The following is a 144,179-nucleotide window of genomic DNA, read 5'->3' on the forward strand; positions in this document are numbered from 1 at the left end:
TAGGTTATATCTTTTCTTTAAGGCAATCTACAGTAAAGTCATCAATCCAAAAGATTTGGATTCCTTAGAAACTGAAATTGCTGTTATTTTGTGTCAATTAGAGATGTACTTTCCCCCGGCTTTTTTTGATGTAATGATACATTTTCCAGTTCATTTGGTAAGGGAGATTAGATTTTTTGGTCCCGTGCACAATAGAGCTCAATGGGCCTTCGAAAGACAAATAAAAACTTATAAGGGGTATGTTAAGAATGCTTATTGACCTAAGGCTTGTATCGCTGAGAGAATGCTTTATGAGTTAGCTATGGAATATTGCCTTGAAAGTTTAAGAGATATGAGGACAGTAGGGATTTCTACTTCTCGACACAGTGACACACTTGAGGGTAAGGGAACCATAGGTCGTAAAGAACTTGACTTGTCTCCTGAAAAGTGGCACATGGCCCACACATATGTTTTTTTCAATGAAGATGAAATTGCACCGTATATTAATAGACATATGACTTTTTTGAAGATGCATAATCGAAAGGCTAGCTCCAAAGCTTTGGCTACTGAACAAAGAAAAACATTTCATCTTTGGCTCAAGGATCAAGTATTGAAAGAGATCAAAAATTCCCCCACAAAATGTTTCTGACCGACTTAGGAGTTTAGCTAATGGTCCTGATTTCTCTACCTCATTTTTCTCTAGTTATGCCATTAATGGCTACACTTTTTATACCGGGGACCAAGATCATAAAATCACTATGCAAAACAACGGGGTATGTGTTGAAGCAGAAGCGATGCATTTGTCTAGTGCTAAAGATAATCGACCTGTTTATAGCAAAATGCAGTACTATGGGGTAATTGAAGAGAGATGTGAGTTGCATTATATGGGTTTTTCGATACCTATTTTTGGTTGCAAATGGGCTGACAATAATAACAATGTTGTATGCGATGGTTAAGGGCATACTACTATGAATCTCAACAAGATAGGTCATACGGAAGATCCATACATTTTGGCTAGTCAAGCTAAACAAGTGTTTTATGTTACTGACCCGTGTGATAAAAGAAAATCAGTTGTTGTCACATCGAAACCTCGATATGTCATTGATGACAATGATGACAATATTTCTTATGAGGAGAGGTCTACCCATAGTGAGGTACAAAATGTGGATGATAGTCTTAATGATACAACAACATACATTCGTAGTGATGATGAGGAATGGACTTGGCATGACAAAAAAATAGTGATGCTAATAATCGACCTAAAAAGCGGCGTCGTACAGGTTATTATGCTACTAAAAAATCTGATTCTTGTGGTTCTTGTATTGAAATTTATAATATGTTCTTGATATAAAGTTTTTAGACAGATGCTTTATTTTATTTGGTTTTAATGACACTTCTTAAAGATGATTTCTAATATATTTGTATGTTTGCAGGTTGATGTCGAAAAAGAGAAAGCAAGCAAGTGCTAATGAGGCCTCTGAAACTGGCGAGGCTGAAGAATCTGCTGCGTGTGAGAATCAAAGGGGTCGTACAGTTGCTGCAGTAGTTGGAAAAGCAATTCTGAGTGGCGTCAAAATCCCCTTGGATTGGAATGACAAAAAAGTGTCAATTGGGGAAAATAGATATATCTTTTCATCATACATTGGTGTAGTTGTTCGTGAAAGAGTGAATATAAATTATCACGACAGGGAGAAAGTTCTTAAAGAAGTTATTGATGACCTCTTTAAATTCATTACGGTAAGATTAAAGGCTTTTTTTTATTACTTCCATGATCATGAGTTAGTTGCAGAATTGGAGAATACTTTGTTCTGTTGTTTGTAGACTGTGAATTGGAGAATCTGGTAGGGTTGGATTTCTTTTTTTTTTTTTGCTTTTCCCCATGAAATTCTCATATCTTCTTAATGCAAACACATTGATTTAAACTTTGTGCCTTTTAGTGAAATTTAAAAAAAATCTAGTTCATTTATATGCCATTGTCACCATTGAGACTGACCGCATGTAATGATTGGTAGCTAATAGCCATTGTGATGTTCTTTCTTATCTCTTGACTAGAAATACAATCACATGTGCCATGTTTGAATATAGCTACAAGTACATGTGGTTTCTGTTCCTGCTCTAATAGCTTGCCAACAATAAGAGCTCCCTCCACACCAACTTTTTTAGCAATGGTGTAAACAGGGGTCTGCAATATAATGATAAATAGAATCATTTAGGATGATAGTATTGATAAAATCTAATCTGTCAGAGATAATAACATATTCCTGTTTTATGGCCGAATAACTTAAGGTTTATAATCATGCTGCTAACTGTGTTTTTGTTTGTGGCTAATGGAAAGGTTAATGGTTATCTGGGTAGGATAGGACCATTTCTTGAATAAATTATGTGTTGTATTCACTTGAATTATCAAGTGTTTTGCATGAGTTATTCTGCTACATTCACCTCATCATTTACAAATTTTAACCTACCTGAGAGAAGTAATTCTCGAATGTTCCAACTCACAAGTGAGCTAAAGCAATGTCTTATTTGGAGTCAAATGTGGATGATAAGTTTGAAGTTGAAAAATGAGGATCATGGGGTTAATTTAGAAAGTGATGTTTTGCTAATGCTTAGATATTTGAAATCAAGAGGGTTATATTGCTGGCCTTTTAGACTTAAATCATATGGCAAGAACCTTAACTATGAAGCATTGAGGTTGTCTCTGGTTTTAAACTTTTAATAATATTTTATCTGGGACATTAGTTGAAAGAGAAACTAAACAATCAAAATGAAATCATCACCCTTTCAATTCACTTAAACGATCAAAATGAAAATATCACCTTTTCAAATCACTTAATAATTTGGAGAGGATACTATTAGCTTCATTGCAGGCTCTGTGTTCTATTGTTTATATTGTGAGTAGCATCTGGCTACCATCTAGGGCCCCATGAAGCATTAAATTGTTCCAATGACTAACACCATTCGAAATCTTTTCGTCTGATATGGTTGTTCACTTGTTCTGTACTGGTCCTTACCTTTACTAGGTATTACTTTTTTACAATGTGCGCATCACCATCAGAGAGTACACAACAGAAACTGGGAAGAGTTGCCAAGAACGAGTGTCAATAGTAAATACTCTTGCTATCTACATTGGTTTCTTGTGAACTCTTTTCTACTTAGTGTTTTCGTAGGTGGTTTTCTGTCACTCTGTTTGTTTGAGTAGATTGTCGTGTTTGCATGCGCTGCACTGTGTGTGATTCTAGTTCCTTCCATTTCATCATTGATGATATTATTGATGTAGCTGAATCTGATTTATCTACATAACTTCTCCCTTGATGGGGTTCCTAAAAAAAAGATGAAAAAAAAAAAAGAAAATCAAGACTGCAGTGTGGCTTCCAGAGAATGATCAAGCCTCATAAAAGCTTGTTTTTTTGAATTCAGGTATTGTTTTGATATATGAATTTAGGTATTGTCATATCTAATATCTTTTATTTGAATTGTGCAGAGAGGATTTATAGTGCCGGAAGAACGTAGAAATTACGTATTAGAGAGAGCTTCAATCCGGTGGAGAGCTTTCAAGGCCAGATTAAGAAAGGATTGGATGTACGACGCCAAGGGAGTAAATCCAAATGTGATTATAAAGAAGCCACCTTCGATATATCCATTTATAACACAAGCTGATTGGACCAAGTTCATTGAAACATATATTGATGATACGTTTAAGGTAATCTTTGAATTATAGCCCATAACTAATCATAGTTATGAAAAAACCTTTGAAAACTGGGAATTAATTGTTTGTACATTATTGTATTGAAAGGAACTAAGTGACAAGAATCGAGAGAGGGAGAAAATGAACACTTCAAGATATCGAGGAGGTCGAAAAGGGTACTTGTATTATGAACATGATATTGTAAGTTTAGAAATGATTATGTCAGATTTTTTGTTGATTTTTTTTAAGGAGTAACAGTAAATAATCAATTAAGGGAAGACTTTTAGTTGTTAAATGGCATTGTGTTATTTATATTGTCAGGCTGCTGAACTGAAATGATTATGTCAGATTTTTTGTTGATTTTTTTTAAGGAATAACAGTAAATAATCAATTAAGGGAAGACTTTTAGTCATTAAATGGCATTGTGTTATCTGTATTGTCAGGCTGCTGAACTTCAGAAACAAGGAGTGCAAGTTAGAGACATGCCTCGACATTTGGTTTGGATAAGAGCTCATTCCAGACAAAAAGATGGTGCAATGACCTTTGACAATCCTACTGATTTTGAAATAGCTCAAACAATTGTGAGTTTGTTTCTACTTTTGAATCAAATAAATTATTTGGCTATAATAGATTACACTACATTAATTAGGTTGTTTATTATTGATGTCAGAGCATTGGAGGCTCAACAAATCCTAGGAGAAATTGAGGCCACTGGCCGGAATGATATCCTAACGAGAGCATTAAAGAATCTTGAACATGGTGGTTGTGTTAGGGGCGTTGGGTCGGGTGTTACAAATAAGATGTACTTTGGCTACAACAAACCATTACCACAAAGTCAATTGCAATTAGATCTTAAGTGTTTCAAATGAAAATTAGAAAATGTGTTTAACACACAAAATTTGTTATTGTCTTACTTAATGTCAAGTGGTTAGGTTAACGCGGAGCAATTGAAAGAACTTGGTGATTTAAATGGAAACTAAGTTACCCACAAGTTAGCGGATATCCAAGCTGGTGGATCTGGTGGCCAAGGTTTAGATGGCCTTGTCTTGGGTCGTGACAGTTGGCTTCAAGGTCTTAGCTTCCAACTTGCCTCAGAGCAAAATAAAGTTACCCATCAGTTAGCAAGTGTCCAAAAGGGTGGTTCTGGTAGTGAAGAGTTAGATGATCATTTAGATGTGTTTGGCTCTAAAGGTGACCAAGGGGTTCGAGGTTTCAACTTCCAAGAGCAGAATGTTCAAGCGTTTGAGGTTCAACCCGAGCCATACCATGTTGCGTGACCTGAGGAGGAATATGTGCTAGAAAATGAGAATTTGGAAACGCATGTACTCAATAATGAACAAGACATTACTGGCCAACCATTTCCAAAGGTAACATTATTTCATAATACTTATGTTTGATGTAAGTACATGTATCCTAGATTCTTCTAATGGTGTTAAATTATAGACTACTACATCTTATCAATCCACAAAAGGTTTATTAATACCATAATCCATATTTAGGGAGTTGATAGTCTTTGTTCCTTGGCAATTAAGAGTGAAAAGGGGGTCGATATAGTTGCTATTGGAGAAGTGTATGTTGGGATGGAAGGAGAAGTTGTCAAGCATCATTTCAAGCCCGTCCCAAGTGGTCATTATCGAGTTTGTGTTAAAGAAGAAATAAACCCAAATGCACCTCTGCCATGTCCTTCAAGGGAGATAAGATTCATTTGTCAAACTTTAAATTATTATTTAATATGGCCTTCTCACTTGGTTTTTCCTATAAAGAAGGAAAATTTCAGTTTTAAATTATAATTATCTGTCACATTATATAAATACGATCATCTTGTTTTTATTTTTTATTTTTTTATTTTTTTTGCTGATTTTTTTTCTTGTGATTATATGACAAGGCTGATAAGTAAGTCCCTACAGAAATCGCTGCACCATCTCCACAATCGCCATCATCACAATCATCACGCACTCGAAAGTACACAATAACTCATGCTGATAAGTTGAAGTTGACTTCTAATTTGGTTAGAGTATTTAAGTATGTGGCTATTGTAATGAAAACGAGCGTTAAAACCAAATCTTTTACAGTTTTGGCTAGAGTGTTTCAAAATGAGCAATGTGTTACCCTTGATTATGAAGACATGCTTGACAGGTGCTTCCAAAGAGAGATAAAATCGTCGCGCATGTCAATTTTAATGATGTAAGTGTTGTATCCTTTGCCATTTCTAGGTTAAATTTATAACGCTTTTTGATTAATGAGCTAATAAATTTAAATGAATGTTTGCTATGCAAGGTATATGAGTGAGATTGTTCATACAGAAGGTATCTCAGGGTTGTATGGATTTTGTGATTGCAACTATCTATCCCCGTATGCTCCAACTGTGAAAAAAGACGATGATCGATGTGACTATCTAGCTAGGCTATTTTCATGTAATGATGCCAAAAACAAAAATCAGCTCTTCTTTGCCCCGTATTATGAGGAGTAAGTGCATATGAGCCTATCACATATTTTTTATTTTTTATTAGTTTTATTTCTAATTCCTTTTAAACATTCATTATTGTATTTGAATTTATTGTTTTAATCAATATAGTGGACATTGGATGTTGGCTGTTATTTGTCCATGGGTTGGTTTGGTGCATTGGCTAGATCCCGCAGGAGTAAAAGATGAACATCCCAAATTTGCTCAAACAATAATCAACAAGTATGTGCTAGATTACTTATTTTGTTACATGTTAACTTCTTTTTATGAAAGTATTTCAAAACTATTACTCTAATATTTGGAGAATTAATTAGGGAAATGATCAATTTTAGCGCGGAACATCGAAAGGATATAACAAAAATAAAGAAGAAACCTTACATTAAATGGATAAGCATAGAGGTATTTGTATCTTTAATATAATTTTGCAATGCTTAGTACATAATATATGTTGATACATTATATATAACTAGGTGTTTGATTTAACCCTCCCCTTTTTTTTTTTTTGTATTAGTGTCCTCGTCAAGCTAATGGCTCTAGTGATAGTGGATATTACGTTTGTCGCTACATGATTGAGACAATTGAATCTAGGCAAATGATCATCCCCGACAAGGTACGACATTTAGTTTTAATGTATTTTGAGTAGCTGATGCACACATCTGACTATACTCTCTAAAATTTATAGTTTTTGCACAATTATGCTCTCTAAAATTACTGTTGGGCCCTACAATGGTGGGTCTAGGGTTGTTTTGAGATTTAATTTGTTGGGTTTTGATGGTAAATTTGTGAATGTACCTCAGTTTGTTTGTAGTCAAAATGGGGTTAGTTTTGATAGGAAATTGGGTGTGATTGTGGATGTAAGTCATGGGATGAAGGTTATGATTTCTGAAAAGATTAATTATTTGGCTTTGTACTCAGCTTCAGGGGGGAAAGTATGGGTTTTTGGGGTGAAATTGATTGGGGATGGGAGGAGTTTGAGGTTAGTGAAGTGTGTTGTGATTGACCTGAATTCATGGCTTAGCTAGTAAATTAAAGTATGTGTTGTAGCTTCTACTAATTATTTATAAATCATAATATTATAAATTCATGGCTTAGCTAGTAAATTAGAGTTTATTAGTAAGTATTAGCATGAATGTATTCTAGTTTATTCGAATGTATGTATCTCTGGTGTACAAAGGTTCCACCTGGCATTTCATGAGAATTTATCCTTGTGATTATAAAGCCTGAATATTGGATCACCTTTTTTTTGTTTATAAAGGTGGTCATTATTTATTAGGCCTCGCTCTTTTGACCTGAATTCTCCATGTTTAAACGTATGTTTGAATGTATCTATTAGATGTTCTGCTTATGCTTTAGGGCTTTTGTTAGTTGTCTTCATATATAGTGGTGCCATCTTACTCAGGATTTTGGAGATAACTGAATTGTTTGTTTGAAGAGATATTTTCATTTAGTTATTAATGTTATCAATCTTATCATGTTTTTGAAGGCAATGAACATGCGTTATTTGGTAATGCTTTATCTATAGAACTCTCCCATTTAAGTATGGATACATTATCAATATAAAAATTTTGTTGGTTACTCTAAAGTGGCTTGTGTTGTATGATATCTAAAGTAAGCACTTGTTCAGTTGTTTGTGTTCTTCTGAGGAGCTGAGACATCAAATGAGTTGGATTTTCATTTACTTCTTGTAAGACTAAGATGATTATATGATGCTGTAGGAGCGGCTTCTGTTTTGGATGGGGTAACTTCATTGTTACATAAATTTTGTTTTAATTTTACTGTTCAACTTGTGCTACACTTGAGCGATTATGAAGTTTAAAAACCTTGAAGAACTTTGTTTAGGATTTTGACAGTACAGCGGAGATAAGAATCAACAAATGATACATGATATAATTGTTAATATTTTGATCTAAAGATTGAACTGAATTGTCTTGAAATCGGTAGTAGTAGTTTGACAGTAAAGAACTGTAATGTTTTATTAACAAGCACAGATTCTAGAACCCTAAAGATTGATGATTTAGCAACAGTTCAAGTCCAAACATTTGTAGAGGAATTGTACTGAAGAGAGTTTGCTATTGCGCATATTATGGGATGAAGTCTATGCTGCTCCCTAAAGGTAGTGAAGGAGATGGAGATGGTTTGGGCTGTGCTGGCAACACTCCTGATGGATGGAAAGGGGGCCGCTGTGTAGGTGGCTGAGATGGTGCTTGGGTCTCTTGGCTGGGACGTGGAGCAGCAGGTGCTTGCTGAGATGGTAATAGGCTAATATGGTGCTTGGGCTACTTGGCTGGAACTGTGTACTAATATGTGCTACTCTGCTTGCTGCGTTTTGTCAAAAAAGAAAAAAGATATACATATTTATATTTAATTAGATGAACTTATTTTATATAATTAACTAATATGTATGTATTTTACATTGTTTTGTAGTATTTTAAGCAAGTTCCTCCAACATATTCTCAACAAATGATCGACGAGCTTAGGGAAAGGTGGATTTCATATGATACTGGATACCATCAACCAAATGTCAACGACGATGATTTATGTGAATTGTAGATCAATATGGTATTGGTATATCTAAGCATAATTTTTTATTTTAATCAACATTAACTAGAAAGGTTTTTGATATTTAACTCACGTATTTGTTTGTATAGAACAAATTTTGTTTTAAATTATATATATGAAGTATATTTTGATGGCTTTCGTCGTATCTGAAAATATTTTTGTTAATTTTATTATACAGAAAGTTATATTACACGTACAGGATCTTGGATTTATTTTACATATGAAATGTGAAGGTTTTCTTACAGGATATATAAATTTACAAGATATAAAACAGGAATACAGGTCTAAAATGAAATACAAAAATAATTCAGATTATTAAAATACAGAAATAATACGGTATAACATACGTAGAGGGGTAATTCGAATAATTAAATACATATGGCCGGATTTTAAAAAAAAAACATTAGAGAACTGTTATCTAACTTAACCGTTCTCTATTGTAATGCAATATAGAACGGTTAAGTGGCCTAAACCGTTCTGTATTCCTTCCTTGGTGTACGAATTTAAGAAGGGAAAAGAGAACGGTTGTGACTAACAACCGTTCTCTATTTGTTATTATATAAAATGCCTACACGACCTGTTCTCTATACTTTATACATCGCTTAGCAGAAGAACGCTCCTAAGGCGATCTATAAAGCCTATTATAACAGTTCTCTAAGGCCTTTTTTTTGTAGTAGTGTCATCTAATAAGCTACCTCCATGAGATTCTGAAATTCGCAAGCAAAACATCAATCATCCTTAGCTCTTAGATTCCAACTAGATTAATTCAACAAAAACGCCAGTCAATAACAACACCACATTAACAATTTACAAGTCTCTTTATGCACAATTGCCAATGTGATTTGAACATTTTGGTTCAGCTTTTTACATAATTTTGTCCACATAAATCTTGAAGTTCAAGTAATAAATCTTCGTATCCATTGGATGCACATGGATAATGAAATATATACATTTTAAAAGACAATGTTAGACTGCATGTTTCAAGAATCTGATTCTAGTGAGAAGCTAATAAATATCTCGGATGCTCTTTTATTTATTCTACCAGCAATATAATTTTTTGATACAGTTAATGATGTTTATTCCACTTATAGCATCCTCTGTCTTTATTTTCTTAAAGGGTGTCTCGACAGCTAAAGAGGTATATGAGAAACAGAAAAAGGGTTGTTTATTTGCTTTCTTGTGTTTCTTGTTTATTTTTTGCTCAATCTAATATGCTTTAGCATATATGAATCATTTTTAATAAAATCATTCTAGCATATCATAGAGCATATCACTTTCTACCAACTGAAATTCATATTCTAAAAAGGGACAACAACAAGAGCAGCTTGAAGAATCTAAGTAACAACAACAACAACATCTACAATATGATACCTCTATAGATTCAACCCACCAGAAGCGACCACAACCAGAAACTCCTATTCTCACTAACAATCACCAGTTATTCTCTCATATGCTTAATCCTTCTTCCCTTCTCACCTAATCAACTACAAAGAATAAAAAAAAAAGGGTAAAAACATAAAAAATAAAAAAAAAAATCAAATCCCAACAAAAATCCAAAAAAGAGGGAAATTACCAAGAAAACTTCGTTGAGGAAAACACCAGATCCTCCACTGCATCATCTTCTTCACCAGAATTGTACACCGGAGAGTGGCAATTCGGCTACAAAAACTTAGAGCGGCGATTTAGCCCGCCATTGCCGCTGTTTCTAAGACTGATCGATGCGCCATGAACATGAATAGAGGAAGAAGAGAAAGAAGATCAGGAAGGAGGAGAGAGAGAGAGAGAGAGATTGAGAAAGAAGATAAGAGAAAGGATGAAAGAGTGAGGAGAGCGTTGAGGTACAAAATTGGCTGAGAAGACTTAGGAGAATAAAACCCTAACGCGTCACTTAGGTGTAACCGCATAACTGATGAGTGTCATTTATGGCACTCATTTGGCTTCTTTAAGGATGAATTTCATGCCATTTTATATCTCTTTTATTTCGTTTTCCTTAGTTTTGTTCTTTATTTCTTTAGTTTGTGTTTTCCTTTGTTAGTTTTCTTTCTTTGTGCATTTCTTTATTTATTTGGTCTTTTTCCCTTTTATTTGCTTGTTTTCGTGTATTTTCAGGTTATGATCGTGTTCCGAGGATTCCCGAGCCTTCCTCTCATATTTCTCATCATTTTGGATGCCTCTTGCTTGTCATTTGGAGCTCAAGTTTGAATGAATGCAAGGAGAAAGTTCATGAGATCGGTGCATGCATGCGGTGGGGGCATCATCTTTGACATGAACCCACCAAAATGGCCATTTAAAGACTGCCTACCTTAGTGTTCATCATCATCACCAAGATGAGCACACGAGGATGAGCTAGGACGAAGAAGAGGATTGCTCCCCTGCTGCCAAGTGCGGGCGCGCATGAGGGTGGTACGGCCGTGCACCTAGTTGGCGTGGGCGTGCCAAGTGGTGGCGCGGGCGCGCCTGCCTAGGTCCCTGTTCCGTACCCTTTTTCTCGCGGTCGCGCCTCTCCCTTGTTGCGACCGCACCTTCCGGGGTTTCTTTTTGAACGATCTAAGTAACTCTTCTTTTGTATCTTTCCTTTATATAGTCTTTCCTTTTATTTTAGAGGGAGAGGATGATTAGAGAATATAATGAGAATTAGTTTTTGATCAAATTAGAGAGATTTATAGAGAGAGAAACTCTAGGTTCTAGTGAGAGAATTCATGGTGGATTGTTGATGATTGAAGATTTCTCCATTTCCTTTGATTTTAGATCAAGTTTGTAAGGATTCATTTTCTTTAATGCAATATTTAGTTTGATCTTTAGTTTGATTTCATTTGTTTTGTTGAATGTTCAAGTTTGATTGAAGTTTGATTGATTTGTGTTTGATTTTAGCTTGTTTGATTTGATCATGATGAATTTGTTGTTTAGTGTTGTTTTAATCTTAATTTCAATGGCTAGTGAGTAGATTGCTTGCTAGGGTAATGGTAAATCATGTATGAGTAATGGATTAATGCTAATTGGGGAAAATTGATGGAGTTGATGATGTGATTAAATTGGTTGATGATCATGTTCATGTGTGTGATTAATTAAAGAGTAGGTAACTTTGATTGTTGCACTAGATTGCATTGTAAGTTCACATTGATACGGACCATTGATTTGTGGCTTGCATTTAACGATTGAGGTGTCTTGTAACGTTCCTAGCTAGAGTTTATCGTAGTTGACGCTAGTTAGACCTCTAGGAAAATAGCTTGATATGCTCTTTTGGTTGCATGATTGGTCTTCCCTCTCATTGCTTGACTAAGTCACTTTGACCTCCCAATTAGTTGAATCCGTTACGATTACATGTGGATCCTAGCCCTAGTGTTTTACATACTTGATTCCAATTCGTTGTTTAGTCATCCTTGTCCTAGTTTACATACCTACACCCTACCATTTCGGAGTAGCTTGTCTAAGGCAATAGATAATCGCCCATCGTTCCTTAGTGGTAAGCTTACCATTATACTTGTGTAAGGGTGTGTTGAGAGATTACAAATTTTGTTTGGCCTAGGGCAGGGGTTAGTTTCAACGACCTAGTTCTGACCCTTCGTCAAAATGGCGCCGTTGCCGGGGAATGGTGTTGTGATTGTGTATTGTTGGTTAGTCTATTCCATCTTATTCAAAAACACAAAAAGATTTTTCTTCTTTCTTTTAGGCTACACTTGTAGCCGCGTTACTAACAATTTCTTTTGAGTTTTTGCATGCATAGTAGAACTCGTGATAGGTCCTTAGTTCCTTTGGATCCGGAAATTGAAAGAACCCTTTCACAATGAAGGATAGCCAACCGATCTTTGAGCCTAAGTTCCTCAAGTGAAGAAGAGTTTGAGGAAGAAGAAGAGAAAAGCATGGGAGAGAATCCAAGAGTAGCTTTGAAGGAGTTAGGGATTCCCGATGCTTATAGGTTTGAGAGCGGCATTGCTCCACCTACAACACCGGCGAACGATTTTAAAATAAGATCGGCCATGATTACTTTGATAGAACGAAGGCAATTTAGTGGAGCCAAGAGTGAGAGACCGTTGAATCTCCTAAAGGAATTTGAGAAGTATTGTAATACTATCAAGGTGAACGGCATTTCTCAAGAGTTCATTCGGCTAAAGTTGTTTCCCTTTTCTCTGATTGGTCGTGCCTTAGAGTGGTTGGATAAGGAGGTTAAGCCCAATTCCCTTAGGACGTGGGATGAAGTCACAAAGGCTTTCTTGTCTCGCTTTTACCCACAAAAGAAGACGGCGGAGGCTAGAGCCTTGATCCAAGGATTCAAACAAAGACCTAATGAGAATCTCTATGAAGCATGGGAGAGGTACAAGGAGTACCAAAGAGAGTGCCCACATCAAGGAATTCCTACCTATCAAGTGATACAAATTTTCTATGGAGGCTTTAGTGCCCAAGGCAAGTCATGCCTAGATGGAGGAGCCGGAGGTCCTATAATGAATAGGACGGAAGAAGAGGTATTTGACATAATTGAGGATGTGGTGAGCTACTATAGAGATTGGCAAGAAGGAGAGAGGGAGTCTACGAGCAAGAGTGGCTCGACAGTTTATTCGGTGGATCATCTCAATGCGATTAACAACTTGTCCTCCCAAATTTCAAATCTAGGGAAGGAAATGACATCGATCAAAGCAAAGCTTGAGAGTGTTTCTATGAATTCGTTGAGTCTTCCCTACCAATCCAAAGGGAGAGGTACACTTTCTAACTCTTCTCCTTCTACTTCCAATAACATGCCAAGTAGTTGTCTATTTTGTGATTCTTGTGGATCTTATGATCATGATTCTTCCATGTGTTCTCAAACTTTTGTTGATGGATGTGATGATGTTGAAAATAATGAATGTGAACATGTGAACTTTGTGTCTAATGCCAATGGTGGTCAAAGGTTTGATGGACCTAAGAATTTTGGCAATAGGAATTCTCACCTCCAAGGTGGTTTCGATAACTACAACAATGGAGGCTATAGGAACCAAGGAAACCAAATTTTCCGAGGTAACTATAACAACCAAGGTTATAGTAATCAAAACCCAAGCCAAGGCTATGGAAACCAAAGTCAATCTCAAGGCTTTGGTAGCCATTACCATAATGGTGGCAATAATCAAGGCCAAGGCAATTGGAACAACAACCAAAATCGGGGAAGTTTTCAAAATAACAACCAAAGGGGACCCCCACCCGGTTTTGCTCCAAAGTCTCAAGCCAATGGTGAAAATTCTTATTCCCAACCATCATCATTTAAGACAAATTTGGAAGAAATGATTGATAACCAAACCAAGATCATAAACACCTATATGGCGGTGAGTGACAAGAAATTTAATGAGATGATGACTCATAACAAAATTCTTGAGACACAAATAACCCAAATAGCCAACACTCTAAAGGATTATGCTAGTCCATCCTCTTTGCCTTCTCAAGGAGTGGAACCTAAGAAACCCATATATTCTATCACTACTAGGAGTGGGAGAGTTCTTAATGAGGGAGTTTCAAGGTCCATTGAGGAGGATGAGGAGAGGAGTGACCCAAGAGAGGAAGTTGAGAAGGTTGTGTCTAAGAGTGAATAGATGAACAATTTGGAAAGTTTCTTGCTATGCTCAGGGAAGTTCACCCTTCTATCCCCTTCACCGATGCAATTACCCAAATGCCTAGGTACTTTAAGTTCCTTAAGGAGATTTTGAGCGGGAAGAGAAAGTGTAATGAGGTTGATTCGGTTGAAGTTGGGAATTTTTGTAGTGCTTTCATTCATAATGAGTTGCCCAAGAAGATGGAGGATCCGGGTAATTTCTCTATTCCATGTGAGATCAAAGGAAAAATGTTTGATAATGCTTTTTGTGATCTTGGAGCTAGTGTGAGCATCATGCCTTATTCCACTTTCAAGAAACTCAAGCTAGGTGAGCTCCTCCTATCTAACATAACCCTTCAATTGGCCGATCGGACTATTATGGTTCCAAAGGGGAGAGTTGAGGATGTTCCTCTTAAGATAGGAGGGTTCACTATTCCCGTTGATTTCATTGTGTTAGAGATTGCGGAAGATGACCATATCCCTATCATTTTAGAAAGACCTTTCTTAGCCACTTTGGGAGCCTTAATAGATGTGAAAGGAGGACGTATTACCTTGAGAGTTGGTAAGAAAGAGAAAAGTTTTGAGTTGAAACCAATGCATGAGTCTTTGTCTCTTGTGCAAGGAATTATGTGTGCTAATTGCCCTCGCTCTATTGATAATGTGTGCATGATTAATTCTTCAACTAACAATGTTCTTGAGATTTGTGATGATGCTCTTTCAAGTTTTGATGGCAAGAAGGTTAGTGAAGAGAAAATGATGATTCCCAAGCTTATGGACGAGGAGGAAGTTGAAATTCCTCATTGATTTGAGCTCTATCCTCAAGATGAAGGCGATGTTTCCATGGGTATGGATGGTGAGGAAACATCTACAATGAACAACAAGCCAAAGAAAAAAGCTCGTGATTCTAAGAAGAAGATAGAGAGAAAGAAGTTACGGAAAGAATAATTTGCAATTGAAAAGTCTTTGAAGGAAGTTTCATCAAGCAACAACAAGAGGTTGCTAGAAGTTAAAGAGTATTTGGCTCTTTAACCCTCCATGATTTGGAGGAAGGGTCGAGCTTAGGACCATAAGCAAGCGCTTCCCGGGAGGCAACCCGGAGATTTCTAACTTTTATTTTTGATTTCTGAATTTTTCTTATTTTTCCTTCTTTTAGTTTCTTTTCTTTCACTTTTCTACTTGTTTGGATTTGTAGGTTGCATTTTTGGGAATTGGATTTCATTAAGTGAGCATGAGGAATGAGAAGGTGTTTGCGGTTTTTGATGTGATTATATTCGATATCATCGGAATTTGAGGTAAAAGGGTAAGAGTTTTAGTGAGGTAAGATAGGGAATTTTGTGCTTTAAGTTTAAGGAATTTTGCACTTGGTGGGTTCATGTGGTGCTACCATTATTTTGGGATTTTGAACCCACTAAAATCTTGATTTGATCTGCCATTTTTAGTGGGTTCAAGAGCCCAAATGTTGATCATGATCGATAAACCCACCGATGAACGCACCAAAAATAATAATAAAAATAAAGAATCAGGCTAGGCTCATGTGCGGGCGCGCACGTAGTTGGTGCTGCCGCGCACCTGGCTGCCGCGGCGGCGCACCTGGCTGGTGCGGGCGCGCACCTGCCCGTGCCCCCCTTATCTTCCTTCCTTCCTTCTTTCATTTCCCCTTATTTCCTCCTTCTACATTCGACCCCCATCAACCTCAAACCCTTGAAATTGCACCCCTTCCTTCTCATTCTCATCAAATTTCAACACAAATCACTCAATTTTTCACTTTAAATTCACTAATAACTCCTACATTTTCATCTAAATCATCAAATTCATACTACTTTCACCAAATTAAACCTCCAATATCTCTCCTCCATACTTGGGTATAATTTGGGGCTTTTCAATTTGGTGGGAATTGGTGGCTGACAAGGTAATAAACGCGTCGTCAATTGTCTATCCCTAGATCAAATACAATTTATACAACCTAAACAAACCTAATACGAGTATAAGGCAAGCATAGGGGTCGAACCACAGAGAACGGTAAACACCACCAAATGTTATCGACAATTAAGTTAGTCCGGAATAGGAGATGAATAAACTAAAGTCTAAACAAAAAAAACTAAAACAAGAAATAAAACATTAAGGGAAATGGTTTAGGTATAGCATTCACTTGAACATAAACAAAGGCATAGAAATTGAATTAATTATGAACTAAACATGCTCGAATATCGAAATTAAAATCCAATCTAGCCGCCTTCCGGGGTCAATTGGCTTCCCCTAACATAGCCTCTATGTTTCCACATTAGAACCATATACTAGGAGGTACTATTAAATAACAATCGATAGTAATGAACCTTAACTAAGTCAACTTCCGTTTCTTGTTAGCAAAGATTCACCTTTAATCAACCAACAATGTGCACTTGCAAGAAGATTAAAGAATATCAAGCATATAAAGGCTTTAATCACAAATAAATCAATTCTAAACCCTAGAACATGCTCAAGGTCCAACTACACTACAACCATCCCCTTAATGGGGAAATTACTCACTAATCATGATGATAACAAGATTAATCAACAAATAATCAAGAATCAACATGATCAACAAGCAATACCAACAACTAAAATAATAATCAAAATAAACAAATAAAAATAGAGGAGAGAGAGTAAGAAATTGCTCATTAATTGAAGATGAAGGTCTACAAAGGATTGAACAAGCTCCTTCTTCAAAATCCAAGTTCATTAATGAAGAAAACCTCACTTTCTCTCTCTACCAAAGAAGACTAATCCTAACCTAACCTAAAACTAAAACTAACTAGAGAGAGGAATAGATAGTTATTCCCTATTTTTCTAATTACCCCAAAATTGGGTATTTATACTAAGCTAATAAAACTAGGAAAAGAAAATAAAAAATAAAAAGGAAATAAAATAAAGAAAGAAAAGGAAATAAAAAGAAAATAAAAGAGAAAAGAAAACAAAAGAGAAAAGAAATAAGAAAAGGAAAAGGAAAAGAAATAAAAAAATAAAAGAAAAAGAAAAACCAAAACCCCCTAAAACATCAGCTATCCGATTTTCCCTCTTCCCAATTCATGGCTGCTCTATCTCCATTGAAACGCACCACCATCACCACCGTTCATCAACTATCATCATCAAATCGTGGCCGTTCGACCCTCTTTAAAAACCATGCGCGAGTCTCGTGAAGCGGTTCGGTCGAACCGTGGGTTGGTGCGGCCGAACTACGGGGTTGGTTCGGTCGAACCATGGGTATGTTCGACCACTCCTCTTCGAATAACGAAACCCACAAAGTCTCTGACTCGAACTTCGACCGAACCACCAACGGTTTGCCCGAACCCGATTGAAATCGAATTTGCTCTGATTTGGGGCTGTTGCTGTGCGAATTGGTGATGAAATGGCGCAATTGCTGCTGTAATTGATGCTGGTGGCTTGCGGTTGGTGGTTTGTGATGGCTGGTTTGTTGCGTGAGGGAGGTACAGGGGCTGCTCTATGGTTTCGGTGGTGAGGTGGAGTTAATTGGTGGCTGCTGTTGCTGGTTTGTGGTTGGTGTGAGGGATGTGGGGTGATTGCGGTGGTCAGGTGCGGCTGGTGGTAATTGGTGGTTGAAGGTTGGACTGGTGGCGTTGCGGGGTGATGCGGGCTGCTGTGAGGCTGGGTTGCGGTTTGTTTGTGTTGGTGCTGCTGCGGCTCGTGTGTGTTGGTTGTGATGTGGTCAGGTGGTTTGGTGGTGGCTGGTGCTGCGGGGTGAAGTACGTGGTGGCTGTTGGTGATGGTAAATGGGTTGGTGGTAATTGTTGTTGGCTGATTGGATGGGAAAGAGGAGCAGGGGAATTGTTGTTGTTGCTGATGGTGTGGTGTAGGATAATGAAGGGTGGTGTAGTTTAAGCTAGCAGCAACAGGGCAGCAGCTTTAGAACAAGTTTGCACCTCGAATCCCAGACTTTGAACTCGAACACGACTTTAAAACCCAAAACACCAAACTCGACCTACAACAAAAACACGAGGGCATTATCAAAAGACAAAATAAAAATAAAATAAATAAAATAGAAAATAAGGGACGTAAAACTAAACTAATAAAAAAAAAACAAAAACTATACAAGCAAACAAAGTAAAATAAAATACGAAAATAGACTAAAACTAATAAAATAAAGAAAATAAACTAAAGCGCTCCAAAATTACCGAATAAACAAGAAACTTTATAAAAAAGAAAACAAGAGAAAGAAAGGGAAAATAAGATAAAATAAACACGAAAATGACTCTAAAACTACTCCCTAAGAGTGACATAAATGTCACTCATCAAATTCCCCCAAGCTAAACCTTTGCTCGTCCTCGAGCAAAGCTAAGGAAAAAGAGAACAAGATGGAATTATTTAAAGCAAAATAAACAAAATAGAAATAAAGAGAAAGAATGTACACTAACTCACTGTCGTAGGAATCACGGATGCATTTAGCGTATGCATCAAGCCCTTTAAACCCCTATGTCGCCAAAGAGGACGAGTAAGCTCTCGTGAGGGTTTCCTAAGAGGTTTAACCCACAACTCTTGGCAACACATAACATTCAAGGCAAAGGTGAAATCAAGAAAACTCGAGTTTTGATATTTCAAACCAAACACAAACAATGGGCTAAATGCACAAGAATACAAACCTTTCTAGACATTAAAGGTAGCCAAGCAAAAGAATAGCTAAGGTTGATGCACACATAAAGCATGCAAAGGGTAGAGAACTTAGAGGGACTTACACTCCTCCTTATCTCCAACCAAACTCCCGCATCCTCACTAGTTTTGCATCCACTTTTAAGGTGATATCTCGAGATTCCTCGAAGGAATCGGAAGAAATAATCAATGAAAAACATTTAGGCTACCCGACATCTTGGCATTGATAGCTCGCTCAATAGGCTTGGCTTGATTACCCTCCATCGGTAGTAACTAAACCTCACTAAGGTCAAAAGGTCTTAAAAGGGTTGAAACGTTTAGGCTAGGGTAAAGGGTGTGGAAATAAATTTGGAAATTGGTGGTAAACTTAGAAGTGAAGCAAGGTTGATCATTCCTCAATTCAAATTCAATAAACTACCAACTTTCAAATCAAAAATTCTAGCAACACCTCCCCCAAGCTTATTCTTTTTCAACCAAACAACAAATATTTTTGTATTTTCTCAATATTTTCTTCTTTTTTTTTCATTTCTTTTTATTCTTTGCTCTCGCCTCTTTTAACTTTGAGCGGCTTTTTCTTTCATTTCCTTTATTTTCTTCTCATTTACTCAACCCATTCAACATAACAAAAATAAACACAAGTACCAAAATTTGAGTTTTTTTCACTTCTTTTTCATTCTTTTTCTCACTTTCATTAACCAAAAATACAAATCAAGTCCCAAGAATGCTTCACAAAAACTAATAAAGGTTCTTTGCTACGGTTGAGATAGTTCCCGTAAAAGGTCAATATAGGGTTCGATTCCAGATTTTCAACAACTTCTTCGACCATTCCTTAGAGTAATTCAATGTTGCTCTAGATTTTGATCATCATGGTGACATTTTGGATCTAGAGCCTTATATTTTTGAGGAGTATGATCAGGATTCTTGGTGGGATGATATCTCCGGAGGTGGTGAGTTTGTCACCAAGCAGGCCAAGATTAGCAACGTGTACCAACCTTGTCTTCGGGTTGTTCACCGTCTTTTAGGGTACTCGGTTTTCCCCAAGCAAGAGTTGGGCAAGATGAGCAAATTGGAGCTCAAAAATTTATGGTTCGCCACTAGAGGAGAATATCGTGGCCGGTTGAACTTGGGGTACATCTTTGCCACTTACTGTGTAGCTTTGCAAGATCGGGACACCGGGGAGATTCCTTGTGGGGGAATGGTCACTAGGCTCTTGACCAACCTTCACCTCGATCATCATTTGCCATATTGCAAGCCGGTTGGAGATGACGCCTCCATATACCTTGATATGAAACAATTAGGGCAAATTCAATTTATCTCAAAGCATTATGAGGAAGGGCATTATGAGTGGCTTCGGGATAACAAGCATTGGTGCTACCTTCCCAACCCATCTTTGACATCTCTCCACCGGACGGACACCCCTAATGTGTGGCATGTCCCCTAGAACTTCCGTTGCCCCTTCTTTGACTCCGATAAGGAAGAAGAAGAAGAAGAAGAAGAAGAAGAGGAAGAAGAGCCACAAAATCAACAACAACTTCAACAAAGGCAAGTGCAACAACCTCAATTTGCTAGCTCCGACTTGGAGGCCCTAAGCAACCAAATGAGTAGGTTGCAAATTCGCTTGGAGGGCATGTGTAGACACCTAAAAATGTCTCCCCAAAACCAAGCCCGATGATAAATAACCTTTCACCGCCGCTATTGGTCGGGTTTAGTATTTAATCCCGAGAGTGCTTAAAATATCGTATTTTATTAAATTCATATTGTTGAAAGGTCTATGGATCAGTCTTGGTGTTTGGTAAAAGCATAGTTTTAATTTGTTAATTAATTTTAAGCTTTTATTATTATTATTTTTGGCCCAAATATTTTATTTATTATTTTCTTATTTTAGCCCGAATATTAAAAGTCAGAAAAAAGCCCGTAATCATCAATCGGCGCTCAAAAAGCCGAATGAAATTAGGGTTTAAAATGAATTTAGACGGAAAAGTGAACTGGAATTGACCGTGTCACGGTCAAGCTTGACCGTGTCACGGGAACACTTCCCGTCTGACGGTGGGACTTCCCGTGACACGGGAGGTCTGCCGTGACACGGGGAGTTCCGTGTCCTTTCCGCGTAAACCCTTAACGCGTTTTCCGTTCCGTTTTCTGAAAATTTCCCGCGACACTCCAAAGACTGACCGTGTCACGGGAACTTGTACCGTTTGACGGTACAGTCTAACCGTGTCACGGTACAGTCTGACCGTGTCACGGGATATTTTTTAGGGTTTTTTATCATTTTAGGGTTCCGTGTGCTCCCTCAACACATTTCCCTATAAATACCCCCTCATTTCTGATGAACGAAAAAGAGGAGAATTCTATTATTCTTATTTTTCCTCTCTTCTATGCTCTTAACCTAAACACTAGCCTACCCTTTTCACTTCAAAATTCCCTCTTCAAGCACTCAAAGGAGTCCATATTTTACTCGAGGTTCTGTCCTTAAACCAAGGCGTGAAAGGTAGAATCGTTTAGGGTTTGGCCCCCAAAATTAACTTTGTTTTTATTTAATTTAATTTAATTGTTGTTTTATTATTTCCTTGAAGTTACTAACTTGTTTTATTATTTTGTAGTTGCAAGCAAACAGATTCAAAGTAAGAGTTATGCTCCTTTTATTATTTTTCTAACAATTTTTCTGTTGTTAGAATTATGATTAAATTGATTCTTTTTATGTTTATATTGATTCTATTATATTTATTGATCACAATATTGCATGTTAAAGGGAATATGTAATTGAAAATCACGCCTAATAAGATAATTTGGACAACCGGTTTAGGTTCCTTTTAATCTTGTTGTTTAATCAAGTGATCACAATGTTTTAGAATTATATGTTGCATTAATATTCAACCAATTTAGCTTAATAATAGTTTGGAGCAAATTGAATATTATTGTTTGTATGCCTTTGAGATCACAGGAATGTTTTTCACTATAAGAATCGAGTAGAGGCCAATACGGGCGAATGTGACTCCATGACTCACTTCGTACCATCATCCCCGATCCTCCTTTCGTGGTTCCGAACCATATGGAGTTAGTAATCTCATGGATTATGAATGGGGTGTAACCTTCACGGGTCAATCGTTGTTGCCTATCGTTGTCCCTTATCGCGGTTGCCTTTTTATGATCCGTGGACGGTTTACAAGTTCCTTAAAAACTTGTTGGCGGCTCCCTACTTTATTTGTCCCTAATCTTTGTCCCTAATCGTAATGTCAATTCCCACTTCCTATGAGTGCCAAGAATATTCACAACATGCTTTTAACGTAGGCGCACTTCGAGCGACTTCTACAATTTGGCGACTCCACTGGGGAGGATTCTTAATTATTTATCGATTTGAGTGATCGGTATTTAATTAAGATGAGTGGATGAGACTTGAAAGATTCTTGAAAAAATATTCCTGTGATTAATTTGGCATTTTTGCATCTGCATAGACGTTTTAATGTCACATTCAGGTCTGTCCCGTAGGAAAAATTGGATAACTCGGTTGCGCGCAAAAGCAAACAGGGCACCAGTCAGATTTTCTGACTGCCGTGTCACGGCAGAGTCTGCCGTGTCACGGCAGAGTCTGCCGTGTCACGGCAGAGTCTGCCGTGTCACGGTACAGAGTACCGTCTGACGGTAGACTGTACCGTGACACGGGAATTTCTGCCGTGTCACGGCAGTCCTAAAATCTGTCCGGTGACCTATTTTCTTTTTCCACAGTCGACTTCCTTCGATTTTTCTGAAAAAACGTATGTGTTCTACATGCGTCTTAGCCCCGGGGAATTTAAGCTCTATCAACCCAAAAACGCTCATGGCAATAAGGGTTCATCCGAGTTATTAAATCCACCCAAACCATGGAGTCGAGTTCGATTTCATCACGAACTCGCGGAGCCGCCCGTTGGCATACACCCTCAAGGGAGGCTGCCTTGCTAACGCGTCCAAACTCTTAACCATGGTACCCTTTTGACACCCAAAGCTTGACCAATAGTTGAACATAGACCTTGACTTTAGGTTGCGAACTTTTTTTACATCATCGTGCCTACATGCTATGTGTTTGTTCGGTGCTAACCCTAATGTGTTTGCTTTTTTGACCCATGACCGAGGGTTTTTTTCTCACATAGTAATTAGTACGGACTTAAAATCGATTAAAATAAAAACAAGTCACAAAACTGACCTGGAACTGTGCACCGTGTCACGACATTTTCTGCCGTGTCACGGTGAACAGTGCCGCGACACGGTAAAAACTACCGTCTGACGGTTAGTCTTAACCGTGTCACGCCAGTCTGCACCGTGACACGGTGCCCAGGAAAGTGTCCCGTCAGTCTTTTTTCTCGATTTTTGTGTCCAGTATTGAGTCGTGTCTAGCTATACGGTCAAAACATACGTCTATAACCTCACCTAATCATTCACATATTTTTTCCACACACATTTTTTTAGTCATGCACCACTTTTGACCGTATTTTAGGGACGTTTTGTTTTTTTTTTTTTTCGTGTCGTTTTTTTTCGGAGTAAGTCGGATGGTATCCTCCTATGTTTTCTTTTTTTTTAGTAGAGCTTCAATAATAAAAAAAAAAATTTCTTTAATCCGGATAGGTTAAGGTCAAGTTTGGTCATTAAAGGTGTATTTGTTTCGGTGTCACAGCACTTGGGCAAGAAGCAAGGGTAGATTGTTACGATTCGAGTCCATATCTCAACAACCTCTCATACCAAAGAGGCGTACAAGGAAACCACCTCAGTCATCTCCACAAGATCCGTCTCCAGTCTACTTTCAACCAATGGCCACTAAGGAAGACATCGAGAACCTCAACAGGACAATCGAAAGGTTGTCTGACATGATGCAGACACTCACTACTAGAGTCAGCACTGTAGAGCAAGACAAGCAAAACAGTGTTACTGCTGCCGCGATGGACAAGATCAAGGAACAGATGAGTAAGATTTCAGAAGAGTTCACTTATGTGGAACAGCCTGTCACTTCCACGTCCATAAGAGAGAAACTCCCTGAAAAATTTTCAACTGCTGATATTCCCAAGTTCAAGCCTACTGATAACCCGTTGTTCCATTTGAAGGCCTTTTCTGCAACCATGGCTCTTAAGGGAGTAGATGTGACACTCTTCCCTACGGTGTTTCCTCTTTCCTTAGAGCATGCCTGTCAACAGTGGTTCTATTCCCTAGAATCCAAGCATGTCGCGACCTGGGAAGATGTTGCTGAAAGCTTTATGAACCGATACAAGTGCAACATTCAGGCCAAGACTTCTGAACGTGAACTCTCCATTCTCAAACAGAAAGAGAATGAAGGCTTCACTACTTACCTAAGTAGGTGGAGAGAAACAGCTGCACTCCTGGTAGACCCTCCCAAGGAGAAGGAAATGGTTCGCTTGTTCATTTCCAATCTGACGCATAAATACAAGCAACACTTGAAGTTTCTGCCTTTAAGTACCTTTGAAGCTGTATACGATATTGGAATCAATATCGAAGATGAACTGATGAAGTCTGTTGGTAACAACAATAACAGCAGCACTTGGAAAAACAAGAAGAACGACACTCCTTCTTCTTCGTCTTCTAAGCCCAATAATGCTACCAACAACATCGACATTAGTGATGTGCTGGCCCTTAATGCTCCTCCTCAAAAATTCCAAAGGCAAAGGAGGATTTATACGCCTTTGGGAATGACTTATGATGCTGCTTATGACCGTCTTCATAGTAAGGGATTGATTATGCCAATTGGACCATTCCCAGAACCTCGACCTGAGAATAGGACCGCTAGTTATGACCCCAATGCTTATTGCAAGTATCATCAAGGCAAGGGTCATAACACTGAGAAGTGTTGGAGGCTGAAAGACGCAATCCAAGATCTGATAGATGCTAACCAACTTCCTGTCCCTCCGGGGGGCAAGAAGCCTAACATTCAAACAGGTCCTCTTTCTGATGCTCTGGCTATCATGGGAGATGAAGTCTCCTTTGATCCGTCAATACTCATTCAACCTGTGAATGAACCTCTGCCAGAAGTTGTATTTATCTCAAGCACTGAAGAAGTGAATGGGATTTGGGATAGCGATGATGAAGATATCTATCTCAAAGATATAGCCTGTTCGTCTCTCGGCACCAGTGAAGATGTTTGGGGGGACCTTGAGGTCAAGGTTCTCACTAGAAGTGGACGGTTGCAACAACCTAACCCACCTCCACCTCCACCACAATCAAATCCGATAGTTGATCCCATCGACCCTGTGAATAGTGATGTGGTCAAACAGCTACAAAAGACCAAGGTGGAGATGAATGTATGGAAGCTTTTGGCCACTTCCCACGAGCATCGAAAGGCTGTAATGAATGCTCTGGTGAAGATAGGAGTCGATGACGACATGACTCCCCAAGGACTGGTCAACTTCCTCACTACTGAGCTGCCGAGTACCAGCAATCTGATTTCCTTTTCTGATAAGGATCTACCCCCGGAAGGGGATCAACATAATAAGGCCTTACACCTCACTGTGGTGTGTAGGCAGATGAATGTTCCTATGAGCCTGGTTGATAATGGCTCTGCAATCAATGTGTGCCCACTCCGTACTGCAAAGAAGTTGGGTATAAAGAATGAAGAGTTGACTCCCTCCACTCAGGGGATTCGCGCTTACGATAATACTCGCCGTCAAGCCGTGGGTACTATCATACTGAATATAACCACTGGGACCGTTGAGCGTCGCACCAAGTTTCAGGTGGTGGATATCAAGGCTTCTTTCAATTTGCTGTTAGGACGCCCTTGGCTTCATGAGCTAAAGGCGATTCCGTCGTCGCTCCACCAGAAAGTGAAAGCCATAGTGGGAGGGATTCCGATTACTATCGATGCTTCTCCTATGCGCATTCAAGTCATTGATACCCCTATCGTCCATGTTGAACACGACGAGGAAGATGAAGATCTGTGGGGTTTTTCTTTAGATGATGTTCTTGCGATCGAAGAAGAGGAAAAGTGTCATCTCGACTTCGATCCCTATTCAAACACTAGTATCAACGCCATTCTGAAGAAGCAAGGTCACTTTCCTGGAATGACCCTTGGGCTCAAGAAGAAAATGGCTAAATCTTGGGGCCATCCTGGTGCAATCAAGAAAGACACTTTCGGCTTAGGATTCGAACCAACAAAGGAAGACTTGAAACGGGCCGCCTTGAAATTGAAGGCTCGCAACAATGCTCGAATCACGAAGACAGAAATGGCCATGGATCCATATCCGTTCACTCTCAACGGCCAGTACATCAAAGAAGGGGAAGACTTCCCATGCTATGAATTCCCCGAGCCATTTGTCCATGATGGGATCCGTGAACCAGGATTCGAAGTATTCCTCGATTGTGACTTCCTCGATGAAGAACTCTCCACAGTCGAGAAGTCAGCCAACCTGAACTCTGATGATCTGGGAATTAATCTTCTTTTTGGAATGGAGAGAAATGAATCCAAGCCGGTCTGCAATGATAGCTCTGAGCTCGTTCAAGCGGTCATAGCAAACAAGGAGTTTGATCCCTCCGAGTTAATCGTCCAAGCTGACAACATTTCAAGGGGATGGCGCAAGACATTGAGGATCACTACGCCAAGTGGAGAGAAGTTGGAAATAACCGCTGGCGAGGGTCCTATGTTTGATGAGTCTGAATCATCCGAGTCCGAGTCTGAGTCTAAGTCTGTAGATGAGTCCTTAGAGTTTGAGGCCGACCCTCTTTCTGCTATAGAGTCCAACCCTGAGTCTTTTGTTGAGCCTTATCTTTCTAGTCCTAATAATTCTGGTGAGGTCGCAGCTGACCTTGCCTCTCTTGATGTTTTAACCAGTGAATTCAATAAAATGAATACCTTTGCTTACGATGTGTGCCATTTCCCTAGCCCTGATCAATATTGCTTTGCTAATGATAAAAATGACAAAGAAATAATAAAAGCAATGGAAGAACACGAAAATAAAACAGCAGTTATTGAAGATACAGAAACAGTTAATATTTCCAATAATACGATTATTAAAGAAGTAAAAATCGGATTAACACTAAATCAAGATGAACGCAAAGAGCTAATTAACTTGCTTAGTGAATTTGTTGATGTATTTGCTTGGTCATACCAAGATATGCCAGGAATTGACAGGGATATAGCTCAGCATACGATACCACTCATTCCAGGTATGAAGCCGGTCAAACAAAAGCTGCGCCGAATGAAACCAGATGTGGCTCTCAAAATCAAAGAAGAAATCAGGAAGCAATTGGCCGCAGGTTTCATCAGAGTATCCAAGTATCCGGAATGGATAGCAAATGTGGTCCCAGTTCCAAAGAAGGACGGAAGAGTCAGAATGTGTGTTGATTACAGGGATCTCAATAAAGCAAGCCCAAAAGATGGGTTCCCTCTACCTCATATTGACATTCTGGTCGATAATACAGCAAATCATGCACTCCTGTCATTCATGGATGGTTACGCCGGATATAATCAAGTACTGATGGCCGAAGAAGACATGGAGAAGACCACATTCATCACGTAGTGGGGTACATATTGCTATACGGTAATGCCATTCGGGTTGAAAAACGCGGGTGCCACCTACCAAAGAGCAGCTACAGCACTCTTACATGATATGATGCATAAAGAGGTGGAGGTCTATGTCGACGATATGATTGTCAAGTCTAAAGATCGCCCAGGTCATATTGTCGCACTTCGCAAATTTTTTGCAAGACTCCGTAAGTACAACATGAGATTAAATCCAGCAAAATGTGCATTCGGAGTCACATCAGGCAAATTACTTGGATATGTGATCAGTTCTCGAGGGATTGAAATAGATCCTTCAAAAGTAAAAGCAATCATGGCCATGCCACCGCCCAAAAATGAGAAGGAGATTCGAGGTTTTATTGGAAGGTTGCAGTACATAAGTAGGTTCATATCAAAGCTCACAGCGATATGCGAACCTATATTCAAGAAGCTTAAGAAGAATGTCCCAGTCACATGGGATAATGACTGCCAAAAGGCTTTCGACAAAATCAAAGAGTATTCGGCAAACCCACCCGTGCTAGCGCCGGCAATACCTGACTTTCCTCTTCGACTCTACCTTACGGTCACAAGAGAAACGATGGGGGCGATGCTAGCACAAGAGATCGAAAGCAAGGAGAATGCAATCTATTACCTGAGCAAGAAACTCCAAGGATATGAGACGCGATACACGCCACTCGAGAAATTGTGTCTCGCACTTGTATGGGCCGCACAAAAACTGAGACATTACATGCTCACTCATACAGTGCATGTCGTATCTAAGATGGATCCTCTCAAATATCTGTTCGAGAAAGCAACACTCAACGGCAGATTATCAAGGTGGATAGTCAATCTAGCTCAATTTGACTTGAGATTCATGCCACAAAAGGCCATCAAAGGTTCTGCAGTTTCTGACTTCTTAGCAGATTTTCCGCTAGAAGAAGCTGAAAAAGAAGAAGATGAGTACGATTTCCCTGACGAAGATTTACTCATGACCGAAGACGATAGTTGGACGCTCTATTTCGATGGAGCTTCAAACCAAAAGGGATGTGGTGTGGGAGTCTTGCTTGTATCGCCCAATGAAGAACACATCCCAATTTCCATGAAGCTCGACTTTGATGTCACCAATAATGCCGCAGAATATGAAGCATGCATTTTGGGATTAGAAACAGCTGTCGCCTTGGGAATCAAGAAACTCAGAATCTATGGTGACTCCTCACTAATCATTAACCAAATCTCTAAGAGATGGAAGTCTCGCTACGTATCAAGCTCATCTGGAAACTCTCACGGAGCAACTAGATGAAGTGGAATATACGTATTTGCCAAGAGAAGAAAACCAGTTCGCCGACGCACTAGCTAAGTTAGCATCAATGGTGCGAATTCCAGCTGACACGATCAGAATGCCACTTACCATAGAGAGAAGATATGAACCAGCTTATGTTCATGCACTTGATGATGAACAAGAAGAAGATGAAGAACCATGGTATATAGACATCCTCAATTATGTGACAAGAGCAGAGTATCCTCCTAATACTGATAAAAGGGCACGCCGTGCTTTGAGGCTCCTGGCCTCACAGTATGTGCTCATCAGGGGAGAACTCCATAAGAGAACCGCAACAGGAAGGAATCTCTTATGTGTAACTAAAAAAGAAGCACATAAAACCATGGAAAACCTTCATGCTGGTATATGTGGAACTCACATGAATGCAAAGATGTTAGTCCAAAAGATTCAACGACAAGGCTACTATTGGACTACTATGGAGCGAGATTGTCACGAGTACGTCAAGAAATGTATGAAGTGCCAAATCTATGCAAACTTACAGCATGTTCCACCTTCACTTCTCTACACGTATACTTCTCCATGGCTTTTCTCCACTTGGGGCATCGACATCATTGGAAAAATCACACCACCAGGACAAGGGGGGCATGAATTCATTCTCGTAGCAATCGATTATTTCACCAAATGGGTTGAGGCAGCCTCATATGCCAAGCTAACGGCAAAACATGTAGCTCAATTCATTGAGAAAAATATTATATGCCGCTATGGGGTACCACATGAGATGATCAGTGACAATGGAACACATTTCCAAGCCGAATGCGCGGAATTGTTGCAGAAATATCACATCAAACATCATCGATCATCACCTTATAGACCACAAACAAACGGAGCAGTCGAATCGGCCAACAAAAACGTGAAAACCATCATCAAAAAGATGACGGAAAATTATAAAGATTGGCCAAGTAAGCTACATTTCGCCCTTTGGGGTTATCGAACCTCTGTCCGTACATCGACAGGGGCTACCCCTTTTTCCTTGGTCTATGGCGTCGAAGCGGTACAACCAATCGAGCTCGAGATACCTTCTCTCCGAATCGCATTGGAAAGCCAACTAGATGAAGTCGACTGGATTAGAGCAAGATACGACGAACTAGTCTTGCTTGATGAAAAATGCTTGGCAGCTTTGCATCATGTCCAAACCTACCAACAGCGTATGGCACGACATTTTAATAAAAAAGTCAAGACAAGGAACATCAAAGAGGGTGACCTAGTGCTTAAGGCCCTCCGCAAAAATGTGTTAGATCCAAGAGGAAAATTCAGACCAAACTGGTCAGGACCGTACATTGTTAAAGCCATTCTGTCCGGCGGAGCGGCACAATTGGTAGACATGGACGGTAACGGCTTCCATAATTTAACCAACTTGGATCAACTCAAAAAGTTCTACGCCTAGTCGCATGGGTTCATGACCCAATAGAGCTACGTCTGGCCTGATTCCTTTTTAGGATACGTAGGCAACCCCTCAAGGGGGCCCGGCCACACTAAAATTAAAAAATACTCCCTCCGTTGATTTAATATGTGCCCGGTTCAACATTGCGTCACGGCAAAATCATCAAAAAAAAAAAAAAAAAAAAAAAAAGGGTACATATGCCGCGACACGGGAAGAATTCCCGTCTGACGGGAGAAAATTCCGTGTCACGGCAACATCTGAACAGCAAAAAGAATAGGGAGGTCTCCCGTGACACGGGATTTGTTCCCGTCTAACGGAGAACTATTCCGTACCACGTCGCGCAAAAAAAAAAAAAAAAAAAAAAAAAAAAAGGGTTTGCCGTGACGCGGGAATTTTAACCGTGTCACGGGAGCTTTTGACCGTGACACGGCAGATTTTCGGTTTCCCGTTTTATTTATTGGCGCATTCATTGCGAATTTCCTGTTCGAGCTTTGTTCTTCCATTGCGTCCGACTCCTTGACTCGGATAATATATAAAAGTCATTGTAATTTTTATTTAAGAAATAAATGCGCTATTATTATTAAAATAAATGCGACTACAATATTGGCATCATACGCCTTATTTTAAATAAAAATTAAATAATAAAATGCAAAGCACTATTGATCTAATCTCGATTCTCTTTAGGAACATCCTTCTCTTGCTCAATTAGGTCGGCCCTCACCATTAGTGTGTCTTTTGTAGCCCGAACCGTCACACCCCTAGTCGAGCTTTCGCCCCTTTCACCTTTCTTGAACTTTTTTGGTTGTTTTTCCCTATACACCATCTTTTCTTTACCCTTTCCTTTCACATAGGTCTTCTTCCTTGGCATCTTAGGAGTCTTAAACTCAATTCCTTGTGTTCTCGGACCTAGACGATCTTTAAGAGGAGCTTTTTTATCTCCAAGACGACTCTTCACATCAGACTTGCGTGATCCGAATCGTTTCCTCTTGCTTCTAGGGTTCAACCATGCCTTGTATGCACTAGATAAGGGAGGAGGAGCTTGGTCACTTGCAGAAACGGTCCACAAAGGTCTTCCAATCCAATAAGTCTCGTACTTGTGAACGTTACTTTCATGCAACGATACTTCACGAGGACTATCGTTATAGCGTGGAATTACTTGTTCAAGTCCATACTGCCGCATCAGTCGAGAGGGACAGTAAAAGGTCAATTTGGAGATACTAGGAACACGTCAATATGGTGTTTCATTCGTGCCAACCATCCTAGTAAGCCTCCACCAAGGCACCACCCAACGAATGGAAAATTCTCTCTTTGCAAAGAAATTTTTCCAATCTTCATACGACATGTTCGCAGAATAATTCTTCTTCCTACGGACTAAGTCGTTAGGGCCATATTTTTCAATGTCATCGGGGGCTTCAAATAATTTCAAACGCTCCATCAACCAAATCTGCAAAACAAGAAAACAAAAAAGACCATTAATCGTCAAACAAAAAAAAAAAAAAAAAAAAATGCAGATTCCCGTGACACGGCAGTTTTGACCGTGTCACGGCAGAACCTGACCGTGACACGGTGACTGTTTTGTGTCACGGGGGCTATTCAGAGCGTATTTTTACCTGTAATAGTACCAGAGAGCCCTTCCTGATGGCTTTCCGGTCAGATTTTGCCTCGTCTAAACCACGAAATGTTTCTCCAAGACACGTCGGCATAGGAGATCTTCCGGATTCTACATGCTCAAGCACAGATGCTAGACAAGCATGTCCTACCCTACCGTTTGCAAAAAGTAGCTTGCTAAACATGCAAAAAATATATGCCCTTCTACGATACACATGATAAGACTCAGAGACAGGGCGATTAAAATATAAGTTCGCAAGTTTTTCTATGTCTACTTCATTACCACAAACAATTCTATTTAAATCTGGATCTGTTAGATTCAGATGGTGTTCAAAGTCTTGGTAATAGTATTCACGTAAGGTAGGCATGGCTATAAGATTCCTAGCAGGAAATCCAAAAATTGCGCCAAATTCCTCCGGCAGAGGACAAATTTCATCATAATCAAATTTGAAACAGTGCGTTTCTGGACTCCAATAATCTAATGCTGCCCTAAGAAAATCATGTTCAATAGCTACATGTCGCAGGGCTAGCAAACCCCTGACATGAAACAATTCTAACTCTCTTTTTTCAGCATTGGTCAAAGAATAAGACCAGTCGCGTAATGTATTATCAAAATTCTGAGACATGATTATTGAAATATGAAATTCTAAATTATTTTGTGTTTCGTAATTATGCATATCATGAATAACCTGGTCTTATTTTATAGTAAAAGCGCTCGAAACTGCCCAGAATTTATCTTTTCGCACGCGTGAAACAATCTGCTGAATAATAAGCTTCCCGTGACACGGGAAATTCCACCGTGTCACGGGAACCTTTGCCGTGACACGGCAGGTCTTGCCGTGACACGGTGAACAGTGCCGTGTCACGGCACCTTACGCGCCTGCTTTTGTTTCATCTTTTCCGTATCTATCCGGATTTTTTGTATTTTCTTATCTTTAACGTTTGTTTTTTCAGTCTTTTCTGAGAGTTCTATTCCTAATAAAATTCTCACCTTTTTTTATTTTATTTTTATCTTTATTTTACGATGCTTTTTATTTTTTTATTTTTATCTTTATTTTACGATGGTTTTTATTTTTTTATTTTTTATTTTTCTTTTTGGGGAAGATTTTTTTTAGTCATTTATTCATCATTTTATCTTTATTTCTTTTCTTTTCTTTTCTTTTGGGGAAGTAATTTTATTTCTTTTCTTTTGGGGAAGGTCGGTACCCTCCATTACTCCACTTATGTCTTCTTTCATCGTGTCATCACTAAGTAAACAATCACACACAAAGAGTCTCAAACACACACTAACACACACAATAGTAGATATATAAACTGTAAATAATGTACAAAGAGTCGTAATACATAAATGTATCAGGTGTTATCACAGTATGCACATAAACCCTCGGTCAAAAATCTCTAGAATCAGAATCAGTCTCATCTTGTCCCTGTGCATGTGGACCTCCCTGTGTGTATGGAAACGGCGAACCAAAGAGTCCCTCGACCATCCGAGTACGGGGAGTAGCGTCCCTACTAGTCCCCGCAGGCCCAGTAGTAGTCAAGCTCAAAGCAGGACCCGTCCAGCCGGAAAGCGGAGTAGACTGGCCCAAAGATACTGGAATCGTCGGCGAAGGCATCGTCCCATATAGCGGAACTGAGAATAGGCCCGACAGTGGTGGAGGAACCCCGGATAATGGGGCCGAGAATGAACCAGGATCCAAAGGAGACCCAAACTCAGGAACTGGAGGCTGTGAAAATGACGGACGCTGAGAAGACTGCCCCTACTGAGCCTCCTGGAACGGCTGAGTAGTCCGCGGCTCTCGTTGAGAACGTCGGTGAGCCTCAGGAGATCGTCTAATACGACCAAGCTCCTCCTCGTCCGAGCCTCTGGGCCTCGAGCGCGAGCGGGACCTCCGTCGCTCCTGAAAAAAACACAAAATCAAAAGGCGTCAATGATGCAAAACAAAACAAATGGTGGAAATGAAAAAGTAATAAGTGATACCTCAAGGACGTCGCTAGAGCTCCGACAACTCGCACCACGCCGAAGCTTGATGATGCAATACTTCAGCGCGTCCACCAGCTTCATAATTCCCATCACCTCCGGGCGGTTAGGCTGAGGACAAAACAAAGAAAAATCAGTAATAAGCAGCATTAAAAGAGTGGATAATACGTCGAAGAAAACTCACCGGCTCAAAAGCCTCAGGCACTGGCTCCTGCGCCTGTCTATAACCCTCCGGCGCGTCAGCAATATGATCCTCCGTGATACCGATCGGCCCAGGGTAGCGGACAGACTGAGGAGGAATCTGAATCCTCCCCACAGGGTGAATGGTCGTCTGAAAATATGATCGAATAATCAAGTTATTCGACTATTTAAAACAGAGACTAGTAAAGAAGATTCTCGAAATCATACCTCCGGAAGACGGGGTGGAGGAGCCAGAGAGGGAAGCAAATCCCGCGCGTAGTCACCCTCCATGTGAACAAGCTCCTGCCACGGAAAAGTGTAGCGCTCTCCCCTGTTGATCAACCCTCTCTGATCAAGCGGGAGTCCAGCATCGACTCTGGCGGGGAAGAAGGCACCACAAAGCGATCGCCGCTATGCTGACGGACGACTCGCTCCCCCAAATACCAGACGAAACGCCCAGTACCAACCAAAATGGTACGGTACACTGAAAGACGTAGGGCCTCGGGCAGATCAGTCATCCCGGCCCAAGGACGATACTGAACATCAATGGGAACCTGAAAACCATAAAATGTTAGGCGTGAAACGACAGAAACAACATCAGAAGGAAAAAACGCAACAAAGCTAATCCTTACGCCAACGGAAGAGGTGCCTCGGCGTAGTACCCCACGAAGCGCCGGAACAGACTCCACCCGTGACTCTCCTCGGTCACGCCAGCTGGCCCCGACGGGGAAGTCATGGACCACTCCCTGACGCCGGCGAGGAGCCAAGCCTGGGAAGTACTCATAGAACCATAACTGCAACAAAAATAACATTCAGCATACGAATCGAAAAGCCGAAATGGAACAAGAAAGGGAAAAGATCATCACCTCTACGACTCTCCACAGGCCGTAAACAGTGACAGGGGACTCGTCATTCAGCTGACGACAGCCATGACGTAGAGATAGAAGAAGATCCGCGTATCCAAGACTGGCCCAGCTGTAGGATCCTATCTCGGGAATCCTGGCCAAAGAAGGGAGGTAACAGAGGAGCACGCGTGAACTCCTGTCAGGAGAGAGGGTCATAGAGATCAGGATCAAGATGAAGATCCGCACCCGCTGCTCGGCCGTCGTGTCCTCCATATCGAAGCCGCGAGCAAGAACTGAAGCCGACTCCGATCGTCCACTCCTAGGACCACCTCGTGACACCGGACGAGTCCTGATGTGCTGAACGATCGGACCTAACAAATCAGCTACCTCAGCCGATGTCCAGGATAGATCAGACATCTGGCCTACTGCCCGGTCGGTAAAGCGCAGCCCGCTGATCATGCTGAAGTCTAAAGGGGTCACCGTCATCTCCCCCCAGGCGAAGTGAAACGTGTTGGTAGTATCCCAAAAATACTCCAACAACGCACGAACAACCGTCGCGCCGCAACCCCGGGGGCTGCGAAACCCTACAATCGCCGCATAGAAATCGACCAAGCCAGACGACTCCCATAGGGCGCTCGTAGCAGGATCCTCCGTAATGACCTGGTGAAGTCGAGGGATCAAATCACCGGCCCCGGAACCATGTTGGCGAAGTGTGCCATCGACTATGCCGGAGAGTGCACGATGAGAAACGTGGTTTTCACGGCAGAAAACCAACTGGTCTGGAGTCCAGGGAGGTGGAACCCACCTACCCCTACTCGTAGAAGTCCGAGGCTCGGACTCCAAGACGTCGTCGTCCACGCCCTCAGGGACAGTGGGAGTGTCCTCCCGAAAAGCCCGACGCCGACCGCGGGTAGAAATGTCGCAATCTCGTCGTCTAGGCATGCTATTGTCAAAATCTAAATGTTTAGCATCATTTCCTAAACATTTAATTCAAATTGCATATTTATAATAAAATCTAAATACTTAGCATCATTTCCTAAGCTATTTAGTTGTTTATTGAATTATATGCTAAATTTTATCAAAATCTAAATGTTTAGCATCATTTCCTAAACATTTTAAATTGCAAAATAATAATCTAAATACTTAGCATCATTTCCTAAGCTATTTAGTTGTTTATTGAATTATATGCTAAATTTTATCAAAATCTAAATGTTTAGCATCATTTCCTAAACATTTTAAATTGCAAAATAATACTCGACATCATTTCCTGAGTTATTTAATTGTTTATTGAATTATACGCTAAATTTTTACCTCAAGGCTAAAAATTGGCAAAAATTATAGTATTTAGTTTCTCCATGACAAACTAATACTACAGTGCTCCTAGCCGCATGATACTATGTTCTCCATGATAATATAGTACATATACATCAACACATCATTTCACAAGATTCATCACTATTTTTTCACCATTTCAAAGCATGAACATTATTTCACAAAGTAGCACCCAAAAATGGTGATTTGCTCAATTCTCCATCAAGTCATGCAATTTTTATCTCAAATTTCTCACAAACACACATGTACACATATACAAATAAAATCATGGCAAGAATTTCAACATAAAGCTTCAAAATCAAAAACCCCCAAATTGATTTTTTTAGGGTTTGTCATGAAATTGTTAATGTGAAGCAAATTCAAAGCAAAAATCAAAGGGAGCTTACATGGATGTGTGTAAAAAGTCGAAAATGAGGAGAAGATCGAGGAATTACAACAAAATTGGTGAAATTCGAACTCCAAAACTCGAAAATATGTTCCGGTCACCAGCGCAACTGCCGCGACACGGGCAAGACTAACCGTGTCACGGCAAACCTTCAAGGCTGACGGGGCTCCGGTGAACTGGACGGCAGCACAGGAACAGAGACAGAAGTAGCAACGAAACAGCAGTAGCGCAGTAGCCAAACAGCCGCAGCAAAGCAAAAAAGGTGAAGAAAAAAAAAAAGAAAAAAAAAAAAAAAAAGAGAGAGACTAACCGTGTCACGGTCGCCGTTACCGTGTCACGGTCGCCGTTACCGTGTCACGGTCGCCGTTACCGTGTCACGGTCGCCGTTACCGTGTCACGGCGAGCTTCGAACGGCCGGCGGTTAACGCCAGGCGTGACGCGGCAGCTTTTGGAAAGAGAGAAGCTAAATTGGTGAATGGTGAAAGCAAATGTGAAAGCAAGAAGAAATGTGAAATGAAAAAATGGTGCACGCGGATTTAAAGGCAGAAAAGGACAAAAAAAAAGAGCCGTTGTTGACTGATTCAAACAGCGAAAATAAAAATAAAAAAAAAAAAGAAAAAAGGAAAATATGTGTCCCGTGACACGGGATACTAGTCCCGTCAGACGGGAATCCCTGACCGTGTCACGGGAACCTTCTGACGTGGCGCGGCAAATCCGAGTCTGGTCAGGGAATATTCTTAGCTTTTTGACCAGTTTGGCTGACTTTCCGGGTATATTGGGTGATTGTTTTTTCGCTACAGTTACGCGGAAAATCCCAACTGATGTTTAAGGGGGACTAAAATTACCATTTTACCCCTGGCAAGCGTCAAAGCCTATTTTGCGGCATTTTAAACATTTAATATGGTCGGATAATCGGGTTAAAATTGTGAATCATTTACAGCCCATGTTCGGGGATAATCAAACCACCATACACTTATCAATTTTCAGCAACCGTCGGCTTTCCTCAGGCTTGGAAAGCGTTATCGGTGGATTTTTCTTCAAGTATAGAAAACCGCCAAGTCGGCTTTCCTCAGGCTTGGAAAGCGTTATCGGTGGATTTTTCTTCAAGTATAGAAAACCGCCAAGTCGGCTTTCCTCAGGCTTGGAAAGCGTTATGGGTGGATTTTTCTTCAAGTATAGAAAACCGCCAAGTCGGCTTTCCTCAGGCTTGGAAAGCATCATCAGTGGATTTTTCTTCAAGTATAGAAAACCACAAAATTCCTTTGTCGGCTTTCCTCAAGTATGGAAGGCATTATCGGTGGAATTCTTCAAGCATAGAATGACACCAAATTCATTCGTCGACTTTCCTCAGGCATGGAAAGTATTATCCGGTAGCTTTCTTCAGGCTTAGAAAGGTACCAAACTCTTCAGTCGGCTTTCCTCAAGCATGGAAAGCGTTTCAACCAATGTCGCTCGGTAGATTCCTTCAAGTATAGGAAAATACCAAACTCGTTTGTCACCGACACACTGGTGCCAGATATGTATTCTATCCCTTTACTCTTTTATCTGTAGAACTAACATTTTTCTGCAGGTATCGGCGTATACAGAGTGATTTAGGATCGCAGAACGTCTTAAATCATTCTCCGTCCCTATCGACTACTTTGACTATCATTTTCGAAACTGACGTTTCTACAAACTCAGTCAAAGTGGGGGCTTCTGTAGACACCTAAAAATGTCTCCCCAAAACCAAGCCCGATGATAAATAACCTTTCACCGCCGCTATTGGTCGGGTTTAGTATTTAATCCCGAGAGTGCTTAAAATATCGTATTTTATTAAATTCATATTGTTGAAAGGTCTATGGATCAGTCTTGGTGTTTGGTAAAAGCATAGTTTTAATTTGTTAATTAATTTTAAGCTTTTATTATTATTATTTTTGGCCCAAATATTTTATTTATTATTTTCTTATTTTAGCCCGAATATTAAAAGTCAGAAAAAAGCCCGTAATCATCAATCGGCACTCAAAAAGCCGAATGAAATTAGGGTTTAAAATGAATTTAGACGGAAAAGTGAACTGGAATTGACCGTGTCACGGTCAAGCTTGACCGTGTCACGGGAACACTTCCCGTCTGACGGTGGGACTTCCCGTGACACGGGAGGTCTGCCGTGACACGGGGAGTTCCGTGTCCTTTCCGCGTAAACCCTTAACGCGTTTTCCGTTCCGTTTTCTGAAAATTTCCCGCGACACTCCAAAGACTGACCGTGTCACGGGAACTTGTACCGTTTGACGGTACAGTCTAACCGTGTCACGGTACAGTCTGACCGTGTCACGGGATATTTTTTAGGGTTTTTTATCATTTTAGGGTTCCGTGTGCTCCCTCAGCACATTTCCCTATAAATACCCCCTCATTTCTGATGAACGAAAAAGAGGAGAATTCTATTATTCTTATTTTTCCTCTCTTCTATGCTCTTAACCTAAACACTAGCCTACCCTTTTCACTTCAAAATTCCCTCTTCAAGCACTCAAAGGAGTCCATATTTTACTCGAGGTTCTGTCCTTAAACCAAGGCGTGAAAGGTAGAATCGTTTAGGGTTTGGCCCCCAAAATTAACTTTGTTTTTATTTAATTTAATTTAATTGTTGTTTTATTATTTCCTTGAAGTTACTAACTTGTTTTATTATTTTGTAGTTGCAAGCAAACAGATTCAAAGTAAGAGTTATGCTCCTTTTATTATTTTTCTAACAATTTTTCTGTTGTTAGAATTATGATTAAATTGATTCTTTTTATGTTTATATTGATTCTATTATATTTATTGATCACAATATTGCATGTGAAAGGGAATATGTAATTGAAAATCACGCCTAATAAGATAATTTGGACAACCGGTTTAGGTTCCTTTTAATCTTGTTGTTTAATCAAGTGATCACAATATTTTAGAATTATATGTTGCATTAATATTCAACCAATTTAGCTTAATAATAGTTTGGAGCAAATTGAATATTATTGTTTGTATGCCTTTGAGATCACAGGAATGTTTTTCACTATAAGAATCGAGTAGAGGCCAATACGGGCGAATGTGACTCCATGACTCACTTCGTACCATCATCCCCGATCCTCCTTTCGTGGTTCCGAACCATATGGAGTTAGTAATCTCATGGATTATGAATGGGGTGTAACCTTCACGGGTCAATCGTTGTTGCCTATCGTTGTCCCTTATCGCGGTTGCCTTTTTATGATCCGTGGACGGTTTACAAGTTCCTTAAAAACTTGTTGGCGGCTCCCTACTTTATTTGTCCCTAATCTTTGTCCCTAATCGTAATGTCAATTCCCACTTCCTATGAGTGCCAAGCATATTCACAACATGCTTTTAACGTAGGCGCACTTCGAGCGACTTCTACAGCATGTATGACCAAAATTTTTTTGAGGCCCTCTACTCCCAAATGCGAGGTATTTCCGAAATGCAACAAGGTATGTTCATTCAACAACAAAAACACTATGATGCGGAGGTTAACCGAGGGAGCATCACTCCCCCGATTAACTATCCTTACTTTCCACCCCAGCAAGGTCCTTTACCTTTGCATGGGCATCCTTTAATTGCAAGGGCCTTTAGAGCCCGGTACCCAGCCTCGTTCTTACCCGGACAAGCATGGTAACTACGATTACCGTGCTCCCGGAGGGTGTGACTATAGGGGTGACACTAATTACCCCTATGTGCACCCTAACCATCCATTTGAGCTTGCCTTGCCCGAGCAATTCACACCTCTTACCCCTTGGCAGCAAGATAACTTCAAGGGGCATTATGGTTGGGCCGAGGGATTCACCGGAGGTTGGGCTCCTTACTCACCCCCAACCTTCGATGACTACATGGGCAAAAATGATTCCAATGAGGTCAGGCCAAGTGGTGGTGGTAATGATGAGTCTTAGTTCCCTCACTTTTTTGCCTTTTACCTCCATCCCTTATGTTTTATGTGCTTGATTTGTATTGTTGGGATGTTGAGATTTATTCATGTTTAGCTTGAGGGAACTTCATTTGTATCTCGGTTGCCAATATTTGTTGTTGTTCTTACCTTGTATTCTATTTGCCTCTTGCATGATGGTTTTCATTTCTTGGTCTCTAGTCTTGATGATGCTTGTTGCTAGTCCCATGAGCTTGTTTTGCCATTGTTGTTGTGATGTTTTCTTTGCGATGATGTTGATTGCTTCTAGCTCCCTTATATCCAAAACCCTTGAATCCAAATCCCTTTGAATCCAAATCTTGTAGTCTAGTGTCTTTTAGTTAGTTAGTTGTTTAGTTCTTTACTTAGTCTTTCTTTACTTTCCTTTTTGGTCTTTGTTTGCTTAGTTTTGCTTAGTTGTTTAGTGTTTTTGATAGCTTCGTTTAGTTTTACTTTGTATTATCTTTTTCTTTTGTTTTGAAGTTATTAACCTTTTTCTTTGTTTATAGCTTCTTTTGCTTTTTCTTGTTCTCCATGGCTTTTTGATGATGCTAATGATTTTGGAGCGCAACGAAGGTGGGTTTTTCTATCGCCTTTGTTTATTATGCTAAGCGTGGATAGCCCGGTGAGACCTTTCTAATTTTTCTCTTTATTTTCTTTGGATGCTTAGATTAGGTTTAGTTTAGGGGAAGTTGAACGGTTCGAGGATGATTGCTTGTTAACATGTATTGTGTTTGGGATTGTTGACGATGTTGTCATTCGATCACTTGTATGTCGATTGGGATACATGTGTTTAACTTGCTTTCACTAGTACAAAGTTGACTTTATGTAACATATTTTGGTAACATTTTTTAAAATGCAAAATTATTATATTTATAAGTAACACTTTGGTAACATTTTTTTAGAATGTAACACTCAATGTAACACTTTTAACATAAGTAACATTTTAAGGTAACACTTTTAACATTGGTAACATTTTATGGTAACGCTAAGAGGTGTTACTTATTTCTTTAAGATATCTATATTATCTATGAATCTATCTATCCCTATAATTCCTTAAAAGTAGGATCATGAAAATAAGGATGCCCATTGACAAGAAATCCTTATCTACCTTCCTTCACTTTTACAGTGTTCAGACTATTTGACTTCTTATTGTACCCTCCCCCAAATTCATCCCTAAAAAACATTTTCTCTCTTATTATCCTGTTTCTAATATACTCAGAACTCCATTTTCAAGTCATTAAATTCATCATCAAAGCTTGTGCTCTGAATTTACCTTCATTGAAGCGACTTTCTAATCTTTCTCTGAAGCGACTTCCAAACTTTTCTTCGATCCTCCGCAGACATGAGCTTTCTCCTTGAATGAAGATTTGAAGCAGCTTACGAGGTAAAGTATTTTAAATCATCGATTTCCGTTTCAAAATCTAGGGTTCATCGTCAATTAATTGAATTTAATTTTCTCTCTCCGACATTCATAATAGATTATCATACAAACCCTAAAGTACTAAGATCGATTTCTGAATCTAGATGGTCGTTGGGGTTTTCTTTTCTTCAACCATTATAATTGCATCAACTTGTCGACGACTAACTAAAGTGGCCCCTGAACTGCACGAACTTCATCTCGTAATGGATGAGCGAATTATTAGGTTTGGATTGAAAGTAGATTTGTTTTCTTTTATATTTAGGCTTATAAATTTGAAATTTGTGAAGCTATCTTTTAATCTCATCTATTAATTATTTTGGCTTGAAACTGTAAGAGGGTTATTTGATTTTAATTTGAGCTTTAATAATTTGATAAGAATGTCTTATCTTCTCCAGTTTTATGAATTAGGTTCTGTTTTAGGTACCTTGCATTACTTATGGGATGAAATCAATTATGAATATTAGTGTATATTGTTGTATTGCTGCAAAATAAGGTCACTTTTGTTGAATAATGACTTGATCAAGAAATTGAGATGAAAAGATTATGGGTTGGAGTTTAACTTGTTGATGGGTTGAGTTTTGAACTAATATTTCTAATTATGGATATTAGCTTATTTGATTGTTGTGAAATTATGTATACTCTGTTGAAGGATGAATTTGAGTGAGATATTGATCAGATACCAGTCTATACATTATATTATGGATATTAGCTTTTATGGATATTAGCTTATTTGATTCTAGTTTTGTTAGGCTGGTATTTATTATATAATATTGGTAATTAAATTAATTTCTCATTCCTCAATTCTGAACATACTCTGTTTTGATCTCTCCTCTAACCATATTGTGCACCACCACAATGCGGCCTGGGCCACCACTTCACATCAATTCTTATTTGGGCCCCTTGAACGATCTGACGGTAAATTGGGTCGAAGTTGTTTAAGAGGTAAGCTTTTTTCAATCATCGAATATCAAATTCATAGTCTAGGATTCTTAGTTTTCTTTTTAAATTTAGTTAATTTAGGATCTTCTAAGATGGTTTATTGAGCTAATAGTCATAAGTAGTGAAGTTCTTCTTAAAATAGGGTTTTAAAGAGGAATTTAATTAATTGGTCTTTTGACTTATTTTTGTAATTTTCATTTGAATATGTAAGCGTTTTTTTTTTAGGTTTTGTTTAAATTGTAACATTTGGTTAAAATTGAATACATTGATCTCTATTTTAGCTTCTTCTTTCTTTGTGCTCCGAAACGAATGAAACTCATAATATTGACTTATGTTTTACTATGGTACGGAGTGAGAAGAATCTTATACTACATTCCTATTTTATTTTTAGCTGCTAAAGACTCGAAAACCTTACACAATAACCAAGCAATGGAAGCAATGGATAGAAGAGGAGCACAATAAGTTTCTCGAGGCCTTAAAACTCAAAGACGAGCTTGGGAGTGGATTGAAGGTTTTACTTTGCTTTAAACCTTTTCTTTTAAGTATTGTCATTAAGTTTTTATGTCTATGAGTTTAGTCTTTCAAAAAGACATTAAAATGAATCACGAAGTGGGTGATAGTTTCACTACTTAATAGAAAATGAGAGTTATTCTATATAAAATCAAATTAAGGGAGAGGTGGGGCCATGGGGGCAGAACATACTAGCTAAGTTGAATCATTTGATTGTTTGGTATCACTAAAGAGCATATCAGTCTACTTGGCATGCTCACAAATGCAGATTTTGAGTAAAGTATTTGAATAGAATTGTATCAGAATTATTTTCATCAATAATTCTTATGTTTGTCTCACACCAAAACCTGTTTGTTTACCATCATGCCAAGGTAATGTTAAGTGTTTACAAGCTGTTTTTTTACTCATGGTTTTTCTTCTAAATTATGTGCTTCTTTTGATGATGTCTGAGTGTAACTAATCTCTCTCGAAACTGTTGTTTGCTTGTGCATAAATCTCTTTCACATTTTTAAAATTTAACATCATTATTACAGAATCATATCCTTTTAACAAACTTTGCCCCCCTAGACTTTGTTGCTCTATTATTGTTGGTATTATCAAGTTGTTCTTGTATGTTTTGTTGCATGATATCACTTGGTAATTTTAAAGAATCAAGATTGTAGTTGAATAAGTCAACACTAAAAGTTTACTTGTGAAGTAAATTTCAACGATCGGTTACTTGTGAAAACTTTTGTGAAATATTGTAATGTTATTTAAAAAATCAAGCCATGTGAGATGACATACATACATGAGGTTGAAAAATTAAAAATTTTTAAAACTAGGACTGAGAAGTGATATACTATGTGTGTAAACTCTCCGTAAGGGAACAAAAGCAAATTTGTATGAATTAAAAGTTCTTGCCTTTTCAACTTCTTGTTGAGATGTGGTTTTTCAAGGATGGGGTTGAACTTGATATTTGAAGAAATTTCACAAGGCAATTTCCATTGTTAAACCTAGATACTCCAATATAACCAGGCACAAAGAGCAAGACTGATTACCTTTGTTAAATCACTTTTTCTGGTGTATACTTCTGATCAGAGCATGTTTTCACGCGTTATCCTTGCAATGCCATAGAAAGTTAATGGAAGATGCTTTGTATAACTAAGGGTTTGGTTACATCTTAAAATCTCGTAAAACTCAGTGTTTTTGTTACTTATACTCTATACATGTTGAAAGATCACTGTAAAAATTCAAACAAGTATCAAATCATAAACAGTTAAGGACTTTCTATAGTGAAGTAGGCACATTTTACACTTGATCTGTTTGCACAGTACACTAGTTTCCAACCTTGTACACTGGATCACCATAAATTCTAGTCCATCACCTGTTGTACTTGTATACATGCAGTAGGCACTAACCCAATAGCAGCCCATTCTAACGTTTATGCCTATATATATTCTCTTTTAAAAAGCACTAACTCTTACTATTGTTTTATTTCATTTTGATTCTAGTTGTTTGATATATGATGCTTTCACACAGGTTTAAATGGATCAAGATGAAGAATTGGGATAACAAGTGATGATGCTACCAGAGGCACTTACTGTAACTGTAGCTTTGCTGCTGATACTATAGTTTTTGCTGTTACCGCTTTTTTTTTTTGCTGCTACTGATGTCTGTTGCTGACTTCTGCTACTGCTTGTTGCTGCTACGTGCTGTTTGTTGCTGACTTTTGCTATTGCTGGTTATTGCCACTACTAGTATCGTCTGCTACGATTGTTTGCTGCCACTGTTGTTTGCTGCTACATACAGCTGCTGGTAGCTAGCTTCTGTTAGCTAGCTGCTGTTGTTAATGTTGTTTACGTCGCTGACTAGTTTTTAAAATTCGGATGTTTTCCTTATTTTCTTACTTTTTCTAAGTTAGAGATCGAAGTTGATCTTCTTTTTGTTGTATTATTTTATTGTTTGGCCAAACATTAAAATTAGTGTTTATGGATTTTTTTTTGTAAGAATTATGAAATTTATCGATCCAAATTGCTGGCTATCATATATGTTAATTTGTAATTCATAGTTGTTGTACATATTAATATTATTTTTATAATAAAAAAATTAAATTAATAATAATAATAATAAATAAATAAATAATGATACCTTTTAATTAATAAGGTGTTACATTAGTTTGTAAAAAGTGATACATAATGCCGAAATAAGTGTTGTTATATGTCAAAACATGATAGAAAAATGTTACCTAATAATCAACAAAGTGTTACATTAGTTCGAAAAATTGATACATAATATCGGATAAAGTGATACTATATAATAAAAAATGTTACTAAAGATAAGTAAGTGTTACATAAGATATAAAAAGTAACACTTTAAAAATGATACTAATAATAGAAAAAGTGTTACATAAGAGGGCTTATAATAACACTTTTAAAAGTGTTACCATACATTACCCAAAGTGTTACATATGACCTTAGGTAACATGGGCGGATGTATCACCCAAAAAAGTGTTACCTATTGTCTATAATAACACTTTTACCACATTATGTAACATTTTTTTGGTGTTACTTGAGGTTAGTTTTGTACTAGTGTTTCTAGTTCCTTTATCAATTTTTCCTATTCTTCCTTTATCTATGGCTTTCCTTTTCTTTTCTTTTCCTTTTATTTTTTTTCCCCTTATATTTACTTTCTTCTTGTATTGGTTTGTGGTATGCTTTTGAGGCTTGTTTTTCACCCCTTTTTGTTTTCCTTTTGAATTGGACTTTGTACATTGGACTTTGTCTTTTGAATGAGTTTCTTCCTAGGTAGTAAAGGTATGCACGGTTTGAGACTATGCTTGGTTGACTCTAGGATAGGTGTATGCTAGGGTAGTTGGTTTGAACTAGGAGAATCATGAAGCCGGATTCTACTTGTTTGTGGCATGTTGGTAGTTGCTCCCTATAGTCGATTTGACTCCACTAGTGAGTTTTTGCTACATCCATGTGAGGTTCATTGTTTTTCAAGCCTTCAACCTATTTTGTATGAGCGGCGTGGATACTTGACTATTGCGGACCTAATCTATAAAGCTTGATTTATGATTCTTTAACCCGAGACCGAGCTATCTAGGGAGGACAAAGGCATCCTTTCCGGGTGGTATTTTTCATTTTTAGGATAGTTTGTTTCATCTTTGTTTTTGGGTTTCATTTGCCTTCTTGCAACCATTTGAGCCTATTACATTCTTTTCAAGCCACATCTTTAGATCTTTGGCCTTTTGTTTCATTTTCTTTCTTTTCTTGTTTTTTGTGAAGCAATTGATCATTCTTGATGGAGTTTGTGGTGAAAAAGTTGGGATATGTGGTTCCCTTGATGCAAGCTTGTGTTATGTTTTCTTTGTGAATAATGGAAAATGTGTATAAGTAAAAGCCGTCCTAAATTAAAAAAAAAAAGGCATGGACAAATAAGTGCAACATTAAAAAAGCCGTCCGAAGCTGGAAAGAGGCAAGGACAGAGCATAGCAAACAAAACAAAACGAAAAAAAAAATTGAAAAAGTGAAAAATTCAAAAATATTTTGATGTATTCTTTTCTCCTTCTAAGCATTGAGGACAATAATCTTGGGGGAGAAGCGTTTACGCTTTATGTACATATTTCTTGTGAATATAGCTTTGAATAAGCTTGGGAGTGTAGTTGTTTTTGTTTGGTGATTTCTTGATCGTGATGTTGAGGATTGATCACCCTTTTGCTTCACTATTTAGGAAAATTGCCAAATTTTAAATTTTAACCTACCTTCACCCTTTATGCCTTACGTTACAACCTTTGGGAAAGCCCTTTCGACCTAGAAGTTGAGTCACTATTGGGGGGGGGGGAATCATGGGTCATTGCCTAAGAAAAGGGGATGCATAGTCAAGATTGTCGAGTAGCCTAAATAAATCTCTTCTTCCAATTCCTTCGAGGAATCATTGGGATGCTCACTAAGGGGAGATTTGAGACTAGTGGGGAGAACGCGGTAAGATCGTTTGGGATGAACGTGGATTGTGATGTCTAGTTCCTATGCTTAGCATACCTTATGTTTCAATCAACCTTGGATATCTTGGAATGTGCATACCTTGATTGCTTGAGAAAGATTTTCATTCATTTGCAATGTAGTCTCTTTGTAAGTCCATTTCGCAAAGGTTTTGTTTTCCCTTTTCCCTTTTTCTTTTCCTTTTATGGTTTTGCCTCTTAAGTGTTGGGGGAGAGTTATGGGTAAACTCTTAGGATACCCTTACGAGAGCATTACTCGTCCTCTAGGGTGATCTAGGGGTTTAAAATGGCTTGTTGTAGCTTAAAACAACTGTGATTCCTACGACAGTGAGTCTTAGTGTATATTATCATTTTGAGTCTTTCTTTTTCTTTTTGAATAAGTCTTTCATCCTTATTCTTTCTTGCTTTATTTTTCTCGAGGACGAGAAAAAGTTTAGCTTGGGGGAATGTGATGAGTGTCATTTATGGCACTCATTTGGCTTCTTTTAGGATGAATTTCATGCCATTTTATAGCTCTTTTCTTTAGTTTTCCTTAGTTTGTTCTTTATTTCTTTAGTTTGTGTTTTCCTTAGTTAGTTTTCTTTCTTTGTGCATTTATTTGTTTATTTGGTCTTTTTCCCTTTTATTTGCTTGTTTTCGTGTATTTTTCAGGTTTTGATCGTGTTCCGAGGATTCCCGAGCCTTCCTCTCATATTTCTCATCATTTTGGATGCCTCTTTCTTGTCATTTGGAGCTCAAGTTTAAAGGAATGCAAGAAGCGAGTTCAAGAGATCGGTGCATGCATGCGGTGGGGGCATCATCTTTGGCATGAACCCACCAAAATGGCCATTTCAAGACTGCCTACCTTAGTGTTCATCATCATCACCAAGACAAGCGCACGAGGATGATCTAGGACGAAGAAGAGGATTGCCCCCCTGCAGCCAGGTGCAAGCGCGCATGAGGGTGGTGCGGTCGCGCACCTGGTTGGCGCGGGCGCGCCTGCCTAGGTCCCTGTTCCGTACCCTTTTTCCGGCGGCCGTGCCTCTCCCTTGTTGCGACCGCACCTTCCAGGGTTTCTTTTGGGACGATCTAACTAACTATTCTTTTGTATCTTTTCTTTATATAGTCTTTCCTTCTATTTTTAGAGAGAGAGAGGATTAGAATAGAACAATTAGATCATAATTATAGGGGTTTTTAGAGAGAGAAACTCTAGGTTTTTAGAGAGAGAAATTCATGGTGGATTGTTGATGATTGAAGATTTCTTCATTTCCTTTGATTTTTGATCAAGTTTGTAAGGATTCCTTTTCTTTAATTCAATCTATAGTTTAATCTTTAGTTTGATTTCATTTGTTTTTGTTGATTGTTCTAGTTTGATAGATTTGTGTTTGATTTTAGCTTATTTGATTTGATCATGATAAATTTGTTGCTTAGTGTTGTTTTGATCTTAATTTTAATGGCTAGTGAGTAGGTTGCTTGCTAGGGTAATGGTGAAGCATGTATGAGTAATGGATTAATGCTAATTGGGGAAAATTGATGGAGTTGATGATGTGATTAAATTGGTTGATGATCATGTGCATGTGTGTGATTAATTAAAGAGTAGCTAACTTTGATTATTGCACTAGATTGCATTGTAAGTTCACATTGATACAGACCATTGATTTGTGGCTTGCATTTAACGATGGAGGTGTCTTGTAACGTTCCTAGCTAGAGTTTATCGTAGTTGACGCTAGTTAGACCTCTAGGAAAATAGCTTGATACGCTCTTTTGATTGCATGATTGGTCTTCCCTCACATTGCTTGACTTAGTCACTTTGACCTCCCAATTAGTTGAATCCGTTACAATTACATGTGGATCCTAGCCCTAGCGTTTTACATACTTGATTTCAATTCGTTGTTTAGTCATCCTTGTCCTAGTTTACATACCTACACCCTACCATTTGGGAGTAGCTTGACTAAGGCAATAGATAATCGCCCATCGTTCCTTAGTGGTTCGACCCTCAACTTACCATTATACTTGTGTAAGGGTGTGTTGAGAGATTACAAATTTTGTTTGGCCTAGGGTAGGGGTTAGTTTCAATGACCTAGTTCCGACCCTTCGTCAGTAACGAACTTAATATTTGTCCGTTACAAATATTAATTATTCGTAACGTGCATTTATTTGCCCGTTACGATTATTAACTTTTCATATCGGACAATTATTTGCCCGTTACAAATGACTTTTTCCGTAACGGTTATATATTTTGCCCGTTACGATTACTTTTTTTGTAACGAAATTTATCATGCCCGTTACAAATAGGGTGTTACAAATGAAAATTTTTCCACAAGTGCTTGATACTTGAAAATAAAACATACTTCCATGATTCACATACATTCAACTTGTATCATGCTTCAAATATCATATTCACATGCTTGAATAATAATTCAAGTTCAACCAACATCAATTCCAGGTATATAATCAACCAAACATGCAACTAATTCATCACTTCATTCATAACTCACAATCCTAACATGATACTTGTTGTGCCTAAAATTTCACCCTAAGTTCTTATATTCTACAGGAAGCTAGGTTACGGGTTACAGGTTGGCATAGCATAGGTCGAAGATGGCTGTACAGCTAGCACTCAGGTACCGAGCAGGCCAAAGATATTTTTATGGAATATTCCTAAGAATCTCCAAGTGGAAAAGGGTCCAAGATTCCTTCCAAGAAAATAGGAACCACTTCAAGCAGCCTTACCGTTGAAGAAGACCAATTCATATGCAAAAGGAAAAGACATGGAGCCGTGGAGAAAAAATAGGAACAACCTTGGCCCTCAATTCCGGATTCCAAGGGATTGAGGGAGAGAGTCGTTGAGGGTTTCCTGGATATTCCATAGGATATAAATAGGAGCATAATCATTGTAAAGGACATTACAAAATACTTGAGCCTAATTATTAAGTACAATCATAGTGTTCTCTTTACAAGATTGTCTTTCTAGTATCAACCTGTAACCTACATTGTAATCGATTCAATTGATACACTTAGTGGATTGGTGGACTCATAGCCACCCACAGTTTTTACCCTTATTCCTGGGGTTTTCTGCGTCATTACCTCGTGTGTCTTCTTCCCTTCCCCTTTTGCTCTATCTGTGGTTCTCTCCTGTTCATTTCTTAAAACCTATTTCAGCAGTTTTGCCAAGTTAATCTAGCTGTAACTATTGCGAACCAAATTGAACCTGGTATTCAGTTTTTTTTTACCAAAACAGTTTAGCGTCGTCTGTGGGGATACTGTTAGATCAATTTGTCCACCCCTCATCATGGCTGAAAGCCCCGATCCCAATCTGGATAAAAATGCGTTAATCAAGCAATTGCGGGAAGAATTGAGAGCCTCCATGGAAAATAGCCAGAAGCTCGAGGCCGAGTCTAAAGCAATCTTGGAAAGGCTCCAGGCCAAATCTCAATCATCCTTGGAGAGGTTATCTAAGGAACTCAAATCTATCAAAAGCAACAAAAAGAGATGGGTAAGGATTAGTGACATACCCCATTTCACCTTGGTCTCCTCTGATGAATCTGAAGGAGAAGACGAAAGGGAAGAACCTCGGGATAAAGAGGATCTATCTGGTGGAAGCCTTACCCCCATGGCCAAGGAAGTTGTCGTTCTCAAGGCCCAAAATCGGAAAATGATGAAGCTCTTGACCCGGCTACCAGGTGCTCCTAAACCTGTAGCTTATGAATCTCGCGATGGATTTGCTGAATCCCCTTTTGTGGAGGAGATTGCTAGAGTGCGTATTCCCACAAAGTTGAGTATCCCCTCCTTCCCAAAGCTGTACGATGGAACCACCGACCCTCAAGATCATGTGGCCCAGTACAAGTAGAAAAGGTCGAGGAGGATGAGCTTTGCCAACTGGGTATTCAGGAAATCAATCCTTTGGAAATCAAACCTCCGGACCTTGGCAAAGCAGCTGGCAATCAAGGCACAACAATGTCAATAGCATATTTGATACGGGAGCAAGTGAAGGCTCTAGCAAGCTAGCAATAGAGTACCACCCACATATCAGCTCATATGGTTTTGATACAAACATAGTAGGAGTTGTAAACGCTCTTAAGAATATTGGGCAACCAGTGAGGTGGCCGAGGAATAGCGACAAACCTGAGCACCAGAAAGACAAGTCTAAGTGGTGCGAGTACCATGGAGATCATGGGCATAGGAGCAACGAGTGCAACAGTCTTAAGAGAGAGGTGGCTTGGCTACTAAAAAGGGGTTACCTAAAAGATCTCCTTGAAAATTTTCCTCAAAACCCATTTATTTCGGATTGGGTTCGGGTCGGATTGTCAGGTCGGGTTAGCTTTTGCAAGCCCTACCTATAATTACAAAGTAGCAACCCGGGGCTACTCATTAAGAGCATCAACACTCGTGGTATAATTTTATACCACGGTGTAAAAACTCATCAAAAACTTGTAATTTTTCACTACATTGGTGGTATAAAAGTATACCATTTGATGGTATATACCATCTCATGGTAAACATTTGTTTCGATCCCCGTGAAATATGAACCAACCAGGTCACGCCATGTGGCTTGGTTATCATTTATCTTTTTTTTTTTTTTCAATTGCATTTTAAGAAAAAAAAAATTATAAAGTTAAAAATTATGAAAAAATTACCATTGTTTATAATTTTTCAAGACCTACACATATTGATATAGTTTTATATATTTTTTCGAATTCGCTTTTTACTACTTAAATAGAAAGTGTGGTGGTAAACTTTTTTTATACCATGGGTGGGATGATTTTTTGGAGAAAGTGAATTGTATTGTGGTATAGATGAGGTGGAGGAGTGAGAAAGTGGTAGAGAAAGAGGGATGATATAAAATTTTAGAGGTTATATAAACGGAGGGTTGAGAGAGATGTAGAAGTATCTCGCAGGGGTAAATTGATCATTTCATGCGGGATTTAAATTTTGTCTTTTAGATTCAGTGGTACAAAATACACTCTCAGTGGTACAAAATATAATTTTAGTGGTATTTAAAAAAAGGTTCAAATGTCTAATTAGACTGTCAAATAATATCATTACAGCTCAGTGGTACAAAATACACTCCCAGTGGTACTCAATGCGGTTTTAGTGGTACTTATAAAAATCCTCAGTGGCACAAAATATACTCTCATTAGTTGTGGTCCCATTTTTTTGTCGTTTTTGCACGTGAAACCATTTCTGAAATTTTTTTGTGGGGCCCACACCACATTTTTCACTCTTCCTATCTCTCTCCTCCTTTCTCTCTCTTCTTTTTACTTTTATGTTATTTTAATGGTTGTGAGACATTTATATTTGTCTCACAACACTCCCATTTGTACTTCCTCAAAATTTTATACCATGAGTGATGACGGTCTAATGTATATGTTAAAGAGAGGTTGGAAATTTCTCTAATTCTCAATCTTCCCTCCCTATCTTCAAACTGCATTTCTCTGCCCTCCAAAGATGCTGGTCACTCCAAATATCCCAACAAGGTTTTGTCTTAGCGACTTTTTCAGAAATCCTTCAGCCTCTCATCCGACATTCTCGTGTAAGTTCTTTCTCTCTCTCTTCAATCCCACTGTTTTTTGCTTAATTATAGAATTTTGCTTGTTTATTTAATCGATATGCAGCTTATAATTTATTTTTTCAATCTATTATTACTTTGTAATCACTTAATTCTGAAGCACCATGCTACTGAATTTTAATTGTACTTGTTGGGTTATTTATTTTTTTATTTTTGAAACAATTTGTTGGGTTATTTTTTTGTTTTTTTAAAAAAAAAACAGTGAACCCAGAAAATTTTGGTATTAGAAATTTGGTTGAACATTGTGGATTTTAATTCTATTTGATGGTTTTTTTTTTCAAAAAATTCAGAAAGTTGCTAATTGAAATTTGGTTGAAGATTGTGGATTTTAATTTTATTATATATATTTTTTTTCAAAAAATTCAGAAAGTTGCTAATGGAAATTTGGTGGAAGATTGTGGATTTTAATTCGAATGGGGTATTTTTTTTTCAAAAAATTCAGAAAGTTACTAATGGAAATTTGGTTGAAGATTGTTGATTTTAATTCTATTTGTTAGGTAACTTGAACTAGATGATGACGGATGGGAATTATTAGTCAATTCGATTTTAGCTTATCTTGGTTATTTCATGCAAAAAGCGTTAAATAATTCATCGTGTTTATAATGCTCATATCAAGATAGCCCATTGAACTCTTTGAACCTACTGTCTCGTTTTTTCTTTTTTTTTTTAATTTCTTTTTACTTTTTTTTTATTATTATTATTTTATTATTATTTTTTTTTACAGGCAAGTCAAGCCTTCATGATAGTTGTCTCGGACGCCTACCCTTTCCATGGATGACGGATAGGCCAGGGAAGAGCTTGAGATCAGTATGTTTTTACGGTTTGTTTCTACCTTTACTAGATGAAGTAGATTAAGTATTGTTCTGATATGAATCATTACGTAACGAGTTCAATTAATTTGGAGGTTGTTTTACGTTGCAGTACTGTATTACTATACCATTTACCAGTAAATTTGATATTTGGTGTTATCTTTATCCATGAAATCGATAGAAGCCAATTGATGAAAGAGAATTATGATTAAGTTAAACAGTCGATAGAAAGACAGGTTGATAGTACTGTAAATCGAAATGTGAGACATTTAATTGGCAGTATTAAGTTTAACTAATCTGAAAAACATTGTTCTTTGTCGCCATTGACTAACACAAAGGTATTTACTTAGTTAAGTATGCTGATTTTGATTGTCTATTTTGTTAATTCGAATTCGCGTATATGCTGGTTCCATTAGTGTTATCTTGCTAGTCTTTTGTCAAGTAATGTAAACACCTCACTCTTCTTATGCAATATGGAAGTCCTTCAATATATGAGATATGTAAACAGAGTTGGTATTCTGCATTCTTACAGCTATAAATACCTCTGACGGTCTGACCACTAGATTTGATTCTACAGAACTCAACTAATAAAGTACCAAGTCACAATTAAGAACATAGTTTAGTATTTTTCATAACAAGTTCAAGTTTACTGGCTACAACCCAAAGTAATCATGGCATATACATAGACAATCTAACTTAGTTTTTTTTCATAACAAGGACAAGTGTTGGATGTAAATCTGTACAAGTCATTATATTTAAGCAATAATATAAATGATATTAGAGAGAAGATTATTAAAGCTGGCCAGCTGGGGGATTGGTGAAGAATTTACAATGACCCTTTAACTTACAAGTAAGTCGATCATAGGCGTTTAAGTTATTATTATTTGAAGATTCATCTTTGTATTTTCTTCACATGAAATCAAATTATCTTATCCACATGTGTGATATTGATATAGGATACTGCATAAGGATAGGGTTAAATACATGGAGCACATAATGACCAAACCCTTCATCCACGCGTTAATGCGTATATGGCATTTAGAATCTAGAGCAGTTCTTTTAGCGTGGTTTGTATATATGTCAAAAGTTTGGACCTGTTAAAAATAGCTCATATACACAATTTAATCTATATAGGTATCAGGTGCAGGCATACATTTCAAAGCTAAATACAGTCACTGTTGCACATAATATAACAGTTGTTAGGTGTTGTGATTTCAAAACATAGATATTGGTAGATTATTGTAGCCATTCTAAGTTTCCTTTACACTCCTTTTTGTGTTGCTAACTTCAATGTTGTTGGCTTTTTTATAGGTTGGAGGATCAGGTAATGTTCTTTATCTTATTGAGGCTATTAATCGTGGTCGAATACTCCAAGTGAGAGCTATGAAATTGCACGCAGGGACATCCATGGAGGTGTGCTTTCCTTTAAAGCATAGTGGGTTTCTAGGAGCAACTTCATTAAATTGTAGAATTTCAATTAGCGGACCTGTTGTAAATTGGAGAAAACACAGAATGAAACAAGTGGCTTTCTGTGGGATTATGATAGAAAGTTCAGACAGCATGTTGATAACAGATGTGAAACCGATAAAAGGCAAATCTAATGAAGGGGTTTTGGAGGCATTACAGTCAATTGCAGACCCAAACATTGCTTTTGATTACTTTAAGTCTGTAGCAGGGATGCCTTATGTTGTCCATACAACTGAAACTTGTAATTACATGCTTGAAATGTTGATGGTGCATGGAAGAGTAAGGGATATGGTTTTTGTGTTCGACTTGATGCAGAAGCAAATAATTAACAGGAACTCAACCACTTACTTGACAATATTTAAGGTGCTCAATGTAAGGGGTGGAATGAGGCAAGCTCCCTTTGCCCTTGAGCGGATGGAATCTGCTGGGTTTATTTTGAATGCTTATTCGTACAATGGATTGATTCATTTGCTTCTTCAGTCAGGATATTGTAGAGAGGCTTTGAAGGTGTACAGAAAAATGATTAAAGGAGGAAATAAGCCTAGTTTGAAGGCATATTCTGCACTCATGGTTGCAGTAGGTAAACGAAGGGATACTGAAACTGTAATGGGACTGTTGAAAGAAATGGAGAGTTTGGGATTAAGGCCTAATGTTTACACGTTCACTATATGCATTAGAGTTCTTGGGAGGGCAGGAAAAATTAATGAGGCATTTAGAATCTTGAAAAGAATGAATGATGAAGGGTGTGGGGCTGATGTTGTTACGTATACTGTTCTCATTGATTCACTTTGTGTTGCTGGAAAACTGGATGAGGCAAAGAATCTGTTCCTAAAGATGAAAGATAGTTGTCACAAACCCGATCGAGTAACTTACATCACCCTGATGGATAAATTCAGTGATTGTGGAGACTTGGATAGTGTTCATGAACTTTGGAGTCAAATGGAAACTGATGGCTATCATGCTGATGTTGTTACCTTTACCATTCTCTTGAATACTTTATTCAAAGCTGGAAAAATTGACGAGGCATTTACTCAATTAAGCATCATGAGGGAGCACGGCGTTACACCAAACCTTCATACCTACAACACTTTAATTGGCGGTCTTTTAAAAGCAAATAGGCTGGATGAAGCTCTAGGTCTGTTTGAAAGCTTGGAATCTCTTGGTGTTGAACCAACTGCCTTCACCTACATTTTGTTTATAGATTATTTTGGGAAATCAGGAGCAACAAACAGAGCCCTGGAGACATTTGAGAGTATGAAAAGTAGGGGAATCGTTCCAAATATTGTTGCATGTAATGCTTACTTGTATACTCTTGCTGAGGCTGGGATGCTGAAGGAGGCAAATGATGTTTTTAATGGACTTCAAAGAAGTGGAATTGCTCCAGATTCTATTACATACAACATGATGATGAAGTGCTACAGTAAGGTAGGGAGAATGGATGATGCAGTCAAGTTGCTCACTGAGATGGTAGAAAATGGCTGTGATCCTGATGTGGCTGTCATCAACTCACTGATTGACATGCTTTACAAGGCTGATCAAGTGGATGAGGCATGGGATATGTATCAAAGATTGAAGCAGATGAAGCTTACTCCAACAGTAGTGACCTACAACACGCTACTATCTGGCTTGAGGAAGGAAGGTAGAGTACAAGAGGCTATTATTTTATTCTCAGCCATGATAAAAATTGGTTGTCATCCAAACACTGTTACTTTTAACACGCTCTTAGACTGCCTCTGCAAAAATGATGAGGTGGATATGGCTGTCAAGATGTTTTTTGAAATGAGACACATGAGTTGCATTCCAGATGTGTTTACTTATAATACTCTCATTTATGGTTTAACTACAGAAAACAGAGTATATGATGCATTTTTGTTGTTCCACCATATGGGGAAGTCATTGTATGCTGACTGTGTCACACTGTGCACTCTTATTCCTAGTTTAGTGAAGAACTCAAAGGCTGAGGACGCTTTGATTATTATCAGGATTTTTTTGTTTCATGGTCAGCATCGTGCAGACCGGTCATTTTGGGAGGATCTTATCAGTGGGGTTCTTGTTCAAACAGATATTGACAAAGCTATGGTGTTTGCTGAAAGCTTAATATATTCTGAGCTTTGCCAAGATGACTCAATTTTAGTGCCACTCTTCAAGGTTTTGTCCAAACATAGAAGGGGACTTGAGGCATATGACTTCTTTTTATGGGCTAGAAGCTGCGGAATTGAAGCTACGTTGGAATTGTATTATGTATTAATTGAAGGGCTTTTGGATTTAAGTCGTCTTGAACTGGCCTGGGATTTCTTTGAGGAAATGAAAAAAATTGGTTGTGTCCCAGATGTGTCCACATACAATTTGTTGCTCGATGCTTTTAGTAAATCTGGAGATGTTGATAGGCTTCTTAGTCTTTATGAAGAAATGCAGAATCGTGGGTGTACTCCGAATACAATAACTCAAAATATCATCATCTCCGGCCTTGTGAAATCTAACAGCATAGACAAGGCTGTTGATATGTTTTATAATCTTGTTAGTGGAGATTTTTCACCCACTCCTTGTACGTATGGACCTTTGATAGATGGATTGGCAAAGTCAGGAAGACTGGAGGAAGCAAAAAGTTTTTTTGACGAAATGATTGATTATGGATGTGAACCAAACTGTGCTATTTATAATATCCTGATAAATGGCTTTGGCAAATCTGGTGATATGGATACCGCTTGCACTTTGTTTAGGAGGATGGTTCAAGAAGGAATCCGACCAGATGTAAAATCTTATTCAATCCTTATTGACTGCCTATTGATGTTAGGGAAAGTGGATGATGCGTGGGACTATTTTCAGGAATTGAAACTGCAGGGCCTTGATCCTGATTTAGTATGTTATAACTTTATGATCAATGGTCTTGGGAGATCTGGGCGAATTAGAGATGCTCTCTCTGTTTTTGATGAGTTGCAGACAAGGAGGATTTCTCCCGACTTGTACACCTACAATTCCTTGATACTACATCTGGGAATTGCAGGAATGATGGAAGAAGCAGGAAAGCTCTATGATGAGCTCTTGCTAAAGGGATTGGAGCCAAATGTGTTCACATATAATGCTCTCATTCGAGGGTATGGCATATCTGGAGATCCTGACCGTGCATATGCCATCTATCAGAGGATGATGAGTGGTGGCTGCAGCCCCAACTTGGGAACCTTTGCACAGCTTCCTAACCAGTTTTGATTCTCTGGTCATTAAAAATTTTCTCTGACCTGTGAAGTCACATTCAGCACTTCTGTACAGTATAGCATGGGAAGTTTACTTGCATTATACAAGAATCTTGTTTAAAAATAGTCTGTGCATTGCTACTGTATTCTGTTGTAGACGTGGATTCTGGTACCTATGTATATTCATTCCACCACTGTATATATAAAACTATGCTTAATATCTATTGGCATTTTTTTAAAAGACAGGCTAATAAAATTTACTGAAGTTAGAGTGATGTTGAAGTAGCTGCACCTCCTTTTGCAAGTAGGTGTGTTTGATGTACTGTCTTTCTGCTTTGTTAATACTTCACCATTTGAACTCCCTGCTGATTTACCAGATTCTGCGCCCAAATCAACTGAATATCACCTGCATTTCCCTCTTGAGTATTTGAACCAGAGTTTCTGAGTTTGTTAGAATATCGATTAAATCCATAGAAGTTCGTGAAGTCCACTTTAGACATGTTAGCGCTTCCATTTGGAGTGCTGAAGCTGCTTAACCAGAAGTTGCTCCACCCGCTGACTTTGTACTGTTTACCTAATGGGAATTGAAAAACCATTCTATCTTTGCCCTTTTGGTGTTTTTCTTCCACGAGCCATTGACTAAATTGTCATGCTTTTTCCCCCTTGCATCTTTACAGAATAGTTCTGAAGAAATCTAGTGGATGCAGGATCCACTTCAGGCAGATGAAGGTACCGTGAAGCTCCTGGGTTGGGTGCATGGATCAAATCATTTTAATCTAGCCCTTTGATATTCCGGTGAATAGATGTCATATCAAGTCTTTTTCCCCTAAAACCTAGACTGTTTCTTGCTAACATTGACCCCAGAATTTATTGATGTAGTACATGCACCATGAGCTAGTTAGACCATTCTGGCTCAGAAATAGCTGAATGTAAAATAAGATCCATTATGTGAAAGGTTCTTATCAGTTTCCATGTAAATGACAATATTCTCGCTCCAAGTTTTCTTGGCAAATTTTGAAATCCTAAAAGTATGTTGTAGATCCTCCTCTTGTCCACAACACTGACATGACAGAGGGCACAGTTCCTCTTCTGCTGAGGTTAACCTTGTTGTAGACCTTTTATTTTTTGGTAGGACTTGTTTCTATCAAGTGTTTAGGTTGGCAGATGAAGAACATCACTGCGCTTATAATGGTGGGCATATACGTGTAGACGGGTAGTGATGATTCTCTATTCTTACTACGAAATCTTGTTCTAGTCCTCTTTTAAATTTTTAATACTACGTAACTGATTTTACTACGAAATCTCACTCACGTATTCCTTTATTCTGGTTAAACTGAGATGAATCAGGAAAGGATCTCAATCCTTAGGACCATCGAACGAAAATGCGGTTTCGGTCGCGATCGCGGAAACGGTCATGATTCGGTAACGGAATTGATGCGTTCATCGTGGATCGTATCGCGGTTGTCGCGTATACTACGTATTTAAGTTTTAAACTCTGTATTTTTCCTATGGGTTTTCTCTTAAATTTTGGAAATCTTTTATTTTTTACACCGAATATACCACTGTATTTCCCTTTTTACTACTATGTATTCTTATACTCACTCCGTGTTTTAATAAGTGTTATAGTTTGATTGACACATAGTTTTAGGCAATTTAATTGACTTAAATAAAATACTCCTTCCGTTTTTAAATACTTGCTCCATTTCTCAATGCGCGGAGTTTTAGGAGAAATTGGAGAAAATAATAATATATGAAGGTAGTGGGGTAAGTGGAAGAATAAAAAATTGTAAAAAGCAAAAGTAGTGGAGAGGAATGGAGGAAGAAAATATGTGGTGGGTCCACTAGGTGAGAGAAATTAGTTAAATGTTGTAAAAACTTTCCAAATAAGGAAATAGAGCAAGTATTTAAAAACGGCCGAAAAACGAAAGTGGAGTAAGTAATTAAAAACGGAGGGAGTAAGAGGTAAGTGGGGTAGTTGGAGTATTAAAAAATTGTAAATGAAATATAGTGGGGTTAATTGTTTATGAAAAAGTAATGAATGTGAGAGGAAGTATATAATAGATAAATTAGTAAATAAAATAGTAGTGGGTTTAAGTGGGGACCATGAGAGTAGAGAGAGATAATATTTAAAGGAAGTTTTTTGCCAAAACAGAAAGTGTAACACTTATTAAAACACGGAGAGAGTACTCTTCTATTTATTTTAAAATTAAAATCCCTTTTTTGAGTGTGGGGCCCTGGTACATTGAAAAAAGGAAAGATATAGAATTTCTTGATCTCTACCTACTTGAGTCCAACTTGGATTCAACCAAGGATAAAAAAAAGTAATTTTAGGAGGTGGCATTTGTTGTATAATTAAAAAAAAAAAAAGGCAGATGTGTGGGCCCCCCATGCTCACATTGCTTTTTGAAATTGAAAATGTTTAAAAAAGTTGTTTATAATTGGAGAACAGGATGGCTTAGGAGAGAAAAAGCAATATAATTATTTAACTGAGCAAATTGAGAAATCAAAAGAGAGAAATCAAGGGGGACGAAGATACTTGACACCAAGAATTCAAAGCAAAAACAGAGGAAGCTTTTGTTGAGTTTGCAATCTGCATGGGAGACTAAGAATTCAAAGCAAAAATGAACTGTCGTTTTGGGACAGTTTGAGGTAAGTGCTCTTGTTCTTTTAATTGGGCAATTTTTTTATTTATTTTGTATTAGGGTTTCACAGATTTTCAGTTGAATTCGTGGTTGAATTTTTATGGTTATGTCATTTATCTTTTTCATATAAACACCAAAATAGGGTTTTTGTTCTATAATTCAAAAGTTATGGTTTTTTTTCCATATGAACAATGAAATTATTGAATTTTTATGTTCAAATTAGGGTATCTCAGTTCCAGAATGTCATGTACTTGTAATTAGAATTAGGCTTTTTTGGGCCGAGGACTTTTTGTTGTTGAAATTTATGTATACTGTGATAAAAATAGGTCGGAATCAAAGTGATTAGCTTTCACCAGTAAATATAGAATCATGTATTTAGTTGGGTTGTTAATCTTGTTTTAGTATGTGTAGACACCTAAAAATGTCTCCCCGAAACCAAACCCGATGATGAACAACTTTTTCACCGCCATTATTGGTCGGGTTGAGTATTTAATCCCGGGAGTGCTTAAAATTCATATTCGATCAAACTCAGTTCATAAAACAGTCAACTTATCAGTCCTAATGTTTAGTCAAAGCATAGACCAATTTATATTTTTGGCCCAAATCTTTTTTTTATTCATTTCATATTATTTATTATTTTGACCCAATTAATAAATAATAAACTTAAATAGCCCGAAATTATGAAATGACACTTAAAAATGCTGAGCGTAATTAGGGTTAAAATGAATCTGGACGTAAAAATGGAAATAATCCACCGTGTCACGGTAACCGGTGCTGCGCCACGGAAAATCTTGCCGCGTCACGACATATTATACCGTGTGTTCCTCGTGTGTTAGACTTCACGCGCTTTATCCTCTGTAGGTCAAATATTTCCCGCGTCACACCAGATTTCACCGCGTCACACTAAATTATATTGTGTCACGGCATTTCTTGCTATGTCGTGACAATATGTTGACATGTCGCGACAACTTTTTTTGTAGGGTTTTTATCTTTTTAAGGTTTCGTGTGTTCCCTTTGCTCATTTTCCCTATAAATATCCCCTAATTTCTGTTTTTCAGGGCATCAATTAATTCTTTCTTCTCTCTTCTATGCTTTAGCCTAAACTCTAGCCTACCTTATTCTCTTAAAATACTTCCTTTAAGCACTCCAAGGTTTCCGTATTTTACTCAAGGTTATGTCCTTAAATAAAGGCGTGAAAGGTAGAACGGTTTGAGGGTTTGGCCCCAAATCAACTCTATTTAATTTATTTTTAATTATTGTTATATTATTTCCTTGAAGTTAATAACTCGTTTTTTGTTTTATTGTTACAAGCAAGCAAAATCAAAGTAAGGAATCATAGTTTTTGCTTGCGTTGAATTTTTTGTTGACTTTTCTCTCTATGCGATTTCCATGGCGATTTGAGCAGCTAGGTCGGGCTCCTCTTCTGGCTTCTTCATCATCATGGCACGAAAGAAGAAAACATCAAATCCACTCCCGCAAAACACTAATCATGCACCTTTTGAAAAGATCTTAGATAATCTGAGGAAATCTGGGATTTCTTCAAATGACTCAATTCCTGAAGCTGATGAAATGGTAACTCCTCCTGCATATCTGGTGCATCTAACTGCTGGAAAGGTATCCATAAGTGATTTGAGGATGCTAGAAAGTGTTCACAGGAGTTCGATTGCCCTGAATCAAGCTCAATCCAATAGAACAGTAACTAGGGTTTCTGCGGTTACTGTTCCATTGGTTATAGGGGAAAATCGGACTTTGATGGCTACTCCTGATGTTAATCCTGAAACGTCTAAGGGATCTGATGATCCAAATCATGTTTCTGAAGCTCCTGCTGAAGAATGGAAGGACTTATTCAAGGGGAAGCTGAATGCAAAAGGAACCTCCCTGTCTTTCATTGCTCCTGAGGTAAGGGATGGTAAATCAATTGCAAAACTTAGCTCTGCTGATATTCTTGAAGGCAATAGGAAATGGGGTAATGCTCTTATTTTCTATATAGTTGGTTATTCACCCACTATTTCTGCAGTTCATAAGTTCATTGCTGATAATTGGAATTTTATAGCTAAACCAGACATTTTTTGGCATGATGAGGGATATTTCATTGTTAATTTTAAATCTGTAGATGATAAGAATGCTATACTATGTTCTGGTCCCCATATGTTCTTTGGTAAGCCTGCCATTGTGAAGCTTGGTCTGATAAGTTTGATTTTCATGCTGAAATCTTGAGAACTATACCTCTATGGATTAAGCTACCTAATTTGCCTTTGAATTGCTGGGGTGCTGAAACTCTAAGTAGAATTGGTAGTCTGCTAGGTGTCCCTGTATGTGCTGATGAGTGTACATCTAGACAGCTTAGGGTCTCATTTGCTAGGCTCCTTGTGGAAATTGATGTTACTAAACCTCTGCCTAGTTCTGTCTGGGTTGAGAGTCCTGTTGGAGAATTAATTGAGATTAAAGTCTTTTTTGAATGGACACCACCATTCTGCAAAAAATGCAACCAGGTGGGGCATGATTGTGCTGTACCTAGGAAGCCTAAGCAGAAGCAAGATGATGTTCAAAAAACTGCTCCAGCTCAGAGTAAGAAAGTTTGGGTGCCTAAGAAAGCCAATCCTGCTGGTGCTAATAAAGTTGCTGAACCTGCTAAGGAAGCCTTAGTTCCTCAAGTTCAGAAACCTGAAGAATGGCAAGTTCCTGGCAAAAAATCCAAGAAAAAAGCTAACAGGCAAATCTCCTTCCCTGCTACTGTTATAAACTCAAACTCTTACCTTCCTTTGGACAATCATAATGATGATGTGGTTAATATTGATGATGAAGCTGCTGATCCTAACGGGGGTGATGGTAATCCCTCTTTGGGAGCATGTTAGTGCTATCATGGAATATAAGGGGTCTTAATGACCCTGGGAAGATAGCTTCTGTTAAGAAGCTTCTTTCAGAGCAAAATATTGATGTTGTTTGTCTTCTAGAAACTAAAGTAAAGCAGCAAACTAGTGTGAATATTCAGAAGAAATTTGGCTTCTCTTGGTCTTGGCACTGTAACTACTCTCACTCTCCTAAAGGTAGAATTTGGGTTGGGTGGAAAGCTGAGTGTCTTACTTTGGATGTTCTTTTTTCTTCTGAACAATTGGTTCATTTTTTACTTAGCACTAAAGATTTGCAGACTCAGATTATGGTTACCTTTGTCTATGGTCAGCATACTATTCATGACAGATTGCAGTTATGGAGTGGGCTCAAGGGTTTGCCTAGTACTCTCTTGCCTTGGTTATGTACTGGAGACTTCAATTCTATCTTGTCTGTTGATGATAGGTTAAATGGATCTGCTGTCTCTGAGTATGAGACTAGAGACTTTCAGCACTATATTGATGATCTAGCTCTTGTTGAAATCAAGAGCAAGGGCTCCTTTTTCTCTTGGTGTAACAAAGCTCATGAAGGCCCCAGAACCTTTTCTAGGATAGATAGAGGTTTTGTTAATCAAGAGTGGATTAATTGTTATGGTCATGTTGAAGCTGTCTACTTGCCTCCTTCACTTTCTGATCATAACCCTATTGTTTATGACATCTTTCATGCTTTGCCTGGGAAAGGAAGACCTTTTAGGTTTCTCAATTGTCTTGCTGAGCATGATAGTTTCTTGTCTGTTGTTGAAACTGCTTGGCAAAGCACTGATTCTAGTAATCCTATGGATGACATTTGATGTAAGCTTAAGCATGTTAAGGCTTCTTTGAAAAATTTGAACACTCAGAAGTTTGGTGATATCAGTGCAAAGCTTGATTCTGCCCAAAACCATCTTACTGATATTCAGCAGCAAATCTCTAATGATGTTACTAATATTGATATGTATGCTCTAGAGATGGCAACTATTGCAAATGTGAAACATTGGTTTGGTATCCAGGAAAGTGTTTATAGACAGAAATCTAGGATTGACTGGATGCAACTTGGTGATGGGAATAATCATTATTTTTTCTCAGTCATGAAGCAAAGACAAAGTAGAAATAGGATTAATACTATCTATACTAAGCAAGGTGTTCTGCTGAAAACTCCTGCTGCTATTGAAGATGAGGTTACAGGTTTCTACAAGAAACTACTTGGTTCTAGAGCTCATGTTCTCCCTGGGGTTAATTTGAATATAATGAGAAAAGGTAGCCAGCTATCTAAATCTGCTCAAGATTCCCTTATTGCCCCTGTTACTACTGCTGAGATTGATTTGGCTTTTAAGGGTATTAACAATACTAAGGCTCTTGGGATAGATGGTTTTAATTCCTTTTTCTTTAAAAAGGCTTGGAATATTGTGAAAGCTGATGTTTATGCTAGTGTTATGCATTTCTTTAATACTGGTAACATGATGAGGCATTGGAACTGCACTACTGTTACCTTAGTTCCTAAGGTGCAGAGCCCTTCTTATGCTAAGGATTATAGGCCAATTGCTTGCTGTACTGTCCTGTATAAGCTGATTTTTAAGATTTTGACTGCTAGATTGGCTGCTGTTTTGCATGAAATTATTGATAATGCTTAAGCTGGGTTTATTCCTGGTAAGCATATAGGAGACAACATATTGCTTGCAACTGAGTTAATTAAGGGTTACACTCATAAATACATCACCCCAAGGTGTATGCTCAAGATTGACCTTAAAAAAGCTTATGATTCAGTTGAATAGAGCTTTCTTGAGACTGTTATGGCTGAGCTCAGTTTTCCTGCTCAGTTTACCAGTTGGGTTAAGAGATGTCTTTCTACTGTTACTTTTTCAATCTTGATCAATGGTATCCCTGCCAAACCTTTTCCAGCTAGGAAGGGGCTTAGACAAGGTGACCCTATGCCCCCCTTCCTTTTTACAATTGGGATAGAGTATCTATCAAGATGTCTTTTTGAGCTGAATCAGGACCCTGACTTTAATTATCATCCTAGGTGTGAAAGAATGAATCTGACTCATCTCATGTTTACTGATGATCTGCTTATGTTCTGCAGAGCAGATGCTGGTTTTGTCTCTCTTCTCTTCCAGGCTTTCACCAAGTTTTCTGAAGCTTCAGGGCTTTCTGCAAATCTGGATAAGAGTGAGATCTATTTTAGTGGGTTAGCTGAGGATGATCAAGCTAATCTCAGGTCTCTGGTGGGTATTGCTCTTGGAGTTATCCCTTTTAGGTAATTGGGAGTTCCTCTCTCTTCAAAGAAACTCACAATTGCTCAGTGTAAACCTTTGATTGATAAAGTGACTACTAGAATCAATGGGTGGGCTGCAAGGTTTCTCTCTTATGCTGGTAGGTTGCAACTGATCAAAAGTGTTCTTTTTGGTGTTCAAACCTATTGGGCTCAAATTTTTGTCCTTCCCAAGAAGATTCTAAAAGAAATTGAGTCAAGATTTAGGGTATTTCTTTGGACTGGGAAATCCAATCCCTCAAAGAAATCCTTAGTCTCTTAGTCTCAAGTCTGTCTCTCTAAGGTTAGTGGGGGGTGGAATGTCATTTCTCTCCCTGAGTGGAACCTTTCTGCTATTACTAAGCTTCTTTGGGATTTAGCTCATAAAGCTGATAGCCTTTGGGTCAAATGGGGTTCACATTTATTACTTCAAAGAGAAGCCCTGGTGGGGTATGCCTGCTCCCAAGAAATGTTCTTGGGTTCTTAAAAGAATTCTGAAATGCAGGAATATCATTGATAATATTGGCAGTTGGGATCCTGTTATGCAAGGTGGAAAGGTTAAGATTAAGAAGATTTACTAGTGCATTACCAATCAGGTCCCTAAGGTGACTTGGAGAAGGATTATCTGTAATAACATGGCTTCTCCAAGAAGTGTGTTTATTTCCTGGCTTGCTGTCAGAAATAGGCTAGTTACCAAAGATAGATTGCAGAGCTGGAACATTCAATGTAATCCTGTCTGCTTTTTGTGTAATCAGAGTTTGGAATCAGTGCAACATCTTTTCTTTGAATGCTCTTTCAGTAACAGTATCTGGAAACAGGTTCTTGAAGTTTTTGGCTATGTTAGAGCTGTCAAGCATTTTGATGCTGAATTGGAGTGGATTTCAAGGATCTGCAGGAAGTCTAGACCTAAGAATAGGTTGTTGGGAATGTGCTTTGCTAAAGCTGTGTATCAGATTTGGCTGCAAAGAAATGCTGTGGTTTTTACAGGAAGTTGCAAGACTACTGCTGGTGTTTTTAGAGAAATTGTATTTTCTGTAGCTTGTAGATGTTCTGTCTCTGACAGACAGTTACTTATGCTTTAATTTGGTTTGTTTCTTGGTTCTTTTTTGGTCTGTTTTGCCTTTTTGTCTAGTCCTGCTGTTTGGTTTGTCCTGCAGCTGAGTCTAGGAGAGGCTGGGTTTGTGTTTTGCCTGTTTACAGGCTTTTGTAATTTGGGGTTGCAACTTTGCTTTTGGAAGTCGTAATTTTCTTCTTTTGGTAATAATAAATTCCATTTACCAAAAAAAAAAAAAAAGTAAGGAATCATGTTCCTTTTATATCTATTATTTTTCTAACGGTTTTATATTGTTGGATTATTGTTGAATTGCTTCCAATATTAATGTTTATTCTGTTATATTTATTGATCACCATATTGCATGTTAAAGGGAATATGTAATTGAAAATCACACCTAATAAGATAACTTGGACAACCATTTTAGGTTTATTTTTAATCTTATTATTAAATCAAGTGATCACAATATTTTAGAATTATGTGTTGCATTAATATTCAACCAATTTAGCATAATTATAGCTTGGAGCAAATTGAATATTTTGTTTGCATGCCTTTGAGATCGCATAAATCACTTTTCACAATAAGAATCGAGTAGAGGCCAATACGGGTGAATGTGACTCCATGACTCACTTCGTATCATCATCCTCGATCCTCCTTTCGTGGTTCCGAACCATATACATTTAGTAATCTCATGGATTATGAATGGGGAGTAACCTTTACGGGCCAATCATTGTTTCCTTCGTTATCCCTTATTCGTGGTTGCCTTTTATGATTCGTGAACGGTTTACAAGTTCCTTAAAAACTTGTTGGCGGCTACCTACTTTCCTTGTCCCTAATCGTGTGTCAATTCCCACTTTCACACATGCTTTAACGTAGGCGCACTTCAAACGATGCCTACAATTTGGCGACTCCATCGGGGAGGATTCTTGGTTATTTATCGATTTGAGTGATCGGTATTTAATTAAGATGAGGGGATGAGACTTGAAAGATTCTTGAAAAGTATTCCTGTGATTAATTTGGCATTTTTGCATAAGCATAGATGTTTTAACGTCGCATTCAGGTTTTGTCCCGTAGGAAAAATTGAATAACCTGATTGCAAACGAAGAAAAAAAGGCACCAATCAGGTTTCCTGACTGTCGCGCCATGGTAGATCTTGACGTGTCACGGCGCTGGGCACTGTTACGTGGTGTTCAGCACCGTGACATGGTACATTTTTCCGTGTCGTGGCAATCTTGAAATCTTTCTAGTGGCTTTATTTCTCTTCTCACATTCAGCTTCCTTCGTTTTTTTTTTTTGAAAAAAACGTGTGTGTTCTACATATGTCTTAGCCCTAGGGGATTTAAGCTCTCTATAAATCCAAAAACGCTCATGGAAATAAGGGTTCAGCTGAGTTATTAAATTCACTCAAATCATGGAATTGAATTCGATTTCATCATGAACTCGTAGAGCTGCCCTTTGGCATACACCCTCAAGGGAGGCTGCTTTGCTAACGCGTTCAAACTCTTAACCATGGTACCCTTTGACACCAAAAATTTTGACCATAGTTGAACATTGTAGACACCTAAAAATGTCTCCCAAAACCAAACCCGATGATGAAAAACCTTTCTGAGCCATTATTGGTCGGGTTGAGTATTTATTCTTGGAGTGCTTAAATACATATTTCCATTTCATAAACCAACCCAATTCCTATCCCATTTCCCCAAACCATAACTTAATTTCCTCTTTTTGTGCCTTTAAACCCAATATAATTCATTTCGTGTCCTTTAAAATCATTCATTTCGTGTCCTTTTTATAAAAACGTTTATTCCAGTTTATTTTGGCCCATAATCTGGGTTAAATGATTGAATAGTTGGATGGGGTTTGAAAAGATCTTTCCAACGATATATTATAAGCCAAAATCCGAGTTATAACGAATAAGTTATGGTCAAAATATTAAACTGAGCCCAAACCGAACCTAAGCCCGCCTTACCTACGACCCAATGATCATGTGGAGGGTCCAAATTATTTAATACCATTCCTAAAAAAATTAGGATTAATTAGAAGCTTCTATAAGTTTCTAAAATATCTTAATTATTCTTTTTGAAAAGATAAGATTAAAGAGTTTGAAATTGAATAAAACTTTTCTTTTTAAAAATCTTATTCGAATTGGAAGACATTCAAAGATAGACAGATATTATTTTTGTGCATCATATTTTTTATCCAAATTTTATATTTTTGGATATCCCTTGAAATTATATTTCCAATGATATATTATAATATCAATTCCGAGCTATAACGAAAAAGATATGAATAAAATGTCAAACTCTATCCAAAACTGACACTGTCTCACTATTTCGGCCATATCTTTTATTATATTAAATATTTTAATCTGATTCTAATTGGGTTAGAAATTAGACTCTAAGATCTTTCCAACTATATCTTGTTCATCTTATTCCGATATCTGGATCAAAAGATATGATAAAAACAAAAACCGCAAAAACTGCAGTCTATCGAGTTTTATTCCGATTTAATTCGGATCTTATCTTAATTTTTCGACTCTTCTTTTTTTCTCTATAAATAGAGGTCATATCACCCCTTTTCCAATAATCAACAAGCTTGATCACAAATTTATTCTCTTCTCCCTCTTTAGCCTAAACACTAGCCTCCCCATTCTTTCACTATTCCTTCCTTTAAGCACTCCAAGGAGTCCATATAATACCCAAAGTTCTATACTTAAACCAAGGCGTGAAAGGTATAACTAACCGAGGGTTTGGACTAAATCAACTGTAATTTTTATTTAATTTAATTGTTTCAATTTGATTTATATTTTACTTGAAGTTACTAACAGTTTATTCATGATGTAGCAATTTAAAGGAACGTGCGGAATGTGAGTAATTAATTAATTTAATTTCTCTTATCTTATTTTTATATTGCTAATATCATGATTAGGTTATTTTATATTTTATTTGACTAACGCTATTATTGTTAAATTGCTTCCAATATTAATGTTTGTTCTATTATTATTTATGATCACCATATTGCATGTTTAAAGGGAATATGTAATTGAAAATCACGCCTAATAAGATAATTTGGACAACCGGTTTAGGTTCCTTTTTAATCTTGTTATTTAATTCAAGTGATCACAAATATTTTAGAATTATGTGTGTTGCATTAATATTTAATAGTTTGGAGCAAATTAAATATTTTGTTTGCATGCCTTTGAGATCGCAGGAATCACTTTTCACTATAAGAATCGAGTAGAGGCCAATACGGGCGGGAGAATGTGACTCCATGACTCACTTCGTACCATCATCCCCGATCCTCCTTTCGTGGTTTTGAACCATATGGAGTTAGTAATCTCATGGATTATGAATGGGGTGTAACCTTCACGGGTCAATCGTAGTAGCCTATCGTTGTCCCTTAATTGTGGTTGCCTTAAATGATCCGTGAACGGTTTACAAGATCCTTAAAAACTTATTGGCGGCTCCCTACTTTGATTTGTCCCTAATCGTAATGTCAATTCCCACTTCTTATGAGTGCCAAGCATATTCACCTCATGCTTTAACGTAGGCGCACTTCGAACGATGCCTACAATTTGGCGACTCTACTAGGGAGGATTCTTGGTTATTTATCAATTTGAGTGATTGATATTTAATTAAGATGAGTGGATGAGACTTGAAAGATTCTTGAAAAATATTCCTGTGATTTATTTGGCATTTTTGCATAAGGATAGTCGTTTTAACATCGCATTTAGGTCTGTCCCGTAGGAAAAATTGAATAACTTGATTAAGTACGAAGGAAAACAGGGCAACAGTCAGATCTTCTAACTGTCGTGCCACGGCAGAATCTGCCGTGTCACGGTGCAGTTCACTGTCTGATGGTGGGCTGCACCGTGGCACGGCGGTATCTGCCGTGTCACGGCAGTCCTAAAATCAGTCTGGTGACTTGTTTTCCCTTCTCACATTCAACTTCCTTCAATTTTTCTGAAAAAACGTGTGTGTTCTACATGCGTCTTAGCTCCGGGGGATCTAAGCTCTATCAACCCAAAAACGCTCATGGCAATAAGGGTTCATCTGAGCTATTAAATCCACCCAAACCATGGAGTCGAGTTCGATTTCATCACGAACTCGCGGAGCCGCCCGTTGGCATACACCCTCAAGGGAGGCTGCCTTGCTAACGCGTCCAAACTCTTAACCATAGTATCCTATTGACTCCAAATAAACCTGACCATAGTCGAACATAGAACTTGACCTTAGGTTGCGAACTATTCTTTGCATCATTGTGCCTACGTGTTTTATGTTTGGTCGTTTTTTGTCTATGGTGGATTATTTTATGACTAACGATTGTCAATGGACCGTACTCACTTAGTAATTAGCGAAAACTAAAAAAAAAATATCGTGCCACATTAGCGTCCACCGTGCCACGAGAAAGTCTACCGTGTCACGGTAGTTTCCACCTTGGCACGGTGGATTTCCAACAAAAAAAACTGGAAATGGTCACCGCGTCACGGAAACTTGTGCCATGACACGGTACAGTTTGCCGTGTCACGGTGCCTAGGAAATAAGTCCAGTCAGTTTTTTTTAGTCTTCCGTGTTAATTTGGTCCTCGCGTCAGTCATTTTGGTTACTATTCACATGTCTAGCCATACGATCATACCATGAGTCTTATAACATCACTTAATCACTCACGAGTCAAGTATAGTCCACACACTTTCTTTATTTTTTTTTACTAGAGTCATACACCATGTCGTTTATGATCATATACTAGGTTCATGCATCCCCGTTTCCGTCATAATAAAAGATGAGTGGATCGGAGTTATTCTCACCTATTTTCAAATGACTTTTTTTTTCCTATCTTGAGCAATGTGTCAAACAATTAAGTGCGGTTTTTTTATTTCACAACACTTGGTCAAGGAGCAGGGGTAGATTGGTACGGTTTGAGTCATTACTACATCAACTTCTTAAACCTAAGAGGCGTTTAAAGAGAACTTTGCCATCTCCACGTCACTCATCACCTTCAAACTACTTTCAGTTTGTCCCAATGGCCACTAAGGAAGATATTGAGAACATTAACAAGTCCATTGAGACAATGTCTAACATGTTACAAGCACTCACTACCAGAGTCAACACAATAGAGCAAAACAACGTTACTGCGGCTGCACTGGACAAGATAAAAGAACAAATGAGCAGGATTTATGAGGATTTCACTTATGTGGAACGGCCTCCCACTCCTTTGGATGTGAAGGACAGACTTCCTGAAAATTTCTCCACTGCTGATATTCCAAAGTTCATGCCTATTGACAATCCAATATTCCATTTGAAGGCATTCTATGCAACCATGACTCATAAGGGATTGGACGTAACACACTTCCCTACGGTGTTCCCTCTCTACTTGGAACATGCTTGCAAACAATGGTTTTATTCCCTAGATGCCAAGCGTACTGCGACTTGGCAAGATGTCACCGACAGTTTCATGAACCGTTACAAGTGTAACATTCAAAGTAAAACTTCTGAACGTGAACTCTCCATTCTCAAACAGAAAGAGAATGAAGGCTTCACTGCTTATCTGAACAGGCGGAGGGAAACAGCTGTACTCTTGGTAGATCCTCCCAAAGAAAAAGAGATGATTCGCCTCTTCATCCAAAATTTGACCCACTAATACAAGCAACATCTCAAATTTCTTCCTTTGAACACTTTTGAAGCTGTATATGACATTGGCATCAATATTGAGGATGATCTAATAAAGATTGCTGGCAGTAACGATAATAACACTTGGAAAAAAAAGAAGAACGACCATCCTTCTTCTTCGTCTTCTAAGCACGAAAATACTACCAACAATATAAGCCAAGTTGATCTCAATGAAGTGTTAGCTCTTGATGCTCCATTGCCCAAGAAGAAAAGAACTTACCCTTCTTTAGGAATGACTTATGATGCGGCCTTTGATCGCCTTTACGGTCAAGGCTTGATCACACCTATTGGGCCATTTCCAGAGCCTAAACCTGAAGAAAGGAGCGCTAAGTGGAACCCTAACGCCCATTGCAAGTTCCATCAAGGAAAGGGTCACTCTACCGAACAATGCTAGAATTTGAAGGACACTATTCAAGATCTTGTTGATGCCAACAAACTTCAAATCCCTCCAGGCACTAGTAGAAAAATACAAAAAGGCAACCCCCAAATGGCACCAGTTCAAACCAAACCGGTGCCAAAAACCGCCCTAAAAATGAGCGGGATTTTAGACCAAGAGAAATGGCACCGGTTCAGATCGAACCGGTGCCAAAAATACAAAGGGCACCGGTTTGAACCGGTTCCACTGAACCGGTTCATCCTTTAAAAAAAAAAAGCGAAGCATTAAACATTTATACCCTAAAACCGTGTAATCCGCCCCCATTTCCTCTCCTCTCCTTCTCTCTCTGTTCATTCTTCTTTCAATCTCCATTGTTCTTTCAATCTCCATTGTTCTTTCAATCTCCATTGTTCATTCTTCTTTCAATCTCCATATATCGATCTCTCTCTCCTCTCTCTCTGTTTGTTCTTCTTTCTTCTTTCAATCTCCTCTCTCTCTCTCTGTTCGTTCTTCTCTCTCTCTCTTCGTTCTTTTTTATTCTTTCATCTCCATCGATCTCCTCTCCCTCATATTCTCCCTTCGATCTACAACAACAGCCGCCGCCACCACCACAAAGTTCGAGCACCAACAACAACGGCCGCCGTAATTGGTTTTTTTTTTCGATTTTGCCTTTTATTTTCGATTTTGGTTTTTTTTTTCGATTTGTAGGATTTTTTTTCGATTTTGGTTTTCTGGGTTTCAATTTTGATTTTGGTTTTTTTTTTTTTTTTTTTTTTTTTTTTTTTTTTTTTCCGATTTCTGGAATTTTGTTTTTGATTTTGGTTTTTGGGTTTTCAATATTGATTTTGATTTTTGATTTTGGATTTTGTTTCGATTTCTAGGATTTTGTTTTTGATTTTGGTTTTTTGGGTTCCAATATTAATTGTTTTTTTTTTCTGATTTTGATTTTGTTTTTTTTCGAATTTTTGGTTTCTTTTTTTCGATTTGAATTTTGGTTTTTTTTTTTCGTTTTTGATAATTTCGATTTTGATTTTTTTCCGATATTGATTTTGATTTTTTTCCGATATTGATTTTGATAATTTCGATTTTTAATTCGACTTGAATTTTTGGGATTTTTATTTCGACCTGAATTGATAATTTTGACTTGAATTTTTGGGTTTTTAATTGGTTTTTTGTTTTCGTTTTTGATAATTTTGATTTTTATTTTGACTTGAATTTTTGGGATTTTTTATTTATTTATTCTTAAGCTTATTTTTACTAATTGTTTTTTTTTCTGTTTTAATTAGTGCAGGTACAGAAGATTATGCAAGTTGTAATTGATCTATATTGTAATTTTTCTATTTTTACATTATAATTTTTTTTTATGATTTATAATGTAATTTTTTATTTATTTATTTATATGTTAGTTGTAATTGATCTATATTGTAATTTTGGATTTGATTATGTATTGTAAATTTTTGATTATATATATTGAAACCAATTCGATTTTTGTTGTGATTGTTATTTTTTTTCAGTTGATTGATTTAATTGGTAAGTGAAAAAAACCAATATATATATATATATATATATATATATATATATATATATATATATTTTGGACATTTTTGGCACCGGTTAACCGGTGCCAAAACCTGTTTATGGCACCGGTTTTGAACCGGTGCCAAAAAGGGGGGTAATTGGCACCCCCCACATTGGCACCGGTTCAAACCGGTGCCTTAGGCCGGGTTTGAACCGGTGCCAATTTTATTTTTTCACGTAGTGAGGCGACAAGAAGTAATGAACACAAGGCGCACAACAGATCCTTTGTGCAAGATTTCATGATTCTTTTTTCTTTATCATTCATCTCCATTCCCCCATTCATGTCTAGCATAGGTTTTCCATTTTGAATTTTTATATGTTTCATGTGTTTTGTTCACCTTTTCCATTAATAAAATGAGCAAATTTCCTTTACATCTCGATCATAGAATTTTTCATTCATTCATTCATTCTAAAAAAAAAAAATCAATTACCGAACTAAACCCAAGGTACACCAATGACTTGAGGCACCTTTGCAACCTTGTCATTCCCTGTTAACCGTTCAATCACATTCCATTTCTTCATCAACCATTTTGAGCCTCGTCTAACGTTTGGCCTTCATTTCTTCAACCCACATTTACTTAACCCTGGGATTGGAAGATGTGTAATTGTATAACATTCAAAAAGCAAGTAAAAAATAAAAAAAAAAGGCAGCAAAGCAACAATGAAACAATGTCTAAAGGCAAGTGTTCCAATGTCTTTGATATGAACACGTCTCAAATTGCGTCTCTCATCGAGTGCTCGGTACCGTGCTTGAGAAACATGAATGCTAAGTGAGTGATGGGCCGCATGATGTGAGATTGCCTACATTGATTCAAAAGAATAAAAAAAAAAGAAAAGAAAAACACAAAAAAATATATGAAAAATAAAACTTGCAAAGTCTAATACACAATTGCATATCTTGGGGCTTCTCTTGGGTCTTGAGCCTTTTACCCCTTTCTTCCTTAAACCTTCAGCTTAACCACCTTTGTTTCTTTGGATGAATACTACAAGAGGGGGGGGGGTGAATTGTAGTTTAAGAGAATTGAGCTAACTTTTTGCGGAATTGAAAAATACTAAGCTACAGGAATTCAAAGTGAACATAGAGAGATTTTACGTGGAAAACCTCTTGGCCCTAACAAGAGGAAAAACCACGACCACTTGGGATTTTAGGAAAGATTCTCCAATATAAAAGGGAAAACAACCTATTACAAGCTAAAGAATCAATCTTCAAGTTCCTCTATGAACTTGATGTTCCCAGCAGCAAGTCCCACTACCTGCTACTATTCTCTTCTCTATTCTCTTCTCTCTCTTTCTCTTCTAACTTCTCTTAGAGTTCACTCAAACTCCCAATTCCCAAATTACAACTCAATGATAAACACTAGTGAAAGTAATTAAGAAAAACACTTAAGTGGAATGCGACTTTTGACTCGTTTATGAACAGGAAAGAAAGATAAAAGTATTGAGCAAGGTGAAGTTATCCAGAAAATAACTTTGATATTTATAGGAAAATATTGCTTGGAGAAAACGCCACACTTTCCACTACTCACACCACCACTGCTTCATATCAACGCCACTACTCTACACCACTTCCAAAACTTTCAATCATGTCCTAAAAACCAGGGCACGTTGAGCCTTAAGGAAGTAGCATGTTCGTGAGTGGAGAAGACTGAATCAACAGTCAGTTGCGCAAGCTTAGGAAGTTGGTTTTGCAAAAGATATATTTTTTCCGAAAATAAATTATCACCTTAAAAGATAAAATTACAAAAGATTTTCTTAAACAAACTATCCTATTTTTTAGCAAGTCAATACTTATCCTTTTTTCAAACGCATTCCAGTTAGCATTAATCCTAATTATTTTTTACTTACATAAAATCTAAAATAGAAAAATACTTCAGACTTTATGCTTCTCTAAGAAGTCTCTGCTTCGAGTCTTCTTTCCTTAGCTTCTGCCCCGAAGCTCTAGTTCCTTCGCAGGAACTCTTTAGCTGATCTCTTTGACTTTTAGCTCCTTGTGTTCCTTTGCCTTGAATGATTCCTGTAACTTATAAATAGCTACACGACTCACAAAATATATTAGTCCACTTGTTTGACTTGTGTTATCATCAAAACATCAAGGGCAACAATATTCCCCCTTTTTGATGATGACAAACAAGGCAAACATTTTAGAGCAAAAATAAGCTAAGAGATCAAATAAACTACTGTAAAACAAAATTAAGGATGAAAGAGAATTTTTAGAAACAAGTTTTATACCTTACTGAGAAGCAGAGAGACACAAAACTTTGAGGCAGAGATGGATGATAAGTGTGTATGTAGTTTGCCTGTATACTTTCCCCCTTTTGGCATTATCAAAAACATAATGTATATAGAAAATTATCTCAAACACAGCACCATAACATGGTCTAATGATAAGGCAGAGGGCATATAAGAAAATTCAAAGCAGAGAATATGCACAAAATAGTGATAAAACATTCATCCAAAACCAATGATAAACATCGGCTAAAGGTGCATCAAATCCACAAGTTAAAAAAAACTAATAATCCTTGTTTTAGTTACAGACCCAAAAGCAAAACATTGTTCAGAAATACCAAAAGAAACACAAAAGTAGCATCATCATAGGCTAAGGAAACAAGAACAGGTTCAGATTTCCTTTGCAGTGAGGTCATCAAGCTTGGCTGCAATCTTCTCCACTACCTGCTTGATTGCTTTGTCCCTTGCCTGAGCAACCTGAAGGAGTAGAGACTTTGCATCAGCTGCACAACCAGACACTTCTCTTTCTAGAGCATCCACCCTGACTGTGTTGCTCTTGAGTTCGGAGATGACATCTTTGAGCATATCCTTCAGTTCCTGCAGCTCAATTGAAACTGCTTCATTGAGCATAGATGGAGAGTTAATTTCTTCAAACCCTGTTTCCTTTGGTTCAGACTTAGGAGACACAGGAGTAGTAGGAACTTGAGCTTCTTTCCCAGCGTCCTGTTCCCCTGGATCAATGAGAACACGCTCAAGCTCTTTTTCTTTCTTCTTTGACAACCTCAGACTCTTCTTCTTCCTTCCCCCTGTCTCCAATACATCCTCCTCCTGAACTTCTACCTCTAACCCTTTCTCCCTCTCTCTCTTTTTCTCCTTTGGCTTTCCACCTTCAACACCTTTTGCTCCAGGTGCTTCCCCCTCAACTTTTTCTTTCTCTTCTCCTTCTGAAACTGCAGGCAACACTTCTAAATATCCATAAACCACATGCAGACCTCTATTCTCAAGGAATGTTTTCTGGATATACTGATTGTTCTGTAGGTGCAGGGGTTCACAACCAGTGAGGTCAATTTTAAAGCTTTCAAAGATGGTGGTGAGGAGATTACCATACCCAATTTTCCAGTTTCTGGGTACGCAACGGGCTAGGTGCTGAATCATGATAGAAGGGAAGTTGATTTTGATTTTGTGTTCAAGGCAATACATGAAGATACAGTCAAGCTTGTTGGCTGAATTTCTTTTCTGGGTTCTTGGAACAATGTCATTGTGTACAATTTCGAACAACAGTTTTTGGAGAGGGGTAAAGTTATTGTGATTGACATAGGTGGCTTTAGGGTTTCCTTGGAAATGTTCAGCAATTGACTCGATTGAGATGCTAGGAAGAGGTTTCTGCACAGAACCTTTGAAATACAACTCATAACCAGCATTAGGAACTTCAAATAACTCCCCTAAATACTCTGCATCAAACTTAATCGATTTTCCTAACACTTTGCATGTAATTTTTCCTTTTTCACAAGAAATGGATGCATGAAAGTCTTTCAAGGCAGCAACATACAAAGGCTTATTAAAGCATGCACTCAACAGATAAGTCCAATTTTGAAATTTAATTAACTCTAGAAATTCATTGAACTTACTTGCTTTACACCATGGAAGGTTCAGGCTCAAACCAGATACGAAGTGAGTAGCATTGTCCTCAAGCCACTTGATCGCTGCTGTCTTATTCTTGTAGGAAACCCCCAAATCCTCGATCTCTTCTTCTTTGGGCTGCTGAACAAGTTCCTCTTTCATTTTTGCAGAATTTGGTGATGGAGGATATTCAAGAAGAAGTTGATGGAGAGTTTATGAGGTTTTATCTGTGGTAATTTCTTGGATTTTGACAGCAGAGTTTTGTTCTGTGGCCAGGGTTTGGTTTTTTGGTGAGATGTCCATGGGTGAGTATGAATGAGGCTCTTTGTAAGAGAGAGATATAATTGATTTGAGCGGTGTAAATTTATCTGATTTTCCCATCACCTTTTATAGTGGAGTAATTGTGAGGTGTCGCTTCAGGGTATATGTTAGGTAAGGTGAATTATGATGATGCGTCACTTCCATTTATAGCCTTGGGTAAATAAAAAGATAATTCTAGAAGATGAAATGTATTTTTCATGTAAAGGGATTAATTCAACAAAAGAAGATGAATATTGAATGTATCCATCAGATAAACCGTGTTTGATAAAATAAAATAAAATAAGAAAATTAAAGAAAATTATAAAAAACGATTAAATTTGTTGAATGGATAAACTTGTGAATATACAAATTAATGCACGGAACAAGTCAACATAGCTCATGCCATCAGTCAAGGATTTCAAGAATTATCATTCTTTTATGCATAACTTTGAACATACATGCTTAAATTACCTGCCATATCTATGTACTCAAACGTATCATTTTTGTGTGAGATAAAATGTACATCAGTTTGGAGATTTTACCCGAGGGAACATCAAGGCTTTTTCCTTAACACAACTTAATCATTCCAAGCTCCATCCTCATCATCTCATGTCTTTCTCTGTTTAAAGACTTAGTCAAAATATCAGCAATTTGGTTAGTCGTTTCACAAAATTCTAATTTTATTAAGCCTTTCTCAGCATTATCCTTTAGGAAGTGATGTCTAATATGAATATACTTAACACGAGAGTGATGTACTGGATCTTTAGAGATACAGATTACACTTGTGTTATCACAGAAAATGGGAATACAATCAAATTTCATACCAAAGTCTATGAGTTGTTGTTTTATCCACAACACTTGAGAGCAGCAAGCAGCAGCAGCTACATATTCTGCTTCAGCAGTAGATAAAGCTACAGTGTTCTGTTTCTTAGAACCCCATGAGACTAAGCATGGCCCTAGGAACTGGACCAAACCTGATGTACTTTTTCGATTGACTAAGTCTCCTGCATAATCTGCATCTGCAAAACCTTTTAGTTCAAAAGAATCACTTCTAGGATAAAAGATACACAACTCATCAGTTCCTTTCAAGTATCTAAGTATCCTCTTTACAACAGTTAGGTGAGATTCCTTAGGATTCGACTGAAACCTGGCACATAATCCAACACTGAATGCAATGTCAGGTCTACTAGCAGTTAAATACAATAAGGAACCTATCATACCTCTGTACATCTTTTGATCAACACTAGTTCCTGTTGGATCATCATCCAGTCTTGTGCCTGTTCCCATGGGTGTGTGACTTGTTTTTGCTTGATCAAGGTTGTACCTTTTCAGTAGTTCCTTGATATACTTTTGTTGATGAATTGAGATTTCTTTCTCTGTCTGTTTGATTTGTAGACCAAGGAAGAAGTTCAATTCTCCCATCATGCTCATCTCAAATTCACCACTCATAAGATCAGCGAAGTACTTGCACAAGACATCGTTAGTTGCACCAAAAATAATATCATCCACATAGATTTGTACAACTAAAAGATCAGTTCCTTTTGATTTTAAAAACAAAGTTTTGTCAACTTTTCCTCTCTTAAAATCATTTTGCAAAAGGAACTTTGAGATCCTTTCATACCAGGCTCTTGGGGCTTGCTTAAGACCATAAAGGGCTTTGTCAAGCTTAAACACATGATTAGGAAATTTTGGATTTTCAAAACCAGGAGGTTGTTCTACATATACATCCTCCATCAAGTAACCATTTAGAAAAGCACATTTCACATCCATTTGGTAAAGTTTAAAACCCATGTAAGAAGCAAAAACAATAAGTATGCTAATAGCTTCTAATCTAGCTACAGGAGCAAAGGTTTCTTCGAAATCAATACCTTCTTGTTGTTTGTAGCCTTTTACAACTAAACAAGCTTTGTTCCTCACAATAGTTCCATATTCATCTAGCTTGTTCCTGAATACCCATTTGAGACCAATTACCTTCTTCTCTTTGGGTTTGACTTAAAGATGCTAGATCTTGTTCCTTTCAAACTCGTTTAGTTCCTCTTGCATGGCTACAATCCAATTAGCATCTTCTAAGGCTTCCTGATGATTTCGAGGTTCCAGAATGGAGAGAAATGCATTGAATGCGCAGAAGTTCCTCATTTGTGATCTGGTCTGAGTTCCTCTGCCTATATCACTGATTATTAGATCGGTGGGATGAGATCCTTGATATTTGAAAGGTTTAGGCTGGAATTCTCTTGCCGGAACTCCAATTTCAGGCGTTTCCTGTTCTACATTTCTATCTTCTTCTTCAGCTTCATGATCCTAGAGGATTTGCTCTTCATTGGTCTGAACTTCATTTGTTTGAGCTTCTTGATTGTTTTCCTGAGGATTTTCCACAATCTCTTCATTTGGATCTCTTTGCTCTTCTCTAGTTTGCTTAGGATTTTCTTCTTCTTCACCCCTGTTTCTGATCAATCCAATTTCAAAATCATTGTTATCATGTTCTTGTACATTCATAAAAGAGTTAGATTCATCAAATATGATATGAATGCTTTCTTTAACACACAAAGAATTCTTATTGTAAACTCTATAAGCTTTGCTGTTTGAGGCATAGCCAAGGAATATAGCCTCTTCACTTCTCTCATCGAACTTTCCCAAGTTCCTTTTTCCATTATTGTGAACAAAACACTTGCATCCAAAGGCTCTGAGACGAGAGATATTGGCTTCCTCCCTTTGAATAGTTCATAGGGAGTCTTGTTAGTTATGGCTCTGATGGTTACTCTGTTAATTATGTAGCATGCTGTGTTGACAGCTTCAGCCCAAAAGTTCCTTGGGAGGGAGCTTGCTATCAACATTATTCTTGCCATATCCTCCAAAGTTTGATTCTTCCTTTCAACCACTCCATTCTGTTGAGGAGTCCTAGGAGCAGAGAAATTATGGTTCATACCTTGTTCCCTGCAAAACTCATCAAATTTTGAATTTTCGAACTCTGTACCATGGTCAGATCTTAGATGGATTATTGAAAATCCACTTTTTTTCTGCACATGTTTGGCAAATGCTACAAATTCATCAAAGGTCTCATCTTTACTTGTTAGAAAAATCACCCACGTAAACCTAGAATAATCATCAACTATAACTAACACATATTTCTTGCCACTTCTACTTTGGACTCTCATGGGACCACACAAATCCATATGAATTAGTTCCAATGGCTTAGTGGTACTGACCATCCTTTTAGATCTAAAGGAGCTTCGGACATGCTTTTCTTTTACACAGGCATCATAGATTTTATCATTCAGGAACTTGATAGAGGGTAGTGCTACAACCAAGTCCTTTGACCTGAGTTTATCAATTAAAGCATAGCTAGCATGTCCAAAGCGTTTGTGCCAAAGTAGAGATTCATCTTCAATAACACTCAAGCATGTAAGGTCAACCACATAGGTATTTCCCCTTCTCGTTCCTTTCAGAATAACCTTCCCTGATCTGTTATTGAAGATATGGCATTCATCAGAAGTAAAGCTTACCGAATTTCCTCTATCACAAAATTGTGATATGCTTAGTAGATTGTGCATCAAACCCTCGACCAGGAACACATTTTCTATTGCATGGGAGGCTGACTTTCCAATTTTGCCTTTTGCAATGATTTCTCCTTTCTTGTTGTCTCCGAAAGTCACAGTTCCTCCTGGATAGGTCTCTAATGAAAGAAATTTTGATTTGTCTCCAGTCATATGCTTTGAACAACCACTATCGAGGTACCATAGGTTGTTCCACTTCACTAGGACCTGCAAGAAAACTTAAGTGTCAGTTTCAGGAACCCCGGAATCCTTGGGTTCCTTTGATGTTGATGCGATATTAGTTTTCTTTACTAATACTTGCTTAACATTTCTTTTATCATGTTCAAATTTCTTTCTATAATCTGATTGTAAATGACCTGTTTTTCCACAGAAAGTGCAAACTTTGCTACTAGGTAGGTCTACATAGTTTTTCTGTTTCCCTTTCCTTTTGGACTCATACCCAAGTCCCTCAGTTCTCTTGACTTGAGCATCCTTGATCCATTTAGGAGTAGCATTCGGATAAATCCTTCTATTCTTTCTACCCTGTAGTTCCTTTTCTAGTTTATCTTTGCCAATTTTTAAATTTTCAAGATCTAGCTTGAGTTTTTCAAAATCAGCATTGAATTTCAGCATCAAATCATTAGAGGAACTACTAGAACTAATATCAGCATTAACAAGTTTATACTGTGAAAGCTCGACATTTAACATGACATTTTCCTTTTTAACATTTTCAAGCATTTCAGACATAAGAAGATATTTGTCATGTAGTTCTCCAAATCTGGTTTGAATGTCATTTCTTGCTATTTCCAGCCAAGCACTATGATCTTTCCAGATGTGTAGAACCTTTTGACATTCGTTCCTTTGCATGTATTCATCACTCAGATTAATTTCCATTTCAACAATAAGATCAATTAAAGCATCCTTGGATATAGATCTAAGTTTAGCATTATCAAAGTTACTTTCACTTACCTCCTTTTCCAGTTCCTTGAGGTATGCACGCATGTCATCTGACTTCACCATTAAAAAGAGATTGGCAGTTTCCTCTTCAGGTTGATCTTCATCTTCCTCACTTTCAGAGTCTCCCCAAGCAGCAATCATTGCTTTCTTGACATTGGTTTTAGAGAAAGGAGTCTTGTATTTCTCTTTTCCTTGTTCTTTGAACTTACCTTTCCCCTTCTCAATATCCCATTGAGGACAGTCTCTGATGAAGTGGTCAGTTGACCCACACTTGTGACATCCATAGTTTGGTTTGGAGTTAGAATACTTCTTTTGAAAATTTCTGGAGTTCCGTCCGTTCCGGTTGAACATCCTCTTGAATCTCCTGACTAGCATTGCTGCTTCTTCTTCATCCACTTCTGATTCCTCCTGGTCAGCTTTCAGTGCCAGCCCTTTGTTCTTGATTCCTTCACTGTTACTGGTTCCTAGATGAAGCTCATGTGTCATGAGGGAACCAGCAAGTTGTTCAATGTTGAACGTTGTGAAGTCCTTTGTTTCCTGAAGGGCTGTCACCTTAGCTCTCCAACGCTCGTCTTGAGGAAGACTTCTTAGCACCTTTCTAACCTGCTCATCAGTAGAAATTTTTCTACCAAGAGAAACTAGTTCATTAATTATGTTAGTGAATCTAGTAAGCATTTCCTGGATAGACTCTTTGGGTTGCATCTCAAAACGTTCATACTTAGACATGAGTAAATCGATTTTAGAACGTTTTACTTCATTATTTCCTTCATGAGTTACTTGAAGGAGATCCCAAATTTCCTTTGCGTTCTTGCACCCCATAACACGATTGTGTTCATGTGGTCCAAGTCCACAATGAAGCAGTTTTATAGCCATTGCATTGATTTCCATTTTATCAAAGTCTTCTTTCTCATTTTTAGACATTGGTTTAGGAATTACCTCATTTTGAGCATTGGTTTTGGTTACCTTGAAGTCTCCTACTTCGATTACTCTCCTGACCTGATAATTCTCTGCTTTGATGAAGATCTCCATTCTGTTCTTCCAATAGGTATAAAATTTCCCATTGAACATAGGAGGTCGTTGCGTAGAGTACCCTACTTCAAGCTTTTCATGAGTATTCATCTTGTGCCAAGATTCTCCTCTTGAGGGTGTCCTGATTTCGAGAGGGTTAGGCTCTAATACCAATTGTTGCTTTAGAGGAATACTACAAGAGGGGGGGGGTGAATTGTAGTTTAATAGAATTGAGCTAACTTTTTGCGGAATTGAAAAATACTAAGCTACAGGAATTCAAAGTGAACACAGAGAGAATTTACGTGGAAAACCTCTTGCCCCTAACAAGAGGAAAAACCACGACCACTTGGGATTTTAGGAAAGATTCTCCACTATAACAGGGCAAACAACCTATTACAAGCTAAAGAATCAATCTTCAAGTTCCTCTATGAACTTGAAGTTCCCAGCATCAAGTCCCACTACCTGCTACTCTTCTTTCTCTTTCTCTTCTAACTTCTCTTAGAGTTCACTCAAACTCCCAATTCCCAAATTACAAATCAATGATAAACTCTAGTGAAAGTAATTAAGAAAAACACTTAAGTGGAATGCGACTCTTGACTCGTTTATGAACAGGAAAGAAAGATAAAAGTATTGAGCAAGGTGAAGTTATCCAGAAAATAACTTTGATATTTATAGGAAAATATTTCTTGGAGAAAACGCCACACTTTCCACTACTCACACCACCACTGCTGCATATCAACGCCACTACTCTACACCACTTCCAAAACTTTCAATCATGTCCTAAAAACCAGGGCACGTTGATCCTTAAGGAAGTAGCATGTTCGTGAGTGGAGAAGACTGAATCAACAGTCAGCTGCGCAAGCTTAGGAAGTTGGTTTTGCAAAAGATATATTTTTTCTGAAAATAAATTATCACCTTAAAAGATAAAACCCCAAAAGATTTTATTAAACAAACTATCCTATTTTTTAGAAGTCAATACTTATCCTTTTTTCAAACGCATTCCACTTAGCATTAATCTTAATTATTTTTCACTTACATAAAATCTAAAATAGCAAAATACTTCAGACTTTATGCTTCTCTAAGAAGTCTCTGCTTCGAGTCTTCTTTCCTTAGCTTCTTCTCCGAAGCTCTAGTTCTTTAGCTGATCTCTTTGACTTTTAGCTCCTTTTGTTCTTTTACCTTGAATGATTCCTGTAACTTATAAACAGACTACACGACTCAGAAAATACATTAGCCCACTTGTTTGAGTTGTGTTATCATCAAAACATCAAGGGCAACAACCTTACAACCCTTGAAGACCTCTTTGAGGTGTACACACACTTGTGCAAAGTTCGGTTAGAGCTACGTTCAGCCTGATTCCTAACAGATACGTAGGTAACCTTACATCAAGGTGCGACCACATTCATATGCATGATCGAGTCAAAGAATATCCAATGCTTATCTCTTTATCCTTACCCATTTAGAGCTAGACTTGGGGGCTTGAACCCACATCACATTATCATACCCAGCCTAAAGAGTCATCATCTTTAACTCTTCACACATACATTTCCATCACCATAACCTTTGCAGCCTCACCTTAGTATCACTTTCACACACTTCTTTCACACATACATATCCATATCATCTTTCCATTAGAAACCCTTTATCATGAAATCTTGTTTCCCTACCGCGCATGCTTCATCATCTTTCAAGACAACATTCATCAGAAGAAACGTTGTATACTTGCTTAGCTTCTTGACCTGAGCAATGTTCATTGTTTCATGCATCGCATAATGTGCTGAGTAACATTTCTATATCAATGATTTGTAATAATACAAAGCATATCGTTCTTAGCTCTTTGACCTAAGCAACGTTCATAATCACTTCATCTATATACGTGCTTAGCTTCCAGACCTAAGTGACGTTAAAGATCGATTCTTTACACCATATATGATGCTTAGCTCCATGACTAAAGATCATTTATCTATCGTGTCACATGATGTAATTGTCCTTAGCCTCCTGGCCTAAGAACATGCATCATGCATACATTATTTTCAGGACAAGCAATTCAATCCATACGATTCATTTCGTCTTGCTCAAGGAGGAAGTTCAAAACTTCTTCCCTTTTTCATTATTTTATTTTGGGTAAGTTCAAAAACTTTTTCAAAATTTTTATCGAGAAGTTCGAAAATAAAATTTCATTTTTCACGTCTTTCTTTTTCGGGAGAAAGTTGGTACCCTCCACTCGTCTCATGAAAAAAATGATGGAAAATTTTTGCTTCCGCATTTTCGGTTGCTTGTGTATGCACACACACATTCAAACTACACACACACACACAATAACAAGTCATACTCATGTCATGTCATGTCATGTCGTGTCAAGTCAAACTTGGTCAAGTCAGTTGTTAAATTCAATAATTGTCTATACGAGTCCCCTGACAAATTTTATTTTGCAGGTCTCAATTACAGCCCACGTCCAGGGACAAGCGGACCATCTACAGCACACGTCAGGGGACAAGCGGACCATTAACAACCAGCCCACGTCCGGGGACAAGCGGACCATTTACAACCCACGTCCGGGGACAAGCGGACCATTTACAACCACCCCACGTCCGGGGACAAGCGGACCATCTACAGCCCACGTCCGGGGACAAGCGGACCATCTACAGCCCACGTCCAGGGACAAGCAGACCATTTACAGCCCACGTCCGGGGACAAGCGGACCATTTACAGCCCACGTTCGGGGACAAGCGGACCATCTAAAGCCCACGTTCGGGGACAAGCGAACCAACTACAGCCCAAGTTCCGGGACAATCGAACCACCATCATTTCACGACGCTAGGTTCTCAATACACAGAGACTTGCAATCTCATCATCTGTCGACTTTCCTCAAGCATGGAAAGTATTATCCGATGGATTTCTTCAAGCATAGAAAACCGCCAAATTCATATGTCGGCTTTCCTCTACCATGGAAAGTATCATCTGGTAGATTTCTTCAAGCATAGACCAAACTCGTCAGTCGACTTTCCTCATGCATGGAAAGTATTTCAACAGAACGTCATTCGGTGGATTCCTTCAAGCATAGGAAGCTACCAAGCTCATTTGCCAACGATACACCGGTGTTAGATAAGCATTCTATCCCTTTACTCTTTTATCTGTAGAACTAACATTTTTCTGCGGGTATTGGCGTATACAAAGTGATTTAGGGTCGCAAGAACGTCTTAAATCATTCTCCGTCCCTATCGACTACTTTGACTATCGTTTTCGAAACTGACGTTTCTACAAACTCAGTCAAAGTGGGGGCTTCTTTAGACACCTAAAAATGTCTCCCCAAAACCAAACCCGATGATAAACAACCTTTCAGAGCCATTATTGGTCGGGTTGAGTATTTATTCTTGTTGTGCTTAAATCCATATTTCCATTTCATAAACCAACCCAATTCCTAGCCCATTTCCCCAAACCATAACTTAATTTCCTCTTTTCGTGCCTTTAAACCCAATATAATTCATTTCGTGACCTTTAAAATCATTCATTTCGTGTCCTTTTCATAAAAACGTTTATTCTAGTTTATTTTGGTCCATAATCTGGGTTCAATGATTGAATAGTTGGATGGGGCTTGAAAAGAGCTTTCCAACGATATATTTGTGATCACCATGACACAATGCCCAAGATAAGGGTCCAGTCAGTCTTCTTTTGGCCTTTGTTTGTACTTATGTGGTTCGTATGTCCGATCTAGTGTCATGTCCAGCTCTCTTAATCATTCACAAGTCATGTTGAGTCCACACACCTCTCGAGTTATGTACCATGTCATTTATAACCGTACTTTAGGATGGTCTTGTGTTATTTTTTCCGTTTTTTTGAAGTAAGTCGGATGGTATCCTCCCATACATTCTTTTTTTTTCTAAAAAAAAAGTTTTGGAAAAATTTCTTGTCTTTTGTTTTCCGGATGGGTCAAGGTTAAGTTTAGTCATTAATGATGTGTTTATTTCAATGTCACAACACTTGGTTGAGAAGCAGAGGTAGATTGTTACAGTTCCATTCACTACCCCAACAACCTCTTAAACCTAAGAGGCGTATAAGAAAACAACCGCAATCATCTCCACAGAATCCACCTTCATCTCCTGTTTAATTTGAATTCATTATAATGGTCGTTAAGGAAGAACTCGAGAGCCTCAACAAGACCATCGAGACGCTTGCTGCTATGGTGCAAACACTTACCACTAGGGTTCACACCATGGAACAAATCAATGTCACCACGACTATGATGGACAAGATTAAGGAACAAGTGAGAAAAATTTATGAGGACTTCACCTATGTGGAGTAACCTGCCACTTAATTGCCTGTCAAGGACAAGCTTCCTGAGAAGTTTTCCACTAATGACACCAAAAATTTTAGCCTACTGATAACCCTATGTTTCACTTAAAGGCTTTTTCTTCAGCTGTGGCTCTCAAGGGTGTAGATGTAGCACTCTTCCCTACTTTGTTCCCTCTTTCCTTGGATCACGCTTGTCAACAACGGTTTTACTCTTTGGATTCCAAGCATACTGCGACTTGGGAGGATGTAACAGAAAGTTTTATGAGTCATTAGAAGTGTAACATCCAAGCAAAGACTTTTGAACGTGAACTCTCCATTCTCAAACAGAAGGAGGATGAAGGCTTCACTACATATTTGAACAGGTGGAGAGAAACAGCTGCCCTTTTAGTGGATCCTCTAAAAGAGAAAGAGATGGTTCACCTCTTTATTTCAAATCTGACTCATAAGTACAAGATGCAATTGAAGTTTCTGCCTTTGAACACCTTTGAAGCTGTGTACGATATTGGGATTAATATCGAGGATGAGTTGATGTCAACTGCTTGTAGCAACAACAACAACAACACTTGGAAAATCAAGAAGAACGACATTCCTTCTTCTTCGTCTTCCAAGCCCAATAATGCTACCAACAACATCAACCTTAATGATGTGTTGGCTCTCAGTGCTCCCGCTAAAAGATTCCAAAGGCAAAGGAGGGTTTACACGCCTTTGGGAATAAGCTATGGCGCTGCTTTTGATCGCCTGCACAGTCACGGATTGATCATGCCTATTAGACCATTTCCAGAACCCAGACTAGAGAACAAAACTTCTAGAAATGATCCCAATGCTCATTGCAAGTTTCATCAAGGCAAAGGTCGTACTACTGAGACATGTTGCAGGTTAAAGGACGTGATCCACGACCTGATTGGTGCTAATCAGCTTCCTGTCCCTCCAGGGGACAAGAAGCGCAATATTAAAACAGGTGCTCTTTCTGATGCTTTTGCTATCATAGGAGATGAAATATCCTTAAATCCGTCACTACTCATCTAGTTTGTGGATGAACCTCTACTAGAAGTTGTTTTTGTTTCTAACTATGAAGAAGTGAATGGTATTTGGGATAGTGATGATGAAGATATCTATCTCAAAGACATAGCTGGTTTATCTCTTGACGCTGTCAATCATGAAGATAGTGAAGATGTTTTGGAGGACTTTGAGTTCAAGGTTCTCACCGGGAATGGAAGGTTATAACAACCTAGTCCACCTTCACCTCCACCGCAAGAACAACCAATAGCTAATTCTGTCGACCCTGTAAGCAACGATGTGATTAAGCAACTACAAAAGACTAAGGTGGAAATGAATGTTTGAAAGCTTTTGGCTACCTCCCACGAGCATCGAAAGGATGTGATGAATGAACTAGTGAAGATAGGAGTAATAGTGACATGACTCCTCAAGGGTTAGTTAACTTTCTCACTGCTGAATCGCCAAGTACCAATGATTTGATTTCCTTTTCCGATAAGGATTTTCCCTCGGAAAGGGATGAATATAACACCTTACTATGGTGTGTAGGCATATGAATGTTCCCATGAACCTAGTTGATTATTGCTCAGTAATCAATGTATGCCCACTGCGCACTGCAAAGAAGTTGGGAATAAAAAATGAAGAATTGATCCCCTCTACTAAAAGGATTCGTGCTTATGAAAATATTCGCCACCAAGCCGTGGGTACTATCATGTTAAATATAACTATTGGAGCCATCGAACGTCGTACCAAGTTTCAGGTGGTGGACATTAAGGCTTCATTTAATCTGATGTTAGGTCGTCCTTGGCTTCATGAGCTAAAGGCGATCCCGTCATCATTGCACTTAAAATTCAAAGCCATAGTTGGAGGGATTCCAATCACCATTGATGCCTCTCCCATGTGTATTCAAGTTATTGACGCTACCATTGTCCATGTTGAACATGATGAGGAAGATGAGGATCTCTGGGGGTTTTCGCTAGACAATGTTCTTATGATTGATGAAGAGGAGAAGTGTCACCTCGATTTTGATCCCTATTCAAATACCAACATCAATGCAATCATGAAGAAGCAAGGGCACTTCCCTGGAATGACCCTTAGACTTAAGAAAAAGATGGTTGAACTTTGGGGTCACCCTGGTGCACCCTAGAAAGACACCTTTTGCTTGGGATTCAAGCCAATAAAGGAAGGTATGAAACAAGATCTCTTGAAGATGAAAGATCGTAACAATGCTCGAACCATGAGACGAAAATGGCCATGGATCCTTATCTCTTCACTCTCAATGGCCAGTACATCAAAGAGAAGGGAAGACTTCCCATGTTATGAATTCCCCGAGCCTTTCGTCCACAATGGGAAGCGTGAGCCATGTTTTGAGGTGTTCTTGAATTGTGATTTCATCGACAAAGACGACAAGTTTTCAATAGCTGAGAAACCATTTAGTCCGAGCTCTGATGATATGACCATTAATCTTCTTTTCAGGCTGGAAAAGAATAAACCAAAGCCTATTGCCAATGACAATTTTGAGCTCATTCAAGATGTTATGTCAAGCAAAGATTTTGACCCCTCTGAGTTAATTATCCCAGTTGAAGGTGTTCTAAAGGGATGGCGTGAGACGGGGAAGATCACTACGCCAAGCGAAGAAAAGCAGGAAGTGACCACTGGCGAAGGTCCTTTGTTTGATGAATCTGAATCGTCTAGGTTCGAGTCCGAGTCTGTTGATGAGTCTTTAGGATCTGAGGCCGACCCACTTTCTTCTATTGAGTCTTCTTCTGTAGTTCCTTTTAATGTTGAGCCTCTTGACAAGTCTCCTCCCTCTATCCTAAATAATTCCGGCGAGGCTGCAGCTGACCTTGCCCTCTTTGATGTAATGACCAATGAATTCAATGAAATGAGTACCTTTGCTTACGATGTGTGTAATTCCTTTAACCCTTATCAATATTTCTTTGTTAATGATAAAAATGACAAGGTAATAATAAAAGCAATGGAAGAACATGAAAATAAAATTGTAATTATTGAAGATAAAGAAATTGTAAATATTTCCAATGATACGACTCTTAAAGAAGTTAACATTGGATTAACACTAAGTCAAGACGAACGCAAAGAGCTAATTCACTTGCTTAGTGAATTTGTTAATGTATTTTCTTGGTCATAGTAAGATATGCAAGGTGTTTAGGGTAAAAAATACCCTAGACATGTGTACCAATAAGAGAAGGCCACGTGTCAAGTCTAGGCTGACCCAAGTTCCCCCCTAGCCACCTGACACGTGTCCCCTTCAGATAGCTACTGAAATGCAGCCTTCAAGGGCCCAAATCCCAAGAAACGCCGTATTTCGGCGCAGCCCACTAAAATCTAGGTCAAGTGACCTAGATAGAGGCACACCTACAAATAACCCTATAAATAGGGAGATATTTCCCCATTTTAGGGACACACATTCAATCATTTATTACACCTACTTTCTCTCTTATCAGAGAAACACCTGAGCTTGGAATCCAAGTAGATACCCACTTAAATTTCCATACTCTTTATTCTCTTTTAAGTTACTAACTTGATCTTTAGAGGCAGAGCTCCAAACACATGGAGTCTCCGTTGTTTTTGCAGGTATAACTCATCAGGACCAGTCTTTGTGACGTAACTCTCCCGAGGGACAAAAACACCCAAAACATTTGGCGCCGTCTGTGGGGAGAGTACCTCAAGGATGGTTCAAGAGTCTGTACCACCTCCTGAGCGTCCGGTAGACCAACCGGAAGTCTTTACTGACCAAGAGGATGATGATCCTCAGGTCGAAACCTATATAGCCAGTGACAACTCTCTAATAACCAAACGCATCCGGCCTAGGGACACTCTGGAGCGGGGTGCCAGCCAGACGGGTACAAACCGACCCCCTGGAGAGCCGGAAGGGGAAACCCATACGACCAATGGATCCGCTCCAGTCACTCGAGACGAACTCATGAAATTCATGACTAGTTTTAAGGGTGAAATTAAGGATCTGATCACCAAGAGCCGGGCTGGCCCCGAGCAGGGGTCAGTCGACAAGGAAGACTCTTCTGGAGAAGGGGAAGTCAGTCAAAGATTGGCAGCCAACTCCGCATCCAAAGGAGAAGGCAGCCGGGACCATTGATTGGTCCAAGATTTTTCTGCCCAAGAGGAATAACAACAATACCTGCCGGAGGTGGGAAACAAAAAATCTACTCTTGATGCCTTGGAAATCATCACCCGCAAGAGGAATCAACAGTTGTCTGAGTCAGCTTCTACATCAAGCTTTCTTGACAACTTTAAGAATACATCTGCAAGGAATGTGCAATCCTTGCATGAGAGCTATACAGGCGATAATACCGTCCATTATGGCCCTCGGATGATTGGGAATGCACCGTATGTACCACCTATGGTCTACGGTCTGTATTCTCCTCATTTCATGCAGCCGGCCCTCTTCGGAGGTTAGGCGGCATAAAACAATGGCCAGCCACTGGACTGAAAGCTTCGTCTGCTCTTCTTAAGTGAACAACCATCTGCGTTCACCCGGGAAATAACCGAGGCGGCACAGCCGACCAAGGTTAAAAATGTGTTGGTAGGTATCTATGACGGTACCTCCAACCCGGAAGATTACCTCATGGCTTACACCAACCTCATGTATTTACAGGGTTTGGATGATGCCACTTGGTGTCGATGTTTTCCAGCTCCATTGAAGGGCATTGCCCAACAATGATTTGGCAACCTGCCAGCCTGCTCCGTCGATAGTTTCAAGAAGCTTGCCTTTTTGTTTGCTTCCAACTTCTCAACGAACATCCCTACTAAGAAAACAAGTCTTGACTTGAGAACCATTAAGCATGGAGAAAGGGAAGGATTGCGCTCTGTACGGAATATTTCAATCGTTATCCCTAGCTTTAACCCCACTGTGATTATACACTAAAGTACGGTGGCGTCCAAAGGGAAGGAAGATAGAGCAAAAGAGTTGCCAACAAGTTTTAGGAACTTGTAAACCGTTAACGAGGTTAAGATTACACCCCTTAACGATCAAGGAGATCGTTAACTCCAATAGGTCTTGAACCATGATTGGTAGTTCGGGGATGAAGGTACAAATCCAACCTAAAAGAGATTGAACCTACCCTAATAATAGGCCTCTACTTTATTCTTATCGTATTCATGTGCGCTTTCTGACTAACATGCAATCAATAAGATTAACCCTAAACCTGTTTAATCTATGTTGGTTGAATATGAATGCACAAATAAAACTATTATTGGTGATAACTTGAATTATAATCAAATTAACCCTAAACAAGATTATTAATTATCTTATTTAGCATGATTACAAGTACCAATTCCCTTTAAACATGCATAAAAGGTGTTATCAAGCAATAACAATAAATATAAAGCAACATAACAATAATCATCATAAAATTATAGTCATAATATTCATGTTAAAGCATAATATCAATAGCAAGATCCTAGGCATGATAATAACAAGATTAATAACAAACCCTAGCACGTCACTAAACATTAAAGATCAAAGCTTTGACCCTAACATGATACTAACAAGCATAAATACTAGGAAGAACATAAAAGGCATCATACTTTTAATCATACTTGATATTAAAGTTACCCTAGACATACATGATACTAGGAATTTATTATTGTCACCCTAAACATCAAACTAAGGAAAATATCCTAACATGATACTAGGAATCAAAATAACAATCTAAGCATGATTTTTATATCATAATATCAATAAAAACCATTAAAGTACTTACTTGGATGCCTCGTATCTATTTCTAATAATAAAATACACGCATTAGTAACTTCAAGGAAAATAATAATTAACAATTAAATTAAATAATTGAAATAAAGATTTGGGAGCAAACCCTCAGAAATTAAAACCTTTCACGTCTAGGGCGAAGGCAACTTCGAATAATGTTATGTGTATCTAGGTCTTGTGAATGCGGAATTTTTTTTGAAAAAAGAGTAGGTTTAGAAAAGAGAGAGAGAGAAGCTTTAGCTTAGAGAGAAAGTTGATGATTCTCGATTGGAGATTCTAGATGAGAATTGGTAAATGAAAATGGAGTTTTTAGAAGGCTATTTATAGAGAAAATCAGCCAAAAAGATAAAAAAACAAATCAGAGTTTCAACGAGAATAAAACTCAATTAGCGCCAGACGCTGGACATTAGCGCCAGGCGCTGAAGGTTAGCGCCAGGCGCTAATGCTTAGCGTCAAGCGCTAATAATCAGTTTCACGCGTTTTGTTTTTATCATATCTTTTGATTCGAAAGTCCAAATAAGGAATATAATATGTCGTCGGATAACTCTTGAAGTCTAATTTCCAAACCAATTAGAATCAAATAAAAATCGTTTGTAGATAAAAAGATATGGCCAAAATAGTGGAACAGTGTCAGTTTTAGATAGAGTTTCATATCTTATTCATATCTTTTTCGTTATAACTCGGACTTAATATTATAATATATCATTGGAAAGATAATTTCAAGATATATCCAACCATATAAAATTTGGATAAATATTATGAGGCACGAAAATAAAATATGACTGTCTTTGAATATCTTTGAATTCGAATAGAATTAGGATTAAAGAAAAAGGAAAGTTTTAAAAAATGAAAGTTTTTATTTAACTCAAATTCTTTAATCTTATCTTTTCAAAAAGGATAATTAAGATCTTTTAGAAAATTATAGAATCTTCTAATTAATCCTAATTAGTTTAGGAATAGGATTAAATCTTTGGACCCTCCACATGATCATTGTGTCGTAGGTAAAATCCAGTTTGAGCCAGTTTAGTATTTTGGCCATAACTTCCTCATTATTCATCGGAATTGGGCTTATAATATATCGTTGGAAAGGTCTTTTCAAACTCCATCTAACTACACCATTATTAGACCCTTATCATTGACCAAACTAAACTGGAATGCACGTTTTTCAAAAATAAGGTAAGAAAAGAAATATTTTCGAAAATAGAAAGAAGAGATATTTTAATAAAAACATCCTCATCATTAGACTTTTTACACTTTCGCTTTGTTCGATAATCAAATGACATGAAAGGTATTCATCACTGGGTTTAGTTTTGGGGAGACACATTTGGGTGTCTACAGAAGCCCCCACTTTGACTGAGTTTTGAAAAACGAGTTTCGAAAACAAAAGTCAAAGTATCGATAGGGACGGAGAATGATTCGGAACGTTCTGCGATCCTAAATCATTCTTGTAATGCCGATACCTGCAAAACTAGCATTAGTTAAAACAGATAAGAGAGTTAAGAAACGCGTATCTTGCACCATGTCTCTGGGGGTAACCGATTGTTGCATTTTTCTGTTGTGACAACCCTCCACAAGCTAGAAAACGCCATCTTGTTGTTTTGATGTTCACTCGCCTCTGAACAACAGAGCTTATTAGATATGTTCACGCGTCTCTAAACAATAGAGCTTCTTTTTAATATGAACTTCTGAATGATGTGTCCACGCGTCTCTGAACAAAGAGCTTGATAATAGGATGCCCACGCGTCTCTGAGCAAAAGAGCTCGATAATAGGATGCTCACGCGTCTTCTGAGCAAAGGAGCTTGATATGCCCACGCGTCTCTGAACAATAGAGCTCTAATAATTGAATGTTTGTTGCGATAATATTTCGAAGAAAACTTCCGAAGACCAACGCTTGTCGATCTTTAAAGCTCGCTTGAACTTTGCTTCCGCTACGCCAGTACGTCAGCGCTTTTGATGCTTGTAAACCATTATGTCGGCGCTTTTACTGTGATGACAATCCTCTTTTCTTTGGGAATAGTTGCCAACACAACTCTTGTATGATGTATGACAATCCGATTTAGGGAAAGTTGTCAATGCTTTGTAACAATCCATCCTTGGAAATGTTGCCACGATGAAGCGACAATCCGTATCTCGGAAAATTTGCCAAAATCCAATTTTTGGGAAAAGTTGCCAATGATTCGTAACAATCTGTCATAAGAATTTTGCTACGATCGACAATCCACATCTTGGAATATAACTCTTGAAAGCAATCCACCTTGGAAATGTGCCAACGCTACGCGACAATCCTTTTAGGAAATTATTGCCACTATTGACAATCCGCGTCTTGGAACATTTGCCAAAAAAGAGTTGATCGACAATCCACTTCGGGAAAATTTGCCACTTACTGAAATGAATGACAATCCACATTGAGGAACCTTTGCCAAAATTTATGATGAATAGAGTCCTACAACAATCCTTTGGGAAATTTTGCCATAGGGAACTGGGTGTATAACAATCTAATCTCGGAAAACTTGCCAGCGATGACAATACGAACTTGGAAAAAATTGCCAAATAGAGAAGGAGCACGACAATCCACGCTTGGAAACTTTGCTAGAGATGACAATCCAATCTTGGAAAAATTGTCGTTGAAGTAGCTGCACGACAATCCATTTTTGGAAATATTGTCAGTTGGGGATGACAATCCAATTTTTTGTAAAATTGTCATTTAAGAAGAATGCGCGACAATGCATATTTGGAAATATTGTCGTTTAAGAAGAATGCGCGACAATCCGTATTTGGAAATATTGTCGTTTAAGAAGAATGCGCGACAATCCGTATTTGGAAATATTGTCGTTTAAGTGCTTGTTTTTAAACCGATACGTTGGTGCTTGTAATGACCTAGTGTTTTAGGCGCTTAAGCTAAGTGAGACGATTTTTTGTCAAGTCAATCACTTACTACGATTGTAATCGAGCCGACTACTAATCATGTCAATTTGCTTATAGGGGCTAACTAGCGTACCAAGGAACCCGAAATTGTTGTATGAGGTCGAAATAACCATTCTGAGAGGCTTCGAGCTCTGTCGCTGCTGAAATATCTATGGCGTCAAGAATTGGCTCTGTCGCCAGACGCTGGGATCTAGAGTCAGGCACTGAACTTTGTTGCCAGACGCCAGATGTTGTTGCCAGACGACAGCCTTGTCGTCTGGTGCTGGAGTCGGGTCTTCCCTACTCTGCTCTTGCTGCCGCTGGGATGCACCTGTATTTATCTTTTAGCTATTGGAATTTGCTAATCTCTTTAAATATTTTAGGGTTGACCTAAGGTTTAGAGTTTCTTGACTCATAGACTTGACACAACTCAAGGTATAAACTCAACTTGCTGTGATTGACTCGAGGTTGACTCGACTTGAAGTGAAATGACACGTGTGACTCATGACCCGTGTGTGCATTGTATTGTGATCGTGCGACTCGAAAATGCAAAAAAGCAAAAATTATCCGTCATTTTTGTGGAGGGTACCGACTTTCTCCCGAAAAAGAATCGAAGTGAAGTTTTTGAAGGTGAATGTTGAATGAGCTTAGTCAAATGTTGTTTCTCCCAGTACAAGGATTGTAACATCTTAGACCATCCTAGTTGACTCGATAATGAAAGTATTTAGGTAACTTAGGCGCGGAGGCTAAGCGCTTCATACTTTGATGCAATGATGATTATGATTGATGAGTGATTTTGATATGACAATACATGCTTTCATGACAAAGGGTTCCTAAGGGAAAGTATATTTGGTCATGAATCTGTGCAGTGTGTAAAAGTGACACTAAATTTAGGCCGCAAGGGCTAAGTGTGTGGGAAAATATTATTTCAAGAAGAGTCAAATGATGATGACTCTTAGGCTAAGTAAGCTAATGATGTAAGGATCAAGCCCCTAAGTCTAGCTCTAAGTGAATAAGGATGAGCACAGGGGATCCCTTGATATGATCATGGTGTGAATGTGTGAATGTGAATATGAAAGCATTTTTATTACGACCGCACCTCGATGTGAGGTTGCCTACGTATCCTTGAGGAATCAGGCCGAACGTAGCTCTAGCCGAACCTCTCACAAGTGTGTGTACACCTCAAAAAGGTCTTTTTAAGGGTTGTAACGTGGTTAGGCTAAAGGTTGAAGAAGAAGGGGATAAAAGCTCAAGACCCTAGATAAGCCCCCAAGGTATGCAACCTTGATTTTGAATCTTTACATTTTTATGCCTGTGGCTTTCTCACTCTTTTTTAGCTTTTTCTTTTTCATTTTTTTAAAATTTTGCTCTCTTTTTTTTTTTTTGCTTTTGCAATTTTTTTAAGTGTGGGAATTCCCTATCATGCGGTCTATCACTCACTTGGCATTCATGTTTCTCAAGCATGGTACCGAGCACTCGATAAGAAACGCAATCTGAGACGTGTTCATATCAAACACATGTTCATGTCAAAGACATTGGAACACTTGCCCTTTTGTACACTTTATTTTTATTATTTTGCTTATTTTTTTGCTATTTTAATCTTTTGAAGTCACTCAAACTTTTTATGAAATTGAAAAATGCATAAGTTACACACCATCCCATCCCTAGGTAGATATGGGTTGAAAAATGAAAGGTCTATCATTAGACGAGGCTCAAAGTGGTTTATCAAAAAAGGATTGCATATTTGAAGGGTGAGAAGTGATATGATGTGGCTACAAGGGGTGACTCAAATCATTGGTATACCTTGTGCTTAATTCGACATGGATTTTTATTTTTATTTTTATTTATTTTTTTTAATGTAATGAAATGATCATATGCAAGAAAATAAATGCTCATTTTATTAAAGGAAAAGAAATAATGATCCTACAAAATAAATCTAAGGGGAATAAAAAGGTGCCTATGCTAGACTTATTGGGGAAAGGGTTTGAAAAAAAGAAGAAGAAGAAAGCATGAAATCTTGGTGAGAAGCTTGCCTTGTGCATTTGTTTCATCATTACCCTCATTTTTTTTGTTTGTCAATTACATGACTCAAACTCGATTCAACATGCATGGACAGAAGAAGGTAGGAAGAATGAAGGTTGTGATATGGAGAAAGCATGTAGAGAATGGAAAGATGATGTAAATGGAGAGATAAAAAAAATTAGGAATAGAATGTACCCCCAACTCAAATGACCGAAAAAACCGACTCATGCATGATGCATGAACCTAAGTCATGGTCATGGTGTGAAAAGAGTATGTACAAAGTGTGTGCTAAGACTAGTGAGTGTAGGTGACATGTTAAGACTCGTGTCATGACCATGTGGCTAGACTATGTGACTAGACTCAAGCAAAGACTAAATTAAGACTTCATGTATATGCCTAAAACAGGACAGGCTGTGGTATTTTAGTCATAACTTTTGATCTGTGACTCTGATTGGGATGAAACCAACACCAAAATAAATATAAAACTCGGGGCTACAGATCCATAGGTTATACGACTCGTAGTTCTTCGTAGAAATCCCTCTATGACCAAAACAAGTTGACGTTTGTGCAGTATACGGGAATAAAAATCAGGGTTGACTTAAAGGGACTATGACTCGATTTTAGACATATTTATTAGCTCAAATCAATTAATTAATTAATTAAACAAAGTCCTTTAGTCATTAATAAATTTATTTAGTCTTAACACAAGTCAAACAAACGGTTAAAAAAAACACACAAAGTATGCGCAACCAATAATGCACAATTAGTCAAGTAGGCACGATATGATGCAATGAGTTTGCAACCTAACCATGGCTCTAGTTCTCTAAAGTTCGGGATATGGGTTAGTCAAAGAGGGTCCATGGCTAATTCTCCGGATGCACCCTTTGTTGCTCAGTGCGTTCATTCAGGTAGATGGAGCATGAATTCCCAGAGGGTTATGTCCATATGTATAACACATATGGGTTTCAGAAAAGTGAGAAACACTCAATCAGGAAGTAGGATCAAGCAAATAGTGCTAAAAACAGGTCGAAATTAGAACGCATATTTCTGGCTCGGTATTGGAAGAACTTGGCGCCAACAAACAGAGTCCGGCGCCACCTTTTGGCTATAGCGCCTGACAATAGAAGCTGTCGCCTGGCGCTAACGTCAAATTATTGGCGCTAGACTTTGTTCCCTGACGCTAGTTCCTACATGCCTCAGCAGCTTTCTGTGCTTGATAAACACTACAAGAAAAATGTCTTTTCGTAGCGATTATTTCGTAGCGATTGTACATTCGCTACAATATGCAAGTATGTTTTTTAAATAATTAAGGAAGTCGTAGCATTTTACAATCGCCATGGTTTTCCCATATAAAATCGATACGGAAAACATAATAATACATATCCACACTATTTTTACACATTTATATAATTTTGAAAAATCGTATCATTTACAATCGCCACTAAATCCTAAAAATCCATATGAAAATCCTTTTCAACACTAGATATATAAATATTGTTTGACAAAGAATACATAAAATATGTCACAGCTTATTGGTGAAACATTTAATATAAGAGTTTGAGGTTGCACGTTCGAATCTTGTAAAGATCATACACATGTTTTTTTTTTTTAAAGAAAACGAGTTAAACATTTATAGCGATTATAATCGCTACAATAATCACCACGATTGGATGTAGTTTTTCGTATCAATTATTGATGCTAACCCCAACGATATTGAAAACCACTACTAAAGGCTAAGGCAACGAGGGATATTGTATCGAATGACCATTCATTTGGAAAGCTTTTTGTTGCAATTACAATCGATACTAAAGGTTGAAATAATCGCTACGAAAAGGCTATTTTCTTATAGTGAAAATTTTCTAGTTTCACGCAGCATTATTTCGATCCTAGTTGTTAAAGATATTTCTCAAATTTCCTACGTGTAAAAATCCTATGTTTTAACTCATTACGGATGGTCTTTCTAATGAAATCTTTTTTATGCATATGACAATAATGTTAATCAAAATTAAGCACATGAAATACTTAGAACTTTTCAAGTCTCATCCACTCATTCTAAATCATTGGTGAAATAAATTTCAGGAATTAAAATAGAAATCCTGCCCAGGGGAGTTGCCAAAAAACTGTAGGGAATATTTCAAGCGTTATCCCTAGCTTGAACCCCATTGTGATCATACACTAAAGTACGGTGGTGTACAAAGGGAAGGAAGATAGAGCAAAAGATTCGCCAACAAGTTTTAGGAACTTGTAAACCGTTCACGAGGTTAAGGTTACACCCCTTAACGATCTAGGAGATCGTTAACTCCAACAGGTCTTGAACCATGACTGGTAGTTCGAGGATGACGGTACAAATCCAACCTAAAAGAGATTAAACCTGCCCTAATAATAGGACTCTACTTTATTCTGATCGTATTCATGTTTAATCTAACATGCAATCAATAGGACTAACCCTAAACCTGTTTAATCTATGTTGGTTAAATATGAATGCACAAATAAAACTATTATTGGTGATCACTTGAATTACAATTAAATTAACCCTAAACAAGATTATTAATTATCTTATTAAGCGTGATTACAAGTACCAATTCCCTTTAAACATGCATAAAAGGTGTGATCAAGCAATAACAATAAATATCAAGCAACATAACAATAATCATCATAAAATTATAGTCATAATATTCATGTTAAAGCATAATATTAATAGCAAGATCCTACGCATGATACTAACAAGATTAATAACAAACCCTAGCATGTCACTAAACATTAAAGATCAAAGCTTTAACCCTAACATGATACTAACACTAATAAATATTAGGAAGAACATAAAAGGCATCATACTTTTAATCATACTTGATATTAAAGTTACCCTAGACATACATGATACTAGGAATTTATTATTGTCACCCTAAACATCAAACTAAGGAAAATATCCTAACATGATACTAGGAATCAAAATAACAATCTAAGCATGATTTCTATATCATAATATCAATAAAAACCATTAAAGTACTTACTTGGATGCCTCGTATCTATTTCTAATAATAAAATACACGCATTAGTAACTTCAAGGAAAATAATAATTAACAATTAAATTAAATAATTGAAATAAAGATTTGGGACCAAACCCTCAGAAATTAAAACCTTTCACGTCTAGGCCGAAGGCAACTTCGAATAATGTTATGTGTATCTAGGTCTTGTGAATGCAGAATTTTATTTGAAAAAGAGTAGGTTTAGAAAAGAGAGAGAGAAGCTTTAGCTTAGAGAGAAAGTTGATGATTCTCGATTGGAGATTCTAGATGAGAATTGGTGAATGAAAACGGAGTTTTTAGAAGGCTATTTATAGAGAAAATCAGCCAAAAAGATAGAAAAACGAATCAGAGTTTCAATGAGAATAAAACTCAATTAGCGACAGAGGCGACAAGCCTTAGCGCCAGGCGCTAATGCTGAGCGTCAAGCGCTAATAATCAGTTTCAGGCATTTTGTTTTTATCATATCTTTTTATCCGGAAGTCCAAATAAGACATATAATATGTAGTTGAAAAGCTCTTGAAGTATACTTTCCAACCCAATTAGAATCAGAATAAAATCTTTTGTAGATAAAAAGATATGGTCAAAATAGTAGAACGGTGTCAGTTTTAGATAGAGTTTCATATCTTATTCATATCTTTTTCGTTATAACTCGAATTTAATATTATAATATATCATTGGAAAGATAATTTCAAGATCTATCCAACCATATAAAATTTGGATAAATATTATGAGGCACAAAAAAAAAATCTGACTGTCTTTGAACATCTTTAAATTCGAATAGAATTAGGATTAAAGAAAAAGGAAAGTTTTAAAAAAGAAAAGTATTTATTTAACTCAAATTCTTTAATATTATCTTTTCAAAAAGGATAATTAAGATCTTTTAGAAACTTATAGAAGCTTCTAATTAATCCTAATTAGTTTACAAATAGGATTAAACCTTTGGACCCTCCACATGATCATTTGGTCGTAGGTAAAAACCGGTTTGGGCCCAGTTTAGTATTTTGGTCATAACTTCCTCATTATTCATCAGAATTGGGCTTATAATATATCGTTGGAAAGATATTTTCAAGCCCCATCCAACTACACAATTATTGGACCATTATCATGGACCAAACTAAACTGGAATGCACGTTTTTCAAAAATAAGGTAAGAAAAGAAATATTTTCGAAAACAGAAAGAAGAGATATTTTAATAAAAACATACCCGTCATTAGACTTTTCACACTTTTGCTTCATTCGATAATCAAATGACATGAATGGTATTCATAACCTGGTTTGGTTTTGGGGAGACACATTTGGGTGTCTACACGCTCCTATGTCAGGCAGTTCAATCTGACCAAAATTCAGATTCAAGGATTGTCTGACGAAGTAGCTTTTACAGACTTCTTTAAGGGTCTGAGAGACGGGTCGCCCTTTAAGTTCAACCTTGGCAAAAAAGGGACTTTTACCTTGCAGGCGGCTCTGAGGGAGGCGGAAAGCTATATTCAAGCAACCGACCTCTGCTCGTTTGGTAGCTAGTCGGACTCCAAGAAGTCTGACAGGCAAAAAGACAGCCGGCCCTTGCTAGGTACATAACTTGATATACACTTATGCATTGGTTTGGATCAATAATTAAGGAAGTTTAATGCCTATTTTTGCTAGCATATGGAAATCGAGATTCAATTCAAGAGGAAATCGCCGTTGAAAGTTTAAATTAGTTCATTTGCGGGTAATTACACCCACCAATATCCGGTAATATCATTCCTAGCTCTTTCTCTAATGGTTGGTGACTCGTTGGACTTGTGTTGTTTTGTTTGATTGATTTCTTTCTTTTCCCCTCCAATGGATTATTTGGTTTATATTTGAGTATATTGTCTCACTCAAGCTTGGGGGGGGAGGGTATTCTATCATGTTTGGTGGGATGTGGATTCATTTATGCCATGCATTTGAGTATATGCATTTCCATGTCTTTTCTTTTATTTTGAAAATTCCAAAAAGATTTTTGTTTACTTTCAAGGTAACTTGGCAAAGTGTGTTTTGTTTGTTCTTATTTTGGACATTTTGTTTTGAGACTTGAATCCTTGAATGTTTTTCTTCCTAAGTGGTAAACGTATGCACGGTTTGAGAGTGTCATTGGTTGACTCTAGGATACTATATTCTAAGGTAGTCGGGTTAAGAACTTTTAGGGGTCCATGAAGCCTTAGTTCAAGGGAATGTGGTAAGATGGAGTTGCTCTCTATGGTGGATTTGAAACCCTTGGTTATAATCCCTTGTGAGCTTCATTTGTTCTAGCCTTCATCACCTTGTTGAGCGGCTATTTAGGATCCTTAACTATGCATGTCTTAATCCTTGTTTTGACCTCTAGCTCCCAAGATCGTGACCGAGCCACTCGAGGAGAGGAAAAGGGCACCTTTTCTCATTTTTCTTTATCTTCTTTTTATTTTGTTACAAATTTGGTTTTCTATTTTGCATCGACCTACTTATTAACCAATTTGAACCTAATGTTTCCCGCTCTTGTTTAAACCGCATTACAAACCTAATGGCCTATGTTTACCAACCCTTTTAGTTAGTGAAGCATTGGCATGTGAGGTTTGAGTTTTGAGAGTGTTGAAATTGAACAAGACATTTTGTTAATTGGTTTAAGTACGGTATTGAAAGTTGAGCTTGAAAAGAAAATGAAAAAAAAAAGTTTGAGAAGAAAGATGCAATTCAAGAAAATCAAATGAAGTTTCAAGAAAAAAGGCCTCCATAGTAAAAAAAAAATTAAAAAAGGCAAGGACACCAAATAAGAGCTAAAAAAAAAATTGAAAAAGAAACAAAAAAAAAAAAAAAACACAAAAATATTTTTGTTTGGTTTCGTTTTCTTCCCTAGTTTAAGCATTGAGGACAATGCTTCATTCAAGCTTGGGGGGGAGAGTTACTTCGTTTTTGGTATATATTGTGTTAGTGTTGAATAAGCTTGGGGGAGATGGAATTATTGGTATTTTTGTTTGATATTTTGTGACTTCTTGAGTTTGTTTTTGAGAGTAGGCCACTCTTTTGCTTCACTTAGGAAATATCACCAAAATTTTCAAATTTTTACCCCGCCTTAACCCTTAGCCTTACGTTACAACCCAATAAAAGACCCTTAGACTTTAGTGGGGTTAGGTCAAAGAACGGTGGAGGGAGATAGACTTCAAACCTATGGAGAGAGTATGAATAGTTGAGATGTCAGGATTACCTTCTCAAAGTTTTTCATTTCTTTACCTTTTTTCCGGTTCCTTCGTGGAATCATGAGAAACTAGCTTAAGGGTTGATTTGAAGCTAGTGGAGGGAACGCGGCCCGATTGGTTGGGGCTAGGGTTGATTGTGTCCCCATTAGATCTCTATGTTTAGCATATGTTATGTTTCAATCAACCATTGACATCTTGGAACGTGCATACGTTTTTCTATTTAGAAAGGTTTGCATTCATTGGTGCTTGTTACTATCTCTTGTCCAAATATGAACTTTGTGTTTTCTTTCACTTTTTATGTTTCTTTTTCTTTTCTTTTTATTGAATTGCCTTGGTTTTTGTTTAGAGTTGTCGGTTAAACTCTTAGGACACCCTCACGAGAGCACACTTGTCCTCTAGGGCGACCTAGGGGTTTAAAGGGCTTGTCTTTAGTTGCTAAAATTGACCGTGATTCCTACGAAAGTGACTTAGTGTACATTCTTGTCTCCTTTAGCGTCTTAGATTTGCTTGAATAAATCACTTTCCTTCTCCCGTGTTTCATGTTAATTTGCTCGAGGACGAGCAAAAGGTTTGCTTGGGGAAGTTTGATAAGTGACTTTTATGTCACTTTTAGGGGTGTTTATTGAATACTTTTCCGACTTATTTCAATAATTAAGCTCATTTTATCCTTTATTTCTATTATTTTGCTTATTCTCGTCTTTTATCTTTTTATTTGAGTATTTTGTAGGTTTTAGTTTAATTTAGATTAACTTAGTTTTATTAATTCCTAGTTTCTGTCTTTTTATTTATTTTTCTTTTAGTTTCTAGTTTATTTTCTTTATTTTATGTTATTTCATTTAATTTTATTATTTATTTAGTTTTAGCATTTTATTTTACTTTATTTATCTTATTTTATTTTACTTTATTTATCTTATTTTATTTTATTTTATCTTTTAAAAATCCCCTCGTGTTGTTTTTTGTTGTAGGTGTTTTCGGGTCCTTGGTCGATCGGGTTCAAGGTCCGAGAATTGAGTCAAACAACATGCTCCAAGCTACCACCCACAAATATCACACACCAATCCCCTGCTCCCTGCTTTCCCCCAACAACACTTACACCAACAGCAATAGCCGCACCACCACCAGCACCTACCTATCACAGCCACAACCAAGCTCCCCTACTCCACCACTTCCGCACACAAAACAACAACCACCAGCTCCACCACTACTGCCCACTTCCACACACAAAACAGCCTCCACAGCAGCCACCCAAACCACCGTCCACCAAAACTTGTATCAACCAACACCAACACCACCAATCCGCCAACAATCACCACCAATTCTCCCCTGATTTCCCTCTCCTCTTCTCACTGACCCGCACCTCCAATCAACCACCACGCAACCCGCAGCTCACAAACCGCCAACAACCACCATTAGCCTCCATATCCACCACCAATCCGCACCAGCACCTCAACTCCAATTCCCGCAGCTCCAATCACCAACTCGCACAAGCATCAACTAAAAATAGAGCAAAATCAGAGCAAATGACAAATTAATCAAGTTCGAGCAAACCAATAAGAGTTCGGTCAAAGTACGAGTCAGAAACTTTCAAAGTTTTGTAAATTGAAGAGGTGTGGTCAAACACACCCATGGTTCGACCGAACCAACCCCATAGTTCGGCCGCACCGATCCATGATTCGACCGAACCACTTTACGAGCCTCGCACATGATAATTTAGTGAGATCGAACGGTTGAGATTGAAGGTGAAGGATGATACTTGATGATTACCGTTGATGATTATTGTTGATGGTTGATGGAGGGTGATGATGCGTGGTGATGGTGATGAAGGAAATCAAAGCAGCCATGAATTGGGGGGAATTCGTGGGTCTGACGGTTTAGTGGGTTTTGGGGGTTTTCTTTTTCCATTTCATTTTCTTTTATTTTATTTTTTTTTGTAGTTTTGTATTTTTTTTTTGTATTTAGTTTAGTTATTTTAATTGTTTTATTTAGTTTTATTTCTTTTTAATTTCTTTTATATTATTTTAACTTGTATTATAAATACCCCCTTTGGGATTATTTTCTCACAACTTTTCAATCTACATTTTATTTTAGATAGATTAGATTAGTTTGGCCCATATTTTCTCTCTCTTAGGGTTAGATTTGGATTTTCTCTCTCTAGTTTAGGAGTAGTGTAGAGAGTGAATGCTTGGATTTCCATGGAGTTTTGGAGAGGTTTAAAAAGCAACTTTGTGGAACTTCTTCTCATCTATTCAATGAGCATCTTCTAACTTTCTCTCATCTTTATTTCTTTGCTTAATTCTTAGTTTTTTTTTTGCTTTTTGTTTGTTGATTTGAGTAGATTAATTAGTTTGTTTGTTTAGTCTTGTTTTTATTCTTATTTTACCTTGTTTTCCATGTCTTTCTTCATTATGTTAGCTTAGGTTTTTTTTCTAGGGAATTGGATGAAGGTTATATTAATGAATTGAATGATTGATTGTAATTAGTATGAAATTGTTTCTTGATTATTGTGCATGGGTGATTCTTTTATGGATTAAAATCTTTCTAGCTAATCGATTCCATGCTCTTAATTGTTATTTCAATTAATTGTGCGAGAGTGAGTGGGTTTAGAGCCCTAAATTCTTCCATACCTTTGTTAGGCTAGTTTCACGAGAGTGAATTAGTTTAGTAGGATAATTAACATGCTTAATTGTGCGAGAGTGAGTTAAATGTGTTGATGTTCCTAATCAAGGTCATTTTCATCTATTTGTATGATGTTGTTTAATACATTGATGTGATTGGATTCCACTTTCCCTAGTTTTAGTTGTTTGTTCTTAGTCGTGTTAAGTTTAACCTCTCTCTATCTCACGACCTTTCCTAGTAGTCTAGTTGGCACAAATTAATACACTTAGTCCTTTTGGGTTCGACCCTTTACTTGCCACTAACTAGTTTAGTGTAAGTTTAGGTATTGTAAATTTTTAATTTTGTTAGGGTTAGTAGTCCCAACGACCTACTTTTAACCTCGATCAATAAACATGTTTAGGGTAAACCTATTGATTGCATGTTAGTCAGAAAGCGCTCATAAATACGATCAGAATAAAGTAGAGGCCTATTATTAGGGCAGGTTCAATCTCTTTTAGGTTGGATTTGTACCTTCATCCCCGAACTACCAGACATGGTTCCCGACCTATTGGAGTTAATGATCTCTTGGATTGTTAAGGGGTGTAACCTTCACCTCGTGAACGGTTCACAAGTTCCTAAAACTTGTTAGCGACTCTTTTACTCTATCTTCTTTACCTTTGGATACTACTGTACTTTAGTGTATGATCACAGTGGGGTTCGAATTAGGGGTAATCCTTGAAATATTCCCTACAGTTTTTTGGCGACTCCACTAGGGAGGATTTCTATTTTAATTCCTGAAATTTATTTCGGCAATGATTTAGAATGAGTGGATGAGACTTGAAAAGTTCTAAGTATTTCATGTGCGTAATTTTGAGTAACATTATTGTCATATGCATAAAAACAGGATCTCATTGGAAAGACCATCTGTAATGAGTAAAAAAAATAGGATTTTTACACGTAGGAAATTTGAGGAATATCTTTCACAACTAGGGACGAAATAACACTGCACGAAACTGGGAAATTTTATTGAGCACAGAAAGCTGCTGAGGCATGTAGGAAATAGCGCCAACGAACAAGGACTAGCGCCAGTATTTTGACCTTAGCGCCAGACGAAATCCTCTGTCGCCAGGCGCTAAAGCCAAAAGCTGGTGCCAGTCTCTGTTTGCTGGCGCCAAGTTCTTCCAATATCGAGCCAGAAATATGCGTTCTAATTTTGACTAGTTTTTAGCACTGTTTGTTCAATCCTACTTCCTGATTGAGTTTTTCTCACTTTTCTGAAACCCATATGTGTTCTACATATGGACATAACCCTTTGGGAATTCATGCTCCATATACCTAATTCAACGCTCTGAGCAACAAAGGGTACATCCGAGAATGTTGAATTTACCAAACCATGGAAGCGAATTTTTCTAAATTCGCGGTGCCCCATCCACTCGCGCCAACCCTTCACGGTTAGGCTTCCGCGCGGTGCATTCGGACAATTAACCATGGACCCTCTTTGACTAACCCATATCCCGAACTTTAGAGAACTAGTGCCATGGTTAGGTTGCAAACTCATTGCATCATATCGTGCCTAGTTTTCTTGTTGTGCATTATTTATTGTGCATACTCTATGTGTTTTTCCTAACCGTTTGTTTGACTTGTGCTAAGATTAAATAAATTAATGACTAAAAGAACTTTGCCTAATTTATTAATTAATTAATTTGAGTAAATAAAGTCTAATATTTTAACCAGAGTTGACTTAGTACGACTTTAGGTATACCCCTGTTGATCAATAACACCAGATCGACGCTCCTGCAATGGCGCCAATGTTTGAACTGTAGCACCACTCTCTGGAGTATGTCCTCTGGCAACAGTCCTGTCGTCTGGCGCTACACTGCAAGGAGAGGCTCCAGTCCTGTCGTTTTGACGACAGTTTGGTTTATTGCTTGAGTCATCAGTTTGTGTCCAATTAACCAGTTTGCTAATTAATTCGGTTAAATTTTACTATTAATAATGCTTTGTTAAGTCATTGATTGAGTCTAGTCACATAGTCTAGCCACATGATCATGACATGAATCTTAACATGTTACTTGCACTCACAATAAAGCACCCACTAATATATATGTCACCTGACTTTGTCTTAGGTTCATGCAGGAGTCGGTTTTTTCTGTCATTTAAGTTAGGGGTACATTCTATTCCTAAATTTTTTTTTTATCTTTCCATCTACTTCATCTTTCTATTCTCTACATGCTTTCTCCTTATCACAACCTTCATTCTTCCTACCTTCTTCCATCCATGCATGTTGAATCGAGTTTGAGTCATGTGATTGACAAAAAAAAAATGAGGGTAATGACGAAACAAATGCACAAGGCAAGCTTCTCACCAAGATTCCATGCTTTCTTCTTCTTTTTTCAAACCCTTTCCCCAATAATTCTAGCATAGGTACCCTTCATCCTCCTTGGATTTATTTCTTACATTTTGATTTTTGCCTTTCCCTTTTAATAAAATGAGCATTTATTTCCTTGCATATGATCATTGCATTGCATTAAAAAAATTAATAAAAAAAAAACCATGTCAAACTAAGCACAAGGTATACCAATGATTTGAGGCACCCCTTGTAGCCACATGATATCACCTTTCACCCTACAAATATGCAATCTTTTATTTGATAAACCACTTTGAGCCTCGTCTAACGATAGACCCTTCATTTTTTTAACCCATATTTACCTAATTTTGGGATGAGATTGTGTGCAACTTATGCAATTTTCAATTTCATAAAAAGCTTGAGTGACTTCAAAAGATTACAATAGCAAAAATAACAAAAAATAAAAAAAAGTGTAAAAAAGGGTAAGTGTTCCAATGTCTTTGACATGAACATGTCTTTGATATGAACACGTCTTAGATTGCGTCTCTTATCGAGTGCTCGGTACCGTGCCTGAGAAACATGAATGCCAAGTGAGTGATAGACCGCATGATAGGGATCGCCCACACTTATTAAAATAAAATAAATGCTAAAGCAAAAAAGAGCTAAAAAAGAGTAGAAACTCAAGCATAAAAAAAATACAAAGATTCAAAAGCGAGGTTGCACACCTTAGGGGCTTATCGAGGGTCTTGAGCCTTTATCCCCTTCTTCTTCAAGCCTTTAGCCTAACCACGTTACAACCCTTAAAAAGACCTTTTTGAGGTATACATACACTTGTGCGAGGTTCGGCTAGAGCTACGTTCGGCCTGATTCCTAACGGATATGTAGGCAACCTCACATTGAGGTGCGGCCGTAATAAACATGCATTCATATTCACATTCACACACCATAATCATATCAAGGGATCTCCAATGCTCATCCCTATCTACTTAGATCTAGACTTGGGGGCTTGATCCCTACATCATTAGCTTACTTAGCCTAAGAGTCACCATCATTTGACTCTTCTTGAAATAATCTTTTTCCACACACTTAGCCTTGCGGCCTAGCTTTAGTGTCACTTTCACACACATCATAGATACATGACCAAATATACACTAGTAGAATAAATGTGATGGGAAGCGGTTATAGGCAAGTGGTTTACAAAATCCGCTTCCCATTTGATTAATAAAAAAAAAAAGAGGGAAGTGAAATGGGAAGCGGTTTTGGCGCGAACCGCTTGCCTTTTAACTAATGGCTAGCGGTTTGGCCTTGAACCGCTTACCATTAGTTAAATTGGCAAGCGGTTCATGGCTGAACCGCTTACCATTTTTTTTTAAAAAAGCGGGCTCAATACACCCTCTTTTCTCCTCCCTGTTTCATTCAATTTGGTTCCCAAAATTTCAATTCCCCCGTCTTCCCTCCTCCTCTCTGTCTCCCTCGTCCTCACTTGTCTTCCCACTTCTTCAGATTCTGGCCACCACCACCACCACCACCACTCCATTCATATTCATTTTTATTTTTTTATTTCAATTTGGCTATTTAATTAAGTGAAGCTGCGTTTGGGGGTCGTGCGTGGGTCGTGGGTTGAGGCTGCGCTGCTGGTGGTGGGTCGAGGCGGCTGCTGCTTGGTCGGAGGTTGATGGTGGTTGCTCGAGGCTTCCGGTGTTAGCTGGTGGTGTTCGTGGGTGCACTTGGTGGTGGTGCATGTTCGAGGGTGTTGTTGAACCGAGCCCAAGCACGCATTCTAGCTTCAATCTTTGTCTTTCTCACTCTCAAATTAAGGTGAGTTCTTGCTAAATTTTAGTTTCATATGTATTAATTAGTATTAATTGTTTGTCATTCCAAAATTTCAAGTTATGGTTTCAAGTAGTTAATCCAAGTTTCATATGTATATATATATTGTTTGAATTTGAGTAGCTTTAAATGAAATTTATGAATAGAATATATATTAGTTAACATTTTAGTTTGTTAAATGTGGTTAATAAATTGCAATGTATATATGAATATAATGGATTGATATATATATATATATATATATATATATATATATATATATATATATATATATATATATATATATATATATATATATATATATAAGTAAACTTAGTTTGATTTTGTATGTATGTTAATTTTATTAATAGCCCTATTTAAATGAATGAACTTGTTTATTGTTGAATGTCAAATAAATGCAAATAATAATTGAATGCTTGCATCATCATTTGCCTAGATACCCGTTCGAGTCTTTCTCAATAGGAGAAAGTCTTTAATAGTCCTTAGTTGGGACTGTTCTTGGACGTTTAATCTCACTTAGGTAGTGAATGTATGTCTGTTTTTCGATTATAAGGAATATCCAGGCTTCTCATTATCTCACCATGTTCTCTGGGTACATATGTAGGTAAGTTATTACCTACATCGTGTACTTGGAGAACTGGGGGGAAATGCTGCCGGATTTTCCTTAAAATTGAAAAGTTGACATACATTCACTAGTGAGATTAAACGTTCAAGGATGGGTTAGGTTGGAGTGATAAGGACCTTTTGGGAGCATTCATTTTTACGATTTATGGATGATATATATGCTATGTACTTTGATTACATAATATATGTTACATTTATCATTATTTGAATGGTGTTGGTATGTTTAAAGGTAATTTAAATTGTCAATGGATCGCGGTTGGATGTATGGTAGACATGATACATTGTAATTTTTTAATGGGGTTCAAGAGTTTTGCAAGAGTGCTTCACAGTATCAGCTTAGAACGAGTGTCATTTAGCTTTATTTTCCTTGTGTCAATTGTAATAATGTGATAAGGGTCAATAGTGTGGATACCATCATGGCTCATGTACAATGTCATGGGTTTAGGCCTCAATATCATGTCTGGGTTTGGCATGGTGAGAAGGGATCGTATAGGGAGAATGTTGTTGGCAATGACACGTATGTTGAAAGTGCCGAGATTCATGTTGAAGAAGAAAATAAGAGTGATGATGGTGGTGAAGGGGATGACACCGAGGATGGTGGTGGTGATGATCACTTGGATGAGATGATGCGTGATGTTGACGGTGAATTTGGTGATCGACCTGATGTATTTGAGTCATTATCAGAGGCTGCCAAAAAGCCTTTGTATCCCGGGTCCAAAAAAACAAAAAACTCTCAACCGTGCTTACACTATTTAACTTTAAGTCTAAGCATAACTGGAGTGACACTAGTTTCACTTCTTTGTTGACTGCGTTATGTGATATGTTGCCAGATGGGAATGAACTTCCTAATTCCTATTATTATGCAAAGAAACTAATGTGTCCATTTGGTTTGGAGTACAAAAAGATACATGCATGTCCTAATGATTGTGTTCTGTATCGAAATGAATATGAAGAGTTGGAGGAGTGTCCACGTTGCGGTAAGTCGCGTTACAAGCGATCAAGCTGCAATGCTGGTAGTAAAGGACCTCCTGCCAAGGTGTTGTGGTATCTTCCTATTATTCCAAGGTTAAAGCGTCTATTTTCAATTCCAAAAGACGCCAAGAACCTGAGATGGCATGCTGAGGGAAGAAAGAAAAATGGTTTGTTGAAGCATCCTGCTGACTCTCCACAATGGAAGAACATCGATATGAAGTTTAGGGCATTTGGTGGTGAAGTCAGAAATTTAAGGCTTGGGTTGTGCAAGGACGGTATGAATCCATTTGGCACTCTTAGTACTAAACACAACACATGGCCGGTACTTTTAGTGATTTACAACTTGCCTCCGTGGTTGTGTATGAAACGGAAATATATAATGCTTTCACTTTTGATAACGGGGCCAAGGCAACCTGGAAACGACATTGATGTTTACCTTGAGCCCCTTATTGATGATTTGAGAAAGATGTGGGACGAAGGTGTTACCGTTTATGATGCCCATAAGAACGAGATGTTTATTTTGCGTGCGACCCTTATGTGGACCATCAATGATTTTCCTGCGTATGGCAATCTGTCCGGGTACAAGAACAAAAGGCATAAAGCATGTCCCATTTGTATTGATGACACACCGAACGTGTACCTTGACCACTATGGCAAAGATGTGTACGTGAGGACCCGAAGATTTCTTAGGCGTGATCATCCGTATCGTAAGCAGAAAAAGGCCTTCGATGGGAAAGTTGAGGAGGGGGTTGCGCCTAGGCCATTGAGTGGAAAGGAGGTTTATGAGAGAGTGAAGGGTATTCCATGTGTTTTTGGTAAAACAACGAAACCAATTGACCCACACGCTTTCTTTAAAAAGGAATCAATCTTTTGGAAGCTTGAGTATTGGAAAGAACATGATGTTAGACATTGTCTCGATGTGATGCATATAGAGAAGAATGTTTGTGATGCAATTCTGGGGACAATTATGAACATTCCTGGAAAAATGAAGGATGGCAAGAATGCGCGGTTAGATATGCAAGATTGGGGTGTTCGTCCGGAGTTGTGGGTTCAAGCTAAGGTAGGGATGGCGAAGGTTAAGAAAAAGGGAAACGAAGATGGTGGTCAAAACCGTAAGGGGAAGCGCAAGGATAAGGCCACGAGTATCGCAAAGAAGAAAGGTGATGGAAAAGGAAAAAACCAAAAGGTGTATTTACCTCCAGCTTGCTACACATTATCAAAGGAAGAAAAACGGAGGTTTTGTGCTTGTTTGTATGACATTAAGCTTCCTTCAGGGTTCTCGTCAAAAATGAAAAGGCTTGTTTCCTTAAATGGAGAATTGAAGTTGACAAGTATGAAATCCCATGATTGTCACATGATGATGCAAGTTTTCCTACCGATTGCACTTCCTGGAATTTTACCAAAGCACGTGAGAGAAGTTATAACAAGCCTCTGTGGGTTTTTCAATACTATCTGCAGCAAAGTTCTTGATCCCTTTACACTTGATGCTCTCCAGGCGACTGTTGTGGTAACTTTGTGCAAATTTGAGATGTTTTTCCCACCTTCACTTTTTTTACATAATGGTGCATTTGATTCTGCATTTGGTTCGTGAGATTAAGTTGTGCGGTCCAGTATTTATGAGGTGGTGCTACCCTTTTGAACGACACATGGGTACACTGCAAGATAAAGTAAGAAATCCAGCCCATCCGGAAGGCAGTATGATACAAGGAATTGTGTCCGAGGAGATTGGGAATTTCGTGGCAGTGTATGTTGCCGTTGCCGAGCCTATTGGGCTTCCTACATCCCGACATGAAGGGAGACTTGATGGTCATGGCACAATTGGGTCAAAAAGGATCTGGGCTGCTCTAGATCAAATCATGCAAGCTCACTTATTTGTGCTTCATCATATTGCGGAGCTTCACCCATATTTAGAAGAGCACATGGATAGTTTGCGTGTTGAATATCCATCAAAAGGGGAAAGAGCACTAATGCAGTTGCATAATAAGATGTTTGTGAAGTGGTTCCATGATCGTGTGATGCGTCAATTGGATGAGACTGTGTCTGATACAATAAAGTGGCTAGCTTATGGTCCAAAGGAAGATGTTCATTCATTTGAGGGATATGATATAAATGGGTACGCATTTTGGACTGAAAGTCGGGATCAGAAATCCTCATCGACTCAAATAGTGGTGTCACTCTTGTGGCTTCATCAAGAGAGTTTGCAAGTGCGAAGGATACATCACCAGTTGACGCACTATTATCATACTATGGACGAATTCAGGAAATATGGGAACTAGATTACCGTGACTTCAAGGTTGGTCTATTCAAGTGTAAATGGGTCGATAATAATAGGCGCAACGTGAGAAATGATGACTTCACTCTTGTAGATCTTGGCCACTTGCGGGATAGTCTTGAACCATTCATCCTTGCATTTCAAGCTAAGCAAGTGTTCTATGTAACTGACCCGTCCGATCCAAGATGGTCCATCGTCCTGTCTGGCAAAAGGAGAATTTTAGGGGTTGGAGAGGTTGAGGACGAGGAAGAATATGATGCATTTGATGATTCTCCCCCTTTCACTGCTCCTACACTTGATGTAGCAACTGATGTAGATGATGATGCTACTTATATTCGATCTGACCACAATGAGGGAATACACGAATGAGATACTTTTATTAATGCATGTTTTAATTACTAAATATCTTATGCTCCAACAAGTTTGTTTTTATTTCGGGAAGTGTTTTATTTTTTTGTATTTTCAACGTATAAGCATGTAATATTAACTAAATATATGAATTGTTTAGAGGATTATATGTGAATTTGTTATGAAACCAAAGAAGTTGAGTAAGTGTTTGTCTTTCATCGTGCCTCAAAATTGATTGCCATTACTGATGACTAACAACATGCTTTGCTTGTTTACTGTAGGTGTGCACATATCATGGATCCTGATGAGAACCTTTATTCTGATGAGGATATGGATGATGATGATGGTGACGAGTTGTATGATGTTAATAAGGAGACGGATATGGGGGAACCGGAAGACCAAGCTTATGACCAGTTCCAACATAAGCTTGATGAATTTGAGCGTATAGCTGAAACTGCCCCACCTATTAATGATAATGTGGTTACCAAAGTTGTAGGTTATTCACATTGTGAAACTCAAATGCAAAGGCAAGTGAAAAAAACCGGTGGTGGAGGAGGGGTAAAGCCACCGGTGAACAGAAAGAGTAGGGGTGCAACTAAAGCTTTCAAGAAACCCGGCGTTCCTATGGTGCTTGAGTTTGATGAGTTAGGTCAACCTACTAGCCAATGGCGCGACAAATTTTCTAGTCAAGTTGGCATTCTAACTCGTAAAATACCAATCACACTTGAGTTTGTCGAGATACCTCACGGGTTGCTTCAAACATTTTGGTACGATACTATGGTAAGTATTTATTGCAATACTTTTATTTTAAATTCATATATATCAAAAAAAAAAAAATTGCAAAAACAACCCGAGGGCTGCAGCCGGCAGCTGCTGCAGCCTGGGCTGCTGCAGCTGCCTGGGCTACTGCAGGTGCCTGGGCAGTAGCCTGGCCTGCTGCAGCTGCCTGAGGTGCTGCTTGGGTGCTGCAGCTGCCTGGGCTGCTGCAGCTGCTTGGGCATGCTGCCTGGATGCTGCAGCTGTTTGGGCAGTAGCCTGGGCTAGCTGCTGCAGCTGCCTCGGCTGCTGCCTTGCCCGATTCTCGGGTTTTTTTTTCCATTTTTTTTTCATTTTTTTTCTCTTGCCTAACGTGGATGTTTGTGCCAATTACAGAGTATGTTCCATATTCCTGATGAGCCGGCCAAGAGAAAAGTCTTTGAAGCTTTTGTACATGAGAGATTCAAAAACTTCAAGAGTTACTTGAGGACGAGATGGATCCATAAGAGAAGAAAGAGAAGACCAAAGAAAAATGTGCCTGCAGAAGGAGAAGAAGAGAAACCTGATAAGAAACCGTGGGATTTATATCCACAAATAACGGTGGATGATTGGGAGAAGTTTGTGGAAAAATCTTCCACTAGGATTGCACTTGTATGTTTTTATTTATCAATAGAGTCGGCTACTCATATTAAGTTTCTTACAATGACTGATGCTAACATATATTTCTTAATGTGTAGGAAAAAACCGAACAAGCTAGAATCAATGCCGGAAAGAAATTGTATAGCCATCATATGGGTTGTAAGACTTTTGCGGAGTCAAGACCAAAGTGGGTCAAAGCGGGTCTATACCCCAAATCCATAATGTCATCAACTGATAAACCACTTTCTTCCACGGTGACAACTTTGGTTAATCGTGCAATTGACTAGTGGTGTGCTATGCATAGGACAAGGAAACCGGCAAGTATGTCATGCAACCGGATAAGAAAGTAGTAGCAGATGCACTTGTAAGCAAATATTTCTACTTATTAATTGTATTTCCTTGTCAAGTACATTGTACTTAGATCTGATAAATTTTTATGTGTTGTTAAAGCTCGAGCATACTTCGGAAGTGATTGAAGGCAAGCTGACTCCAAGCATCGAACATGATCCTTTCACCTTAGCTTTGGGAAAACCATACCACCCTGGGCGAGTAATTGGTTTTGGCGGGAAACAACTAGGGTGGGAGAAGGTGATGGGTTCAGAATACACCAAATCAGCAAAAAGCAGATCAAGTGTTAATTCGCCACATCTGATTGATGAGAAGGAAAAGGAATCAATTAGGGCGGAGATATGCGCGGAGCTGCAAGAACAGATGCAAAGTCAATTCAATGCCATTCTGAAGCACATGAACTTGCCGCCTTTGCCATTTCCCTCGAGTACCCCAGTAGACTCATGTAGTCACCCAGGAGGCCCCGAGGACGATCCAGTAGTTGAGAGAGAGGTAATTTTAGTACTAGGACGAATTACGTCATATGAAGTTTGTCTAATGAGGTTGTTTGCATGTTTAATTATTTTACTTTTGCAGGATCCAAGTCCTATGGATGCAGAGTCACTGAAGAGAGCAAATCCGATGCCTGAACCTTTCCCAGATGTTAAGGTGAACTTCACTACCTAATCAGCTTTTCTTATGTTAGGCTTTCGTTTATTATTTCTTAACTTATGTCCTAACTCCTAACCAAATATGTAGGAAGAGACGCCTTGTGAGCTTCTTCACCCCAGGGAAACAACCGGTGGACAGTTGCAGTTGGTGGGGTATGGTAGTGCACAACCTTTTGACAAGGTGCATTTTAAGTTCAATACTAGCACCCAATACATCACGGTCGTGATCGATTCTATAGTTGCTGGGTTTGAGGACTTACCACTACCGGTGCCTAGAGAGGAATATGATTTTTTTAAGCTGCATGACGGGACCGGGAGCTTTGTGCAATGGCCACGTGATCGGTTGAGGTTGGTAGGAGGGGTAAGTAAACAATACTTTTATGTAACTACTTGTATGTAACTAGATTAACATGTGCTTTGTGCAATGACCATGTTTTTTTATGCTACTAGATTATTATGGAAATTCAGTCCGCTAAAAGAAAGAAGGTGGAGAAGAAAAAATCCAAGGAAGAAGGTCCTCCGAAGATGGAACAAGGACAAGTGTCGAAGAAGAGATCGAGAGCTTCATGTACTCCACTAGTAGAAGCCAAAGTCCTTAGGTCCCTTTCGAAAGCATGCACTTTTCTTCACAACCGTGTTAGTGAGTTGCCTACGTGTACACAAATTCAAGTGAACTTGCCTAAGGCATTGTTCCACTATGATGAGGATGCGATCGCATACATTTCTAGACAGGATGTGACGGAATTTCTAACCGGTTCCATGCTTAACATTTCCATCATTCAAACATTCATGAGGTAAATTAACGAGACTATTTCTAAACATATTGTATTCTTTATATTTTCATACCAAAACAATGCAACTAGTAATTACTTGCACACATTACTTTCTTGAAGGTCACTACAGGAGCTCATTGCTAGTAAACCCGATGGTCAAGCAGCAGTTGGGTGGTTATGCCCCGAGCAGACCTCCGTAACCAAATGCTTGCATAACCCTCGTGATGTGATAGATTACCTTGAGCGTGCTATTAGAGAATCAATGCGTGCGGGAAACAAGTTCTTATTAGCCCCTTGATTTGAGGAGTAAGTTTAAAAATATCACTCTTAGTTTGTTTGTTAAGTATAGATGTTGACGCATAACAATTGATAGATATGATATTTGCTTTAATATACATGTAGTCTACATTGGAGCCTTATGGTGATTTGTGTTTCCAATAACACAATCTACTACTTTGACTCGGCTCGTATATGGCCACCAAGGTAGTTGCTAGTGAATAACCTATTGAATAGGTACATACCGCTTCTTATATATTGTTTTGTATCATCACTTAAGTGATTGAGTGGCTATGTTCCTAAATCGTTTGTTTTTTATTTTTTTGAAGTGTTATGAAGAAGTTGAACTGTCGTTCGGTTGCGGGTCCCACATGGAAATATGCGAAGGTAAAGCCTTGATATATTGATTTATTTAATAAAATTGCCTTGAGTTTTGGCTATGCATGACTATTTTAACTTTGTGTCATTTTAGTGTGCGCAACAAGACAACGGCGTTGACTGTGCCCTCTACGTGATGAGGTTTATGAATGACATAGTCAATAGGTGCACTGAAGCCTAACACATTGAGGAGGTACTTGTTTTTACTTTTTTCCGGTTCGATTTCGGGTAAAAGTCGTCCTAAAACTAAGTATAATGCTAATTTGCTATGATTTCAAACATTAGACACCTAAGACTAGTTATAATTGACATGTTATGATAAAGAAATTGCTCATTAGATAAGAAATGTAGAAATCGGGCAACGTAGTAGTGAAATAGGCGATTTCGGGTAAAAGCCGTCCTAAAACTAAGTATAATGCTAATTTGCTATGATTTCAAACATTAGACACCTAAGACTAGTTATAATTGACATGTTATGATAAAGAAATTGCTCATTAGATAAGAAATGTAGAAATCGGGCAACGTAGTAGTGAAATAGGCGATTTCGGTAAAAGCCGTCCTAAAACTAAGTATAATGGTAATTTTCTATGATTTCAAACATAAGACACCTAAGACTAGTTATAATTGACATTTTATGATAAAGAAATTGCTCATTAGATAAGAAATGTAGAAATCGGGCAACGTAGTAGTGAAATAGGCGATTTCGGGTAAAAGTCGTCCTATAACTAGGTATAATGCTAATTTGCAATGATTTCAAACATTAGACACCTAAAACTAGTTATAATTGACATGTTATGATTAAGAAATTGCTCATTAGATAAGAAATGTAGAAATCGGGCAACGTAGTAGTGAAATAGGCGATTTCGGGTAAAAGCCGTCCTAAAACTAAGTATAATGCTAATTTGCTATGATTTCAAACATTAGACACCTAAGACTAGTTATAATTGACATGTTATGATAAAGAAATTTCTCATTAGATAAGAAATGTAGAAATCGGGCAACGTAGTAGTAAAATAGGCGATTTTGGGTAAAAGCCGTCCTAAAACATAGTAGAATGCTAATTTGCAATGATTTCAAACATTAGACACCTAAGACTAGTTATAATTGACATGTTATGATAAAGAAATTGCTCATTAGATAAGAAATGTAGAAATCGGGCAACGTAGTAGTGAAATAGGCGATTTCGGGTAAAAGCTGTCCTAAAACTTAGTAGAATGCTAATTTGCAATGATTTCAAACATTAGATACCTAAGAGTAGTTAAAATTGACATGTCATGATAAAGAAATTTCTCATTAGGTAAGAAATAAAGAAATTGGGAAATTGAGCACCCGAGGCAACTATAGCACCCGAGGCAACAGCCTCGGGTTATGCTAGGCAGCTGCAAGCAGCCAGCCACCAAACTGCAACAGCTGCCAGGCAGCCGCAGCAGCAGCCTAGGCAGCTGAAGCAGTAGCCTAGGAAGCTGCACAGGCAGCCGCAGCAGCCACCTGGCAGCTCCAGCAGCAGCCAGGCCGCTACACAGGCAGCTGTAGCAGCCACCAGACAGCTGCACAGGCAGCATCCTGGGCAGAAACCGAGCCGTTCATGCAATTTTGTATAATTTTTGCGTACTTGCATTGTTAGTGTATTATGGGCAATGTTTGTGATAAAAAATTCCAAACGGAAAAAAATTTAAAAAATGGGCAAGTAGAAGTGGAATAGGCGATTTTGGGTAAATGTCGTCCTAAAACTTAGAAGATTGCTTTTTTGCTATGATTTAAAACATTATACACCTAAGAGTAGTTGTAATTGACATGTTATGATAGATAAATAGCTCATTAGATAAGAAATGTAGAAAACGGGCAAAGTAGTAGTGAAATAGGCGATTTTTGGTAAAAGTCGTCCTAAAACTTAGAAGATTGCTAATTTGCTATGATTTCAAACATTAGACACCTAATACTAGTTGTAATTGACATGTTATGATAGATAAATAGCTCATTATATAAGAAATGTAGAAAACGGGCAAAGTAGTAGTGAAATAGGCGATTTCGGGTAAAAGTCGTCCTAAAACTTAGTAGAATGCTAACTTGTTATGATTTCAAACATTAGACACCTAAGACTAGTTATAATTGACATGTTATGATAAAGAAATAGCTCATTAGATAAGAAATGTAGAAACCGGGCAAAGTAGTAGTGAAATAGGCGATTTTGGGTAAAAGCCGTCCTAAAACTTAGTTGAATGCTAAATCGGGCAAGTTAGAATGATGTTTGAAATATATAACATATATACATTATTATTTTTTAATTATTAGTTTGAATTTTATGTAATATATGAATGATGTTTAATGTTTGGTATTTTTTCGTTTTCAAAGGTTTGTAAAAGGGAAGGCCCTTTGACAAAGGAAGAAGTTGATGAAATTCGCGACATGTGTGCTTTGTTTGTGACATTTGATGGCATCTAGGAAGAATATATAATATATATGTATTATTTAGATAATGACTTGGATTGATTTTTTTTATTTTTTTTTATGAACAATTAATATTTAGTTACCGTATCTTTTTTATTTTTCTAGTACGTAAATCCATATGTACATTACATTACTTATTTGTAATTAGTACTATACACTATTTATGAGTTTTATATATGTTATTATTATTATTATGCACTTTATTGTTATTGAATTATTATTATTCCAAAATTTGTAATATTTTTAATTAATTATTATTAATTATTAATATTAATTAATATAATAATATTAATTAATAATAATATTAATAATAATAATAATTTTTAAAAAACTGGATTAATGTGCTTATCAAAACAGGTTGCTAATAATATTATTATTATTAATTATTATATATATTAAAATAAAATAAAAAAAATATTACAAATGGGAAGCGGTTTGGCGCCAAAACCGCTTGCCATTCCCCCCAAATGGGAAGCGGTTCTGAACCGCTTGCCATTTGCTTGGCAATTGGCAAGCTCCCTAAACCCATGCGGTTCAAAACCGCTTCCCATTTGGGGGTTTGAACTGCTTCCCATAATGTTTTTTCTACTAGTGATACTTCCCGCAGGTTCCCTTTGTCATGAAATCTTAATACAACGTTGAAGCATGTATTGTCATATCAAAATCACTCATCAATCATAATCATCATTACATCGAAGTATGAAGTTCTTAGCCTCCGTGCCTAAGTTACCTAAATACTTTCATTATCGAGTCAACTAGGATAGTCTAAGATGTTACAATCCTTGTACTGTGAGAAACAACATTTGACTAAGCTCAATCAACATGCACCTTCAAAAACTTCACTTCGATTCTTTTTCGTGTCTTTCTTTTTCGGGAGAAAGTCGGTACCCTCCACAAAAATGACGGAAAATTTTGCTTTTTTGTATTTTCGAGTCAAACGGGTCATGAGTCACACGTGTCATTTCACTTCGAGTCGAGTCAACCTCGAGTCAATCACAGCGAGTCAAGTTTATACCTTGAGTCGTGTCAAGTCAATGAGTCAAGCGACATTAAACCTTAGGTCGACCCTAAAATAATTAAAGAGATTAGCAAAGTCCTATAGTCAAAGATAAATACAGGTGCAGCAGAATAGGGAAGACCCTACTCTAGCGCCAGACGAAAACATCTAGCGTCCGGCAACAGATTTCAGCGCCTGGTGCTAGATCTCAGCGTCTGGCGACAGAGCCAATTCGCGGCGCCAGAGATATTTCAGTAGCGACATAGCTCAAAACCACTCAGAGCAGTTATTTCAACCTTTTTCAACAATTTCGGGTTCCTTAGTACGCCAGTTAGCCCCTATAAGCAATTTGATATGATCAAGTAGTCAGCTTGATTACAATCGTAATAAGTGATCGACCTGACGAAAGATCGTCTCATTTAGCTTAAAGCGCCTAAGCATTGGCTCATCGCAGAGACACCGACGTACTAGTTCATAAATAACAGAGACACTGACATACTGGTTCATAAACAGCAGAGGCACCGACATAATGGTTCACAAGCATCAAAAGCGCCGACATACTAACATAGCGGAAGTAAAGTTCAAGCGAGCTTTAAAGGTCGACAAGTGTTGGTCTTCGGAAATTTTTCTTCGTAATATTATCGCAACAAATATTCAAGCATTCAAGCTCTTTGTTCAGAGACACGTGAACGTATCATCAAAGCTCTTTTGTTCAGAGACGCATGGACATATTATTCAAGCTCTTTTGTCCAGAGATGCGTGGACATTTCTTTCAAGCTCTTTTGCTCTAGAGACACGTGGGCATTTTTTTCAAAAGCTCTATTGTTCAGAGACGCGTGGACATATCATCAAGCTCTTTTGCTCCATAGACGCGTGGGCATATCATTCAAAAGCTCTTTGTTCAGAGACGCGTGAACATATCCAAATGGCTCTGTAGTTCAGAGACGAGTGAACATAAAAACAACAAGATGGCGTTCCCTAGATTGTGGAAGGTTGTCACAACAGAAAAATGAAACAATCGGTTACCCTAGAGACGTGTGCTCGACGGTGCAAGATACGCGTTTATGAACTCTCTTATTTGTTTAACTAACGCTAGTTTGCATGTATCGGCGTTACAAGAATGGTTTAGGACCGCAGAACGTTCTAAATCATTCTCCGTCCCTATCGCTACTTTGACTTTTGTTTTCGAAACTTGCGTTTCTCCAAACTCAGTCAATGTGGGGGCTTCTGTAGACACCCATTTGTGTCTCCCCAAAACCAAACCCAGTGATGAGTACCTTTCACGTCGAATCATAATCGAATGAAGTGAAAGTGTGGAAAGTTTAGTGTTGCGGATAATTTAAATTTCTTTTCTCCTCTCTGTTTTTGAAAACCTATTTTAAGAAAACAGCCAATCTAGTTTGTTTGGTCCATGATATGGGTCCAATAGTAGTGTAGTTGGATAGGTCTTGAAAAATGCTTTCCAATGATATATTATAAGCCCAATTCCGATGAATATTGAGGAAGTTATGGCCAAATTACTGAACTGGGCCTGGTTTGAGCCTTATATGCGGCCCAATGATCTAGAGGAGGGCCTAATATGGATTTATCATTCCTAATGCAATTAGGAATGGTTTTAGTCTTCTAGATTCTTCTAGAAGGTTCTTTTCATTCCTAATTTAAATAGCATTGATAAATTATCTTTTGTTGACTTTTTAGAGTTTTAATCAGAATAAAAGAATGTTTTTGGGGAAAATACAATTTTATCCTCCTGTACGGTCAATTTCTATCTGATTTTAAGGAACGTGTGAATAATTAAGTTAGTGCCAAACGCCATCATTAGCGCCTCACGCTAAGCTTGGCGCCTGGGGCTAATGTCAGCGTCTGGCGCTAACCTCGTTTTTGCGCGTCAGAACTCTGTTTCGATTTTTTATCTTTTTGGCTGATTATCTCTATAAATAGCCTCTTTAAATTCTGTTTTCAATCATCAATTCTCATCAATTCTTATTCTTTCTAACTCTCACCAACTCTCATCAAGAAATTCATGATTCTCTCTCTTTTTCTAAGCCTATCTTTTTACAAACACAATTCCTCATACATTAGCACTAGAAAAACCTAGCATTGTTCGAAGTTGCCTTCGCCCTAGATGTGAAAGGTTTTAATTTCTGAGGGTTTGGTCCCAAATCTTTATTTCAATTATTTAATTTAATTGTTGATTTTATTATTTTCCTTGAAATTACTAACGTGTGTATTTTGTTATTAGAAAGAGATACGAGGCATCCAAGTAAGTGCTTTAATTGTTTGCATTGATATTATGATATTGAAATCATGTCTAGGTTGTTATTATGATTCCTAGTATCATGTTTAGGGTGGCAACAATAAGTTCCTAGTATCATGTTTAGGGTAAAGAATATAATGTCAATTATGATTTCTATGATGCCTTTTATTGTCTTTCCTAATAATATCATGTTAGGGCTAAAGCTTTGATTTTTAATTTTTAGTGAGACGCTAGGGTTTGTTATTAATCTTGTTAGTATCATGCCTAGGATCTTGCTATTATTATGCTTTAACATGATTATGATTATTTTTATAATTGTTATTCTGATTATTATGTTGCTTGATTATATTTATTAATATTGCTTGATCACGCCTTTTATGCATATTTAAAGGGAATTGGTACTTGTAATCACGCTTATATAAGATAATTAATAATCATGTTTAGGGTTAATTATGATTATAATTAAAGTGATCGCCAATAATAGATTTATTTGCGCATTAATATTAACCAAACATAGATAAACAGGTTTAGGGTAAACCTATTGATTGCATGTTAGTCAGAAAGCGCACATGAATACGATCAGAATAAATTAGAGGCCTATTATTAGGGCAGGTTCAATCTCTTTTAGGTTGGATTTGTACCTTCATCCCCGAACTATCAGACTGACCTATTGAAGTTAACGATCTCCTGGATCGTTAAGGGGTGTAACCTTCATATCGAGAACGGTTTACAAGTTCCTAAAACTTGTTGGCGACTCTTTTGCTCTATCTTCTTTCCCTTTGGATGCTACCGTACTTTAGTGTTTGATCATAGTGGGGTTCAAGTTAGGGGTAATGCTTGAAATATTCCCTACAAATACCAAAAATGGTGATTTGCTCAATTCTTCACCAGATCATGCAATTTTTGTCTCTAATCGGTCACAAACACACATATATACATATACAAGTAAATTCGTGGCAAGAATTTCAACATAAACCGCAGAATAAAAAAAAAATCCCCAAATTGATTTTTAAGTGTTTTTTCATGAAATTACTCATTTGAAGCAAATTCGAGACAAAATCAAAGGAAACTTACATAGATCCTTGTGGAGAACCACAACACGGTGATCTAAAATTTAGAGCAAAATTGATGAAAATTTGAGCTCTAAAATTTGCAAAAACGTGAAGACTACAGAGCAGGCCGCCGCGACACGTTCAACCTACGCCACAACACGGTGATCAGGTACCATGTCATGGTAATCAGGTCCCGTGTCACGGTGATTCCAGGAGTTAACGGAGCTCCGATCAGCAGCAACGAGTTCTGAACAGCAGCAGCGAGCAGTAGCGAAAAAATAATTAAAAAAGAAACAAAAACCCAGCAGATACGCCACGTCACAAGACGGAACTCCGCGTGACGGGAAACATAGCCGTGTGCCGGTGTGTCCTCGCCGTGGCACGGGAATCTGAGCAACTTAAAATGAAATAAAGGAGAGGAGAAGTGAGAGCAGAAGAAGAACAAGAAATGGCGAATGAAAAAATGGGAGCAGTGTCTAATATTTAAAGCCAAAAAAATGACCGTCACATGACCGCCATAAAAATGACGGTTTGAATCACGGGGCGCGTGGGATTTTTGTGCCAAAAAAAATCCTGCGACACGGGAATTCCTCCCGTCTGACGGTAATTGAGCACCGTGTCGCGGGATTAATCCACGTGGCGCGGAGTACTGGCTTCTGTCCTGCACACTCTTTGCAACTGACCGCGAATATTCCTGGCATTTTTACCAAAATTGCACGATTTTCCGCGCAAATTGGAAAGTTAATTTTTCAGTAAAATTACGTGGAAAATTCTAACTGACGTTTGAAGGGTATCAAAATTACTATTTTTCCCCTAGGAAGCGTCAAAGTAAATTTTGTTAATGTTTTAAATACCTAATATGGTCGGATAGTCGACTTGAAGGTGTGAATCCACTACGGCCCACCATACACTTGCAAATTTTAGGAGTTACAGAAATTGTCGGCTTTCCTTAAGCATGGAAAGCGTTATCGGTGAATTTTTCTTCAAGTATAGAAAACCGCCAAGTCGGCTTTCCTCAAGCATGGAAAGCGTTATCCGTGTATTTTTCTTCAAGTATAGAAAACCGCCAAGTCGGCTTTCCTCAAGCATGAAAAGCGTTATCGATGGATTTCTTCAAGCATAGAATGACACCAAATTCATAAATTGACCTTCCTCAGGCATGGAAAGTGTCATCCGGTAGGTTTCTTCAAGTTTAGAAAGTTACCAAATTCCTCAGTCGGCTTTCCTCAGGCATAGAAAGCGTTTTAACAAATGTCATCCGGTGGATTCCTTCAACCATAGGAAGCTGCCAAATTCATTTGTCACCGATACACTGGTGCCAGATACGTATTCTATCCTTTTACTCTTTTATCTGCGGAATTAACATTTTTCTGCAGGTATCGACGTATACAGAGTGATTTAGGATCGCAGAACGTCTTAAATCATTCTCCGTCCCTATCGGCTACTTTGACTATATTTTTCGAAACTAACGTTTCTACAAACTCGGTCAAAGTGGGGGCTTCTGTAGAAACCTAAAAATGTCTCCCCAAAACCATCTGTAGACACCTAAAAATGTCTCCCCAAAACCAAACCCGATGATGAACAACCTTTCACCGCCACTATTGGTCGGGTTCAGTATTTAATCCCGAAATTGCTTTAAAAAATCGTATTTAATTAAATTCAATTTTTGAATAGTCCATGGGTCAGTCTTGATGTTTAGTCAAAGCATAGTTTTTAATTTTAGCCCAAACTTTTTTTTTATTTTATTGTTTTATTATTTATTTTGGCCCAAACTTTTTATTTATTTTATTGTACTTATTTTCTTATTTTAGCCCAAATAATAATAAAAACAGAAATGGCCCGAAATTATCAATCGTCACTTAAAATGCTGAACGAAATTAGGGTTAAAAATGAATTTAGACAAAAAAGCGGACTGGAAACTCCCGCGTCACTGCAACAGTCCACCGTGTTCGGGAAACTTTCCCGTCTGACGGTGGGGAGCCCCGTGACAAGGGACACCTGCTGTGACACGGGGGTTTCCGTGTCCTTTCCGCGTAAACCCTTAACGCGTTTTCTTCCCCCGTTAAGTAAATATTTCCCGCGTCACACAAAAGTACACCGTGTCACGGGAACTTTTCCCGTGTGACGGTGGGATTTCTCGTGTCACGGTACACTTTTTCGTGTCGCGGTATACTTTTTTAGGGTTTTTTTTTTTTTGTTATTTTTATTATCATTTTAGGGTTCTGTGTGTTCCCTCAGCACATTTTTTCTTTATCCTTTTCCGGTTCCTTCGTGGAATCTTGAGAAGCTAGCTTAAGGGTTGATTTGAAGCTAGTGGAGAGAACGTGGCCCGATTGGTTGGGGCTAGGGTGGATTGAATCCTAAGTAGTTCTCTATGCTTAGCATGTGTTATGTTTCAATCAACCATTGACATCTTGGAACGTGCATACATTTGTCCATTTAGAAAGGTTTGCATTCATTAGTACTTATCCCTATCTTTTGTCCATACATGAGCTTGTGTTTGTTTTCTCTTTTCACGTTTCTTCTCTTTTTCCATTTGTTGCCTTGCCTTGGTTTTTGTCGAGAGTTGTGGGTTAAACCTCTTAGGAAACCCTCACGAGAACTTACTCGTCCTCTTTGGCGACATGGGGGTTTAAAGGGCTTGATGCATACGGTAAATGCATCCGTGATTCCTACGGCAGTGAGTTAGTGTACATTCTTTCTCTTTATTTCTATTTTGTTTCTTTTGCTTTCAATAATTTCATCTTATTCTCTTTTTCCCTAGCTTTGCTCGAGGACGAGCAAAGGTTTAGCTTGGGGGAATTTGATGAGTGACATTTATGTCACTCTTAGGAAGTATTTTAAGAGTCATTTTCGTGTTTATTTTATCTTATTTTCCCTTTCTTTCTCTTGTTTTCTCTTTAATAACATTTCTTGTTTATTTGATAGTTTTGTCGTGTTTTAGTTCTTTTCATAGTTTTTATTAGATTTAGTTTATTTTCGTATTTTATTTGCTTTTGATTTTATATATATATATATATATTTTATTTTTCCTTGAAAGTATTCGAATTTACTTTTTTTTTTTTTAATTAGTTTTGAGTCTATTTTATTTTACTTTCTTTGCTTGTATAGTTTTTTTTTAGCTTTTATTATTTGGAAGTTTATTTTGTTATTTATTTGATTTTATTTCTCTTTTTCTATTTTACTTTATTTATTCATAATTTATTTATTTCATCTTTATTTGTCTTGATTTCTCCTCGGTTTTGTGTTTAGGGTCCCGGGTTTAATGTCAAGTGAGTTCGGAATTCGGGGACGAGTCAAAGTGTGTGCAACTCTTTGCTAGGTGCTGACTATTGCCCACCTTAACCTTCACCCCACCATCTCCTATCCTCCACCACACCAATTCCCCTACTCCCTCACGCACCAATCAACCACCTTCAGCCACTCAACTTCAGCGCAACAACGCCACCAAAACCAGAGCAGCCCCTCACCAACAACCTGTAACAGCCACCAACCTTTCCCCTGCTCCCACCGCTTCGCAGGCAACAAATCGTTACAACCACCACCACCTCCAATCAACCCAATTACCAACCACACAGCCGCACCTGAACCACCATCACCCACCAATTCCACTCACCCTCACAACACCACCCAACCTGTAATAAATCGCAGCCCGCAACATTTCACCTTCTCACCCTCAATTTCAGCCACCCAATCCACACCGACCTTACCAACTTCCCCTGTTCCGATTCGAACAGCAGCACCGCGCACCGCATCACCACCGCTCACAGCAGCCCTTCACCGCATCTACCAGCCATCACAAACCTCCTGCAACAATTAATCCAACCACCAATTCGCACAAGCATCAGCTAAAATTAGAGCAAAATGCAATTCCAATTGGGTTCGAGCAAACCACATAGGAGTTCGGTCGAAGTATGAGTCAGAAACTTTTGAGGTTTTGTAATCTAAAGAGGTGTGGTCGAACACACCCATGGTTCGACAGAACCAACCCCGTAGTTCGGCCACACCCACCCTTGGTTCGACCAAACCATTTCACGAGCTTCGCGCGTGATAATTAATGAGATCAAACAATTAAAGTTTGGTGATTGTCGTTGATCTTCGATTTTTGATGATGATGTGCGGTGATTATGGTGTGCAGTGGTGATGAAGTTCAGCAACCAAATGTGAAGGAGGAAGAAAGAAAAGGGTGTGATTTGTTATTGGTTTTAATTTTCCTTTTTCTTTTATTTTTATTTCTTAATTTACTTTCCTTTTCTTTTTTCTTTCTTTTATTTTTATTTCTTAATTTACTTTCCTTTCAAATCTAAAGGATAATCTTTTATTTGGGATAGGAAGTAAGAGAGACTTCTTCATTCCTATTCCCAAAGGCATCCTAGGAAAGTAACTACTCTTGAGTAAGATATTGTTTACTATCCGAGTGGAATATGGATCAACCTTGAATGGTTCTTCAAAGTCTTCTTCCATTTCAGTTGTGAAGATTGGCTCCACGGAAAATCCCCACATGTCCTCTTCAGCATTATCATTGTTTATTTCTAAGAGTGATTGATCATTTATTCCTATTTTGAGTGGAGAAGCATGTATAGTCATAGGAAGCCCTTGATAGTTCAACCTAATCATTTGATGAAGTGAGGATGGTATTGCACCAAGCTCATGTATCCAAGGACGTCCAAGTAAAAGGTTGAATGTAGGTTTTATGTCCATAACATGGAGTTCAACCATCTTTTGAATTGGGCCTGTGGTAATTGGTAGCTTAACATTTCCACACACCAATCTTCTCGAATTGTCATAGGCCCAAATGCTTTGTGTTGTTGATTGAAAATCTCTTTTTGGATTTAGGCCTAAGTATTTTGCCGTTCCTAAAGGGCATACGTTTACAGCTGTCCCATTGTCTACCAAAGTTAGAGGGATATTGTATCCCGGCCCTTGCATCCCACAGTTAAGTATAATGCATTGTTATAGGTTGTGTCTTTTGAAGGCAAATCATCATTAGTGAAAATGATTGATTAGTCGGATTTTTGCTAGTAAGGAAGCTAATGAGATCCTGAGAGGTTGTTTCTGTGCTTACAGACAAAGTCGTTAGAGCGTTCATGAGAGAATTTCTACGTTCTTTAAAAGTACTTAGGAGTTCCTAAATGCTAACATTCGCCTTGGATTGGTGAAGTTGTTTGACAAATGGATCTTCCCCCTCAAGTAGAGGTGGTATTGGATTTTTTACTTCACCTTCAGTTTGATTTTGTGTGGTTGAAGATCCATTTTGTGGTGGTGCTTGGTAGACTCGGCCAGAACGAGTTAAATGATCTATCTTGTTTGGGTTAGTTGTAGGACTCACAAACCAACTTTCTTCTAGAGGCCTTGGATGTGCCCCCATTTCAAGATGTTCCATGAGCTATGCTTGATGCCATTGTTCATCCAAGGAGAGATTCAATAAATCTTGTGATTTCCCCATTAAATGATCCCAATCAAGCACTCCATTTGTTTTTTTTTTTTGTAAACAAGATGGTGGTGGGACGGCGGCGTACTTAGAGACATATAAGTCTTGAAAGTTGCCGTCCCATAGTCCACATACTTCATTAATTGCCCCTATGAGTATTGTGGGTAGAGGTTCTCCTATAGGTGTGATATAGTCCAAAGGATTGAAGATGTCACTTCCCATATGGTCCTCATCGATGTGAAACACCCCTAAAGGGGATGCATTATTTTTGGTTTAGGCATGGGAATTCTTCCATCGCCTACTAAATCTTAAATTTTGTGCTTTAAAACATATTAACGTTCAGTATCATGTCCAACGCCCCTATGATAAGCACAATAAGCACTACCATTCCATTGAGGAAATGTTCTTTCTGGTTGAGTGGAAGGTGTTGTCCATGTTGGCCCAAGTAAGCCTTTCTCATTTAATTTTTCTAACAATTCTTTATAGCTTCTAGGAAATTGAATAAATTTTCTTTCTTTTCTCCATATTTTCCTAGGATCATCATATCGATTTGTGTTATTGTATTGCGTGGAAGTCGCAAATACGTCAATAAAGGATGATGCATTATCATTCCCCTTCTTGTAGTTATTCTTAGGTTGATGATGATGATGAGGTTTGTTTGCTTTTTCTTTAGCAAGATCATCTTCAATCCTAGTAGCCACAGAATGGACCTTTTGAAAAGTGTCTAGTACAAGGTAACGTAGATGTTTGTTGTACTTTTCATGACAGTTGTCAATGAATTTTTGTACTAACTCAAATTTAGGAGGCCTTAGGGAAAGCTGGGCCGCCTTTTCTCGCCATCTACCATAGAAAGCAAGGAAACCTTCATCGTCGCCTTGCTTAAGCATCTCGAGTTCACGTAAAGTTGACTTAAACTCTACGTCACTCTCATTATTGGGTATTGAAAGTCGAAACTACATCTTCCCATGTTGCCTTGAATTTTGTATCTAGCCTATAGTACCACTCTCTCGCGGTTGAGTCTAGAGATAAAGGGAAAGTCAAAGCATAAAGCTTAGGATCAACTCCCTTTAATGCCATAGTGCAAGTAAAACACATTAAATGATTTTGTAGATTATTGGTCATCTTAAATATTGGCAAGTACGTAGCTACGAACTTTTCCGGTAAAGCAAGTCCTGGGGTAGGAGCAAAATTTTCTGCGTCAAAGTACTTGTTCCCCATTGTAGAACGAAGAAATAGCTTCTCCAACGACTTTTATTTGATGGATAATTGTTCCATCTTTTCTTGCAAGGCTAAGGTTTCAGCATTTTTCTTTTCAGCCTTTTCCATTTTCTTAATTCTTCTCTCCTCGACCTCTTGAGCCTTTTCCTCTCTCAAACGAAGAATCTCTTCTTGAAGTTCTTCGATGGTTGGCATTGTTATTGGACTAGGATTAGTTGTCGAAGAAAAGTGGTTTGAAAGGGGTTGATATTTTGGTGGTAAACGTAGAATGCGAGTGCCGGGGGTCCTCTTTCGCAAGCTTGAAAACCGGCCCTAAAGGAATACGAAAGGATAACTAAATCGATACTCTTGTTTAAAAAGGGAGAAAGAAAAAAAAAAGAAAAGACGCAAACTATATTCAAACTGATAACATCGCCCTTAACAATTCTTCAATGAAGATATTGTTTGGACGAGTCAATTTGTTTTTCGAGAAATCAAATTGACTCGTCCAGTGGGCGCACGCAAGTGAATCAGTTGCGCGCGACTGTCGCGCAACGAAATCACTTGCGCTGGGAGGGGTCGCGCAACTCACTGAGTTGCGCGCGCCACCTGCTCGTAAATTTTATTTTTTTTTTATTCAAGGGTTTTTTTTTGTTATCATTTTTTTATATTCGATTTTTTTTACTTGATTTATTTTTTGTTATGCTATCCTTTGAATATGACGCTAAATAGACAATTTCGTAATTGGGAACCTAGACCAAACTAAAAAGAGAAAAAGAAGACTATCCTAACACGTTGCATATAGTCACATAATCACATAAGCATGCCATATGTCAAGATTCACGCAATGCCATTGTAAGATAAAAAAGGCTTGGGTGTCCAAAGGTATCATATCTTAAGAAACGACACACAAATCAATCACTCAACGTGTTGACTCATGGCATCGCCCTCCCAACATTTTGTTGGCGATATGGGTGGGATGATTTTTATTGATTTCGGGATAGAAGCCTAGTGTTGGCGACCCCTAGTCAATAAGCCAATCCTCAATGGTTTAAGTGTGCTATGCTTATGCATGATGCAATGTTGCTTGTTTGGTTTTTACTCTTGTGAAAAAGGAAGATATTATGCGTTCAAGTCTCGCTCTCTAACTAGAGATTATCCAAGTTATTTCTCGTTACAACCCATAGTCAACCTAGTGTTGGAAACCTTGGACCATAACTATGAATTAATCATGTAACCTCTAAGTCCCCAGTGGAGTCGCCAATGTATGTAGGGGGTTCCCATCGTAAGGGGTCCTCTCCTTAAATTCCCATGGCCACTTAAAAGCCTAGGACTTTACACTTGTTAGGGTGTAGTAGGATTTGAATTCCTGACTGTTTGGGGGACCTTGAATTAGAATATATTCTATCATTACACTTTTTTGTAAGAAACAAGTAGGGAGTCGCCAATGAGTTTTAGGAAAAACTCATAAACCTCGTTCATGCTTTTCTTCCATGTGGAGTTCATGGAATAATTACCACGAATCATAAGTTTACCCACGCCCAAATTGGTCTATAAACAAGAAATGAGTTCGTGAGCGAGGGTACTAAAATAACGTTCCTTTCAGAGGGGAATCGTTATCCTAGCCCTAGTGCGGCCTCTACTAGCTCTTCCTTTTGACAATTTCATCACCAATTAATATATGCAACGCGATACCTAAAACTATGTTAGTTGATTTTACTCACAAGCATTAATTCACGTAGGAATTACATCGCAATGTCGTTATTCTTATTTAATAAAATTCGTGAAAAGGACAAGAAAAAAAACAAGATTCACCTTGGCTTAAGTGACCAATGAAAAATTATTTAATTCAATTCTAATCTTTATATAACGCAAGATACTATGTGGAATCAATTAATTAATTATTTTAAAGGTGATCAAACAACACTAATTAATTAATTAAGATTCTTTTAAACAAGAAAATAAATGTGATTTAACTAAGTACTCGGGAATTTACCACTTCTCTTTGTTAGATAGATCTCCGTTTAGAACACTTATGGACTCCTTCTTGTTAGGGAACCTCCACTGTAGTAACAAAATAAAAAAAGGGTGAGTGTTTAGGACAAGAGGGGCTAGGTTGCACAAGTTTACAAGTATTTCGCCAGAGTTTTAGGTTAATTTCTGTCTTTCTAAGCCTCGGTTTAAACTCTTTTTTATATGGAATGATTAGGTTTAGGGTTACGAGCATTCTGCCGCAGCAGGTGTCGCACGCAACAGGATGAGTTGCGCGCGGCATCCCAGCGTAAGTGATTAGGTTGCGCTGCTATGGGCAGCGCAACTAATTGTATTACGCGCGGCTTTATGGTAAGATTCGATTTTTTATTTTCCGTATAATTCTGAATCTTCCACAGCACAACTCTGGGGGTTGCGCTGGGTGTCGCGCAACTGAATAAGTTGCGCGCGGCAGCCGAGCGCGACTGATTGAGATGCGCGCGGCTTTTTTTGCGGCAACACTAAGGTTTAACCTATGCGCTCCTAAATCCGTCATTATTAGGTTTTAAGCACCGGCTTAAGCCAAATTATGATCGGTTTTAGTTAATTGGACCTTTGTTTTAAATTTTATCTTTAATTTCAGCTAGTTTTTTGTGTATTGTGGCTTAACTAGTTTTCCATAAGTATTCTTCACTTTGATCCAACACGAATATGGTTTTATTTATCATCATTGCACTTCCTGTCGAGACAGGAGGCCAAAAGTAGATGTCTACACCCATGTTGAGAATGGCCATGGAGATGTATAGGTGAAGAGGAGAGATGTAGTAACATGTTGTAAGTTAGCGTGTATTTGGCATTTAGGACATCTTTTGACATATTAATGAAAGTCCCTATTCATGGTAGTCGAATAATATCCTTCGCGCATTATCTTTTGGACTAGCATTTTGCCATTTACATGTGTTCCACATACTCCTTCATGGAATATTGTCATTTCCCTTTGGGATTCCTTCTGGCGTACACATAAAAGAGCTCGACCTTTTGGTATCCTTTTGTGTAACTCATCGTTTATGAGCACATATTGGGACGCCAAAATACTTAACGCTCGTTTTGCTCTTTTGTTAGCATGGAGTGGGTATTCTCCTCTGGTGACATAGTTGAGGATATCCGTATACCAAGGTTCTTCTTCTTCCTCTTCTTCTTAGACTATTTTGTCATCCTCTATAGCTTGTATATAAGGTGGTTTATGCCTTTTTTCTATTGTTTAAGGCATTTACTCGATTTTCATAGGAATCCTAACCATTAAGGCTAGTTTTGCCAAGGCATTAGCTAATTGATTTTCCTCTATAGGTAGATATGTGTACTATACCTTTTCCAGTTGGTTTTGTGAGAGTTTCCAAGTACATTTGGTAAGGGGCCAAGCTTTCACTCCTTACTTTCCATCTTTTTGAAATTTTGTTGATGATCAACGAAGACTCTCCGAATATTCAAAGTTTCTTTACTCCCAATGCCAATGTTGTTTCGAGGCCTACCACTCATGCTTCATATTCAGCAGCGTTATTGGTAACGTTGAAATCTAGTTTTATGGAGATTGAAATTTTTTCTTCTTTAGGTTATACCATTAATACCCCTACGCCACATCCCTTTTTATTTGAGGCTCCATCGAAGTATAAAGTCCAAGTATAATCTTCCGTGACCAAAAAGTCTTCGTTTGGAAAGTCATTCTCATGTATTGGTGTCTAATCTTCTATTTGGAAGTCTGCTAAGTAATCCGAGACCACGGATCCTTTAATATCCTTTTAGGGCTTCAATCTTACATTTGGGCTAAGTTAACTATCTATCTTGATATTGGCCCATTTAGTGTAGATTTCTCAAAAAGATACTTTAGTGGATCCATCAAAGATACTGCAAAGAATGTGTGAACAAGCATGTAATGTTTTGACTTGGTTGTGGCCCACACTAATGCGAGGCACAATTTCTCAAGTGGTGTATAGGGTATTTCATACTCGAGCATCTTTTTATTTTGATAGTAGATGTCATTCTCTTTTCATTCTACTTCTTGTGCGAGCATAGCCCCCATTGTCTCTTTACTGATTGTTAAGTACAACATAAGAGGGAAACCTGGGAATACTGGTGCTAATACAGGGGGACAAGCGAGATAGGATTTGATCTTCTCAAAGGCTTTTTGGCACTCGTCGTCCCATATTACTGGCACATTTTTCTTGAGCTTCTTGAATATTTGTTAACATATTGTTGTTAATTTGGATATTGTAGACACCCATTTGTGTCTCCCCAAAACCAAACCCGGTGATGAGTACCTTTCGCGTTGAATCATAATCAAATGAAGTGAAAGTGTGGAAGATTTAGTGTTGCGGATAGTTTTAATTTCTTTTCTCTTCTCTCTGTTTTTGAAAACGTATTTTAAGAAAACAGCCAATCCAGTTTGGTTTGGTCCAAGGCAAGGGTCCAATAATGGTGTAGTTTGATGGGGATTGAAAAGAGCTTTCCAACGATATATTATAAGACCAATTCTGATGAGTAATGAGGAAGTTATGGCCAAATTACTTAAATAGGTCCGGTTTGATCCTTATATGCGGCCCAATGATCAAGAGGAGGGCCTATTATGGATTTATCATTCCTAATGCAATTAATATTGATTTTCGTCTTCTAAATTCTTCTAGAAGGTTCTTTTCATTCCTAATTCAATTAGCATTGATAAATTCACTTTGGTTGACTTTTTAGAGTTTTAATCAGAATAAAAGAGTGTTTTTAAGGAAAATACGATTTTTCCCTTCTGTACAGCTAAATTTTATCTGAATTTAGAAAACGTGTGAAAATGTCAATTAGCGCCTGATGACAAACATTAGCCTGGCGCTATTAGCGCCAAGTGCTAGATGTAGCGCTTGGCGCTAATGCTTGGCGTCTAGCGCTAACTTCGTTTATCCTCGTCAAAACTCTGATTTGTTTTTCTATCCGTTTGGCTGATTTTCTCTATAAATAGCCTCCTAAAATCTCCGTTGTTCAGAACCAACTCTCTAATTCTCTTCTCTCTCTAAGCTAAAGCTTATTCTCTCTCTCTCTCTTTTCCGAACTAACCTTTTTACGTACAAAATTCCGCATTCACAAGACCAAGAAACACCTAGCATAATTCGAAGTTGCCTTCCCCCTAGACGTGAAAGGTTTTAATTTTTGAGGGCTTGGTCCCAAATCTCTCTTTCAATTATTTAATTTAGTTGTTTTGATTTTATTATTTTTCCTTGAAGTTACTAACGTGTGTATTTTGTTATTAGAAAGAGGTACGAGGCATCCAAGTAAGTGCTTTAATTGATTTTATTGATATAATGATATAGAAATCATGTTTAGGTTGTTATTACGATTCCTAGTATTATGTTAGGATGTTTTATTGCTTCTTAGTATCATGTTTAGGGTAACAACTAAAAATTCCTAATATCAAGTATGATTAAAAGTATGATGCTCCCAATATTCTTTCCTAATATTCATGTTAGTATCATGTTAGGGTTAAAGCTTTGATCTTTATTGTTTAGTGACATGCTAGGGTTTGTTATTAATCTTGTTAGTATCATGCCTAGGATTTTGCTATGCTTTATTATGAACATGATTATTTTAATTATTATTATGATTGTTTTTATAATTATTTTGATGATTATTATTATGTTGATTGATATTTATTGTTATTGCTTGATCACTCCTTTTATGCATGTTTAAAGGTAATTGGTACTCGTAATCACAATTAATAAGATAATTAATAATCTTGTTTAGTGTTAATTTGATTATAATTCAAGTGATCTCTAATAATAGGTTTATTTGTGCATTAATATTCAACCAACATAGATAAACAGGTTTAGGGTTAATCCTATTGTTTGGATGTTAGTCAGAAAGCGCACATGAATACGATCAGAATAAAGTAGTGGCCTATTATTAGGGCAGGTTAAATCTCTTTAAGGTTGGATTTGTACCTTCATCCCCGAACTACCAGTCTTGGTTCCAGACCTGTTGGAGTTGACGATCTCCTGGATCGTTAAGGGGTGTAACCTTCACCTCGTGAACGGTTTAATTTACAAGTTCCTAAAACTTGTTGGCGACTCTTTTGCTCTAGCTTCTTTCCCTTTGGACGCCACCATGCTTAAGTGTATGATCACAGTGGGGTTCAAGCTAAGGGTAATGCTTGAAATATTCCCTACAGCTTTTGGCAACTCTACTGGGGAGGATTTCTACTTTAATTCCTGAAATTTATTTCGGCAATGATTTAGAATGAATTGATGAGACTCGAAAAGTTCTAAGTATTTCATGTGCGTAATTTTGATTAACATTATTGTCATATGCATAAAAAAAGATCTCATTGGAAAGACCATCCGTAATGAGTTAAAACATAGGATTTTTACACGTGGAAAATTTGAGGAATTTCTTTCACAACTAGGATCGAAATAATGCTCCGCGAAACTGGAAAATTTTATCGAGCATATTAGAAAGCTGCTGAGGCATGCAGGAACTAGCGTCAGGGAACAAAGTCTAGCGCCAACAATTTAACGTTAGCCAAATTTTATCGTTAGCCAAATTTTATCGAGCATATTAGAAAGCTGCTGAGGCATGCAGGAACTAGCGTCAGGGAACAACTTCTGTCGCAAGGCGCTAAAGCCAAATTGTGGCGCTGGTCTCTGTTTGCTAGCGCCAAGTTCTTCCAATACCGAGCCAGAAATATGCGTTCTAATTTCGAATAGTTTCTAACACTGTTTGCTCGATCCTACTTCCTGATAGAGTTTTTCTCACTTTTCTGAAACCTATATGTGTTCTACATGTGGTCATAACCCTCTGGGAATTCATGCTCCATCTACCTGATTGAACGCTCAGAGCAACAAAGTGTACATCCGAGAATGTTAAATTCACTAGACCATGGAAGCGAGTTTTTCTTAACTCGCGGTGTCCCATCCACTCACGCTAAACCTTCACGGTTAGGCTTCCGTGCGGTGCATCCGGACAATTAACTGTGGACCCTCTATTTACTAACCCATATCCCGAACTTTAGAGAACTAGAGCCATGGTTAGGTTGCAAACTCATTGCATCATGTTGTGCCTACTTGACTAATTGTGCATTATTAGTTGTTCATACTCTGTATGTTTTTCTAAACTGTTTGTCTGACTTGTGTCAAGATTAAATAAATTGATTTATGACTAAAGGAACTTTGCCTACTTATGATTATTATTTAGTGTTATTATGATTATGATTATGATTATAATCATGTTGCTTGATATATATTTGTTATTGCTTGAGCACACTTTTTATGCATGTTTAAAAGGAATTTGTACTTATAATAACGCTTATGTAAGATAATTAATAATCTTGTGTAGGTCTAATTTGATTATAATTCAAGTGATCGCCAATAATAGTCTGTTTGTGCATTAATATTCAACCAACATAGATAAACAGGTTTAGGGAAACCTATTGATTATATTTTAGTTAGAAAGCGCACATGAATACGAGAAGAATAAAGTAGAGGCCTATTATTAGGGCAGGTTCAATCTCTATTAGGTTGGATTTGTACCTTCATCCCCGAACTACTTGTCGTTCCAGACCTATTGGAGTTAACGATCTCTTGGATCGTTAAGGGGTGTAACCTTCACCTCGTGAACGGTTTACAAGATCCTAAAACTTGTTGGTGACTCTTTTGCTCTATCTTCTTTCCCTTTGGACGCCACCATGCTTTATTCCCTACAATTTTTGGCGACTCCACTGGGGAGGATTTCTATTTTAATTCCTTAAATTTATTTCGGCAATGATTTAGAATGAGTGGATGAGACTCGAAAAGTTCTAAGTATTTCATGTGCGTAATTTTTTTTAACATTATTGTCATATGCATAAAAAAGATCTCATTGGAAGGACATCTGTAATGAGTTAAAAACATAGGATTTTTACATGTAGGAAATTTTAGGAATATCTTTTACAACTAGGATCAAAATAATGATGCGCGAATATCGAGTATAGAAAGCTGCTAAGGCATGTAGGAACTAGCGTAAGAAAACAGAGTCCAGCGCCACTAATTTGACTCTGGCGCCACGCGACAGCTTCAGTCCCTAGGCGCCAAATCCAAATTGTGGCGCGACCTCTGTTTTCTGGCGCCAAGTTCTTCCAATACCGAGCCAATAATATGCGTTCTAATTTAAACAAGTTTTTAGCACTGTTTGCTCGATCCTACTTCTTGATTGAGTTTTTCTCATAATTTTGAAACCCATATGTGTTCTACATATGGACATAACCCCCTGGGAATTCATGCTCCATCTACCTGATTGAATGCTCTGTGCAACAAAGGGTACATCCGAGAATGTTTAATTCACCAAACCATGGAAACGAGTTTTTCTTAACTGGCGGTGTCCCATCCACTCGCACCAACCCTTCACCGTTAGGCTACCGCGCGGTGTATCCGGACAATTAACCATGGACCCTTTCTGACTAACCCATATCCCGTAATTTAGAGAACTAGAGCCATGGTTAGGTTACAAAATCATTGCATCATATAGTGCCTACTTGACTAATTGTGCATTATTTGTTGTGCATACTTTAAGTGTTTTTCCTAACCGTTTGTTTGACTTGTATTAAGACTAAATAAATTGATTAATGACTAAAAGGACTTTTCCTAATTAATTAATTAATTAGAGTAATTAAAGTCTTATAATTTAATCAGAGTTAACTTAGTACGACTTTAGGCATACCATGTAGAGTAATAATACCGAAAGCAGTTCCAAATCGACGTTCCAGCAATGGCGCCAAGATTAAAACTGCAACGTCTCTCTGTGGAGCGTAGCGCCTGGCGACAGTCCTGTCGTCTGGCGCTACACTGAAAAGAGAGGCGTCAGTCCTGTCGTTATGGCGACAGTTCGGTTTGTTGCTCGAGTCATCACCTTATGTCTAATTGAACAGTTTTCTAGTCGATTCAGTTAATTTTTACCGGTAATAATACCTTGTCAAGTCATTAATCGAGTCTAAAAACTAAGTCCCATTGTCTTACACAAGAGTCAAAGCATGTCACTTACACTCACCACGTAAAGCACACACTAATGCACACTTTGACCATGTATAAGGGAGTTTTGTATGGGCGTATTTTCCTTCATTTATTTTAGGAGGGTAAGTCGGATATTAATCCTCCAATTAAACAACTTGTTTGAACCCTATACTTAACTCCCTAAAATGTATACCTTATTTTTTGCCAAAAATATGCACCCTATTTTTGCTTTTTCTTTTTTCAAAACCGTAAAGTTAAATCAATTTGAGTCAAGTCATTAAAACAAAAATGGTTTAAATTACAGCGCGTGGTCAAGAAAACAAGGGCGTTTGATCAAAGACAACCTTTTTATTCAAGTCCAACTTTTCGACAAACCAATCGCTCATAAAAGAAAATCTAAGACAATAATGGCAACTCAAGAGGAAGTTAATGAGCTCAGGAACCAATTGATTATTGTGACTGAGGCGTTAAAGGTTTTAACCCTCAAAATCGATGATCCTGTGAAACAACAACAGATGGACCTCATGCAAGAGAGTCTAAGCAAACTGTCTAGTGACTATAAGTTTCAAATTAAAGAATTAGCTCATAAGGGGTCTCGGTGGACAAAGATCTTCTTCCGCAGATGTTCAATGCTAACGACATCCTGAAATTCAAAGCGAATGACAACCCTTACTTTCACCTAAGAGCCTTCAAAACAATAATGAGTATCAAAGGCATTGACAAGAAGTTTTTCCCTCTTTATTCTCCATATCTCTTGAAACCGTTTGCCAATAATGGTTCTTCTCCCTTGAGATAGAAAGAACCTTTACATGGGAGTCTATAGTAAACGCTTTCATTAAAAGATACAAGTGCAATATTCATGTTGAGACTGACTTTAGGGAAATTAAAATCCTCAAACAAAAGGAGAATGAAGGTTTTACCTCTTTCTTCAACAAATGGAGAGAAACCTCTGCTAAGATGATTGAAGTACTAAGCGAAAAAGAATTTGTGAGGTAATTCATCAAAAACCTTTAAGAGAAGTACTCCAAACATCTCAAATACAAGAATAATCTCCATACCTTCAAGGTTGTTTATGACATTGGAATCAATATTGAAGACGACCTGGCTAAGCTGAAAGCTTCTAACAGTAACTCCAACAAAGGCTGGAAAGGCAAGAAGAACAACAATCCTTCTTCTTTCAAAACTACCCACTCAAACAATGTTAGTATCTTTAACTTAAGTGAAGTCCTTTATATGAATAATCAAGGACAAAAGAAACCATTTAGGAGGAACTTTACTCCTATAGGTATGATTTATGACACCGCATTTGACCGATTAAATGCAAAAGGTCTTATAACTCCTATTGGACCATTTGGGAACCCACCTATCGAGAAGATGACGACTAATTAAAACCCCAATGCACATTGCAAATATCACCAAGGTAGGGGCCATCTGACTGAAAATTGTTGGAAGCTTAAGGAAGCTATCCAAGATTTAGTCGACAAAAACAAACTTCCATTGCCTCCTGCTTGTAAGAAACCGAGCATTGAAAGTGCACCTCTCGCTCACTCCTTGGCCATCTCTGATGAAGAAAACAAG

The 144,179-nt window shown here is 38.0% G+C and overlaps 3 protein-coding genes, 2 long non-coding RNA genes and 1 other non-coding gene across 7 annotated transcripts; 4 read left to right on the forward strand and 2 right to left on the reverse strand.

Moving 5' to 3' along the window:
• The first annotated feature begins 6,442 nt into the window (after window positions 1-6,442).
• LOC145627000 (uncharacterized) lies at window positions 6,443-8,771 on the forward strand. Its single transcript, XR_014111248.1, has 3 exons — window positions 6,443-6,527; window positions 6,640-6,738; window positions 8,553-8,771. It is a non-coding gene; the product is annotated as an uncharacterized LOC145627000 (long non-coding RNA).
• A 4,161-nt stretch (window positions 8,772-12,932) lies between these two features.
• LOC145629619 (small nucleolar RNA R71) lies at window positions 12,933-13,038 on the reverse strand. The gene has a single exon (XR_014111781.1). It is a non-coding gene; the product is annotated as a small nucleolar RNA R71 (small nucleolar RNA).
• A 28,451-nt stretch (window positions 13,039-41,489) lies between these two features.
• LOC145627001 (uncharacterized) lies at window positions 41,490-45,213 on the forward strand. Of its 2 annotated transcripts, XR_014111250.1 has the most exons (4): window positions 41,490-41,703; window positions 41,844-42,681; window positions 43,070-43,189; window positions 44,707-45,213. It is a non-coding gene; the product is annotated as an uncharacterized LOC145627001 (long non-coding RNA). The 2 variants fall into 2 exon arrangements; XR_014111249.1 differs by having other exon boundaries at window positions 41,490-42,681.
• Window positions 45,214-52,508: 7,295 nt separating this feature from the next.
• LOC145629136 (uncharacterized) lies at window positions 52,509-58,402 on the forward strand. The gene is made up of 3 exons (XM_081681665.1): window positions 52,509-52,679; window positions 53,440-53,522; window positions 54,836-58,402. Exons 1-3 carry the CDS (start codon window positions 52,595-52,597, stop codon window positions 58,196-58,198), a joined length of 3,531 nt encoding a protein of 1,176 aa, XP_081537791.1. The 5' UTR covers window positions 52,509-52,594; the 3' UTR covers window positions 58,199-58,402.
• A 3,862-nt stretch (window positions 58,403-62,264) lies between these two features.
• Window positions 62,265-65,322, forward strand: LOC145627920 (uncharacterized). The gene is made up of 4 exons (XM_081680262.1): window positions 62,265-63,015; window positions 63,129-63,653; window positions 63,779-64,463; window positions 64,569-65,322. Exons 1-4 carry the CDS (start codon window positions 62,265-62,267, stop codon window positions 65,320-65,322), a joined length of 2,715 nt encoding a protein of 904 aa, XP_081536388.1.
• Window positions 65,323-81,054: 15,732 nt separating this feature from the next.
• On the reverse strand, window positions 81,055-84,362 carry LOC145627921 (uncharacterized). The gene is made up of 5 exons (XM_081680263.1): window positions 83,810-84,362; window positions 82,747-83,707; window positions 81,960-82,215; window positions 81,319-81,770; window positions 81,055-81,199 (listed from the first exon to the last, which is right to left on the reverse strand). Exons 1-5 carry the CDS (start codon window positions 84,360-84,362, stop codon window positions 81,055-81,057), a joined length of 2,367 nt encoding a protein of 788 aa, XP_081536389.1.
• Window positions 84,363-144,179: the final 59,817 nt, after the last annotated feature.

The sequence above is a fragment of the Chenopodium album genome, chromosome 4 (assembly GCF_948465745.1).
Source record: "Chenopodium album chromosome 4, dcCheAlbu1.1, whole genome shotgun sequence".
Lineage (NCBI taxonomy): Eukaryota > Viridiplantae > Streptophyta > Magnoliopsida > Caryophyllales > Amaranthaceae > Chenopodium > Chenopodium album.

Bases quoted from the DNA above. Each gene is read 5' to 3' on its own strand.
- LOC145629136 (XM_081681665.1), top strand. From the start codon at position 52,595: ATGCTGGTCACTCCAAATATCCCAACAAGGTTTTGTCTTAGCGACTTT. The intron at 52,680-53,439 runs GTAAGTTCTTTC...TTTTTTTTACAG, and splicing joins CTCTCATCCGACATTCTCGT to GCAAGTCAAGCCTTCATGAT. The intron at 53,523-54,835 runs GTATGTTTTTAC...GCTTTTTTATAG, and splicing joins CAGGGAAGAGCTTGAGATCA to GTTGGAGGATCAGGTAATGT.
- LOC145627921 (XM_081680263.1), bottom strand. From the start codon at position 84,362: ATGAATACTCATGAAAAGCTTGAAGTAGGGTACTCTACGCAACGACCT. The intron at 81,771-81,959 runs GTCAGTACCACT...AAACATGTGCAG, and splicing joins CCTTTAGATCTAAAAGGATG to AAAAAAAGTGGATTTTCAAT. The intron at 81,200-81,318 runs GTTTACAATAAG...TGGATTGATCAG, and splicing joins CAAACAGCAAAGCTTATAGA to AAACAGGGGTGAAGAAGAAG.
- LOC145627920 (XM_081680262.1), top strand. From the start codon at position 62,265: ATGGCACGAAAGAAGAAAACATCAAATCCACTCCCGCAAAACACTAAT. The intron at 63,016-63,128 runs GTTTGATTTTCA...GTAGTCTGCTAG, and splicing joins TGTGAAGCTTGGTCTGATAA to GTGTCCCTGTATGTGCTGAT. The intron at 64,464-64,568 runs GCAAAGCACTGA...TGGTGATATCAG, and splicing joins TCTGTTGTTGAAACTGCTTG to TGCAAAGCTTGATTCTGCCC.